Here is a 144,179-nt window from a genome sequence, read left to right as displayed (position 1 = left end):
GTTTGTAACCGACCTCTCAAACTCACTCAAATTTGTAATAAACTTATGATTTGTCTTCTTTGATATATTACAACACTCCTAGAACTATGATAATGGAACTTCAAGGTCGAATGACCTTATAGATTCTTTGATTGCTTTTCTTTAGAAATCTGCTTTTTCTACAAATTAGGGTTTACAATTTACTTTAACATTGCATTTTCCTTTCCTTGCAAGATAACATAGAGGAGTGCAAGTGTGTTTTCATTCCATTGCAGATAGTGTAGACGTGAGTCTTCCTTTATTGCAAATAATCAAGGGTTGCATGTCATTTTCCTTTTAGCAATTTATTTCGTAATCAATGGAGGAAGATCCACTTATTTAAGAGTTTAAGTCAATATTTTAGAACCACTAGTCAGGTTCATCTTCAATACTTGAAAAAATATAAAAAGATAAATCCCAATAATTAGGAATCTTGTTTATATATATATTGCATTGATTTTTATAAATATGAATAATATGAAGTCTCTTTTTTTAAAGGGTGGTTCACGGACACTGGGTGGTCGTTACATCCATGAGAAAAATCCATGGCAAATCAACCCAAAGAAATCTACCTACCGGTCAAACAAGTCAGGCCTAACCCTAAAAGTGTCGAGGAAATTTGACCCCGTAACTTCCCAACTGCCGAGATACTTAATAATAAAAACTCGATCAACTAAATTAACCCTTAAAACTTATAATATAAAATATATTATAACATAAATATTTTGATATTTATTAATATTCACTGTTCATACATGTTTATTATATTACAATGCTTAGTAATTCGTCATTGAATTCCATCCGTAGCGGGTGTTTAATTCTTTGGTAGTCATGATAGATTGGCTTTTGGAAGAGTTTTACACACAAATTTTTGGAAGAAGAAAAAAAAAGCTTTATTAGAATTAAAGTCAAGGCGGCAGAGATAGAGTTGGGAAAATTTTATTAAAAAAGGGTTTTAATTGACAAAATCCAAGAACGCCTCGAAAAATGAGGGAGCGGCCTACACGGATAAGATGCGTATTTGGGCCATATATGTGTCGTGGGACGCTGAGGTCATACACATTACGTCAGCGGTTGTGTGTCATACGAGCGGCATAATGAATCCATTTATTGAAGTTTGATTCTATTTCTCCAATAAATAGATGATGAAACTGCAACCAACGATTATGATTTTCTGACCTATAATCATTGTGATATTTGCGCAAGCCATTCCAGATGGAGATATGTTCTGTTCCTTCTCCTTTCCCAAGTATTATCCGAGTGCCTCTTTTACACATCTGTTCGATTCTCTTAACCCTTCCTCTTGGGTTTTCCACACCTCATGGGCATGCTGATCAAGAGGCTCTGCTCGGATTCTCGTCTGCAGTCACTACCTATTTTCCCTCCCAGTCACTCCACGCTTCTTGGAAACCAAATGTTTCAGTCTGCGAGTGGACAGGTGTCATATGCAATCCGCGCACACAGCGAGTGGTTTCCCTCAACGTGCGGAGCATGGGCTTACAAGGTACACTCTCTCCTCTTCTTGCCAATCTCTCCTTTCTCAGAATACTCGACCTTCGCAATAACAGTTTTTATGGCCACATTCCCTATCAATTGGGAAGTCTGTTTCGCTTAAAGATGCTTCTCCTGTCTTGGAATCACCTTGAAGGTTCTATTCCTCCCACTCTTGGTGGATGCCGAAGTTTACAAAACTTGTCGATGTCCTCTAACAATTTGAGAGGAATCATTCCGTCCCAACTGTGTGTTCTCCCCAACTTACAATACATTCACTTAGGATCTAACCATTTGATGGGTACAATTCCCGCCTGCTTGGGAAACATTTCTTCTTTGGACTACATCAATTTGAATACTAACAATCTTCAGGGTCTCGTTCCTCGCGAATTAGGTCTGCTAAGTCTAGTCGGAGTCATCAATCTGTGGAATAACCGTCTGACAGGGAAGATTCCTTCTTCCTTCTCAAACTGTACAAGCCTTCGAGAATTGACATTAGCTGATAACCAATTAACTGGGCACATTCCAGCTGATTTCTGTAGCAAGAACACCAAATTAACGGGACTGTATCTGTTTGGTAATCAGTTGAGTGGCAACATTCCCGCTTCCCTCTCCAATTGCACGAAGCTTCAAGTGATCGAACTGGGGAGAAACCAACTCAGCGGAGTAGTGCCAATGGAGTTGGGTAAGTTGACACAGCTCCAGTACCTTTACTTACACAATAATCAATTGGTTAGTGGCAGCACCACGAGCTTGCCCATTCTTACTGCTCTGACTAACTGTTCCACCCTGCAAACAATAGCTTTATCCTATAATCGTCTCATGGGACGTTTGCCCCTTTCTATCGGCCACCTCTCCACAAAAATGGATGTCATATACTTGGGTGGCAATGAATTGGCTGGAGAAATACCTCCACAGATTGGAAACCTAACTAGTTTAACATTTCTGCATTTAAGCGGGAATTCTTTTACAGGGGTAATCCCTCCTTCACTTGGTAGGCTTCAAAAGTTGGAGAGGTTATATCTTGGATCTAACCATTTACAAGGAAGCATTCCCACAGAAATTGGGGGAATTCAAAGCTTGGGCCTCCTAGATCTTCACGGAAATAATCTCTCGGGAAGAATCCCTAGTTCTCTTGGCAGCCTTCAACAGCTAAGATATTTATATCTCAATCACAACCATTTATCAGGTAATATACCTGCAAGCCTAGGTAATTGTGTGAACTTAGCACAGCTAGACCTATCGTACAACAGGCTCAGTGGGCGCATACCTTCAGAGGTTCTAGGTCTTGCAAATTTAGCTTTGTATGTCAACCTTTCAAACAATTTACTACAGGGGCCTTTGCCTTTGGAGCTAAGTAAGATGTCTATGGTTCAAGCCATAGATTTTTCTGCAAATATGTTAACTGGTGAAATTCCAAGTTCAGTTGGAAGTTGCAAAGTATTACATTACTTGAATCTCTCCTGCAACACTCTTGAAGGTCCTATTCCAGTGTCACTCGGTGAACTTCAGAATCTTGAGGATGCAGATTTCTCCTCCAACTCTTTGTCAGGTGGAATACCCACATCATTAGAAAATCTCAAAATGCTTCGCCACTTGAATTTCTCTTTCAACAGTTTGTCAGGAGAAGTCCCTAAAGGCGGAGTTTTCAAAAAGCTTGGTTCCACTGCGTTCATAGGAAATCTTGGCCTGTGTGGGATCTGGGTATGTTTGCTACCATGCTCTGCTAGCAAGCATAAAAGTCGTTCACTTCAAGAAAGAGTTATCATGCCTGTTCTTGCAGTTACAGCGATTCTTGTATTGTCTTTGTTTTTGGTTATCTTGCGGAGATCACAAAATCGCAAGAAACATATTCTTAAAGTGGGCACCCAAGTATTTCAGATGGAGAGCTCTTCACAGAAAGAGGTGTATTTAATGAGGCCAACTTGTTAGGAGTTGGGAGTCCCCTGCTGGCAGCCTGGCAGCAGCCCAGCTTATCATGGTCAGTATGCAGAACAGGGTAGTCCGTGCCTGAGGTAGTGAAGCAACAGAGAGCTTAAATTAGGGACAAACTCTACTTTATTGACCAAGAGGGCTTTTGGTGTTGAAGCAGAAAGGCTATCTGGTAGTTCTGGAAAAGGTGTACAAGAGGTTCTGAATGATGGCACAATAGATTGGTCGTCATCGAGCTTTTCATTTTGGAGAATGGGGGTTGAGGTCTGTCATGAGGTTCAGTTCATTTAAATTCCAAGGACTTAGGAAAGATGTTCTGGGAAAAAGTTCGAGGAGCAGCAAGAATCTGCCGCAAGGAGCATGGAAACCCAGATACAGCAGAAAACTGTGCTTATTCGTGGGTCTGTAGCCAGAGATTGTAGTTTAGGGGTCTTCCAGTGCCCTCTGCAACAATGAACAGAATGTGAATCAAATACTTTATCTGCTTAAAGTGGGAATGTGTTGCAATTTGTGTGTATGAATGTAATGTAATTTTTGTATGCGGTGTTCTTTCTTAGCTGTGACAAGTGAAATGAAAAACTGAAATTTTTGGTGAGGATTCAACTCTGATTCCTCACCGGTCAGGATCAATGTTAATTGAAATTTTTGGTGAGGATTCTTCTCTGATTCCTCACTGGTCAGGGTCAATGTTAGTTGAAATTTTTGGTGGGAATTCTTCTCTGATTCCTCATTGGTGGGTCAATGTTAATTGAAATTTTTGGTGAGGATTCTACTCTGATTCCTCACCGATCAGGGTCAGTGTTGGTGTTTCCACTCGAATGAATGGTTGAACCCCAAACAACCTTCCGTTCAGTTTTTGGGACTCAATCAAGTCATTCGCATGTCTAAAGGTTTCAGTCCTGAAGAGCTGGGCCATGAATGGATTTGGGTGTAATCTTGTTTGAAATGTTGAAAAAAAGGGTTAAATACTTTAATGTCTCTTTCTCAAAAATGGCATAAGCCCTCGTAACTTTTATTCCACGTTTTGGAGCTTTAAGCTCAACTTATTTGAGTCATTACTTTCATTGTAACATAAATGAATCATTGTAAATTTCAGTGTTGTTGGTTTGACTCATTATAGAATCTGTAAAATCAATTTAAATGTTGCAAAATGTAAGGAGATGGAATAACTAAATAACGCATATAAGTTCATGGTTAATAAAAATTTTAATCAATATTAAGAATCTTTTAAATTACTTTAAATATATAAAGAAATTAGTACTTAGGGAAGGTTTTGTAAATTTTATTGAGCTTTAACAATTTAATAAATTTTGGAGTTATTTTTCTAACATTTATGTGAAAGGCATAATTTTTTAATTATTATTATTGTACATAATTTAAAAGTAGATGAAATAAACAATTTTGGGTAGATCAATAGTCTTTTATGGAATGCCAAGTAAATAGTCACTTTATCTCATATATATATGTATGGGTTTATGAAAAATATCCTAATGTGGAGTTATTCCTATTCCCCTTAACGTTATCAAAGCTCTAATTGTTATAATAACTTCATGATTTGGTGTCAGTCCAATGTGTAGAAATGCCTCTCTATCTTTCTTGTGTTTATTCTCCTATATTTATTCTTCTCTAACTATAACTTTACACCATTCTCTACATTCAAGAAACCTTATGACCTTGACCTCCACAAGTTGTGTACTCGAACTCCCTAGCATCTTGATTATTATTCTCATTGGGAACCCTACATGGCTTCTCCTGCACGTCGGCCATACACTCCTTGGTGTCATTGGCTTAACACTATCTCTATCACTTCCTCCATTGTGGTTATCATGGCTAAATATTTGGACTCCAAATAAAGGAATGATAAGGTCCCGCTAGTAATGGCTCATTGGAGTTTTGTTTAGGATAACATTCAAATTTAGCTTATTTCGGGTTTTGAAACACATGTCTTGCATCTATGGTTATGAAGAAATTGAGAAGGTGATTCAAACCCATGATTGTTGATGGGATTCACATCTTGTGAATAAAGTGGAGCAAGATGCTTGATCACATTGCTACTCTCAGTGGACAACACATCTCAACAAATCAACCAACGGAGCTCTAGTGATTGATTGAAATTTCCTTGTTCACTTCATGACACTAACTGGGACTAGTAGCTACATCAACAAATTCACTATCCACTATTATAGCTTCAACATCTTAGTCCACAAGTAGATGTCATGTTTAGAAATGGCTACATGAAATTAGATAACTTGATGAGTTTCACATAGACACTTTCTTCTACAAAGTCATTTATGTCATCCTTAAGCATGCATAAGAAATCATTGTAATATTATTTGATTTCTACAACTCGAGAAGACACTTCTAGTGCCACTTCTAAGAGGAAATGCAAGATTTGACACAAATTGATTCATAGCTAAATTAAAAGCATCTTTCATTCATGTAGAGAGGCTTAACTTGTTAAACTAATTAACATGTGTGTTTTTGGTAGGGATGCACATTGAACAACTGGAAGCTCACACCCAAATCCTTGCAAACACGGGGAAACGTGAGATGATCTCTACGTGAAGTTGATAATGGCTATAAATTTATCAATCAAAATTTCTTAATATCATCTGCATTTCCATATATTTTTCTTATATGTCATTTTTTATAATATAGCACTACATCCATAGATTAACATACTGAACTTCCAAGAAATGGGTGCCTAAACCCATGAATCTAGAGCTATAAAATATCATACGTGTTTCTTATATCTACAATAATCACTAATAATATGCACATGAGAAGAATGGATTATTTCTCTTCCTCCCCAACATTATGCACCACAAAGTTTGTATCAGGCACGTAACCAGAGTTGATCTCCCCATCTAAGGTGTCTAGTTTCCCATATATTTCCTTGATTTTTGGGTGCAATTTTTCTATAACTTGGAGGCTTTTTTAATCCCAAATCTTCCATTATTTTTCTCACCTTTGAAACATCATTGCATCCTACATTCATCCTCAACTATAGCAACGGTTCCTAAAAGCTCAGTGGCAATTACGATTCTCTCGTTGTAGCAAACTTTAGTCAAGAACATATTCAAAAATCACTCCCTGTAAGTTGTTACAAATTTTTGGGTCATATACTATGAGGATTTTACAAGAGACTCATCACTAATTTTCCTGTCAATTCTTGCAATTCCTACTCCAATCTACAAAAATTTTAATATTACAATGTTTCATCTACATAAGTTATTCCTTCGATGAAAAACTACTTTATGTTCATTTCGGTTAACTCTGCTTACAATGCAACTTGAGTGAGATGAGTCATTGAAAAAAAATTGAATGATTCATTAATGGCATTTTAATGTTCACCAATCGTATAAGTCCATTGCTTATAAATTTTTTTTGTAAGAACTGCTTCTCATGTCCACATTTACAAACACATTTTAAACTTAAGTATGGGGGATTTACGTAGTGCATTATATTAGATATCATTTTTGGGATTCAACTGCGTTAAGTAAGTCATTCAAACGTATGACCATTTCCATGAGAGGTAGTCGTAACTGACTAATTTCTCATGATTTTTGAATAGTTCACTTAGCACTCATTGCATCAGGTGATGCTCACAGGGGTGAAGAAGTGGGATTGAAACTAGTGAAATGTGGAGAACGAATCACATAGAATCAATCATCACTTCCGGGGCTTGCACCCGGTAACCAGGACTTCCCAGGAGGTCACCCATCCCAGAACTCCTCTGGCTCAAGCGCGCTTAACTGTGGAGTTTTTCCACAATCAAGCCCACTTAGCTTGCTACCCCATTTGCAAAACCTTAGCAAGTATTGTGCCTCATGAACCATTCAAGTAGAGATCTCTTGACTCTTTTTGAATTTAAGTATGGGGGATTTACGCAGTGCATTATATTAGATATCATTTTTGGGATTCAACTGCGTTAAGTAAGTCATTCAAACGTATGACCATTTCCATGAGAGGTAGTCGTAACTGACTAATTTCTCATGATTTTTGAATAGTTCACTTAGCACTCATTGCATCGGGTGATGCTCACAGGGGTAAAGAACTGGGATTGAAACTAGTGAAATGTGGAGAACGAATCACATAGCATCAATCATCACTTCCGGGGCTTGCACCCGGTAACCAGGACTTCCCAGGAGGTCACCCATCCCAGAACTCCTCTGGCTCAAGTGCGCTTAACTGTGGAGTTTTTCCACAATCAAGCCCACTTAGCTTGCTACCCCATTTGCAAAACCTTAGCAAGTATTGTGCCTCATGAACCATTCAAGTAGAGATCCCTTGACTCTTTTTGAATTTAAGTATGGGGGATTTACGCAGTGCATTATATTAGATATCATTTTTGGGATTCAACTGCGTTAAGTAAGTCATTCAAACGTATGACCATTTCCATGAGAGGTAGTCGTAACTGACTAATTTCTCATGATTTTTGAATAGTTCACTTAGCACTCATTGCATCGGGTGATGCTCACAGGGGTGAAGAAGTGGGATTGAAACTAGTGAAATGTGGAGAACGAATCACATAGCATCAATCATCACTTCCGGGGCTTGCACCCAGTAACCAGGACTTCCCAGGAGGTCACCCATCCTAGAACTCCTCTGGCTCAAGTGCGCTTAACTGTGAGCATCACCCGATGCAATGAGTGCTAAGTGAACTATTCAAAAATCATGAGAAATTAGTCAGTTACGACTACCTCTCATGGAAATGGTCATACGTTTGAATGACTTACTTAACGCAGTTGAATCCCAAAAATGATATCTAATATAATGCACTGCTTAAATCCCCCATACTTAAATTCAAAAAGAGTCAAGGGATCTCTACTTGAATGGTTCATGAGGCACAATACTTGCTAAGGTTTTGCAAATGGGGTAGCAAGCTAAGTGGGCTTGATTGTGGAAAAACTCCACAGTTAAGCGCGCTTGAGCCAGAGGAGTTCTGGGATGGGTGACCTCCTGGGAAGTCCTGGTTACCGGGTGCAAGCCCCGGAAGTGATGATTGATGCTATGTGATTCGTTCTCCACATTTCACTAGTTTCAATCCCACTTCTTCACCCCTGTGAGCATCACCCGATGCAATGAGTGCTAAGTGAACTATTCAAAAATCATGAGAAATTAGTCAGTTACGACTACCTCTCATGGAAATGGTCATACGTTTGAATGACTTACTTAACGCAGTTGAATCCCAAAAATGATATCTAATATAATGCACTGCGTAAATCCCCCATACTTAAATTCAAAAAGAGTCAAGGGATCTCTACTTGAATGGTTCATGAGGCACAATACTTGCTAAGGTTTTGCAAATGGGGTAGCAAGCTAAGTGGGCTTGATTGTGGAAAAACTCCACAGTTAAGCGCGCTTGAGCCAGAGGAGTTCTGGGATGGGTGACCTCCTGGGAAGTCCTGGTTACCGGGTGCAAGCCCCGGAAGTGATGATTGATGCTATGTGATTCGTTCTCCACATTTCACTAGTTTCAATCCCACTTCTTCACCCCTGTGAGCATCACCCGATGCAATGAGTGCTAAGTGAACTATTCAAAAATCATGAGAAATTAGTCAGTTATGACTACCTCTCATGGAAATGGTCATACGTTTGAATGACTTACTTAACGCAGTTGAATCCCAAAAATGATATCTAATATAATGCACTGCGTAAATCCCCCATACTTAAATTCAAAAAGAGTCAAGGGATCTCTACTTGAATGGTTCATGAGGCACAATACTTGCTAAGGTTTTGCAAATGGGGTAGCAAGCTAAGTGGGCTTGATTGTGGAAAAACTCCACAGTTAAGCGCGCTTGAGCCAGAGGAGTTCTGGGATGGGTGACCTCCTGGGAAGTCCTGGTTACCGGGTGCAAGCCCCGGAAGTGATGATTGATGCTATGTGATTCGTTCTCCACATTTCACTAGTTTCAATCCCACTTCTTCACCCCTGTGAGCATCACCCGATGCAATGAGTGCTAAGTGAACTATTCAAAAATCATGAGAAATTAGTCAGTTACGACTACCTCTCATGGAAATGGTCATACGTTTGAATGACTTACTTAACGCAGTTGAATCCCAAAAATGATATCTAATATAATGCACTGCGTAAATCCCCCATACTTAAATTCAAAAAGAGTCAAGGGATCTCTACTTGAATGGTTCATGAGGCACAATACTTGCTAAGGTTTTGCAAATGTGGTAGCAAGCTAAGTGGGCTTGATTGTGGAAAAACTCCACAGTTAAGCGCGCTTGAGCCAGAGGAGTTCTGGGATGGGTGACCTCCTGGGAAGTCCTGGTTACCGGGTGCAAGCCCCGGAAGTGATGATTGATGCTATGTGATTCGTTCTCCACATTTCACTAGTTTCAATCCCACTTCTTCACCCCTGTGAGCATCACCCGATGCAATGAGTGCTAAGTGAACTATTCAAAAATCATGAGAAATTAGTCAGTTACGACTACCTCTCATGGAAATGGTCATACGTTTGAATGACTTACTTAACGCAGTTGAATCCCAAAAATGATATCTAACATTTTATACTTTTTTTTATGAATCCAACAACAATTATTATCTGACCAAAGTAGGGCCCTCCTAAAATATGAAGGATTAGGAGAGCACGCCACTACCTTCCTCATTGAACCATGACCTCATTATCTTTGACTAGGTATTTGTAGAAAAAAAAGGCCAACAACATTCCTTCATCATTACAACATTTCCAATTTTTTGTGCACGTCTCCTTAGTATATGTTGCAACCCCACTTCTACTATGGTTTATCTCCATTTATCTCAATAATTTATATTAACAATATTTCTTGTATCTGTTCGTAATTCATATTGACTACAAGAACCATTTTCAAATACCTAGTTTCAGTGACCATTTTTCAGGGTATGCATGTTGCTACTATCTTAAAAACAAAATAGCTCATCATTTCCTTGTAATTCTTAAAACAAAGAGATAAATGATTATATATAAATGTAGCATCATAAACCTTAGCTCTAACCTGAGAATTGTTAATCAAAATCATGGATAAGCTTTTCCATTGTATTCAAATGAAATTCTTATTATTGAGTGCGAGACAGAATAAATCCTCAAAATATATTGCAACACTCTAGGATAGAATGCCTCTAAATGAGGTTGATGCCAAATATCCTCATATTTTACTTTTCTTCATCATCGGTGCAATTGATGATAGCCATGTCAAGTTTCAAATACAAAATGTAGTTGAATTGAAATACCTAGTTTCAATGTCATAGGCTTGAGTATGAAATTTTGATGTTATAGTTTCAAGGTATAACATGTTATGACTACGTTTTGTTAGAAACATGAATAGATTATGATACACAAATTTATTTCAACTCCTTGGATTTAGTTAGTCCAATTCAATGTAACAATATACCCAAGATAGATAGTGCTCCTTTTCTTATAATGTATTTTCCAATTCTTCCTTTTCACAGGTCATGTTATATAAACCAACCTTCCCTTGATTGAGTTCTTGATGAGATTCCGTGATACATTTCAAAAATGACAAAATTAGGAGTAGGTGGAACTGACTATGAAAATGAGTTTCTATTTCTTGTGATAGAAATTTTTTGGCCAGTATTACTAATCCCAAGGCACTGAATATTAAGCAGATGCAACTGAGAATTAGAAATTTTAATTACAATGCTAGGAAACATATTCCAATTATTTACAATTCCATATTGGTGTGGTGGATATCGGATTGAAAATAAAGGAACAAACCTACCTTCTTCAAATTGAGATAGTTCCCAAGTGTATTCCTTTTCAAGTTTTTGGGACTTTGGGAAGCAGGTAGAGGAGGATTCAGGGTTTTTTTTCCATGGGAGTCAACCAAAGCTTACAAGATACATTGTGAATTATCTCAAGTTTATTTTGACTAAATATGAGAAGGTAATGGAAAAGGTCTGGGGAATGGAGAACAACACAAGTCTTGCAGAGGTTGTTAGTCATGTGATGGATTCTTTGGAACTCAGCTTGGAGACGATAGCCAAAGGATACAATGCATATGGATTGGCGCACATGCTCCTCATGAATAATTATTGGTATATATTCAAGAGAGCCAATGATAGCAAGCTAAAGCAGAGGAAAATATTGGTTAACCAACATGTTTGGGTTATGAAAAGGATGTATGGGTGCCCCTGGTGAAGCTTTTGAACAAAGATGGGTTGGTTGTGTCAAGTAGTGGATTCTCAACTCAAAATTTAAGAACAAAATCCTATGATTATGATTTCATGATGAGAATTTTCTTCTTCGAGGCCAATTTCCTAGTCACTTTGAGATCTTGTGCTCCCTTAAGGCTTGCAACATTGTGACACAGCGGATCCAAAACCAAATTATTGCCCTGTTTTTGAGGAGAATGCGGGATTGAAGCCAAGTTCTAAACTATGGGGTTTAGAGGTCTTAGGTTACTTTATAAGTCCTCAAATCTTCTAGTGTATGAATATACTATCCCCTTAGAAATTTGATTTATGAAATTATATATATTTTCAATTACTATTTTGTGTTTAGGTCAAGGTTAATCTATATGTGGGATAGAAAAATGATTTGTTTAATAGTGGAATTGTGTAACTAAGATTATTTGAGACTCAATTGAATCTTGATGTTAATTAAAATAATTTAACTTACATAACTTCCACAATAAATTCTTGCCTTCAACCCTTTTTCATGAAATGAATAATCTGAGACCTAATAGAGATTAAGCTTATCTATTAACAAATAACATCACATCCAGTAAACAGAATTTGATTTAAAAATATTTTTTAACAAATACACCAACACAAGCGAATTGAATAAATTTGACTATATAATTAATTTGAGTCAATGCATATATTTTTTTCAATGTTGTTTATGTGCATAATCTCTTTCAAAACTCATATTACAAAGGGGGATCGCCAATAGTGATCTATTCTCAACTTCACCCATATATATCCAGAGTCCATTGGTAAGGCTAGTGAAGCCCTACACTTGATTCAAAAGGAGTCATTTTTATTTTCGAATTAGATCGACCAATGTGAGAGTGAAGTTCTTTTCGTACAATTCCAAAATATTCCTAAAATTAGCAACCCAAATAAATTCAACACCTTTTGGAATTATATCAATCAGAATAAATTCAACACGTTTTGGAATTATATCAATCAGAATAAATTCAACACCTTTTGGAATTAGATTGACCACACTGAGAGTGAAGTATTGTTTCAACACCTTTTGGAATTAGATTTACCAGAGTGAGAGTGAAGTTTTGTTTTGTTTGTTTGCTTTTCAAAGTATGCATGTTGCTACTATCTTAAAAAAAAATAGCTCATCATTTCCTTGTAATTCTTAAAACAAAGAGATAAATGATTATATTTAAAATGCAACATCGTGAACCTTAGCTCTCACCTGAGAATTGATAATCAAAATCATGGATAAGCTTTGTCGTTGTATTCAAGTGAAATTCTTATTATTGAATACCAGGTAGAATAACTCCTAAAAATATATTGCAACACTCTAGGATAGAATTCCTCTAAATGGGGTTGATGCCAAATATACTCATATTTTACTTTTCTTCATCACTAGTGTAATTTATGATAGCCATGTCAAGTTTCAAATACAAAAGGGACTTGAATTCAAATACTTTATTTCAATGTCATAGGCCCAAGTATGCAATTTCGATGTTATAGTTTCAAGGTATAACATGCTATGACTACGTTTTGTTAGAAACATGAATAGATTATGATACATCAATTGATTTCAACTCCTTGGATTCAGATACTCTAACTCTATGTAACAATCTACCCCATATAAATAGTGCGCCTTTTCTTTTCAAATTTTTCCTTTTCACAGGTCATGTTATACAAATAAACCTTCCCCCGATTAAGTTCTTGATGAGATTCCGTGATACATTTCAAAATGTCAAAGTCAGGAGCCGGCGGAACTGACTGTGAAAATGAGTTTCTAGTTCTTGTGATGGAAAATTGTTGGCCAGTATTACTAATCCGAAGGCGCTGAATGTTAAGTAGATGCAAATGAGAATTAGAAGATTTAGTTACAATGCTAGGAAACATATACCAATTATTTACAATTCCATGATGGTGTGGTGGATATGGGATTGAAAATAATGGAATAAACCTACCTTCTCCAAATTGAGAGAGTTTCCAAGTGTATTCCTTGTCAAGTTCCGTGGGACTTTGGGAAGCAGGTAGAGGAGGATTCAAGGTTGTTTGTTGATGGGAGTCCACCAAAGCATACAAGGTACATTGTGAATTATCTCAAGTTTATGTTGACTGAATATGAGGAGGTAATAGAAAAGGTTTGGGGAATGGATAACAACACAAGCATTGCAGATGTTGTTAGTCATGTGATGGATTATTTGGAGATGAGCTTGGAGATGAGATCCAAAGGATACAATGCATCTGGATTGGCACACATATTCCTCATGAATAATTATTGGTATATATTCAAGAGAGCTAAAGACAACAAGCTAGGGACTCTATTGGGTGAGGCATCACTAGAGAAAAGGAAAATATTAGTTAACCAACATGTTTGGGTTATGAAAATGATGTATGGGTGCCCCTTGTGAAGTTTTTGAATAGAGATGGGCAGGTTGTGTCAAGTAGTGGATTATCAACTCAAAATTTAAGAAAAAAATCCTATGAATATGATTCCATGATGACAATCTTCCTCTTCGAGGCCAATTTCCCAGTCACTTTTGAGACCCTGTGTTGGCTAAAGGCTTGCAACATTGTGACACAGTTGATCCAAACCCAGATTTTTTCCATGTTTTTGAGGAGAATGTGGGACTAAAGCCAAGTTCTGAACTCGAGGGTTTAGAGGTCTTAGGTTAATTTAGAAGTCCTCAAATTTTCTAATATATGAAGATACTATCCTCTTAAAAATTTTATCTATGAAATTATATATATTTTTAATTACTATTTTGTGTTTAGGTTAGCGTTAATATATATGTAAGACAATTTTTTTTTTTAATGATATAATTGTGTAACTAAGATTATTTGAGACTCAATTGAATGTAACTGTTTATTAAAATAATGTAACTTACATAACTTCCACAATAAATTCCCACTTTCAACCCTTTTTCATGAAATGAATAATCTAAAACTAATAGAGATTATGTTTATCTATTAACAAATAACATCACTTCTATTATATTTATATAACATAATAACATCACATGGAGTAAACAAAAATTGATTTAAAAATAATTTTTAACAAATAAAACAACAAAAGCGAATTGAATAAATTTGAATGAATAGTTAATCCCAGTCAATGCAGATATTTTTGAAGGTCGTTTATGTGCATAATCACCTTCAAAAATCATATTACAGACATGGATCTGTTCCCAACTTCGCCCGCACATGTCCACAATCCATTGGTACTTAATTCAAAAGGAATAATTTTTAATTGGGAATTAGATCGACCAGTGTGAGAGTGAAGTTTTGTATGTACAATTCTAAAATATTCCTAAAATTAGCGTCATAAATAAATTCAAGAAATTCAACATTAGATCAATCATAATAAATTCAACACCTTTTGGAATTAGATTGACGAGGGTGAGAATGAAGTTTTGTTTTTACTCATTCCAAAATATTCCCAAATTAGCGATCCAAAAAAATTCGAACACCCAAAAAGTGGCGTTTATATTAATCTCGGTCCCATGGATCCAAAAGACTCACATATGCATTGTGTATCCTCAAAAAACATATGGAAGCCCTCGTTTTTTCTCGCAGGAGGAGTCGCCTTATCTTTTGAAATATTAATTTCCAACTACCGCATACATTCCAGAAAACTGCCAACCTTTTCATCGCACCACTTTTGTTGAGCAAGTGGTTTTCCTCCGAACAGACGCGATAAAACCCTGAGCTGACGCATTTCCTCAGTACTTTTTCCAAAACCACTTTTCATTGGAGCGTATTGTTCGTTTAGTTTGGGCAAGCGATATCCATCCGATTAAATCAACGGGCCTGCACCATTTGAACTTAACGTGAAGTTTTGGGTTTGACTGTCGGCTTGCCAGTAAAATAATTAATGCAATTTATTTCGGTTCATAGATTGTTGGTAAAGTTTTTTAATTTTAATATTTTTTATTTTTACGGAAGTATGGGCATAGGTCAACGTATTTTGTTATTTTTTTTTTGGTTTTGTGCATATGTAATGTTCGTTTTTTTTGTTGAAAAAAAAAGGAGTGAACCACACAACAGCGTGTGAGTAAAAACCATTACACAGCAGTGTAACATTTTGTATGCAGAGGCAGATTGTTTCTTAATGTAATATGCAGCAGCGTGAAGCTTGTTTGGGTGTTCGTTGAAAAACGAAGTGTAACGCACAGCAGTGCGAATGAATTGTAATTTTTTTTGTTGTTGTTGGGCATATGAAATGAAACTCGCAGCAGAGCATATGTAAGGGATTTCTTTTACAGCAGTAAATCCATGTAATTTTTTTTATTTACAACAGTAAATGTAAAAGAAATTTTTACACACAGTAGTGTAAAATTTCTAAAAGAGACAGAGTAATTTTTTTTTAAGTTCTTGGTGAATCCCTCTGTTAAGAGGATGAAGTTTGTATCAGGCAGTTTATTAATGAATATAAAGTTTTTATGTGTGTGAAAAACTATGAGCTTCTCCAGCAATCTATTTTTAAGCTTCCTTGTGTTAAAGACCCTGTGGCAAAACAGAGTATTACTCTCTATTCAGTGATTTTGTTTTGGAATTTACCAGAAAATTCCCAACAGTGGTATCAGAGCTTGTCCATGCTCTTTGAAGGTGTCAAAGAAGCTGAAGGAAGGATTTATTGTTGCAGCAGCTTCTCCAGCAGAGTGAAGACTCAGTCAAGGTATTTCTCAAGTCTTTTTTGTGTGTGTTGCTGTTGAGAACAGTCATTGATTTTTAAATACACAGTGATAGTTTAGAGTGCAAAAATGGCTGGCTCCAGCACCAGGACTAGCATGGGCATGTTTAATACTCTGCTCCCACAGTTTAATGAGAAACTCTATGACTATTGGGCAATAACCATGAGAGCCCTGTTTGCTTCTCAAGATTTATGGGAATTAGTTGAAGATGGATTTGAAGAACCAGTAGATGAAGAAGAGTTTAATAATTTGACTCAGGCAGAGAAAGATCTATTGAAGAGCAATAAGAAGAAAGATTCAAAATCCCTCGTATTTTTGTATCAAGCAGTGCATGAGAGTGTGTTTCCAAGGATAGCAGCAGCCAAGACATCCAAAGAAGCATGGAAAACTCTCAAAACAACCTATCAAGGCATGGAGAAAGTGAAGACAGCAAAGCTACAGTTGCTGAGGAGAGATTTTGAGAATCTATGCATGAAGGAGTCAGATAATATTGACTCATTCTTCACACAGGTGATTGGTCTGGTCGCACAGATAATGTCTCATAGAGAAACTCTTGAAGAAAGGAGGATTTTGGAGAAACTATTGAGGGTCCTACCCTCAAAGTTCGATGTGATTGTCGCCACCATAGAAGAGACAAAGGATCTTACAAACTTTTCAGTTGATGAACTTCATGCATCACTGATAACACATGAGCAGAGGTTGAGTAGAAATGAAAACTCATCTCTAGAGCAAGCCTTCAAGACCCAGATGTCCTTTGGAAGAGGAAGAGGTCAAGGCAGAGGAAACAAGAGAGGAAGAGGCAAAAGCCAAAACAGAGGTGGAATGAATAGTCCATTAAATGCTCAAGGAAGAGGCAGCAATCCAAATCAGAACCAAGGCCAAGGCAGCAGCCAACAAAGTGGACAACATCATGCTCAAGGACAAAGGTATGAAAAATCCAATATCCATTGTTATTATTGTAAAAAATATGGGCATTATGCCAATGCATGTAGGAAGACGCAACATGATATGAATAATAGATCTAGTGCAAATATCACTAGAGAAAATATCAGCCAAGATAATGTGCTTTTAGCTTGTAACATGGCTGAAACAAACAGTGATGATATATGGTTTCTAGACTCCGGTTGCAGCAACCATATGACAGGAAACATAGCCCTGTTTTCTTCTTTAGATCAAAATGTGAAATCACAAGTCACACTTGGGACTGATAGTAAAATTTCTGTTATGGGAAAAGGAGAAGTAAAAATATTTACAAAGAAAGGTGAAAAGAAAACCATAGCAGATGTCTATTATGTTCCTGGAATGAAATGTAACCTCTTAAGTATTGGATAGCTTGTTCAAAAGGGGTACAATGTTTTCTTTGTGAATGATGTATGCACCATCATGGATAGAGCACCCAGAAAACGATGTATTGCTGAAGTGAAGATGACGAGGAACAGGATGTTCCCTCTTAGAATAAAGGCAGATTTAAAAAATAAAGAAGTAATAGCAACAATGACACAAGAGGCTTTCCAAAGCGTATCAAAGGATGAAAATTGGTTGTGGCACTTGAGATTTGGACATCTCAACTTTGGAGGTCTTAACTTGTTCAGTAGAAAAGGAATGGTAAGAGGATTAGCATTAATAGAGAAACTGGACAGCCTTTGTGAAGGTTGTATCTTGGGGAAACAACACAAAGAAAGTTTTCCATCAAGGAAAAGCATAAGGGCAAAGGCACCCTTAGAGATTGTCCACTCAGACTTATGTGGACCGATGCAAACTCCATCACTCGCAGGCAGCCAATATTTTCTAACATTCATTGATGATTTCACCAGAAAGACTTGGGTTTATTTCCTGAAGAACAAAAGTGAAGTGTTTGAAAAATTTCGAAATTTCAAAGCACTTGTAGAAAACCAAAGCGGGATGCATATCAAAGTTTTAAGAACTGAGAGAGGAGGTAAGTATATCTCCAAAGAATTTCTACGTTTTTGTAGAGAAAATGGAATTCACAAACAGTTTACCACTAGGTACACCCTGTAGCAAAATGGTGTTGCTGAAAGAAAGAATAGGACAATCATGGATATGGCAAGGAGTATGTTAAAGGCAAAGCATTTACCAAATGATTATTGGGCTGAAGTTGTACATTGTGCAACATACATTTTGAATAGATGCCCTACAAAAGCAGTGATGAACAGAGTGCCAGAAGAAGCATGGAGTGGGAGAATGCAAGGAGTCACCCACATGAAAGTTTTTGGATGTGTGGCTTATGTACACATTCCAGATCAGCTAAGGAAAAAGTTGGATAGCAAAGGGGAGAAATGTATTTTCATTGGATACAATGAGGAATCCAAAGCTTACAGGTTGTATATCCCATCTACCAAGAAGTTTTTTGTGAGCAGAGATGTTCAATTCATTGAGGAGGAAGCTTGGGATGGAAGCATAGAGAAAACAGTGAATGTTAAAAGTTCTTTGTCACATGATGAAGATGGTGAGGAGATGGCTGAAATACATCCCCAAATAGCAACGCCAACACAAGGACAGCAAGGGACACCCTTGAGAAGAAATGAAAGTGCTTCTACAAGCACACCACAAGGAGGAAATTCAAGTGCTTCAAGCACTTGTACACCAAATGAAAGAGGTAAGAAGTTCAGGAATTTAAATGACATTTATAAACAAGAGGTAGCAAATGAAGGTATGAATTCTTTGTTTGCATTATATTGTCATGTTGATGACCCTATTCATTTCGAAGATGCAATTAAGGATAATAAATGGATAGAAGCTATGGATGAGGAGATCAATGCCATAGAAAGAAACAAGACATGGGATTTGGTTGAACTACTAAAAGGAAAAGAAGTCATTGGAGTTAAATGGGTTTACAAGACCAAGAGTAATGTTGAAGGAAAAATAGAAAGACACAAGGCAAGACTTGTTGTCAAAGGATATAAGCAGCAGTATGGGAGAGACTATGAGGAAACTTTTGCACCGGTTGCAAGAATGGAAACAGTAAGAGCAGTGCTGTCCATAGCAGCACAAAACATGTGGAAAGTTTACCAAATGGATGTGAAGTCAGCATTCCTAAATGGAGTGTTAATGGAAGATGTTTACATTGAACAAACTCTAGGCTATGAAAAGAAAGGCCAAGAGCAAAAAGTGTGTAGATTGAAGAAAGCTCTTTATGGGCTGAAGCAAGCACCAAGAGCATGGTACAGTAAGATAGATTCCTATCTACTAGAAAATGGATTTGATAAGTGTGAGGGAGAACCCACCGTCTACATCAAAGAAAAGGATGGTAAAATTCTAATTGTTGTGTTATATGTTGATGATGTTATTTTCACAGGTAATGATGAATATCTCATTGAAAATTTCAAAGCAGTCATGAAAGAGGAATTTGAAATGACTGACATGGGTTTGCTGAGATACTTCTTAGGAATAGAAGTAGATCAAAATGAAAATGGAATTTTTATTTCACAAGCAAAATATGTTAATGAAGTATTGGAGAGATTCTATATGCAGGACAACAAGGCAGCAATCACTCCCACAGTGATGGGATTAAAACTTAGCAAAGAGGACAACAACAAGGATTTTGATCCTAGTTTGTACAAGACTATAGTTGACAGCCTTATGTATTTGACTGTAACTAGGCCAGATATAATGTTTGCTATTAGTTTAATTTCCAGACTCATGGAGAGGCCAAAAGAAGCACATTGATAGGCAGCAAAAAGAATTCTGAGGTATGTTAAAGGTACTAAAAGGTTTGGCATTTTATATACTGTCTCAGATATTTAATTGGATACACTGATAGCGATTGGGCTGGAAGTGTAGATGATCGGAAAAGCACATCCGGTTATGTTTTTCACATGGGTTTAGGAGCCATTTCATGGGCTTCTAAAAAGAAGCCTATTGTAGCATTGTCTACAGCAGAGGCAGAATATGTGGCAGCAACAGTAGCAACATGTCAAGCAGTTTGGATGAGAAGGACGTTAACGAGCTTAGGCCAAGAGCAGACAAAAGGAACAATGATTTTTTGTGACAATAGCTCAGCTATTGCATTATCCAAGAATTTAGTGTTTCATAAGAGAACGAAACACATTGACACAAAGTTTCATTACAACAGGGAATTGGTAAACAATGGAGAAATTGTTTTAGAACATTGCAGGACTCAGAAGCAGGTTGCAGACATTCTGACCAAGCCAGTGGGCCAGAAGAGTTTTGAATTTTTGAGGAAGTGTTTGGGTATAACTGATAACCCAGCAGTTGAAATTAAAGGGGAGTGTTGAAATATTAATTTCCAACTGCCGCATACATTCCATAAAACCACCAACCTTTTCATCGCACCGCTTTTGCTGAGCAAGTCGTTTGTCCTCAGTATTTTTTCCAAAACCACTTTTCATCGGGGCGTATTGTTCGTTTAGTTTGGGCAAGCGATATCCGTCCGATTAAATCAACAAGCCTGCACCGTTTGAACTTAACGTGAAGTTTTGGGTTTGACCGCAGACTTGCCAGTAAAATAATTAATTCAATTTATTTCGGTTCGTAGATTGTGGTAAAGTTTTTTAATTTTAATATTTTTTATTTTATGGAAGTATGGCATAGGTCAACGTATTTTGTTTTTTTTTTTTGGTTTTGTGCATATGCAATGTTCGTTGTTTTTGTTGAAAAAAAAAGGTGTGAACCACACAGCAGTGTGTGAGTAAAAAAAAAAAACCATTACACATCAGTGTAACATTTTGTATGCACAGATTGTTTCTAATGTAATATTTGTTGTTGGACATATGAAATGAAACTCGCAGCAGAGCATATGTAAGAAATTTCTTTTACAGCAGTAAATATAAAAGAAATTTTTACACAGTAGTGTAAAATTTCTAAAAGAGACAGTGATTTTTTTTAAGTTCTTGGTGAATCCCTTTGTTAAAAGGATGAAGTTTGTATCAGGCAGTGGATTAGCACTTTGAATGATCGGATGCGAAAGCAGGATATTTGCCGAAGAGAGCTTACCGGTTACACAAGCAGCCATCCATCCATTAGTCCCCCACCTCTCCTATCAATGTGCCCTTATTCCTCCGGGTCCAGAAAGAAAGCTATCAAGAAATACAGAAAGAAAGTAAGAATGCATTGGGCTTAGAGGCATTGGCTGCACAGCACTCAATTCGTTCACTTCCACCCTTCCAACTGATCCAATTACTTCCGCACCTTGCTTGGGGATTTGTACTCTTTTGTTTGGGACTTGGCTCTATCTAATCAGTTGTTGGGTAGCTTATAAAAGCAAAGCCTCCCCTGGGATGACACAACCGGAATTGACCTTAACAGTCGAGCCATTTCATCCCTCTCCAGCGAAGCAAGCAGGAGCGAGAGCTAAGCAAGCCAGCCCTTGAAAGAAATAAAGATAGATAGCTGCGACTGAACCCTTTTGTGGAAGTATAGTTCATCAAGGCTTTAGCCTACGAGTTGAGTGATGGTTTGTTGGCCCGGCTGCCCTTTGAGACCTTATCGTTTCTCCTCGACTTACAGGATTGGCTGCCGCTCCTTCTTTCTAAACCCTAAAATTGAAGTCGATCAATAAAAACAATGTGCTGGTTCGCTTGAAGCCCCTCTCGCCTTAACCGGACGGAGAGGAGACAGAGCGAGTCGAGTCCCCGATTTCTTTCTTTGTTGAAAGGCCTGCCTTCGGAACCAACAGGGCAAACTATGGGGCATATGCATTTGCTGTTTGTTTGTTAGCTTTTGTTTGGCATTTGCCCGGTAAGGAGCTGACACCTTCATTCATTGACTTGGATTGCTTGCTCAACTAGGATAAAGTTTTTATGTGTGTGAAAAATTCTGAGCTTCTCCGAGAATCTATTTTTAAGCTTCCCTCTCTTAAAGATCTTGTGGAAAAACAGAGTATTACTCTCTGTTCAGTAATTTTGTTTTGGAATTTACCAGAAAATTCCCAACATTATCCACATTAAACTCCCGCTCATCTTTTTATAAGCCCTCTTTATATCCTTTGCCGTCACCGTAAGGCTAATCTCTAGTACTTCATACAACTCCCTTGAGTTCATGTAACTGATCTATGAAATTATATTATGATTTTGATCAGGATTTTCATAATCTTTTGTACTGACAAATCACATTATCATATAAAGAAAGGGGTTATTAAAAGAATTCATGTATTGAAAGAATGAACGTACACGGAGGAATGAATACATTTTTTTTTATAGTTCTGTACGGATTTGCCTTCAAAACTCATATTACAGGAGGATGATCACAAACATTGATATGTTTTCCAACTCCGTCCCATATGACCACGCTATGTATAAGCGGAAGCTCGTCCATTGGTCGCTTTACTCCACCTCTGCCAAGTGAACCCTCGTAGTTGAGCCGAAAGTTGGCGGTCATATTGAAAACGATCTTGTGGATCTGAGAGAGTCACATACGCATTGTGTATCTTGAAAAATATCTGGGTGGTCTCAATTTTCCCTTCAGATAGTTGTATTAAAAATGGGCAGATTTATGTACAAGAGGCTTATGGCTACATCACTTCTGTTCACCATAGGATGGAATAAGATTCTTCCGTTCACCATAGGGTGGAATAATATTATGACGTAGATGTGGTTTCTGTGGACCTAGGAGGCGTGTTATGTGCACCTCAGTGTGTGAAGATGTGGTGCATCTTTTTTTACAATGTCTACTTGTTATTTCCATATAGTTGTGTGTGCTCGATATTCTTAACTGAAAGCAACATGGAACATTGTTTCTATTGTCGCTGGTCTACATAATTGACTTGTGAAATACGAGTGGTATGCTCTTTTTCTATTCTGTTTATTTGACTGGTAAATTTTTCTTTTATTTATTTTTTGCGGCATCTGGCGCAACAAAAACGTACATATTTTTGAAGGATGAGATTTGGATATGAAGCAGAGTTGTTATTTCATTATTGCATATTTCAATGAGTACGGTCCAATGGAAAATTGGAAGCATGAGGTAGGTTTACATCTCATTAACATGTTGGATAAGTTCCTTATTGGTTTTTTTAATGGGAATTGTGCGTGCGAGATATATATCATTTTTTCAATCCAAAATTTTATTATCATTTTATATGGAATTGTCGACAAAGTGCAAACACTCGGCCGAGGTCATTACTCTATGGAGTATTGTTCTGCACAAAATGGCTCTCCATTGAAAAATTGATAATATACAAAGATTCAAAAATGGTCATAGATTTAGTTCAGGGTCAATCTATTTTTGGACCTAACAAACTCATGAATTAGATGCAGCTTATCAAAAAGTTACAGAAAGAATTCTTGAAATTGACTTTCTCCCACATATGTCGTGACCATAACATAGTGGCTGATGCGCGGAGGTCATTGCTCTATGGGGTATTGTTCTGCACAAAATGGCTCTCCATTGACAAATTGATAGTATGCAAAGATTCAAAGATGGCCATAGATTTGGGTCGATCTATTTTTGGACCTAACAAACTCATAAATTAGATGCAACTTATCAAAGAGTTTGAGGAATAATTCTTGGAGTTGACTTTCTACCACATATGTCGTGACCATAACATAGTGGCTGATGTGCGGAGGTCATTGCTCTTTAGAGTATTGGTCTGCACAAAATGGCTCTCAATGGACGAATTGATAGTATACAAAGATTCAAAGGGTCGATCTATTTTGGACCTAACAAACTCATAACTTAGATGCAGCTTATCAAAAAGTTTTCCAGAGAATTCTGGGAGTTGACTTGCTGATGAAATATCCAAGAAAGGTCTTCACCAGCTTACACTGCTTTTTTCAATGACATGATGCATGCATGATATTGGGTATATTCTAATAAATAAGCAAATGTCAAAAGTAAACTTATATTTTTTTGTCATGCTTTTTGAATTTGGCTGATACATATATTTTGGACATGGGCATATAGTGTGGTGATTTACAAATACCAATACATGCCTTGGGTAGTTTTTGATCAACAACTATTGGTATTTGCTCATTTTTTATTATGTATATAAATTGGTTATAGTATGGATATTGATGTTTATATAAAGACAATATTAGTGAAAACAAAATTAATGTGGAATATCTCAGTTGGAATTTTGGATATAGGGTAAATGGATGAAAACATTGCTTGACAATATGCTTGATTATATATATATATATATAAAATCTACTTAAATTTTTTGAAAATTCTAAAGATTTTATAGTCACCATAAAAAATTTGAAAAATTTGAAATTTGACATATAGTGATTGCACTGCAACATTAGTTTTACTGTACCATAAAATTTTGGAAATTTTTTTAATATTTTACAAGGTTTACTTTAAAATTAAGGACTTTTGTATCAAATTTTTTGGCTGACATATAACAGCCACCACCAAAGCTACAAAACTTATGAAAAAGTATGAAAAAAACTCTTACTAAGATAAAAGGAAAACTATATTTTTCTAAATATTTATGATTTTTCATCTAAATTTTTTTCTGATTGAAAATTTTTCTTTCAAACTTTTACCATATCTTATAAATTTAAATCTGAATTCAAATTCAAACCCAATAACTATGGAATGAAACAACCATCCAAAATAAGCATCACATTCAGCCTCGAGGCACTCTGGCGTGCCATCGATATCTTCGTCATAGTTGTTCTTGAATTTGCATTCATACTGGAAGATCCAGCCTCGAGGCACTCTGGCGTGCCACCGATATCTTCGTCATAGTTGTTCTTGAATTTGCATTCATCCTGGAAGATCTCATCGATTGCACGGAAGAACTCCATATTATCTGAGTCAAGGCGATGCCTATCATTGTACAGCGTCATCATTCTATCGACGGCTCTGTTTTTGTTATTGTCGATTCACAAATATTTTCTCTATTGTGATGATATGGAGCCAAAGAAATGATTTGACGGACGTTTGCTTTGATTTTCAACTTTTCCAGTAAGTGAGGAACTCTAAATATGAACACATGGGGTTGCAATCTGGGATAAACATATGGGTCCTGTGAAATACGAAAATCCAATGCTTTGTCCCTAATCCATGGTGTTATTTCTCTTTCTCTTTTCAATACTGAGGAAACGTGGGTTATGGAAACTGTACATAATTTTTTTTTTAAGGATTTTTCAATATGATCATGTTATGCTATTAGAACCGGGGTAAAAAGATTATCATTAAAACCTCTCAAACACATTTTCTATCACCTGCTAATTCTTCAAGTAGCGGCAATCAGATACAATCAGTCGCGTCTGGAGAGTTTTCTATCACCTGCTAATTCTTCAAGTAGCGGCAATCAGATACAATCAGTCCCGTCTGGAGAGGATTCTTTTAGAATCACATGGTGGTTGAATCACGATCTTGAGATTCCAAATTAGAATCACGATCCTGAGATTCCAAATCAAATCACATGCGCCATTGCAGACTTCGACTGTCGGCTGAGCAATATGCCCAATGAATAGCCAAATCAGACTCGACCTATGTAACAACGCTAAATATTTCAACTAGAGCAAAGCCACAGAGGATATGGTATGTTGTTTCACCCAACTCCCTTGTAATACAATGAACCTGTTTTCCTTTATGTGCAGCTTTTGGTTTTGGACTTAAATGTCTATACAATCTCCACCATCAATTTTTATATCATTCATTACAATCAAGATTTCTTGCTTAATAACAACCACCACTCAACAGAAACTTTCATATTACTCTCACGAAGAATGAGTAAACACAAAAAATAGATAGAACTCCATGAAAAATTGTTATATCATTAATTGAATACTTCACAAGTACTACCACTGTTATTTAGTTATTGTTGTAATGAAAATTTCATTAGTAAACGCAACAACGACATCGAATCTCCACCAAAATCTTTTATATCATTCGTTCGAATCAAAATTTAATACTTCATGATTACCACAACTCATTTTATATATGTTGGAAAACAATGGTAATTTCAACAACCTGCCATTAATGCAGTAGCTAGACACCTCTAGAAGATTTAGCAGATATCTCGAGTGCTGGATAGCTTCTTCTAGAATTCGGCGTAGGCATTGACAAATGGATAAGCTTCTTGGAGAAGCCACTGCCCCACCGAACTCCAGAACTTTCTTTGTTGTGTATAAAAACATGTTCAAGCCATCGAATGGAAAAAAGTTCCCAAGTTCTGTGTTTTGGTGTATGATCTCTGATTTGGTATTAGAGCAAGTGTGAGGTGTGAGAAGAACGAGCTCAGGTGAGCTGTGTGAGGAGACGTGAGAGACCGAAGTTGAGTCTGAGTTGGAGGAGCGTTGCAGCAGCCGTTGTGGTGGAGAGTGCGGTCTTGGAGAGTTGTGTGGTGTGTAGACTGCTGCGGAGCATAGTGTTGTATGTCCACTGTCTAGAGGTGAGGTGAGCTGTGTTGAGAGTTTGTTGCTGCAAGCGTTGCGGCTGTGAGAGTTCTTTTGCAGGTAGAGCTAGTGTGAACTTGCAGTCCGCTTGGAGAGGTTTGTTTGTGTGTAATCGCAATTGTTCAGCAGTGCAACTGATTGGAGGATTAAACACCGACTGAGTGTTGTTAACCGCAGATCGTGTGTAAGTTTTTTTTTGCTGCCATAAAGTTTTTTACTGCCGTAAAGTTGTGTGTGTTTTGTGTATTCTCTGTTTTGGATGTGGAAAGCAACGCCTGCAGGGGCATAGGCAAGTGAATTTTTTGAAGATGTGATGATTTTTCGTCAAGGCTCACACTGCGAGTGCATGAATCGAGTATGCATCATTCTATAATAGATGCAAAGAGCATACAATATTGAAGGTTTGAGACATTGTGGGACTTGAAATAGCTGGACTGTGTGAAGATATAACACCTGAAATCCAACTACAGTTCAGATATTTGATACGCATGTTAGAGAGATTGTAATAGGTGATTCATGCCATTACAAATCTTAAAGATTAGATGATAGTTAATATTAGGAATCTTTTGGGCAACTTGAAAATTGGAGTCCGCTTGTTCTATTGTAATGAAAGCTATGTTCAAAGATTTAACTTGGATGTTGGAAGGCTTTATTGTAACAGTGATTTGAATTCAGAGTTGTATCCGAGGCATTGTTTTGTCCTAGATTACTTCCTTTCAGTTGAGAAGCAGTAGAGTTCGACGCAGATGGAATTATCTGCGTTGTGGTGCCCACCGTGGGGCAAGTTCTCTTGTTGTTAGCGCTGCTCCGGTGAACCCGAGCATAGGAGCTCAGAGCTTGATGCTCCTTATGTGTGGGAGTCGAGGACTCAAAGAAAGCTGGTGTGAGTGTGTGTTGACTGTATGAAATCCAAAGTTGTCGGTTTCGAATCTGTTTGCCTCCAGTTCTGGTTTGGTTCCTATGTAAGTGGGTCTGTTCACAAGAGATCTTGGTCGGAGGAGATAGTGACCTGAGATACGAGTAATATTGTTGCTTGCCAATGTTGGTGTGACTGAGTGCTAAGTAGGCGATGTTATGCTGTTAGTTGAAAGGGCCAGCCAGGGGCATTGAATTATGAAGTGCGGTGAGCCTTGTGTTGTTTGAGGTTAATCTTGGAGATTTTGTTATTTATGTCGAGTAGTGTGAAAAGCCTTTGAAAAGTTAGTCCTCTATTTTTGAGTTTGCTATGTATTTGGAGAGCTTGCTGTGCAATAGAGTGCTGTAGGTAGGGCCGAGTTGAATGGTGCAAGTGGGTCTTGTTCAAGGTGAATCTTTGCTTGGTTCATGTCAATATTTATGTATGCATAGTTTGTGAAGTGTCACTGAGTGTGGAACCCAAATTTAATGCACTGTTCAATCCACAGAGGGCGTTGTTAGTGAGCACTATGTGTGGAGAGCCCTTTAAAAGGTCACTGGTCTGATTGGAGGGAGTACAATGAGTGGGATAATATTGGATGCTAATCTTTTTATGATGTTTTCGAGAGCCTATTTGGAAGTATTCGTGGGCCTTGTAATATATTTTATTCCGGTAGTATTTTTGAGTCACAAGAACTATTAGATCAACACAATGAGTTTATTGATGACCATAAATATTCAGAGGTGGAGTCCATTCCACAGGACAGCGAAATTTGTTTGTCTTTGAACCCAATTGCTAGTAATGTGATTGGCTCTGTTTCTAAGATTTCTGCAATAGTAGAGGATACTACCATGGATGATGTTTGGAGGCCGCTCATGTTCAAAGATGAGTGCATTTTGGTGGCTCCTCATGGAAAGTGGGGAGAACTTGAATTAGATTACCTTGTTTGAGGTCTTGCATTGCATCCCAATCCGGAAAAGGTTGCTGATGTTAAGTACATAAGCAAGGAGCAGAAGATTTTTTTTAGGAAAGCCAGAAAGGTGAAGATGAAACTGTACCAACAAATGAACAAGCATGGACCCTTTAGCAAGAAGGAAAAAATGAAATGTTTTGTTGTAAGCCTAGCTAAGACTTAGACCAGTAGGCATGTCAATTAGGAGTATGTTTACAGTGTCTTGAATATTGTGCTATAGTATATTTGTCATATGGTTGGAATTAAGGGGGAGTGTTGGAAAACAATGGTAATTCCAACCACCCGCCATTAATGCAGTAGCTAGACACCTCTAGAAGATTCAGCAGATATCTCGAGTGCTGGATAGCTTCTTCTAGAATTCAGTGGATGCATTGACAAATGGATAAGCTTCTTGGAGAAGCCACCACCCCACCGAACTCCAGAAGTTTCTTTGTTGTGTATAAAAACCTGTTCAAGCCATCGAATGGAAAAAAGTTCCAAGTTTTGTGTTTTGATGTATGATCTCTGATTATATATTGTCTAGCTAAATATTTAATTAATGAACATGAAAAAATTTGATATCTTCAATCGAGATTTAATCAATGACCACTTTCTAAACATACTCAAAATTCTTGTTTAGCTTGACTTTATAAAAATTATTTTAATAATTCGATTCTTTAATTATTACATTAAATAATATGTATTATCAATCCATCACAATTATAAATTTTAAAATGTGCAATAAATACTCATTAATAATGGGATTTTCCACACACTATTATGAAGAGAAGTCATAAAGGAAAAAATCCACATGTAGATAGAGTTGTTTTTAGTGAGATTTGACTTTTTGGAAGTTTTTTCGGTGGATTTTTCTTGTCTAATTTCTCTAAAAGCCAACCAAAATTTATTGAAATCACAAGCTTGATGGGTAACCAAGTGCCATAGGGGTTTCTTAGGGTAATGCGTCCATATATAGTGAAACAACTAGTTTAAATAACACAAATCAAGATTTCACTTCAAATTTCTCTGTTAGACTCTAACACTAAAACTCTAAAAAGTCGCACTAAAGACAACTCCCATATAGATGGTCATATTTTTTTTTCCTAATTATTTTTTTTTTTAACTTTTAAAAAATAATTAATCTAAAGACATGATGTATGCTTCCAATTCTAAAGCAAGTCAACATGATTTCCTTTAACATCATGGCCATAAGTGATGATGAGGGAAAAAAGGTTTATTATTGTGTTCTTGACTAAGAAATGTTTTGATTATCTTAATAGGTTTTCTTTAATGAAATATTTTATGTACAATGTTGCATTTTAATTTTCGTATCAAATATATTTTTAGATTTCTTTTATTATACTGAATATTGTATTAAGTGTGTTTTTCTTTCAATATAATTTAGATTTTTTTGAAATGTTAATTACTCTTGCACAATAAACAAAAGCCACATAGTGGCACCACATTGCTCTTGGTTTCAAGCTTAAAAAATTTTGTTTTTGTAAAATCAACATATTTTATTTAAGTGACAATGCGTTGATGCACATTTGAGTAAGTTAATGATAATGTGTTCTTTTAAAGTTTAATTGATTTGAAAGTACAAAAATTGTTTTAAGTAAAATATAATATATTAAAATGGTGTTTATATATATATATATATATCATAAAATTTTTAAGTAAATGTTTTTATGACCAATAGTAAAATTATTTTTTAAATATCTTGGTTTTCAAGCGTCAAAAAGTTTTCTTTTGTAAAATCAACCTGTTTTATTTAAGTGACAATGCATTGATGCACATTTGAGTAAGTTAATGATAATGTGTTCTTTTAAAGTTTAATTGAATTGAAAATACAAAAATTGTTTTAAGTAAAATATAATATATTAAAATGGTGTTTTCAAATATATAAAAAAGTTTAAGTCTAATATTTTTATGACTAGCAGTAAAATTATTTTTTAAATATTTTGTAAAATTAGATGGTTTTCCAAATAATAAATTATAACTTTGTTTTAGATTTTTTTTATATCTATTAGTTTTGATTAAATCTTGATTAAGTTTTTCAACTTGCCAAAAAATACATAAATGCAAAAAAACATTCCCTTTAAACAAAAGATAAAAGCTTATAAACAAACGTTGTATTTTTTTTTTTTCATATTCACTTTTCAAAAAACCCTTTTAGGATGCGAACTAAACTTTTAAGGATTTATTCTTTAGTTAATTTATTGTAATCTTCCAATCACTAATTAACTCATTTATACATTGAGAATAAAAAATAGTGAAAGTGTTGAAACACTATGATAGCCAAATTCTAATTCTATGAAAACCGGGATATAAGCTACTTCAAATAAGTCTTGATGGCCAAAAAAACATGCATTTACTGATTTCACTTCCATTCAAAACATGCATGTAATTACATTGATGATTTTATTCTAATCATATCACCGGTTCTCATCCATGAAAGATAAACAAAAAAATCAATGATATAAAGTGTGTAAAACCAAAAACCCAAAAAGGTAAAAACCATCCAATCAATTTTTTAAAATAAAATGAAGCAAAATCAAATACAAGGAAAGATAGTGATTTCAAAAATTTAATAGGGTACCATTTATTTTTGCTAAAAATGAAAGGGGATTCTTGAGGGATCAACAATTAGCAGTGCAAGAAAAGTGAATATCGAGAAAAGTGAGTATCTTTTTTATTAATGTAATGGGTCTAAGTTTATTAAAATTTGCATGATACATTTTATAAAAATTTTAAACATTTTATGAGATTCTATGGGTTCTATATAAAACAAATTTAACAATTTAACACTACAAATTTAAAAATTTCAAGTACTTAATATGTACTCTATTGAATGAATCTAGAATATAGAAATTTTAATTTACACTATTTTCATATTATTGAATATAAAAACTACAATTATGGAGTTTTATGATAAGAAACTATGTACTGAGTGTAGAATATACATGTTTTCCCAACATTTTTTCTTTTTTTTGTGAGTATCCATAGTCCCAATGAAAGTGTCTTAGTACCATAAAAGCAAGGACCCATTGCCAGCAGGTGTCCATACTCCTTGAGGGTTTACTTGTACTTCTCACACTTTACAATGTTTCCAACTACCTTTTAATAATTTTCACCCTTTAGATTTAATTTGTCAAATATTGTAATATGCAATTGGGTGAAAAGAGTTGGGTGGTTTACTTTTAAAAATAAATATAACACTTTAAAAATTTTACCCAAAAAGTTTCCTTTAAAGCATCAATGTAATATATTTCTTTAATGTGGTAGGATGAGGGGTGGTATTCAAAAAAAAATTGACATAGACTCTTTCCTCTACTTAAAGAAAACCACTGCAATTTGAAATATGTCATAGTGTTCGTCCATAATCCCTAATTGATGCAAAAGAAATGAAACATAATGTAGATTTGTTTAGATATATAAAACCCCACAACAAAGCATATATCTTACTTATGTAGCCTTGAAAGGTTTCCCCTTATAAAAACTTGAAAGCATCATAAACTTCAAATTTGAAATCAAATTGATCCTGGTGGATATTGGTGGGTACCCTCCTATTCCACTTGGACCCCCACATTATTTCCTTTCAATTTCCTAATTTCCCGCACAATTTCCTATTTTAGTAGATTTCTATTTTTGGTAGTTTTTTAGGTCGTGAACTTCCGGAGCCGTTTTGAGGCCGTAAATGGTGTTTTTTTGAGGAAATGAGAAAATGTGAGTTTTATGGGTTATGTTTGCAATCAAAAGTTGTCCTCAGATAGACCTTTCTAATGGGTTATTGTGTGCACCAAACAAAGAATGTATGCCAAAGTTACAACCCCGGGAAGTTGACATTCTAACTAACCCCAATGAGGCCCACAAACGTCTGACGCTTCATCTGATAGGGTTATATTTTTTAATGTTTAGGGTTTTATATTGTTTTTTAATGATAAAAAGGCTTGAGAACCTCATTGTAACTTAGTTCAGAAGGCATATATCCATCACATCTCTTCTCATAGATAAATGACCATCACCTGAGCTAGGTTGTTTCCTTTCTACATGTAAACAATTTTCAACAGTTTCTATTTATTAATTAAAATCTTATTTTGTGGTATTTCTCTATTTTTGTTTAAATATGTATTTCATTTTGTTCCTTCATAAATTTTGATAAGTGGTATCAGAGCGGTCTTCTCTTTCTCTATTTTTTTGTGCATGTCCGCAATAAGGTTGGGGTATAAGGAGTTGGGACTTGAACTAGTTGAACCCTTGCAAAACATTAGAGGAAATTTAAGCCTAAAATTGGACTCCTAAGGAAAAATAATAAAATAATAGGAATATAATAAAAAATATTTATGAATTTTGGATGGAAAAAAAGAAAACTAATTTTTTATTGTATTTTTGGCTTATCTCCATATAGATTTACTGAAATTTTAAGTGTAAACACTTATTGGAAGTGGAATTAAATTCCACATTCAACAAGTACCCTTAGCCATAGTTATGAGAATACTCACATTGATAAAAAAAAATGAAAATATACTAAAGAAAACGTGTTGAATACACTTTTAAAATATATCTTCAATTTTTATCAATGTGGGTCTTCTCAAAAGTATGCATAATGGGTACTCATTGGATGTTGAATTTAATTATGAATCCAATGAATGTCTAGACTTGATATTTGAGTAAACCTATAAGGAGATAAGGCAAGAATACAATTAAAAAAATAGTTCCTTTTTTTTCCCTCTCAAATATTTACATGTACCTCTTGTTAAATTTGAAGGATTTTGATTGGTTTACATATTATGCACATGAAATTTTCATGGGAACTGTTAGACTAAAATTTCTTCTAATGCCAGCATTGCAGACCCTAAGAGCCTCCCATGGAGGGAGAAAAGAAAGATGAGGGAGTAGGAGATCCTTTCAAATTGTTTCTTGAAGAAAACCTTGAACGATAAAGGGACAAGATGATGGAAATTTGTTCTCATATCCTTCAGTGGGTATCAATGGGTGAGTCATCCTCATCCAATAGTCATTAGTAGCCGAGCTAAAAGCTCTAGGTTAGATTTATCTAGGAGGATCCCTAAAGGCCTAAAATTCAAAGTCCTAAAACTTAGTGAAGATAGAACCAAGTTGAAGATCTTGTCGCAAGGAATCCAATGACATAAACTACACATCAATTCGAGTACGTATGCGAAAATTATGCCCAATCAAAGTTACATTCAAACTTGGCAAAAGAAAAAATTTATTTGGTGTGAGATAAATTTGGGTCTTCACCAAATTAACATTCTAGCCAAACTAGTAGCTAAAGTTGGTGGAATCCCACTAAAATTGGTGACAAGTTTAGGCATGGTTAAAATTGGAAGAACTACCAAATATGGTGGTAGTTCCACTAAAATTGTTGGCACATTTGTGGCCAATAGCATGGGGCCATGTGGCCCAATAAAATGGTGCCACATAACACCCAACAAACAACTAAATAGGCCTTAATAAACCAGTGGAGTTATCTTTTGTGGCGGATAATTTATACCATATGTTGGCTGGCCACAAAACTTGGCGGACCCGCCAAACCCCAACCAAACTTCATAGATATATATATGAAAATACAAAAAAATGTTGGGGTCGTGGGGTTTAAACCTGTGACCCAATGAACCCAAATACTCTAAGTTCAACATGTAAGCCAATCTTCCATCGAACAAGCTTTGTTATGTTTTTTGTGCTCATAATAGTTAATTTGTGCCTTCCCATATGACAAGTAGTTGAGAGTGGGCAGAGGAGGTCAATGGCTGGAGAAAAACTTAGAAAAAAGGAAGCAGGACATGCCTTGAACCTTGTATGTGAAACCCTAAGGCACACATACTAAGAAGAATATTCCTAGGAAATATTCCCTAGAATATACCCAAAAGATTCTATTGTGGAATGTTGAAGATTCTCTAGGGGTCCAGAGTTAATGGTGTTAGCATCTGGTGGAGTGTATACTCATTTTACTTAGAATTTCACTAGTACAGTTAGATTTGGGATTTGAGTGTCCCATTTTTAGGTCATTGCCAAAAGTGAGGTAGAATAATATATTTTTCCATGTAATTAACTTTCATTTTTGCTGAGATAATATAGAGGCCTCTCCACTTTGCAGTTGGGCTCAGACACATAGCTCACACATCGTGAGTCAACTCTATTATCAAATATTGGTGCATCATCTTTGTGGTATTTTCATGATCTAGGTGGATATTGGTGGCCACCTACATATTCCACCTAGACCCCAACATTATTTCTTTTCAGTTTCCTAATTTCTAGCACAATTTAGTATTTTTGGTACTTTTTCAGATCCTGAACTTTCGGAGCTGTTTTGAGACCCTAAGCGAGATATTTTTGGAAAATAGGCAAAAATGTAATGTTCAATAGGGGCCTGTAGTAAAAAAAAAAATTGTGCTCAGATATATATTTCTAATGAGGTATCACACGCATCAAATGGAGATCGTATTCAAATGTTGCGAACGTTGGAAGTTTATGTAGCAACTAACCCTAATGGGGCACAGAAACATTTGGTGATTCATCTCCTAGGGTTGGGTTTTTGGATGTTTAGGGTTTTCCCTTGTTTTTCAATAATAAAAATGTCTTCGAGCATCATTGTAACACAATTCAAAAGGCATGTATCCCCCATATCTCTTCTCATAGATAGATATGATCCCCCAAGCTAGTTTATTTCCCTTCTACCTGTAAACAATTTTCAGTATTTTTTATTAATGAATTGAATTTTAGGTTTTGTTGCATCTCTTTGTTGTTTTCTTAAATCTGTATTTCATTTGATTTCTGCATAAATCTAGATTAGTGGTATTAGAGTAGTCTACTCTTTCTCTATTTTTCTAGGCGTGTCTCTAACAAGGTCAAGTTATAAGGATTTAGGACTTGAACTGGTTGAACCCTTTCAAGACCATCCTCACTAGGCATGACAACCTTCCATTGCAGAAGAAAAGGAAGACGAGGGAGTAGGATAACCTTTCAAAATGTTGTTGGAGGAATCCCTCAAGCGACAAAGGAATGAGATGATGGATAATTTTTCCTAGATCCTCCTGCGGGTATCAATGGTCGAAGGATCTTCATCCAGAAGCCAACTCGAAGGTGCCACCACATTTAAGATACAATTTAATTTTTAAATTCTTATATTTGAACACTAGATTGACACAAATATTGTAGATAAATGGTTAAATATGCTAGAAGGATATTTTCCTGTTCATAATTTTTCAAATATGGAAAAGATTACTTTTGCACTATGTTATAGTTGCTACAACACCCTCCAAAATTTTGGCTCACATTCTATTTCAGAGCCATCCTTGGTCTTGCATGTTCTTGTAACAAACAATGAAGCTCATTTCATGTACCTTTTGATGTATTTTTCTCCCTTTTGCATTTGGGTAAGCTGTCATCTTTTCACATGATTGGCTATCACACAATGTGTAGAAGCATGTTTTGATGGTTTCAAGGGTCTATCTTTGTGTATATGAATTTTTCTAAATGTGTAACCATTTGTTGCAGTCATTCACAAAGTTTTAAGCACTATTGCAAAAGTGTCATCATGGTTGTCCCAAAGTCTATCTTAAATGTCACACTTCTCATAACTGGTCATAAAGTTATCACATGGAGGGAAATACATTGTTCATGGGTTATATTTTTTGTTGTGTCGTCAAGTATCCTAAATTTGAGATCACAGTCAAAGTCTTATCACTGTTCACATCAGTCTATTTGGTCTTACACAGACATTTTTTAGAAGGCTTCTCGACTAAGCAACTTGGCTTCACCCAACCAACCTAAACTGTGCACTTTGTAGTTTCAGTCCTCTAGATGTGACCTTGCCCCTTAGCACCATGCAATGTGTAGTTCCTACCTCCTAGGATTGTTGCACTACGTAATTTTTATGCCTAAGCTCCAGCCTTGACCTCTAGAATTGCAAAATCAATCCTCCTAGACTGGCCTTCACTACACACTGCACAATCATAATCCTCAAGATCATTCCCCAAGCCTCTGAACTATGCAGTTGCATAGTAGCCTAGCGTCCCTTATCTCCAATTACTGTGTAGTATGTCCTCTCAGTTCCCATCCCCTACGCCTATCCCACTGGCTCTCTTAACTACACAATTTTTTCACTAAGTCCTATCTGAACTGCACACTACGTAGTTTCAGAGCTCAAGCCTCACACTTGGTTACTTAAACTGTGCAAGTACGTAGTCACTAAGCGCTCTCTCCCAACCTATTACCTTGTTTTGGCTTACTGAATGGATCAGAATGCACCATCTTAAACTAGGGGGTTTTCGAACTGATGTTGTCTCATCATGAGTGAATTGAAAATACAAGTACCTTACCATGCTATGGTGAGATGATGAAGAAAAAGATGAAGGAGGGAAACATGTTGAAAGACACTCTTGTAGCTGAACATGCAAGTTGATCAATCATAAGAAGGCAAAGGGACATCAGTTTGTGATCACAACTCAAGACTTAAGATCATTTAATATTCCTTATCACCATCTCATACGAAGGTGAAAAGAAGAGCATTCCTGAGCAGACACTCAACACATAGAAACAACAATGGCTTGACACTTCCACATCATCATGCATTCCATGCTAGCAGTGTCATGTCATGAGTGGTCACATGGCACACCTTGTGGCCAATGATGTAACATGGCACACCTTATGGCCAATGATGTAACATATGTTTCACAAATGTATTGTAAAGTGAAATTCCAAAGGACATGAGTGGAATACGAAGAGTCATGTAAAGTTGAAAAGTCATAGGAAGTCAAACAGTCATGAGATTAGTCAAAGAGTCACAAGGAATGGGAAGCATCACCCCTTGGTTATATATACTCCCTCAATGTATGAGTAAAGGAATTTTCACCGTAGCTCCTCCCGCAAATCATTAGAGAGATCAACTATATCTTTTGGGGAGCAAGTAGTTGCTCCAACACTCCACTACTAGAGTTAGTGATGTTCATTGTAAACATGTGTCTTGGAACTTTTACTTAATTATAGAAGCCTTCAAGGCTAGCATGTTCTTCATGCATGGATTATGAATGTTTGTGAGACTATTATACAGATGCTTGTACTTCATGTTTGCATTCACATGTGCTAAGATATTCAAACTATTTTGGTTGTTTTAGTAGTTATCTTATTGAGAATGTGATGTAATGGTTGTTATTGTTGTCCCATCCTTTTGGACTATTCCATAATATATTAGAAAAACCTTTTCATTTGTTTTTTGTAACAACCATTGCATCCTATGTGGACTATTCTGCTGGATGTTAGACATAATCTTCTTATGGTTCATGTGTGTCTCTTCTTGGGTGGTACTACTACCTCTCTCTTAGAGGCTCACTTTCCTCCCCTCTCCGTAGTAGAAGAACTTTGACACATTTACAACTAAACACTCACCAGGCACACCTCATTTCTTTTCGAAGGCACAATTGCATCCCTCTCTCTTGCTAACAATTAGAGCCAAGGAAAATATTTAAGAATGTAGCAACCGAGCCTTTATACCAAATGGGAATCCTACACCAAACAATGTGAGGTCTAATTTGGAATTCATATCAGGGAGATCCCCTGAATGTTGGTGGATCTAGCATCATCAATATTTCTAGTGCTAGAAGGAGGGAAGCTAAAATTTTATGGCTGATAACCCCACCAACCCCAATCTTACTTCCTTTGATCAAGGCAGTAATATTCCCAGCAACTCCCCTGCACACATTCTTGAAGTTGGTAATTCTAGTCAGCGAGACTACACAACCTTACGAACTCACATACGAACAACTTTGGGCCATCTACCCTATCCCCAAATGTTTGCGAGAGTTATTGGATTGATACCCAGAATAGAAACTCTTCTAATTTTTTTGAAGAAGAACCAAACCACCCCCACTGAGATAGTGGTCTCAATAGTTGAAGAGTTGGTTCTTTCCACCCTTGAAGATTTAGTAGATTCTGAAGAAAATGCAGAAATGCTAGAACAACCTCCAACCTTCAATAGTGTTGACGGTGATAATGTAGTTATCTCGGGCGATATTTTCTGTGGGTTGGGTGGAGAAGAAGAAGAGGAAGAATACCAATCAGATTCTGAAGAAGAAGGGGAAGACAACAAATAAGACATGGTAGACTAAGATCTACATTGGATGTCTCAGGGCCCACTTGCACTATCAGGTGTGTTACACAAGATGCCAAGCTATCCAGAAAATCTCCTAATGAAGTATGACCCTGACAAAACTCTAAAGGAGGAGGATCATTTAGACAACTTATACCTACATATGCAAACACTTGAGGTACGCTATGATGATGTTGCTTGTAGATTGTTTTCATGTACCTTAGATGGCAGAGCTACTATGTGGTATCATAGTCTTCCTCTGAATTCCATCTAGAAGTAGAGGGGGTTTAAGAAAATTTTCCTTCAGAAATTTGTTGACAACAAGAACCCCGCCATGTTGTTGAAAGAGCTAGGTAGTCTCAAGATGGAGAAAAGGGAAAAAGTGAAATACTTTAATCAAAGGCTTAACCAGATTCTGAATAAGTTCCTAGCAAACAAACATCATGACTCTATCACCATCCATTATTACACTTATGGCTTGCCAAACAACCTTGCGCAATTTGTAAATAGAACTGCGAAACAAACTGTAACGTAAAATTATGAAGAGGCAATCGTGGTTGAAAAGTACTTGTGTGTGATTGGATTAATTGTAGATGATGGACTATCCAAATACTCCAAATACACAGGTAAAAGGTCTTAGGCCTCCATAAGCAAGGCCAAAGAGAAAGAAATTGTTGATCTTGAGAGTTTGACCCGCACTATCAAGGATTTGCAAAATGAGCTAGAAGAGCTGAAACAAAGGTCGAGTGACACCACCATGAGAAGAAATCCCCCCAAGTTCAACCTATTCTGAAGGACTATGAATTTCAGCAGTAGCAACAACCAACTAGCTAAGTCTTCATATAGCTCGAACATTGTATTGAATATTGAAAGCATGGGCATAGACCAATACTATCTGTATCATCAAGAATATCATTATGAGAAAAAATGCCTGCAATGGAATCACGCCATGAGTGTTCCTTTTACGCATCTTTTTGATGCAATAATTGATGATGAGAAGATCGAGCCCGTAGAAGAAAAGAAAGAAAATACTAGAACTGAAGATACTCCAAGTGTGGGGCACATAGTCAACATGTTCAATTTCATACTCACAACCCAAAATAACATGGCTGAAAAACAACCTCCCGATGATGGTCTGACCCAGAAGCAGACTAACCAATACAATATGACAAGCCAAAGACCAGCCACTGGACTAGAGTTGATGAAGTAGAAACTCAAAGAAAATTTGTTAAGAAATATCAATCCACCTGTAAGCTCAATACAGAAAACTCAGAGAAAGTCTAGGAATGCAGCTACAATGAAAAGTGCTTATGTAAGAAACAATAGTAATACCATCATTCCGGAAGTCACAAACCAGGCCACGCCCCCACACACTTTGGAAAATTGTCCCACTTTGGATTACAACATAATTGAAGATAGGAAGACGGCTCATGTGAATATCTCAATGTTCGAACTAACAAAGATCATGAGCCAATGGGACATTCTCTTACACAGACTTGGGTAGTCCACTGTAGGTAATGATACTTCTTCAGACAAGGGATATGGTATATCCTATGTTTCCCTCTAATCCAAACTTAATTCTTTGAAAATGGATGCTAATACACTTTTCCCTCCATTTCTGTTAACTTTTGAAATCTTCAATTTCAATGTACACAGTTGCTTGGCTGATTCCATTACATCAGTAAACGTAATTTCATTATCTATTGCCAAGAAAATCAATACAAAATGGGACAAAAAAGATGCACAAATCACTCAGTTGGACAGGACTCTTGTTCATGCAATTGGTGAACTCAGAGATGTGATTATCCATTTATCATCCGATGAGCAAGTCCACCAATGTATCAACATAGTGATTGTGGACATTCTAGAATCATATGGAGTATTGTTGAGTAGAGATTGGTCTAGCAAGTTGTAGGGGTGCTTTTCTATGGAATGGTCACGTTTATGGCTTCTGCAAAAGGGAAAAAACAATCAAATCCAAGTGAAATAGGAGAGATACATGAAACATATTCTTACTCCCTTGAATGGACATAATGAACCAGTGGTTTTCACATAACATATATTTGGCAATTGCTTCCTGGAAAATTAGCTGGGGTGTTATCTTGCACAGCCATCCCTAGTCCCATCAGATACATAGTTGGAGCTCCTTCCTAGTCCAACTGGTGAAAATGACACTTTTACAATTAGTAGTAATAGTAATAACAATACTAGTGTAGTTCCCAGTCCTTGTACATATGATATTTGGGCATTGAATTTTGATGGTTCCAAACTACAGGAGGACTCTGGAGATGGTCGTGTTTTAATAGACCCACTACATATAGGACATTTTATCTCTAGCCACTTGGAATTTCAGTGCATGAACAACACTGTAGAATATAAGGCACTCTTCTTGGGCTTGAAAAAAGCCATTGAACTCAATCTTGTGATCCTAAAAGCAGTAGGTGACTCAGAAATTGTTGTGCGACAGGTACATGTTAACATAAACTGTGTCACCTCATCTTAAAAGTTATCAGCAAGAGGTATGGTGTTTGATTTCACAATTCCAAAATTTTAATATTATTGTTGTTCATAGAATGCGTAATGCAGCTGCGGATGCGTTGGCAAAAGCTGCTGCTAGGTTTTCACCGTTAAGGGACTGTTTTTCTATAGAAATTCTTTATAAGCCATCCATCCCTAATAATATCACTAATTTATGTGTTTCCAATGATGACCAACAAATACTTCACCTCATGGAAAACATTGATGTTTTTAAGGCCGCAATGATTGATGAAGACGAGCACAAAAGAACATTGTAGGATGAAACTAGCTAAAGCAAAGGAAATATCATGCCAAAAGGAGTGGTATCATTGGAAAAGCTATATGACCTGTAGAAATGCTTCCGGGGACATGTTAATGTTAAAACCCTTAAAACCCATAGTTCCACAATGTTGAACAAGCAGATCCATTTGGGAATAGAAAAGGATATGAAATTTGGAAAAATATGACCCAGATTATCCACAGTACTTTGTTCATCAAATCAACGTTTTGAATCCCAAAGGGGATCCATCATCAGGATAGAAAATGAGTGATAGATTGAGAGAAGAATTTACTGACCAAAATAAATAAATAAATACCTAATGGATGATAAATTAAAGTAGAAGTTGACTAATTCATAAGACTAAAATATATAAACTATTCAATTTTATTTTATTTATTTTAACTTAATTCTTATTTTAATCTAATATGAATTACTAAATAGTAAACTAATTAATTCTAAATAAATCAAATAAATATCATAAGTTTATTTATTCCTTGTTTTTATTTTAACCTAATATGAATTGCCAAATATAATTAGTTTATTATGTTTTAATTTTATTTTAATTTCAATTCTCATTATGTTTTGTAACCTAATTAGCTATAATTAGTTTATTTTAATTTTAATTCATATTTATATTTGGATTACTAAATTTTATAAATAATAAATCTAATTAATTTTTTTTACTTTTTTACTGAAATAAATAAATAAATTAAATATAATTAATTAATCCATTAAATACCCAACTAATAAAGTAGTAATAAATACTTTGATTTAGATTTTAATTTATTTTATTTTCAATTAATTTATAGATATGAAATTTTAATCTTGGTACTTGTTGTACACCACAGGAACGAAAATCCTTTATCCGCTTATTCAAGTTATACCGAGATGTATTCACATGGACATATGACAAACTTAAAACTTATGACACACAAATTATTTGGCATGTGATCCCGATAAAAGAAGGGGCCAAGCCATTTCAACAAAAGATATGGAAGGTACATCCAACGCTTGAGCCCCTCATTAAAAAAGAGGTACGTAAATTTCTAGATGCTCGGATCATATACAAAGCACAACACGACACCTCGGTATCAAACTTGGTCCCGGTAAGAAATAAGTCCAGGGAAATCCGCTTTTGTGTTGATTTCCAAATTCTAAAACATGCCTCGGACAAAGATAACTACCCCGTTCCGTCTATAGGATAGATACTGCAAACAGTATTGGGGTCAGAAATGTTTTCTCTCTTGGATAGATATTCAATATACAACCAGGTTCTAGTCTCAGAGCCTAACAGACTTAAAACAACTTTCCTCACAAAGTGGGGCACGTTTGCATTTAAGCGAATGCCATTTGGGTTGATTAATATTGGTGCTACATTCCAACTTTCCATGGAAATTGCATTTGGGGGATTGATTGAATAGAGCGTAGTGGTCTATCTTGATGATGTTACAGTGTTTTCCCAACAAATATCTGATCACATAGGCCACTTGAAGAAAATTTTCGAGTGATGTTGTAAGTACAGGATATCTCTTAATCCCAAGAAGAGTATATTTTCAATGTTTGAGGGTAACCTCTTGGGCCACATCATCACTAATAGTGGGATTAAGTTAGACCTGGAGAGGGTCAAAGCAATTACACATATTCCCTTCCAAGTGAAGAAAAACATTATGCAATCCTTTCCCGGGAAAATCAATTTCCTCTACAATTTCATTTCCAATTACGCTCAGATTATTAAACCAATACAGGAGATGATAAATAAGGATGCAGTATATAGATGGGATAAAAGGGAAAAGGATGCATTTTTCTATATCAAGAAATCTATCACATAAGCACCTCCATTATATAGCTTAGATTTCAACAAGGATTTTTTTCTCTACACCTTTTCTTCTAACACTTCTCTTGTCGTTGTGCTCACGCAAAAGGATGATCAGGACAATGAGTGTCCTATATATTTTGTGAGTGCTAGTCTTCAAGGACCTGAATTTAATTATCCCTACACTAACAAGAAATATTATGTAGTCTATAAGGTGATGTAGAAATTTCTGTCCCATCTCTTGAAAAATCACTGTATTATCTTTGTTCCCCACCTAGTAGTCAGATCACTCTTTGTTCAAAAAGAGTTGGGTGAGAGAAGAGTGAACTGGATGTCTGGTCTACAGGAATATGACTTAGAGTTCAAACTAGTTCACACAATCAAGGGCCACAGTCTATTTCGAATAGCAACAAATTTAGTGGATGCAAAGGAAGAAGAAGATCTCTCAGGATGGGAGAAAGAAATCGAAATGTACAATATTGAGTGAGCTTCCCCCACTACTGTCATGGCACCGTTCTCACCCATCTATCTACACAACAAAAGAGGGCACTGAGACTCAAAGCATTATCTTACCAGCTGGTGCATGGGGTGCTTTTTAGGAAGCACAATAATGGAGTACTTCTAAGGTGTTTGGAAGCACATGATTCAAAGAAAGTATTGCGTGATCTTCATGATAGACTAGCTAGGGAACATTTTGCAGGTAACACAAAATCACATAAAGTCATGCAGTCTGACTTTTACTGGCCTACATTATTCAAGGATGCTCATGCTTACACTCGCAAGTATCTGGTCTATCAGAGGTGTGCTGAGAGAAACAAGAAGTCATCCACCCCATTGCAACCTATTATAGTGGAAGAACCTTTTCAACAGTGGGGATTGGATATTATTGGAGAAATATTTCTGCATTCACAGAAGAAACACATTATATTTTCACTTCCATGGATTATTCACACAGTGGATAGAAGAATTTCCTCTCAAACAAGTGAATGATCAGGAAGTCATAAATTTCCTTCAACAGAACATCATTTCCAGGTTCGACATTCCTACTTCACTTGTTTTCGATAATGCAACATACTTTTCATTGCTAAGACTTTACAATTTTGCATTGAAAAATGGTATTGTATTGGAACATTCAACTAACTATTATCCACAGGGGAATGGCCTTGCTAAATCCACAAATAATAACCTCATTTGTATCATCAAAAATACCATATTCTCTATGAAGCGAAACTGGCACTTTGCTTTGGTAAATTCTTTATGGCATGACTGAGTCATGCCAAATACCTCTCTGAACACCTCCCCTTAATTACTTCTATACAGAAAAGAAGCCATCCTCCCTCCCAACATATACTTTCCTGCTCTACAGCTTTCAAAAGAATCCCAAGGAAAACCATTTTTATTAGTGCAACATAGGATGGACACCCTTCACAAATTACGGGAAGAAACGTTTAAAGCAAAAGAAATATTTTCACTTTGCCATAACTATATCAAGAGGTGGTTTGGAAAGAAGTCTACAGGAAAGAACAACTTTAGTGTGTGTGACTTGGTCTTGATGTGGGATAAAGCCCATAAGGACAAAGGAAAACACACTAAGTTTCAATCCTTGTGGATTGAGCCATTCACTATCCACGAAAAGCTTAGCCAACACACTTATAATATTCAATCGCTTGACAGGAAGATTGAATCTCTCCCTGTCAATGTCCAATACTTAAAACATTACTTTCAATTATGATCTAGGGTTGTTCCCTACACTATGTACATATAATTTTCTTTCTTGTTTGTTTGAAGTTTTCTTTTTTTTCATCATGTGAATAAGTTTTGTGCATGAACATATTGTAGCTTCTTAGTATGTGTGTGTCCAAACTCTAAAGAGTCTTGTGACACTTCAACATTAGTCCAACCTCTTATCCATATTATTTGTATTGGTTATATCTTTTGGTCGATGAAGTTCTGATGGAAAATATGATCCATCCGTAAGGAGAGTTTTTGTCCAACAATGAACCCATGTCTATTCAGGAAACCTTATGCCTACAATCAGTTTTGTGTTTCAGTGTTTTCATGCTTATCCAATCAGTAGAAGAGGAGAAGGGGAAAAATCTAAATGAGAAAACCTAAATCAGAGGTATCTATATGCTTCTCTAAAGGAACAACCTCTCCTTCTCTCAATAAGTTGGGATCCCTCTTCCGCAAAAAATGAATAAGTGTCAAGACACCATCCTCTCTAAAATAAATAAATAAATATGAAAGAACAAAAAGGATTCTTGGGTAGAGAGATGAAGAAAGAAACTCCATCGAGGTACTATCTAGGCTCGCTAGTAGCGGAGCAATGCTTTTGTTCCTGCGTGACTCCGTTGGGGTATTTTCCAGGTGCCCGCAATAGAGCAACACCAGAGATGAAAAATTATACTTTGAAAATCTTAAGCTTGTGAGCTACACTACCCTTCCCAAGTCGAAACATTGTGATATTGTTGAATATTATGTTACGTTCAACCAAGAAGGCATAAAGGGGACCATGTCTAGTCAAGGGGTAAGTGGGGAGACCAAAGTAATCTACATGATGAATCAATACTCCCTGAAGAACCAAGGCCTTGAATAGAAGAAGTTAACCAAGGCAGAGAAGATGGAATTTTACTAGTGTGTCACCAAGTGTTGTAGCTGCTACAACACCCTCAAAATTTTTGGCTTACACTCAATTTTGGAGCCTTCCTTGGTCTTGCATATTGTCATCGCAAACACAAAAACTCATTTTATGTACTTTTTGAAGTATTTTTCTCCCCTTTGTAAGTTGGGTAAACTATTGTCTTTTCACATGATTGGTTGTCACACAATGTGTAGAAGCCTCTTCTAATGGTTTCAAGGGTATATCTTTGTGTATATGAGTTTTTATAACTATGTAACCATCTGTCACACTCATTCACAAAGTTTTAAACATTATTGCACAAGTGTCGTCGCAGTCTTCCCAAAGTCTAGCTTAAGTGTCACACTTGTCGTAACTTATCGTAAAGTTATCACACAGAGGGAAATGCATTGTTCATGGGTCATGGGTGATCTTTGTTGTTTTGTCATCAAGTATTATAAATGTGATATCATAGTCAAAGTCTTATCACTTTTCACATAAGTCTAACAGGTCTTACACTTAGCCATTTTTGAGAAGGCTTCTCAACTAAGAAACTTGGCTTCACCCAGCCTCCCTGAACTACACACTGCATAGTTTCAATCCTCTAGTTGTGACCTTACCCCTTGGGACTACACATTGCATAGTTCCTACCTTGCAGGACTGCTACAATGTGTAGTTTATGTGTCCAAGCTCTAGCATTTACCTCCCGAATTACACAATCATTCCTCCTAGCCTAGCCTTCACTACACACTGCACAATCACAACCCTCAAGCTTATTCCCTCAGCCTTTGAAATGCATAGTTTTGTAGCATTCCAACCTCCCTTATCTCCTAGGCCTTTGCAGTATGTCCTCTTAGTGCTCGTCCCCTCAACCTGTCCCACTAGCTCTCTAAAATACGATTTTTTTCCCTCAGTATTGCATGAACTGCGCACTGAATAGTTTGAGAGCTCAATCCTCACCCCTGGCTTCTTGAACTGCGCAACTATGCAGACACTGAGCCCTCTCTCCTAACTTGTCATCTGGTTCTGACTCAGTCAATGGATCCGAATGCACCATCTTAGACTAGGGGGTTTTCATGTTGATGTTGTCTCATCATGAGTGAATTGCATATACAGGTACCTTACTATGCTATAGCGAGATGATGAAGAAAAAGATGGAGGGAAACATGCTAAAATACACTCTTGTAGTTGAACATGCAACTTAATTAATCAAAATAAGGTAAAGGGAAATTAGTTTACGATCACAACTCAAGGCTTAATATCATTGAAGATTCCTTATCATCAAGTCATACAGAGGTGAAAAGAAGAGAATTCTCAAGCATTCATTCAACACACAGCAACAAAAGTGGCTCAACACTGCCACATCATCATGTATTCCATGTTAGCAGTGTCATGTCATGTCATATCATGAGTGATCACATGCCACACATTGTAGCCATTGATGTAACATATGTTTCACAAATGTATTGTAAAGTGAAATTCCAAAGGACATGTGTGGAATATGACGAGTCATCTAAAGTTGAAAAATCATAGGAAGTAAAAAAGTCACGAGGGTAGTCAAAGAGTCACAAGGAATGGGAAGAATCACCCCTTGATTATATATAATCCCTCATTGTATGAGTAAAGGACTTTTCACCTTGGTTCCTTACAAAAAGCATTAGAGAGATAAGTTAGTTCTTTTGGGGAGGAAGGAGTGCCTCCAGTGCTCCACTACTGGAGCTAGTGATGTTCATTATAAACATGTGTCTTGGAAATTTTACTTAATAACAGAAGCCTTCAAGGCCATCACGTTCTTCAGGCATGGATTATGAATGTTTGTAATACTATTCTACGGATGTTTGTACTTCATGTTTTTTTTCACATGTGCTAAGATAGTTGAACTATTTCAGTTGTTTTAGTACTTATCTTATTGAGAATGTGTTGTAATTGTTTTTATCGTCGTCCCATCCTTGTGGGATATTCCATAGGATATTAGATAGACCTTTTCATTTGTCGGTTGTAACGACCATTACATCCTCTGTGAACTATTTCGTTGGATGTTAGACAGATCTTTCTGGTTCATGTGTGTCTCTTCTTGGGTGGTACTACTACCTCTCTCTTACATGCCCACTTTCCTCCCCTATCTGTAGTATAATAACTTTGAAGCATTTACAACTGAACACTTACTAGGAACACCTTCTTGCTTTACGAAGGTACCATTGCTTCCCTCTCTCTTGCTGAATGTTAAAGCCAAGAAAAAATATTAAGGATTAGGAAATCGAGCCTTTATACTGGATGGGACTCCTACACCAAACAATGTGAGGTCTAATTAGGACTTCATATCGAGGAGATCCCCTTAATCTTCGAAGTTCTAGCACCATCAACACACTCCTCAAAGTTGCCCCCCATGTCAAGCACTAGTGGGAAACCTATTATGAGCAGAGGGACGAGAAGGAACACTCGCTATTTTTTGTTGCACCCAATTGGAATTATTTTTGAGACACTTTCAAGGAACAATATTACCCTATCGGAAGCTATGAAGATAAGTACTTAAAATAGACCACACCGTGGCAGGAAAGGGACTAGGATGTGCCAGAGTTCACAAATATTTTTCATACCCTTCACAGGAAAATTGGTATCAACGATTCTGAGTGGTATCTGGCACTCAAGTACCACGACTATCTACACAAGTACATATATACAGAGATGGATTTCATGGACATATACTAATTTAGCTAAACATACCAATATGTTGTCAAGATTGAGTATAAATTTAAACATAATAAGCGAGACTTTAGATCTCCAAATCCAAATCATGGAAAAGGAACCTCCAAACTGTATAACTAATGATAGAGCCAAGGTGGAGTGACTCAGGACAACCCATTGAAGCCATAAGAAAAGTATAAAAACACAAAGGAAAAGAAGGACACAGGAAAATGGTGTGAGTTCCACAAGATCCCCACTCACAACAAAAAATAGTGTCTCGACAAGCAATCACTAGTGGTCGAGCTGAAGGCTTCAAAGTCTGATGCATGTTCCGACTGAGAGTTGGAACCCAACGAGGGGACCGAAAAGGGGAAGAAACTTATTAACACAGAGCCCAATGCCATCATTTCGAACACCAAGGTCTAGAATATTGATCCCAACATCCAGAGGAGGGGGAGCGTCTCTCCTACTCACAAATGTGGGTGAAGGGTTCTCTGCTAATGTTCATTGTTGAAAACAAGAGCCAAAAAAATATCAACTTATTGAGTTCATGAAGTGGTTAGTCCTAACGAAGGCACCACACCCATAGTCATACACCATCATATGGCTCCACTAAGGGCGATACCTTCACGTCAGCTAGTAATGCCACCTACCCTCCAACATCAAGCCCTTCACAAATGAGGTATTATGTGATGTTTCTCCCCTTGAAGTTTGTGATGTATTATTAGGCCAATCATATATTTGGAAGCATCATGATATGTATGAGTCAAGGCCTCACATTGTTATTAATACCATGGGCAGTAAGCTATACATGATATTGACAGTCCATTTCTTTGATATCAGCTAAGAAATCTAGTAAGATCATCTCCCGGACTGGAAAATTTGTTTTCGTTGAAGGTTTCCAGAAGAGAATTGTGTAATGGATTTTGATCCATCCAAAATTTTAGATGGTTAATCCAACCATCTTCAGGGACATATTATCTCTTTAGCCCCCGATGATGGATGGAGTAACCATCAGAAACATTAGAAGGATTAAAAACCATCACACAATTATATTCCTAAAATATACAACAATATCAATAATTGTGGAAGCCTCTAATTGCTTAAATTTATTTTCTTTTTTATTCGTTCACAAAGTAAGGGGAAGATCATGGCCACATCCATGGACCCTAGGAATGGTACCTACATGTAGCAAAAGTAGGTGGATAAGGTTGTGTAATAATATAGTTACATCTTCTCCTCACCCATAGGGGTACCTTTCCACTGTCGGGTCAAGCATTCGATTGACTTGACTCCTGGAGCACCTCTACCCAATGGGATGATATACTATTACTCTCTTCTAGAAAATGAAGAAATCAAGTGGTAGATCTAGGAGATTCTACAAAAAGGGCACATCCAACCAAGTTACTCACCTAGTGGGATCCCTATTGTATTCATACAAAAGAAGGAAGTGACCTGGAGACTATGCATTGATTATTGAGCACTAAATAAAATCACTTCAGGAACAACTATCCAACCCCATGGATTGATGCCATTCTTGGATATCTAAAGGGAGCCAAGTACCTCAACAAGATTTATTTGATGTATGGCTATCACTAGGTTCCAATAGAACCCGTAGATGTATGGAACACCACCTTCAAATTTATGGAGGGCCTTTTTGAGTGATTGGTCATTCATTTTAGGTTGACAAATGCCACTGCAAATTTTATGACGTTGATGGATGACATCTTGTGACCCTTAACCAAATCATTCATGGTTGTATATATGGATGACATATTCGTCTTCATGGAGAGTTGGGAAGAGCACTTGCAAAACATTTGGTAGGTCCTTCAAACCCTATGATAACACAAACTATGTGCCAACCTGGAGAAATGCACCTTTGGCATGAACCAGGTCAAATATATCAGTTACATCATTGATGAGCAAGGAATTGATGTGGATCCAACTAAGATCCAAGTCATTTGGGATTGGTCAGCCCCAACCACGCTTCGCATGTTTCTATTCCTTACCAATTTATATCAAAGGTTCATATTGGGATTTTCTCATATCACTTGGCCTTTGAGTCAATTTACCACGGGCAGAGCAAAAGAAAAAAAAAACCTGATTTGATTCCTGACAAAAGGTGTTCTTTGAGCAGAAGCATTGTCTTTTCTCTACACCAATACTCACATTGCCAGATCCGCAACAACCATTTGAAATTGAGACATATGTCTCTGAATTTTCTATTCATTCTTGTTCTCACCTAATGAGAGAATGTCGTGACCTAGACACTTTCTGATACAATTATGAAATACCCCACCTAGGATGAACAGATGTGTTCCATTATGTAGGATTGTTGATAGTGGAAACATTACATTATGGGGAAGGAGATGATCATCCACACAAATCACTAATCTCTTTAATTTATACAGACATAATGGAAGCTACAGAATGACCACCATCATAAATGGTCCAAATATCTATAACAAAATTCATATGAACATTAAGTAGAAGAAAGAAAGCAACAATAATGTTGCAGATTGCCTCAGTTAGCCACATTTTGTGGCACTAACAAATGTTCTCGACACTTATGGGAAAGATACTTCAGGATGGTTGTATCTTTACAAATCTGATCCAAAGTTCGTGACCATTTACCAGATGCTGACAGATGGCAAGCCAATTCCAGACTTCCGCCTTCAGGATGCACTATTGTGCCACCTGGGACACCTTTGTGTTACTTCAAGTGAGCATTCCAAGATGATTTGGGTGGCACAATACAGTTGGGTCTCTGGACATTTTGGTATAAATAAGACAGTGGTAGTAATATATAAGTATTTTTATTGGCCAAATCTCGGACAAGATGTTGGAGAATATATCAGATCTTGCACTGACTTTACCATCGGCAAGAAAACCATCAAGAAGCAAGGCCTGTATACTCATTTTCCTACTCCTGGTCGGCCCTGGTAATCCATCACCATGGACTATATGTCTGGACTTCCTTCTACCAAGCATGACAACGACTATGTATATGTGGTCATCAACATATTTTCTAACATGGCTATATTGGTTGCCTGCAAAAAGAATATCACGACAAAATAAACTATCAAAATCTTCTTTGAACGAGTGTGGGTGCATTTTGGGATCTCGTATACCATTATATAAAGTTAAGATAGAAAGGTCCTAAGCAAATTTTGGTTGAGTCTCTGGTCATTGTTGGACACCAAATTCACCAAGTCAACTGCATTCCACCCCTAGACAAAGGTCCTGAACAGGATGATTGTGCACATTCTCCACATGTAAAAATCTAAGCACCTCAAAACATTGGATGAGAGTCTTCCCTATGTGAAAAATAGCTATAACATACCTCTCCATAGCTCGAATGGACACAACACCTTTCAAGTGGGCCTGGGGTTTCAACCATTATGTCTCATTGATGTTTCACTACCTTTTTCAACTATATAGGAGGAATCTATCCATTATTAGTCTATAGTTGATAAAGCCACCAGGTTTATTGAATGCATTGAGCACATTCATCAGTAGTTTCATGACATCTTGGATGAATCCAATGCCAAGTATAAACAACGATAAGATCAACATCGGGTTCCATATAAGTTTTAGGTGGGCGACAAAGTGTAGTTTCATTTATAGAAGGAAAACCTTTTCGAAGCCCATCAAAATATTTGACCACTTTGATATAGGCCTTACACTATCACTAAGGTTGTGGGAGACAATTATTTCGAGCTCAATATCCCCCTATTCCTTAGCTTGCACCCCGTATTCTATGTGGACCACTTTCAGCCATGCTTTCCATCATTGTTAAACACATCAGACATTGCTGAGCAGTTGAAACCAACAAAACTCAACTAGACAACATTGAACTAACCACAACTGATCATATCATGGACACAAAAATTAAGAACACTCACCAATAGAATATCCCACTGTATGAGGTTGTTAAAGTTGGCCAACTCCTGCACCAAGGCTAGTGGTTCACCAAAGACCAAGTTCAGTAGAAGTTTCCCCATTTCATGGAGGCTCTTAATGCAAATGGGGATCATTGCCTCCTAATGGGGGGAGGAGCGATCCAAGTGGATATTGGTGGCCACCCGCCTATTCCACTTAGACCCCCAAATATGTTTCATTTTAGTTTCCTAATTTATAGCACAATTTACTATTTTTTGCAGTTTTTTGGGTCTTAAACTTCTGGAGCCTTTTTGAGGCCCTAAACGATGTTTTCTTGGAAATTTTGTATGCAAAAGGACACCTTATGGTGTGGTCCATAGTCAAAATTTATTGTCCTCAGATAAATATTTCCAACGATGTCTCATACACATCAAACAAAGATTGTACACCAAAGCTATGACCTGAAGAAGGTTATGTACCAACTAACCCCAACGAGTCCCACAAAATTTTGGTGCTTCATCTCTGAAGGGTTAGGATTTTGGATGTTTAGGGTTTTCCCTTGTTTCTAAATAATAAAAAGGCCTTTGAGCCTCATTGTAACACAATTCAGAAGGCATGTAGCCATATCATCTATTCTCGGAGATAACTACCATCATCCAAGCTAGTTTATTTCCCTTCTGCATATAAACAATTTCTAGTATTAGTTATTAATGAATTGAAGTTCATTTTTCACTGTAGATTTGTGTTCCTATTTAAATTTTTATTTCATTTTTTCCTTGCATAAATTTGGATCAATGGTATCAGAGTGGTATGTTCTTTCTATGTTTTTCTATGCTTGTCCCCAATGAGGTCGGCATATAAAGAATTAGGACTTGAAATGATTGAATCTTTGCAAGGTTGGCCTCACTGAACCTAACCACCTCCCATGGTGGAAGAAAATAAAGATGATGGAGTAGGATATCATTTCAAAATGTTTCTTAAAGAATCCCTCAAGAGATAAAGGTACGAGATGATGGATAAATTTTCCCAGCTCCTTCGGCGAGTATCACTGGGTGAAGCATCTTCATCTAGAAGCCACCTCAGAGCCACCACTCCTTTAAGGTACAAGTTAAATTTGAAATTCTTATATATGAATTCCAGATAGAAACATATGTTTTAGATTACTTTTTCACTCCTCAAAGTCGCCTCCCACGTCAAGGACTAGTGGGAAACCTATTGTGAGTAGAGCGATGAAAAGGAAGCCTTACTATTTTGAGTCGCACCCACTTGGAATTATATCTTAGACATCATCAAGGAACAATAGTACCCAATTAGGAGATATGAAGATAAGTAAATAAATTGGACCAAAGTGTGGCAAGAAAGATACTAGGGCATGCCATAATTCACAAATATTTTTCATACCCTTTGCACGAATATGAGTATCTGGTATTTTGAGTGACATCATGTACTCTAGTACTGTAACTTTCTGCACAAGTACATCTAGGCAGAGATGGAGTTCCTTGACATTTCCTTGTTTGGTGTTGTATATTCATATTCTATCAAGATCAAGAAAAAAATTAAACAGAAGAAGTAAGACTTTGGATTTGCAAATTTGAAGTAGGGAAAAGGCACCTCCGAATCGCAAAACAAAGGACAGAGCTAAGGTAGGGTCACCCAAGACAATGCATCGAATAAATAAGAAAATAACAGCACCAATAATACAAATTAGGACATGGGAAAATGGTTTGAGTTCCATAAGAGCCCCACTCACAACAAAAATGAGTGTTGTGCCAAGCAATCACTTGTGGGCGAGCTGAAAGGTTCAGTGTGAGATGCTTTTTCCAGCTTTAAGTCTAAACGCAACAACCGGAAAAACAAGGGGAAGTAGATAATTGATGCAGAGCCTAGTTCCACCATTGAGATAACCAAGGTCTAAAATATTAAGCCCGAAGATCCAGAGTAGGGGGGAGTGTCTCTTCCACTCACATATGTGCGTGAGGGGTTATCCAATGTAGTTCATTGTCGATAGAAGGAGTGAAAATAGTTTCATCTCAATTGAGTTCATGAAGTGGTTGGGCCAACCAACAACACCACAACTGCAGCCACACACCATGACAGCTAGCAGTGTCACCTACCCTACAATGTCATTCCCTTCACAAATGAGGTATCGTGTGATGTTTCTCCCCTTGAAGTTTTTGATGCATTATTATGCCAACCATATATGTGAAAGCGACATACTGTGTATGCGTATAGCCCTCACACTATTATTATTTCTTTGGGTAGTAAGCTAGAAAGGATACCATAGGTATCCTCGCCTACCACCATTTCTTTGATCTCTGCTAACAAAATGCAATAAGATCATCTCCCAGAATGGAATTTTTTTTTCTTTTTGATTCGTTCTCAAAGTAAGGGAAGGGACACATCCATGGCCCCTAGGAAGGGTACTTCCATGCAACATAAGTAGGCGGATAAGTTCGTAGAAGAATACAAGGACATATTCTCCTCACCCACAAGGGTACCTTTGTATTGTTAGGACAAGCATTTGATTGACCTCACTCCCGGAGCACCTCTACCCAATAGGCCAATATACCATTTCTCTCTTATGGAAAATGAATAAATCAAGTGGTACACCTAGGAGTTTCTATAAAAATGGCACATTTGACTAAGTTCTTCACCTTGTGGAATCTCAATTTTACTTGCATTGAAGAAGAATGAGACCTGGAGACTCCACATTGATTATCGGGCACTAAATAAAATAATTGTTAGGAATCGGTATTTAATCCCAAGGATTTATGACCTTCTTGACTAGTTCAAGGGGGCTAAGTAATTTAGTAAGATTGATTTGAAGTTTGGATATCATTAGGTTCCAATAGAACACACATATGTATGGAAGTGTTGTTGCTATCATAAATACCCTCCAAAATGTTTCCTACACTTGAATTTTGGAGCCTTATGTGGATCTTGCGATCGGTTGTTCTGGAGTCACTTATTCGTTGATTGATGCTTGGTTAAGTGTTTGGCCTACGTTCTTGAATTTTAAGTGTCGAATTCACCTTCTCACACATGCTCAGTCTACAACAAGTTCATGAGCACATTATTTTACATAATATTGAATAGGCCCAACATAATCCATCAAGACAGTGCTTGTGCAATGTTCAACCTATATCGATAATTAGTGCCCACTTTCAATTGACAATCTCTCACTTTTGTTTGTGATCGTATTTCTATTTCGAGGAGTTTCTCCAACTGTTGATTTTTACACACTTATACTGTCAAAAGTGTTGTTTTAACATTTACGACTGTTTCTTTCTCTTGATTTCACTTTAACAAGTGTTGTTTCCATGTTATCCTTGCTCTGGCATGCGTCGCTTTCACCGTCATTCATATATTTCAAGTGTCATTCACACATTTCTTTTCGTATTGAAAGTGTCATCATTTGGCATGGGAAGTGTCACTTATCATGTAAATTCAAGTTCTGGATTGTTTCAAATGGTAAATTTGGTGTTGATGAGTCCTTCTAGTCATGTAGACATGTTTTGAAATCATTCCCAAATATTTATGCATTGTAGTGTCATCACTTTCGTTGAAAATTCTATCCTTTGTGTCGCACTTGGAGAGGTATTTTGTATCACCACTGCAGTGATGGCATAATGTTATTCTTATCTTTTCAGTAATCAATGTTGTGTAATCAATTGTTTTGAGTGTGCTATTATGATCTAGTTTTGTCTCTATCCAGTGAGCTTCATTGATGCCACACTTAGCCTTATCCAGAAAATTTCACTTCTGGGCAACTTGACCTCACTCAGCCTTCCTGAACTATGCATTACGTAGTCTCAACCCTAAAGAACTAACATTTCATCTTGGAATTATGCACTGTGAAGTCTCAGTGCCCAGTCCCAGTGCCAATCCTTGAGCTCTAGAACTACGTAATTCTCGCCTCAAGCCAGCCTTCTTTGTGCACTGTGCAGTCTCAAGCATCAAGCCTGAGCCTTGAGCTCTTGAACTGCACAACTACCTAATCACTTGACCCCCTCCCTCTAGAACTCCACATTGGGAAACTTCAAATCTTAATCCTCAAGATTGAGGCCTTGAACCCATCAATTGCGCAATCTCCCAGCTTATTCTCTTTTTTAAACTGCGCAAGCCTCAAGCTTGACCTCTTGGGTTCCTCAGCTATGCAATCACTCAACCCATGCCTTCATAACTGTGCATTTCCGAGTCTCAAGCCTCAAGCATCTAGCTTGAGCCCTTGAGTCCCTCAACTATGCAGTCCCTCTTCCTAAGCCTCCATAATTGCACATTGCGCTATCTCAAGGCTCAAGCCTCCAACCTGAGCTCTTGAGTCCCTCAACTGTGCAATCCTTTGACCTTGTCCATATTGAACTACACATTGTGTAGTCTCAAGCCTCAGTCCCATACCTTGGCATATGGAACTATGAATCCCTGAGTCATTCACTCATCCAGTCACATATTCCAACCCTAACAAGTGATTTCATGAAACATGATAGATTAGGGGTTTTAAGACTAATGTCATCTTGTCATGGATCGTTTCAATTGCAGTTACTTTATATTATCATGACAAGATGATGATGGAGGGAAAGGAGAAGGAGGGCATGCTAGAGGACACCTATGGAGTTGAAGAGATAAGATGATCATCAACCGAGAAGATGAAGGAACAACAGATTACAGCTGAAGACCAAATATCATGACCACATGAAGGCTCCATCTGATTCACAACCCTTTGGGTGGTGGATATGAAGAACAAATAATATCTCTCATAAAGATGAAGTATTTGACACTGTTGGCTTGAGGGGGCCTGACCCAGGTTCAGCATTAGTTAGCCAAACAAATCCCTATGCTATTAGCCCTTTTGATTTTAGCCCGTGGAGCGTGGACTGAAGTCCCACCCAAAGCAGTATGGGAGGATGCCGAAACCGAGTTTCCACACCCTTGAGATGGTTGTGATGTCGGTTTATTCCAGATAGACCTACCTTTGCACAGGTTGCTTAACCCTCTATTCCACCCTTCAGTACCTTCACAAAAGGGTACAATCGGCTTTCACGCAGCCCTAAGCTGGGGCTGATATACTTTCGCGCTACTAGGGTAGCAAACTGTGATATTTCCTAAACCATGCTAAGTGTCTTACTTATCTTATTAATAGATCTTAGTTAGCTTCACATAAATAGATGTTCTTACTTGCGTTCACTTAACCAACACAATTACATATATTCACACATCATATAAGCATTATAAGTGAAATTCATACCCAACATAACCAGATGCATAAATAGGAAATAAAGATGCGGAAATTGTAGAATATTTCTCTTTATTGATAATTTCTAACAATTACAGACTCTACCCGCCCTGTGCACTCAGTTGTAGGGGTCCGCGCACTCAACTGCAGACTTCTAGGCCTCTACGCACATAGCTATAGAGCCTCTATCTACGCTACGACCAAAGACTTAGACTTCTACTTCAGAGTTATCTCTCATACATCATATCTTCATTGCTTCATTGATTGATTCTTTTTTTCTACTTAGAGCTTAGCTCTATTTGTACAATCCCATGGTCTGCGGACCATGGGTAGATCTTCTATAGCCGACATTACATTTTCAAAATAAGGGCAGACAACCCTATGACTCTTTAACACTTACGTGCTCCGCGACCACAAAATATGGAGTCTTTACACTTGGATTACAAAGTTTGACCAAAATATGGGGTTTTAGCCCCAAAACTACCCTTGGGGGATCCCGCGCCCAATAGACCCCCAACACAAACATTGTGACTCGCCCTTGAGTCACTCTGCAGATGCGGATATCTTAGCACGAAGACCTCCCAGGTCTATTTGGATAATTGCAACCTCAGTAGCGCACTGAGCAGCCGCCTGCTGGACTTCTTCCACTTGTTGTTCGATGACTGTTGCTCAACTGCTACCCTGAATCTTCTGTTGAACTGCCTGGAGTTGCATGACCTTTCCTTCAATGGAGGTATTGATCGTATAAGCCTCATCTATCCATGGTTGTAGGCGCACTTTTAAGATGGCTTCTTTGTGCTGAGCATCATCCACCTGTTCCTTGAGCGCCTTTGCCTCCTGCATCCGTGCGATCCTCTGTGTAAGGGTGACTATCTGCGCAGTCCCTTTGCCCTCGTCATATTTTTGCTGTGGCTCATGCACCTCTATCTCTAGGCACTCTACTTTCGGGTTCTCCTGCAGGGTGGTTAGGACCTCGAATGACTATTAAAAAAGCTGGATGCAATCTGCCACTGCAGTGTCAATCACTGCTATTGCTGTTGTAACAGTGGTGGTACATTGTTCCCTGACTTCCGGTGGAGTTGAAGGCTGAGCCCGCAATTGCAATTTTGTGATCTATAGGTTCAGCTCCAACTGAACCCGAGCCATCTCTGCACGAGTGTCACGCACCCCTGTGGCCAACTTGTAAAGGCGCGCCTCTATCGGTTCTTCTGCCTGAATGTCTAACTCCGGGACCATTCGGAAGGCTTCCTCCACTACCTTCATTATTTCCTTATTCTACTCCACAACCTCGTTGAGCTACAGGCCCAAATGCTCAATGTCGATGTGTTTCTTGCTCATCACCTGCAGAGCATGACTCTCTTGGGCTCTGAGTTTCATAGTGACTCCATCCTCCAAGAGGTAGAGCGTCTCTCGAGGGAGCGTAACCATATTCAATCCTACCCCTTTCAAACTGCTAACCATGGGCCTGTCGGTCTCATTCTCTATAGTGAGTACCCCATCTGGTAGCACTATCATGTTGGTCATCCTTGTGTGCAACATCTCCTCGACAGCTGAAGTGCCAATCGCAATGTTGGTGGACATTGTGCCAGCCTGTGGAGTGAAAACCTGCAATTCCTACAGCTCTGTCTGGAGAGCCCCCGATAGCAACTGTTGCTTCTCTTCAAACTATTGGAGCACCTCCGTGGTGACATCCCTCATTGTTTCTCTGATATCATGCAAATCGCCCTCAGTGAGGGTGATTGGATCTAAGGATGTCTTTGAAGCCTTGGTTTTCTTCCGCGAGGTTTCCTTCTCTTGTGGGCGCTGACACTTGAGTTGGGTGGACCTTATTTGTGGGTCTGTGCCACCCTTTTCTGTCTCTGTTTCTGCCTCAACCCCAGGTGAAAGTGACTTATGTCCTTCGTGCTCCTCTCCTCCTGCTTTCTACTGTTCTGCCAATTTCGTAGTGTCGCGCGTTGCCTGGGCCTTAGCCTCTGCTTCCTGCTTTCTACACTTCTCAACTGGCTGCACCATTCAGAGCTTTGTTTCTTCCTTCTTACACTTCGCAATAGACTTGTTTTTTTCTACCATAGAGCCTGCTGGAGTGCACCACTTCGGCGGCCAAGACTCAAGGACTGCAAAAATAACATCATTAGTCACCAGATATGGTAGGTTATGCCATGTCTTTGTAGGGTCCTTCCACGCCTTGATAAAGACATGGTGGAAATCTACTTTGAACTCTACAAAGCTTTGCAAACTGGCATATATTGTGGGCGACAACAGCGGCTTGCGATTGATCCCCATATGGATACTCATATCCATCAAGATCCATAAGATCTTGCCTTTTTTTTATACACAACATGTCCTTGGTTGCCCACAGTGAAGTGTACTTCGCTGCCTCTAGAAGGTCCGGCGCGATCAAAGCGAATTGGCTATCTTCGGGCATCTCCCATGCCACCAGTACGACCAACAACAAGATCCACGCATATTGAAATGTCTTGCCCTACTCCTGTGCCTTGTGATAGTTCGCAAGGAACATGCTGCATAGATAATTCTCCGAGTTGAACTGGACTACTTCAGCGCATTGGGCTGCTAGTGCAATCACAAGTGCGGGCACCTCATCCGCATGACACTTCTGCATCACCTTCCCTGCTAAAGTTTGTGTTGCGACCTTAACTGCAGGGTTTTTAATACTGGAGATGGCATATCCCCGCTTCTTCTTCTCCAACTTGAAATTATTCTTCATCGCTTCCATGAGGGCCAACTCACCACCTTTTTTTCTCTGATATATTGGCCGGATCCTCCCCTGAGTCAGGTGGCCGTGTGATCCGATGAATCAAGTGATCTGTGATGGGAATGGGCTCCTCCAGCCACAGAAATCCATCATGCACCAAGCAGAGCAACTACCTGATGATGAAGATGGTCACTAGGGCACGGTGGTAATGCAATACCCAGAGCAGGTTAAGCAACCCAACTTTCTCTACACCCTTGAGCCATGTGCCCGCCTCCAATTCAATCATTCCAACCGTCATGTCGATCTGTCGGCACATTAGCTGCTCAATTGCTAAATGCGGGAATTTCTCATGATCCATGAGGTCCCAATCTTCAAACTTCAGTACAGGAACTCACCCTAAGTGCGACCCCTCAAAAGCAATGTCATCTAGGAGTAATGTAGTGTGCAAGGAGCTCTTGCTCCTGTCTATGTCCTTCGGCACCTTGGCTTTGCCCTTGTGTGGAGGAACATATTCGGGTAACCTGGTAATAGGGTCCGCACCCTGGGTTTCAATTTCCATTTCCACATCCTCCTCATCAACCAGAATTTCTTCATATTCTTCCTCGTCGACCTCTAGATTAATGGCCTTCCACTTTTCCTGCAAGGTGAGCTTGGTCCTCTGCGGGTTTCTTGGTGAGACGTGCACCAAGATCATAGTCTGCTTATCCTTCTTTGGTCTCAGTGTTCTGGGTGATTTAGGGACTTCAACTATCGCTCTGACGCTCGTTGGGGCTTCTACTACCGCAATTTCCTGCATGGCTTCCTCGGGTGTCGACATCATTCTAGTCAGGAGGTCCTGCGTTTCCTTCGACAATGTATCAAACATTGAACTTACTCTCAAAGCCTCAAAATTCATAAGGTCCATACACACTTGATAGCGCAACAACTCAATTTTCAAAATGCCAATTGTTTTTCACTGGACAGCCATCTGTGATTTATAGGGCTTTTTGAATTCAAATTCGACTGTTCCCCTCACATTTGGCCCATTAATGCTAGATTGGCGGAAAATTTTCAAGAATCTAAGCCATAAAGTTCACCTTAAATTCCTGTCGCCCGTCGCATTTGGCATCAAACTGACCATCAAATCGTGAATAGTGACTTTAACGATCACTTTCTAGCAGACCTGCGCACTAGCGCAGCTGTCTTAATGTTGTCGCGGACCCTGTGACACTTCGCTGCTTTGCGCAGTCCTGAAATCATGCATCTCTCCAACCCAGGCTGTGTAGTTTATAGTCTCGTGCCTCCTTTCAGCTGCCTGGAGTGCTAAGATTGTGCTTCTGTCACCTTGTCATATGGTCGAGCCACTTATTTATGGCTTCAATCGACTGGCATTCACCTTTCCTTCGAAAGGATCTCCATTCAACTTAACCAACTGAACATGCCACCGTCGGTAATCTCCTTAATAACATAGGGCCCCAGCCAATGCATTCTGAATTTCCCTGAAAATTTATCAAGCTTACTATCATACAACAACACTAAGTCATTCACCTTAAATGTGCGCAACTTAATATGTCGATCATGCCACACTTTTTCGCGCTGCTTTTGGACCTGCTGGTGAAAGCCAGCCAAAAATATCTCTTCTTCAAGCTCATCCACCTGCGTGAGCCTCTCTTGCAGGGCTTCGCAATCCATCATACCTATGAGTGTTGTTATGCATATACTAGGCACGATGTATTCCATAGGCATCACCGCTTCAACACCATAGACAAGCCTAAAAAGGGTTTGTCTCATCAGCTTTTTGCATGTTGTCCGATAATCCCACAATACTGCAGGTATACGTAGGTCCCAATCACTTCACTGAGCATTGCAAAGCTTGGTCAGTGCATTTTCAAGCACTTTGTTTAACGCCTCCGCTGCCCCGTTAGCCTGTGGGTGATAAGGTGTTCTTTTTTGATGATCCACGTGAAATTCTTCCGTCAGCACGGTAATCGTTTCGTTCAAAAAGTGTGTATCCCAATCACTCATCAAAATATTTGGGCATCCAAATCATGCTAGTACATGTTCAAATAGGAAATTCATGGCTGTCACACCCATGCAATCCTTCACCGATTGCGCTTTTTCCCAACAAGTCAAGTACTCCATCACAGTGATAATGTACCTCGCACCACTCTTTCCTTGGGGCTGAATAGGTCCTACAAAATCGATTGCCCACTTTTTGAAGGGTTGCAACATCATTTGTAGATCCAAAGGAATTGCATCCCTCTGTAATGGCCTACCTGTTCGATGACATACATCACACGCCTTACAATATGCTTTTGAATCCTGATGAAGGGCTGGCCACCACAACCCTGTGCATAGAATCTTTTGCGCCATTGCTCTCCTTGCGTAATGTCCTCCCACGGCACCCCCATGCGCGTTCGCGAGGATGTTGCTTCGTTCAAACTTAGGTACATATCTTCGCAATATCTCATCAGTCCCCATCTTGTATAGATGCCCAACAATGATAGAGAAATTTGCCACATGCACCACTAATTCATTCTTTTGTTGGATGGAGTATCCTTCTGGGGCAGTTCCTGTTGTTAGGAAGTGTATTATATCCGCAAAATGTCCATTCGATACACGCATAGAAAAGAGTTGTGTGTCAGGTAATCCTTCCTCCAAATTAGTGGGTTCCTCCCCTGTCTCAATGCACGACAAGTGATTTGGTCCTGGGTTGAATCGTCTAGGCTTCACAACAACTTCAAAATCGTACTCTTGGAACAATAAGAGCCATATGCAAATTCACCCCCCCGCACAGGCTTATTGACTAGGTACTTTGGCGCAGAGTAATCCCTTATACATATTAAAGTGACCTCCTAGCAACTAGTGTCGATACTTCTGGAGCAAATACACCATAGCTAGCCCCTCACGCCCAGTGGTGGAATAGTTCTTCTCTGCTTTGGATAATTTGTGGCTTACGAATGTGATGGGGTGGTTCGAGCCTTCTCTGCCATCCTGTGTTAATACTTCCTCCAACTCTGTACATGAAACTCTTTCTTCTAGTTCGAAAAGACTAGAATCAACGTGGTAACCATATTTTCTTTCAATATATCCAAGCTTTGCTTACAGTCATCGTTCCAGCAGAACGACACATCCTTCTTCAACAATTTTTCCATTGGCGCCGTGATCTGGGCATAGCCTTTGATAAACTTTCTGTAATATCCCATATTTCCCAAGGTAGTGCGCAACTGTTTCACACTCCTCGACACTTCCAAGTTCAGAATCACCACGATCTTCACAGGGTCTACCATCAACCCTTGTCTGCAAACTACATGCCCCACTAGGTTCCCAAAAGGAACACAGAACAAACACTTCTTGAGATTGAGTGTGATCTGGTATCTTCGACAAGTATCGAGCATCAAGCGCAAGCTTGCTACATGGCGCTTGACCAGCCCAAATACAGTCCACTCATCAAAATATACCTCCAGGAACTTATGAATAAATTCCTTGAATGTCGCAACAACCACGTGCGAAAAGATAGTAGGCACATTCTTTAACCCAAACGACATTACAGTGTATTGAAAACAACCCCACTTAGTCGAGAAGGTTGTCTTTCTCCTATCCTTCAGCACGATTTTGATTTGGTGGTACCTAGGGAACCCACCAGTGAAGGATTATGCTTCCTAGCCACCTAAATTGTCCAACACTTCATCTGTGAACGGAGTTGGGAAAGGATCATGCACACAAGCGTCATTCAGTTTTCTGAGATACACACATATCCTTATCTCATCCTTCAACTTCTTCTCTTGCACCACCATTAGGCTTACCAAATCGGATTCCTCCACAGGCTCAATGATGTCTGCTACTAACATTTTGTCTAGCTCTAAGCAGACATTTTCCTTGTATTTCAGATTTAGTCAGTAAGGCCTCTGCTTAACTGGCTCCACGTCGGGTTTTAACGTGATCTTTATCACTCCTAGATCTCTGATTATTCCTTTCAAATCCGTAAACTTGGTAGGGAATAAGTCCTGATATTCTTGGAGTAATTTAGTGACCTTATCCACCATCACGTCGTCCAAATAGTCTCCAATCTTCACGAATTTTGGTTCTACCTCCGTACCAATGTTCACTTGTCTAGTTTTCACTGACATAGTTATATTGGGGTTCTGAATCTACAGTTCCTGAACCTCGCGGTGGCCTTCTGTCTTTGGAATTTTAGTGATCTGATAATCACCCTATGAGTGACCTCAGTTAAAGATTTATTAAACAAAAGGTATTACAGACCCATGTGCTGGTGTGTGTGTTCTGTGTTATTGAAACAATGGATCGATCAGATTGCCAATACACAGAAAATAAATAGAAAGACAACAGAGAAATACAGTAAGCAACACAAAGACACAAACAGTTTTTAATAAGGAGTTCACTCTATTCTCCAGGGCTACATCTTCGGTCCAGCTTCAGTGGTGGCCATGTTTTATTGTGTCCTTCAGCAGAAAAATTACAATATAGGGACTCAATGTGAGTTCTCCTGAAGCAGATTTTGCTTGGTAGGGTGGTTCTTGGATTCCCCAAGCCACTCAGAGTACACAGACTCTTATTCTTCCTACCAGCTCTATGACCCTTGGTCTACAGTGGAAAGAGCCAACTGTGATGCTCAATCCAGATAGATTCCTCTATAGGAAGGCTTGATTCTTCAAGCTCTCTAGTGCTCGATGCTGCCTGTGGTCAGCTCAGCCCTCTGTCTCCTCTGCTTGGCTTTACTGCTCTCTGTGCTCAGTCCTCCTCTCAGGGTTCACTGTTCACTGTCTCTCTTCATTGCTTGGACTCTTCATTCTCTCTCTCTCTCTCTCTCTTATTTGGCTGTCTCTGTTCATGGCTTTAGCCATTCGACCTCTATGCCTATTCGGTTCCTCTCCTACCTGCGTCGATTTTCCTACCTCCTGTGGGATTGGAGTTCCCTGTTCGGCATCAACATGAACACTTGGGAAGTAGCCACGCATCCCCATCGGAATAGCGCCAGCCTATTCGTCGATTCATTTCTTCCTCCACTATGGCGGTCAATGGATTCCAAATCCCCTTAAATTGCGGCTTAATCCCCTGTCGATTCCGCTTTTGTCTATCGGGCGCAATCTTAGCCATCCGATCTGGGCTCCTCCAGATCCAACGTCATACGCACGTCGAGCGCGGTTGACTTGCTCAACCAATAACGGGCGATCACGGCGATTTTTCTCTCACCTCCACTGCCACGTGTTGATCCCTGAGTGTGATCGCCAAAACCTCTTATCATTCAAGGGTGCCCTGATCAAACCGCTGGTTTCCAAGTTGTGGGTCCCACCTTCGTACGATGGCGCTTTACGTTTCTCCGCCCACGGTTATTTGGCTCCCAACATGACTGAGTGCTCAAGGCTCTACCATTTCAGCCTTGTTTGCCCAGCGCCTAGTGCTAATCGCGCATCGAAAATCAGCTCCTTTTCCCATTCCGGGGCTCCCAGGGGATACATCGACCTCCTACGCAGTCTCCATGGGTCTCGGTCAGCGCGCTTTGACCGAGGTCCTCGTCGTTCTGCACCGGCTGCCATGGCCACTAGTTCAGGGTGTTTTTGATTACTGTTTTGGATTCTTCAAGGATTTGTTTCGTCCCAATACAGTCAGGATTCTTTGGTAGTCATATATGGATCCGATTTGGATTACGACCTCCCTACTGAAAAGCTTTTGGACCACCAAAAGTTGGTTTTCTTTAAGCAGTGACTAAGTGAGGAAACTGCTGTCTCACTCGTCCAGTCTCAATCCACTTCGCACTGCTCGGCTTCGAACCTTTAAGCCCAATCCTGAGGTATTCCACCTGTCCACTGTGCATTGTCCTTACCTTCCTGTCCAGCACTGTATCTTCCTGCAACTCATTAAGATATTTAGGTAGCAGGTCATCAACAGAAGGTAATTGACTCTGCTCTTCAGGGTCCTCAATCATTGAAGGTTCAAACAACCTCAAGCAATCTGCGTTCACGACTAAGTAGATGTGCATGTAAGATGGCAGATCAAGGCGAAAAGAATTTTCACCAATCTTCTCAAGTATCCTGAAGGGTCCATACCTGATAGGTTTTAGCTTCTTACCTTCACCTTGCATCCTGTCCTTGCTGATATACAGCTAGACTTGGTCTCCAACTTGAAAACTATGCTCCATCTGATGCTTATCATGCCTAGCCTTGTACTTGGCCTGGATCTTTTCTAGTTGTTTCTGTACTTCCTGGTGGATCTCCTCGATCTGTTCAATGAACCTAGTTGCCCTGTCCACATCACTATGTCCATCAACCATGGTATCTTTACCAAAGACAAAATCCAAGGGAGACCTTGGTATGAAACCAAAGCAGGTCTCAAAAGGAGATCTTTGGGTAGAAGAGTGTTTGGCTCTATTGTAAGCATGCTGCACATAACACAAGTGCTCATCCCAAAGCTTAGGGTGTTTGCTGCAATATCCTCTCAGTAACTGGATCACTGTCCTGTTATCTACTTCTGTTTGGCCATCTGTTTGTGGATGAAAAGCTGTGCTTTTCTTTAACTTGGTGTCCATTAGTTCCCACAGACTTGACCAAAACTTCCCCACAAATCGGGTGTCTCGATCTGATACAATAGAAGTGGGTAATCCAAAATGAACCCATACATGTTCAAAGAATAACTTTGCAATTTGTTCAACTGTAATTTGTTTACTACGGGGTATCAAAATACACATTTTGCTGAACCTATCCACAAAAACATATAGATAATCATGACCTTTCCTAGATTTAGGCAGTCCTCCAACAAAATCCATGGAAATGCTTTCCCAAGGGTGAGAAGGAACTGGCAAGGGAGTGTATAAGCCTAGTTTTCTGTTGCTGGGCTTGCTTTTAGTACACATAGCACACCCCTTTACATATCTAGAAACTGTCTCACTCATTCTTGGCCAATAGCAGAACCTTTGCAGCTGTGCAACTATTTTACTTAGCCCAAAGTGACCTCATATCAGAGAAGTGTGTGCTTCCATAATTATCTTTGCCCTCTCAGTTTGTGGAATGCAAAGTTTCCCACAATGATATAAGAGTCGGTCCTTCACATGATAGTCCAATTCTTCTACTCTTTTTCCTTGACTCAAAGTTGCATATACATCTTTAAAGTCCATGTCCTGAGCATACTGTTCTATGTAGCCTTCATGCAACATAGAATTATGCTTAAGTATGGTAGATGCATTTATAATGGGTCTAGATAACATGTCTGCAACCTTGTTATGTATACCCTTTTTATATCTGATGACTAAATGAAACTGTTGTAGAAAACCCATCCATCTGTAATGTCTTGATTGTTGCAACTTATTTTGGGAATGTAGGTATTGAAGTGGCTGATGATCAATATGTATTACTGTTTCTTTGCCCATTAAGTAATGCTTCCACTTTTACACACTCTGAACTAATGAATACAATTCTTTATCATAGGTAGGATAGCTGACTACTGCAGGATTAAAAGTCTCTGAATGATAACATATGGGTTTACCGTGCTGTGTCAACACTGCTCCCATGGCATAGTCACTGGCATCAGTTTGGATCTCAAATGGTCTTTGTAGATCTGGTAGTGTTAGTATAGGTGATGTAATAATTTTTTCTTTCAAGGTGTCGAAGGCTTTCTGCTGTTTGCCTCCCCACTAAAACACCTTGTTCAATCCTGTCAAAGCATGTAAGGGAGCTGCAATTGAGGAAAAATTTGAAATGAACTTCCTCCAATATTGTGCTGCTCCTAAGAAGCTTCTCACTTATGTAGCAGACTTGGGTTTAGGCCAGTTTACAATGACTGCCACTTTAGAGGGATCTATTTTCAATTCACCTCCCCCTACTATATGACCCAAATAATTTAGAGTGGCTTTGCCGAATTCACATTTGGAGAGTTTAACATAAAGTTTTCCTATTCTCAAAACATCTAATGTCTGCTTAACATGCTTTAAATGTTCTTCCCACATTTTACTAAAAATCAGAATGTCATCCAGATACACAATAACAAAATCATCAAGAAAAGGTCTGAGTACATCATTCATTAATCTCATGAAAGTAGCAGGGGCATTGGTCAAGCCAAAAGGCATAACCAGCCATTCATACAATCCCTGTTTTGTTTTGAAAGCAGTCTTCCATGCATCTTGCTCTGCAACTCTGACTTGATGGTATCCACTGTGCAAATCCAGCTTTAAACAAATTCCTTCAATTGATCTAAAAGATCATCTATGCAAGGAAGGGGATAACGATTTTTGATTGTTATCTTATTCAGTGCTCGGTAATCAATGCACATTCTCCACAAGCCATCTTTCTTTCTCACCAAAACGATTGGTGACCCACATGGTGATGTGCTAGGCCTGATGAACCCTTTCTCGAGCAACTCTTACACCTGCTTCTTGATTTCAGCATTCTCTAAAGCAGATAACCTGTACATCCCAAGGTTAGGCAAAGGAACATCTTGCTGCAAAATAATATCATGTACTATTCCCTTTTTGGGTGGCAGACCTTGAGGTTCTTGAAACAAGACATCATACTCTGAAACAATCTTTTCTATATCAGCTTGCTAATTAGAATTATAGCCCTCAAATACATTGGTTTTATCAGTTTTCTTTTCCTTTACAACCATCACTAAGAACTGTTTGCATGAATTTATCATTCCTTTCATCTGTCCTGAGTTTATGAATACTATATAAATAATTTAAAATAAATAAATAAATAAATAAATAAATAAATAATTAAAAGTTATTAAAATAAAAATAATTAAATTATAACAATTAAAACTAATTATAACAATTAAAATCAATATTTAGGTAAAACTAATAGAATAATTATAACAATTAATATTTATGACGATTAAAATTAATAATTATAATACTTAAAATTAATAATTAATTAATTAAAATAAATACAATAGAAATAATTAATAAATAAGTAAATAATTAAAGAGTAATTAAAATAAAAATAATTAAATAATAACAATTTAAACTAATATGACAGCTATAACAATTTAAAAGAAATACAACAATTTAAACTCAAATAAATAAAATAAATTAATAAAAATAACCCTAAAAGAAAATTTATATAACCATAATAGTGAGATTAAAAATAATAATAATAATAATAATAATAATAATAATAATAATAATAATAAATAAATAAATAAATTCTAATATCTGTCGGCCAAGCATCTCATATATATATAAAGAAAAATTGAGAACAGTCTTTCAAATAATATCTATCTCAGATCCTGAAGATGAACCATCGTTGTTGGTTCGAAACGTCGATCAGAAGAAAATCTAATGCGATGTATCCGGAAGACAATACAGACAATGTTGCAACTCGCAGAAAACTCGAAGACAAGATAATCACCCAATACGGAAGGGAGACAATGAAAGAAGTTCGCAAATTTGAACGACAAAGATTGATCTTAACAAAAAGGAAGACTGATCTTACATTCTTGAAGAGATGCAGAGATTCATCCATTATTCCTACCTTTGCCGAAATCAATCATTCTCTGAAAAACCAACACAATAATCAATTATTCATCAAAGCCAGCATTGCTCTTATTCGAAGTGAAATCCGAAAAACCAGGTATGAACTCAGTACTTTATCCCAAATAACTTATAAGCTACATACAAATCTAGCTAATACAATCAAACCAGAATTATGGACATTAATTGACTCAGCGTCAGCATTAAAAGCTGTTAGAATGGAAAAACTTGCAATCGCTAAGCAAACTCATAAATTTTTCAAACTCTTGAACAAAAAAAGAATCCACAATACATCTGATTTCAGATCTCATTCGACAATCAGTGTTTCACAAATCTCCTCATTAAAATCCCTTATCAGTCACAATCTTTCTGTCAACAACAATTATCAATTTTTAAATATCTCTGAATACCCTCCTGCATCAGATGTAACATCATACCCAGCTTATTACAGTACACCCTCCGCCTCCATTCAAAACACAACCGCCAGCAAAATTAACCTGCCCCCCTCAAAATCTACGCATCACCCAACCCAGTTCATCAAAGAAAACCAATGCACGCTGTCCAAAGGTCCCATACAGTCCAATCAAACTACACAGCAGGCCGTCTACCATGCAGCCTCCTCTCCCACGCGATCAGATCTCTTACGCAATTTTAAAGACTCCTCTCCCTCGCAATCTGATCCTAGAATCGTACCCGGCCCCCTCTCAACCTGCGCTGTCACAAACAATAACCATTTGAAAGCCATCTCCCACACAGCCGTAAGAAAACCACCTGCTAAGTTTACACGCTGTCCAGCAACGAGAAACAGGTTGCGTGGTCCAGAAAAACCAAACCTGCGCTCCCAATCTCCCGGCATCACGGAACATGTCAAGGTAACGCAGTCCGCAATCAATGAAACCTCCAGTAAACCGATATCTCAGTTGCAACAGCACATTGTTCACATATCCCCCCAGCCAGCGCAGACGATGTCAACTTCTCTCCTTCCTTCGCCTCCTTTTCAACCTACTCTATCCATACCGGGTCAGATAAATGACAACTATTGTAATACTACACAACATACCAATACTAATAAAGAACCTTATAATAACAAAGACAATTTAGTCATAAATCTATCCAACATTAATCTAGATGAACACACCCTAAACCTATTGAGAAAAGGATTAAATTTCTCCATCACACCTCGAAAGATCCCTGTGGAAGACATCTTATGCAACATTGAATATGGTATCAAAAACCTCCCAGAGAACATAAAAGAACAAATCAGACAAGATTGTTCCATCACCCTTAGAAAGGCAAAACCTCCCAAAAGCAATGTCAGCAAACAAGAATATCTAGCTCTAAAAACCTTGAACTCCAACCCTGATATAGTGGTGTTGAAAGCAGACAAGGGAGGAGCTACCGTTATCATGAACAAAAGTGACTACAATGAAAAAATGCTAGATCACTTAAATAACAGTGGCTGCTACAAAAAACTTAACAAAAACCCATTAAACAAGATCTCCAAAAAAGTATGTGAGCTAATCAAAACCAGTAAGATTCAAGACAACAAAAATCTCATAGTTAACAATCCTTACACACCAAGAATTTATGGAGCCCCAAAAATTCACAAGGAAAACGTTCCTCTTAGACCTATAGTAAATACGATTAATGGACCTACATACCATTTAGCAAAACACCTAGCAAAGAAACTTAAACCTCTAGTGGGAAACACAAACTCTTTTGTCAAAGACTCATCCCAGTTCATTGAAGAAATCAAGAACATCAAACTTGATCAAAATGACATTTTGGTTAGTTTTGATGTCACCTCACTATATACCAATATCCCCATTAATGATGCCATGGAGGTCATCTGCAAACTGACAGATCCAGACACATCGAAGCTCATAGAGATTTGCCTAAGATCAACTTTCTTCAGCTTCAGAGAAGAGATCTATGAACAGACATGTGGAGTCGCTATGGGATCACCTTTGTCCCCTATCATTGCCAACTTATTTATGGAAGACTTTGAAAACAAAGCCCTCAGTACCGCCCCCTTAAAACCTAAATTATGGAAAAGATATGTGGATGACACATTCATCATATGGCCACATGGAAGAGAAACCCTAGAAACCTTCAAACAACACCTAAATAGCTTATCCCCTTCCATAAAATTCACTATGGAAGTTGAGGTCAACAAAAGCCTCCCCTTCCTTGACATCCTCATCACTAGGAATGACGATGGCTCTATATCCCACCAGGTCTATAGGAAAAAGACTCACACAGAACAATATTTACATGCCTCCTCACACCATCACCCTACCCAAAAATTAGGAGTCCTAAACACATTAACAACTCGAGCCCTCAGAATCTCTGATAAGGAACACTTAGAAAAAGAAATAGAACACCTTATTAAAGTTTTCCTAAAAAATGGTTATAGCAAACATCAAGCCATCAGAGCTATAACTAAGGCAAACACTCAACCAAACAAAATTAAAAACTTTGACAACATATTAGGTAAAGTCAACCTCCCTTACATACTAGGGACTACAGACAAGATCTCCCGCATCCTGAAAAATAATGGAATTCTAACTACTTTCAAACCCCTAAACACTATCCGTAACTGCCTTAATCCAGTAAAAGACAAAATTGATCCAAAATGCCATAAAGGGGTCTACTTAATTCCCTGCTCATGCGGAAAATCCTATGTAGGTGAGACGGGGAGATCCTTTAACACGAGAATCCAGGAACACTCGGCTGACATTAAACATAATCGATCCAAATCCTCAGCCCTAGCTGAACATTCTGAGAAGACTAAACATCAAATTTGTATTGAAGATACCCGTATCTTAGCCAAAAGCGATCACTACTTCATAAGGAAATTTAGGGAAGCCATAGAAATTAACAAACACCCTAATAACCTCAATAGAGACGACGGATGGACCATAAGCGAAAATTGGATTCCAGTCCTATCTTCTAAACCTAACTACAATCCTCCAATTAACCTAGAACATACATGAAAGTTCTAATCCATTATAATTAAATAATACATTTCTTTAATAAAATAGAAACTAACATAAATCATAAGAAATAATCATAAATTATTATCTTAACTTTAAAAACTCCTCAACCTAGGAAAGTAGGCGATAAACCCTAAACTAACAAACTTAACTCATAATTAAAAATTAATGTGATTAAAATTAATACAAATTCAAAATAAAATATAAATAACCCCAATAAAATATCAATAACTATACATTAAAACAAAAATTATAAATTGAAAATAAATAAACAATAAATAAATTGTAATAATTATAATTATTACAATTAATTAAAATGAACATAATATTTAACAATTAAGAGTAATAACCATTAAAAATTTATAATTTAAGTAAAAAAAAAAAAAAAAAAAAAAAAAAAAAAAAAAAACCTTCCATTAAAAATCAATGATAATTTAAAATTAATAAATATGACAATTGAAATTAATTATAAAACAAATGAACATAATCATAAATAAATATGGATTTAATATAATTATAACAATTAAAATCAATAATTAGGTAAAACTAATATAACAATTATGACAATTAATATCAATGACAATTAAAATTAATAAATATAACACTTAACATTAATAATTAGATAATTAAAATAAATACTATATAAATAATTAAAAAAATAATTAAATAATTAAAAGTAATTAAAATAAAAATAATTAAATTATAACAATTAAAACTAATTATAACAATTAAAATCAATATTTAGGTAAAACTAATAGAATAATTATAACAATTAATATTTAAGACAATTAAAATTAATAATTATAACACTTAAAATTAATAATTAATTAATGGAAATAAATACAATAAAAATAATTAAAAAAATAATTAAATAATTAAAAAGTAATTAAAATAAAAATAGTTAAATAATAACAATTTAAAACTAATATGACAACTATAACATTTTAAATTAGTAAACATAACACTTAACATGAATAATTAAATAATTAAAATAAATACTATATAAATAATTTAAAATAAATAAATAAATAAATAATTAAAAGTTATTAAAATAAAAATAATTAAATTATAACAATTAAAACTAATTATAACAATTAAAATCAATATTTAGGTAAAACTAATAGAATAATTATAACAATTAACATTTATGACGATTAAAATTAATAATTAATTAATTAAAATAAATACAATAAAAATAATTAATAAATAAGTAAATAATTAAAGAGTAATTAAAATAAAAATAATTAAATAATAACAATTTAAACTAATATGACAGCTATAACAATTTAAAAGAAATACAACAATTTAAACTCAAATAAATAAAATAAATTAATAAAAATAACCCTAAAAGAAAATTTATATAACCATAATAGTGAGATTAAAATAATAATAATAATAATAATAATAATAATAATAATAATAATAATAATAATAATAAATAAATAAATAAATAAATTCTAATATCTATCGGCCAAGCATCTCATATATATATAAAGAAAAATTGAGAACAGTCTTTCAAATAATATCTATCTTAGATCCTGAAGATGAACCATCATTGTTGGTTCGAAACGTCGATCAGAAGAAAATCTAATGCGATGTATCCGGAAGACAATACAGACAATGTTGCAACTCGCAGAAAACTCAAAGACAAGAAAACCACCAGTTTCCAGGTTGTGGGTCCCACCTTCGTACGATGGCGCTTTACGTTTCTCCGCCCACGGTCCTCTGGCTCCCAACATGACCGAGTGCTCAAGGCTCTACCATTTTAGCCCTGTTTGCCTAGTGCCTAGCGCTAATCGTGCATCGAAAATTAGCTCCTTTTCCCATTCCGGGGCTCCTAGGGGCTACATCGACCTCCTGTGCAATCTCCATGGGTCTCGGTTAGCGTGCTTTGACCGAGGTCCTCATCGTTCCGCAGTGGCTGCCGTGGCCACTAGTTCAGGGTGTTTCTAATTGCTGTTTTGGATTCTTCAAGGATTTGTTTCGTCCCGATACAGTCAGGATTCTTTGGCAGTCGTATATGGATTTGATTCGGATCAGTTAGTCTTCCATAGATCCTCGTCCTCCTCTTCAGCAGTTACATTATAACATTCCAGTGTGCGACTCAGCTGAGTACCCCATTAAGGCTACGTTAAGTCTAAAGGATCCTTTGGTATCCTAAAGATGGCTACTTTCACCTCTTGTAGCGCTTCATCAATACCTTCAAACCTATCCTCAAAACTGAATGTCATCATGAATACTTCACGTAGGATATCCCTTTCACCTGTCTCATGGTGGAGCTCTATTTCTATATACCAATTCATTGGGATAACATCCAGGGTATGACAAAATAGGTGAACCCACTCAGGTTGTGGCTTTTCTCCATAGGCCTACGTCCATTTGGCTAGATGCATGCGCGGATCATTTTGCCTATTGTACTTGTTTGTCATTCACATCTTAGGCTTCCCGAGTCGTGCTCGCATCATCCTTCTACATTCGTTCCAATCATCGAAACTCCCCTTTTGCGTACCCCACCATCTTGCAGGTGTAGCGCGCAGTGCCCAGTCCAAGGCCTGGAAGCGTTTCTTTTCTGGCACCTCCCTTTCAAATGCATCCAAAAAGGTATCTACCTCATTTAGACCATCATAAATAGGTAGATTTCTTTCCTCTGACGACACACAATGCAGCGACCGGGTCATCATGTTGCAAATCAGTGTAGTTACTTCAAGTAACTGATTCTGCGAGCATTCTATTTCTTCATCGGAATCTGAAGTGTAGGAACTCTCGCGCTTCCATGTAATCTACCCATCCACGATGGGATTCACCTAGTCTTGGTCTCACACCATTAGCTTGTAGATGTAGTCTAGATCATCATCACTCTCATAATCGTGACTGGTTCCGTATAGCACGATCCTTCAGCAGGATCCAGGGGTATTATTACACGTAGTGATTTCTTCTCAAAGATCATCTTTCGCTTCTTCAGATTCATTACCTCATTCATATCAGTAACTTAGTCGATTCCCAAGAGTGCAGGGTAGGGATTGATGTCATCTACTATCTCTATTACTTCAAAATTTGCTAGCGCGCTCGCTCCCTCAATATCCACGGTCACTCCCTGCAGCCACCCCATGGGTATGATTTTCTGTTGATTCACCATCCTCAGCTGAATTGGGGACCATTGCAGTGCAGGTCTCCCCATTCGCTCCCATGTTTGTTTCGATAGAAAATTCGCATCTGATCCTAAATCTAGAATGACTTGATCCATTTCTTATTCTCTGATATGTGCAGTGAGTCTCATTTCACGCCCCATCCTTGTCTTATGCTTGCCAATCTTTCAGACTACATGCGGTTCACCTGGCACGGTCCCAACACATCTATTGATGAGTTCCTGTAACCCTTTCACAGCCTTACTGTCGTGCAGTAACTTCATACAGGTTTCCAAGAATGTTGTGAGCATAGAGGGGTCCATCTATGACTCTAGTTTATCCTTGCTTCCTGAAGTGGAGGCCTCAGTGAAGCTCTTCGTAGCTTCCATGAATGCTTCATGAGTGTGCTCCAGGTCAAACTCAACCTCTTTTGTCAAGGTTTTGCGAACCCATGTATTGTCTTCTGGCTATTTCCCATTGTCATTGCTTGTCGTGATTCCACTTTGGAGCACTATATTTACATTGAGATCTTCCTCGCATGGCTTAGATGTCATCATTTGTAGGTTCTAAGTCGGGGGAGGCGGTAGCACCCCTTTGTCATGTATCCTAGCTATCAGCGTAGGAAAATATTTCGTTTCATGATCAAACCGTGTGCAATACTTCCACGATGGGTGCATTGGATTAGTGCAATCACGAGCATAGTATCCTAGCCCTTTGTAATTGTAGCAAATCAACTGTCCTCAACCTCTACCAAGTCCTCCTTTGGCTCGACCTCATCTGCACCCCTAAAATCTTGTCCGCCCCATCCCTGCATTCTGGTCAAGGGGTTGCATTTTTGCCTGAACCATATAGGTGGGAGTTCTATCCATCATCAATTCATAGCTCTTGCAAGTACACTCATCATGTCCTATTGATCTACAAAAGTTGTAGAACAACTGTTGAGGTGCTTGCACATACTTCTGCAGTAAGTGACCGTTATACATGGCATGTTTTCCAACTACCTGACAGATAGCACACCATAGCAGGTGCTACGCTAGGTCATGCTTGAGCTTCCGGCCTTAAAGGAATCAATCATCCTCCTGCAAGGTAATTTGCAAAGACCAGGCAATGGTCTTTGTCATGACCCTGATTCTTGCATTTCAAGTACCATACCTCCTCGTGTACCTCTGGTTGAACCATCCTGTCCTGCTTCAAACTTTGCATCTCAAGGCATAGATTCTGTAGCTGCACATGGATCTGCTGAACTCCTAGATTAGGATCTTGGATCGGAGTCTCGTGTAGCCTCATGGCAACATCCAAGGCCTCTGCTTGAGTTGTTATATTCTGCTACAACAATGCACTCCTTAAGTGGGGTAGTAGTGAAGCCACAAACCACTCGCGATGTTGTCCATCTGTCAAATTCATATTGGCTTCACGGATTTGACACTTCAATGTTTGATCCAATTCCCATGGTGTCTCGCCTGGTCGCATCATGATCTCTTCGAAGCGCACAATTGAATGCACCTCAGATTTAGGCTTGCTAAATTCCCTGTTTAGTGCTGCCTAAATGTCCGCTACTCTAGCATTTGGGTTACCGTTGGAGTAGTTAATATACCAAGTTAGCATGCAATCTTGCAAAGCATTAACCAGTGTCACCTTCTTTATGTGATCATCTCTAAAACCTTCAGCTTCCCATACAGCCCTTACAATGAACTAAAATTGGTCTGAGTGCTCATTTCCCAAGCCTTTGAACAAAGGCAACTTCACTATATTCACCATACTGAATCACGGTGGAGGTGGAGGTGGTACGAGCGAGGTTGGAGGCGGTGGCAGTGAAGTTGGAGGTGGTGTGGTCTTCGGTGGTATTGGTGGGAATTCTTATCTTATCAACTGAATAACACTTCATGAAGAGACCTTCGCTATCCCTTCTTCATCCCTTCGTGGAGGTGAAATCAAGGGGCTATACTCTGGACCTTTATTCCCTTCGTTTATGTAACTTTTTCCGCTTCGTGTAGTCCCAAACATCAAGCTAGCTACATAAGCTGTTTTTCGCACAACAACATTTTAATCCAAGTATTCAAAGATTTTACGTACTTACCTCACGGTCCTTTGAAAAAGTGTCGCTCTGCCTCGCTATAGCTGACTAAGGTGTCGACCGCGAATTCAGTAACAAATCCTCCTATGATGCGATCGAGCCAATGATCGACAGCGCACATGATCTTATCCTCTAATGCTTCCAACCTTCGTACTAGCTCTGGGGTCCACACAATAGGACCGTCAAGTTTCCACCTTCCTTGGCTATTTTCTAGCTTCGCGATCCACTTGTATAGCTTAGTAGGAAAGGAGGTGAAAAATATTTTGTGGATCTCCGTATACAGGTATCGGTCCAACCACTGTTCTTTTGACAGTGGCGAGTTTCTATTTTTTTGCACCGCAAACTCATGAATCTTTCTGTCCAACCAGCCTTCAATTTCTTTCTTAGTTGGATTCCAGTGATACGACATCACACATCCCTTATGCAGATTCCAGTCCTGTCAATGGAACCATTTGTTGGCTTGAGGGGGCCTGACCCAGGTTCAACATTAGTTAGCCAAACAAATCCCTACACTACTAGCCCTTTTGGTATCTTCCCGTCGAGCATGGACTAAAGTCTCACTTGAAGCAGTATGGGGGGATGTTGGAACCAAGTTTCCACACCCTTCAGATGGTTGTGATGTTGGTTTATTCCAGCTAGACCCGCCATCGTGCAGGTTGCTTAACCCTCTGTTCCACCCTTCAGTACCTTCGCGAAAGGGTACAATCAGCTTTCGCACTGCTAGGGCAATGAACTATGATATTTCCTAAACCAAGCTAAGTGTCTTACTTATCTTATTAACAGATCTTCGTTAGCTTCACGTAAATAGATGTTCTTACTTACATTCACTTAACCAACACAATTACATAGATTCGCGCATCATATAAGCATTATAAGTGAAATTCATACCCAACATAAACAAATGCATAAACAGGAAATAAAGACGCAGAATTTGTAGAATACTTCTCTTTATTGATAATTCCGAACAATTACAAACTCGACCCGCCCTACGCACTCAGCTGCAGGGGTCCGCGCACTCAGTTGCAAACTTCTAGGCCTCTGCGCACTTAGCTGCAGAGCCTCTACCTATGCTATGACCCAAGACTTAGATTTCTACTTCATAGCTATCTCTCATACATCATATCTTCATTGCTACATTGATTAATTCTTTTTTCTACTTAGAACTTAGCTCTATTTATACAATCCCATGGTCCACGGACCATGGGTAGATCTTCTACAGATGACATTACATTTTCAAAATAAGGGCAAACAACCCTATAACTCTTTAACACCTACGTGCTCTGTGACCACAAAATGTGGAGTCTTTACAATTGGATTACAAAGTTTGACCAAAATATGGGTTTTTAGCCCCAAAACTACCCTTATGGGATCCCACGCCCAACAGACACAGCTCTTATTGAAGATAGAAAGAAAGAAATAACAAAGAGTGGCTTGACATGGGCATGTCATCTTGAAGTCCATGCCATCAGTGTCATTTCATGGCATATCATGAGTCATCATGTGCCACATAATCTTGTGGATTATGTAAATTTAATATTAGAGACATGTAATGTAAAGTGGAATTCCAAGGGTCATCCATAGAATGTGAAAATACATGAAGGAATCAAAGATTCATGGAGAAGTCAAATAGTCATGAGGGTAGTCCAAGAGTCACAAGGGAGGTGAATGGCACCCAATTTGTTATATATACACCCTCATAGCCCAAGCAATGGAATTTTCACCTTGGCTCCTCCTATTAGGAATTAGAGAGGAAGATAGTTGTTTTAGAGGAGTGAGTGACTTCTCTAATGCTCCACTATTGGGGCTAGTGGTGTTCATTGCCTTGATGTATCTTGGAACTTTTACTTAATTCAAAAGCTCGTTGAGCTAGCATGATTTCATGTATATGTCATGAATATTGTAATACTATTCTTTGAATGTTTCTTATCTATGTTGTTTTCATCTGTATTAAGGAAATTGAACTATTTCAGTGACTTTGGTACTTATCTTATTGAAGATGTGTTGTATTTCCTTTAAAAGTCGTTTCTTCCTTGTGAACTATTTCGTTGGTTGATCAAAGATTCATTTATATGTATATGTTCACATGCCTTTTCTAGATTAGTATTATTACTTGTTTCTAAAGGACCCACTTTTCTTTCCCCTTTCAGTAGAATGACCTTTGATACTTTCCACAGCCAAACATTACACAAGGCATACTCACTGAGTGGAAAATACCTGTGTTTGACTCTTTTGTGCTAAAATTTGTAGCGAAGTAAAATCTACAAGGATGCATGGCATCTAGGTCGATACTCTCGATAGGGCTCCTATTCCATGTAGTGTGAGGTCTAATTGGGAGTTCATGTCGAGGAGACCCCTTGGTTGACGAATTTCTAGCACCCGTCAACAAAATGGCATTAGAAGGAGGGCCAGATGACAAGTTCTGCATGTTGAGTCTGTTTTGAACCTCTTATTTGAAATGGATCATTCTCAAATCATAATCCTGAGGTGTTATTCTAACCTATCCCCTAGTGAACTTTCAATCCCTGATGAGTCTCTGCATGACTTGTCTCAATTAAAGTTTGATGGTGAGGGTGATACATCCATTACCGAGCATGCATCTCTTTTTTTTTAAGTTCTCTAAATACTATGAAATTTATTGTGATGACGTGGCTTGTATTATTTTCTACATCACCCTTGAAGGTTATGTTAGCCAATGTTGCAACACTTTCCCCCTACTTCCATTCATTCTCTTGAGCACCTCATCAAGGAGTTTGATTTAGCATTTGATAGGTATGATTACCAAGATGTTTATAAAAGGATCAATCAACTAATAATGAATCCTAATGAATCAATTACGTATTTCACTAATTGATTCCTTCGCATCTGTTATGAATTTCTTGAAAAAGTCCTATATTGGGATTTGTTTTAAAAAACATTTGAGCATTTGGTTCATATCTCTTTTCATAATGAACCCAAACCAACTAATGTTTCTTCTTACCCAACTCTTGTAACTCATGATGCACCCCTAATTTCAGAGGAGGAACTTACTATTCCTTTTCTTCCTTGTCCTCCTCCTTTTTCAGTTCTAATACGGTGCCTCCTTGCGATTACAGTAAAGTTGGGATATCTGCAAATAAAATTCCTAATCCATCTTCTCATCCTCCTTCCGCTTTTGATAATTTAGATCCGATGGAGGAAATCATAGAATGGTTCATGAAGCCTATGGTGAAGACTAATTTATCCATTCCTCAAGATGATATTTTTAGTCATAATTTAAACCTTGAATCTGATTTGGATACTTGTCATCCTCTAACATCTCTTTCTCATGACCCCTTGTCCATCAATCTGACTAATTAATATCTTCAAAATCGAGCATTAAACAAGTGCAAAGTAATCACATTTTGTAGGTAGAGGGGTAGGAAGGTGAATATTCTTTCGATGTTTCTTTTCTTTTTTAGAGCCCTCCGTGTGAAGATGGTATTGCCTCACTCTTGGTTGATAATGAGTCTAGTAATCTTGGTCGTAAATAAAATGTAATCAATTCTCCTAATCAATTTGAAGTTTGGGAAACAATAATTCTAATGAGGATGAATCTCTTGATATATTTCATGATGAATTCCCAAGTGTGCCATCTAATCTTTCAATTTTATTGAGAAGATTATGTTTTGAAATATTTAGATCTCAAATCTGTTTCGGTCAAAGAAGATTTTCTTATGAATATTTTTTCCTTTCCACCTCCCTATCCTTTGTGCTCTATTGTTTGTAATGCTTCAACTTGTGATGGAAATTATTCATGTTCTTCAAGTTTGTTATCTGATGAGATGAACATTGAAATCACATAGGATAGTGATATTATCCATGATGAGGAAGAAAACAATGAAATTATAGAGCATCCATTTCATTCTTTATCATCTCTTTCTTTGTGTGGGGGGAACTTTTTGAATCAGTGTGATCATGAGATTTTTTTGATGCATACATTCTTGGACTTGCGACCAAAATAATATTACGACTTGAGTAATATGTTTGTTGAAGTTGAAGAATCTAATTAAACCAATGATGTAGATAGTTTCCATCTAGATAGTGATCATCTTGTTGACTTAACTGATAACAGTTGTCCACTTGTAGTTCGCAATCTGACTCAATTTACAAAAAAATGTTATCTATATTTTCAAAGTCATGGAACTTGTTAGGAAGTCGAGGCACTTAAAATCTCATTGATGGTTATGTCAGGTTCTCGTAATCATAGTGAAATTCCTAAACTATGTCAGATCTGGATTTTCTTTTAGAATGCTTTCATTCATATGGGTTTCGCTAGGTGCAAACTCATTCTTGATGGATATCAGGATTTCTCATTACTATTTTCCTATTTCTTGAGACCAGGTTTCTGATTATATTTTTGTAGTGAATTCATCCTCATACAAATATCTTCTGTTGAATTTAGGTTTGGAGTGTAGAACTTTCTTGAATGCAAGAAATCATGAAACTGATCAATTTGAACATTACCTTTGGCCGAAGAGTTCATATTTGTTGAATTCTATCATGGATAATCAACTCCTAGTCTCTCTTGTGGATGTCTTGATGACACTAGAAATCCTCTTGAGTGTTAGCAAGTGCTTGAGTTATTTGTTGAATCAAGTTCCTATTTTTCATACATTACACCCTGACTGGTTTCATATATTTTCTATACTAGCATTCCTCTTCAATTATTTTGATGATTATGATGCTTGTACAATTTGTCACCAATTATGGGAAGATGATTTTTCACATTCGGCATGTGAGGAAGTTGGTTCTATTGTTCATAGCATTCACAAAACTATTAAAATTGATTTATCCTTGTTAATTACAAACTAGGAATTTGATGCTTTAATCAGCCCATCTGATCATGATTTTGTCTCTGATGACTGTCATTTAACTTACCATTTTCCCATCAGAACATCTGATTATAGTTTTTTTCCATCCTTTGATATTTATGTTTTATCATATCAATATCTATATACTAGCCAAGCAGTTGAGGCATTTCAACATTCACTAATGGTTATGTCAGATACTCACTGTCTTGACATGTTGGCTAAATATGATCAAATCCATTTTCCCTCACAAGATTCTCATCCTGGCCCTATGCTTCTAATTGAAAAAACATCTTTTCAAGGATTTTGGGGTTTTCAAGAGGATTGTTTTGAATTTCACAATCCAATTTATGATTTCGTTCAAGCATCTCACTTAGCAAGACCCTTTTTTAATAATAAGTTTTGTTATTTTCTCATGCCTGCCAAGCAAGACAATGCAGATGAAAATACATCAAAATATGTCTTTGAGGTTTGTTTGATTTTGGATTTCTTTAAAAAGGTAAGACTCTAAAATGGCTAGAGTTGGTTTTTCTGAAACATCTTTCTGATGATAGGAAAGACCTTTGATTTGTTGTGCAAGTTATTCAAGCTCTTCTCTTTTGCATTGCACACTATTTTATATCTTCTTTAATTGCTCATATCTCTATGTATGTAGATCGGGAGTAGCTACAATGGCTACATTGGAAATTTCATTATACATGATCCTGACCTTTTAGTTGGTTAGCTTAGGAGTAGGCCTAGCTGCATATTAGTATTCCCTTGCACACTCATCTTGTACCCTCTTTCTATACTCTTTCTTGCGTTTTCTTATTTTGTCTTGCATCTTGTTTTCATTTTAGCCTCCATTATTTTATCCTTTCTAGTTTTGTTTCCATTTTATGTCTTGTATCTCCTTTTGTGTTTTGTTTAATAAGACTTTGCATGAAGGATGTCCCTTTAGCTAGAAAGATAATGTAGAAAAGTAGAAAATGGATTTGTGACACTACAACATTTCACTAATTTTCAGTCCTTCTTATACATCTTGGTTATCCCTCTGGTAAATTATGTTCTAACACAAAATATGATCCTTGTGTGAGGAAATATCTGCGTTGAACCATGATATCTGTGTCTATTTTGGAAACCTCATACCTATACTCAGTTCTTTATGTTTCAATGTTATCCATGCTGATCTAATTGAGTAGAGAAGGACAAGGGGAAAATCTAAATGAGTAAATCAATATCAGAGGTCTTACACTTACTTCTCTAAAGGGACAACCTCTTCTCCTATCAATAAGTCTAGATTCCTCTTCTGCCCATGAAATAAATAAGTTCCAATGCATAGTTCTATATAAAATAACTAAATAAATGGTGAAAGAAGAGAAATGCTTCCTACGCAAGGAGGTGGAGAAAGAAAATCCATCGGGGTACTTACGAGGCTCACTAACATCAGAGAAATGCTTGTGCTCCTAAAGTGACTATATCGAGGTACTCTCCAAGCCTGCTAGCAGCAAAGAAACACTAGATATGAAGACTATACTATGAATATCTAAAAATAGCATGCTACATTACCCTTTCCTTATCTTGAAATATTGTGATATTGTTCGTTTTATGTTTTTGCTTAATCGAGGAAGAATGAAGGGGACTATCTTTGTGCATAAGTGGTAAAGTTGTGGTAAACTGAACAATGAATCAATACTTCCTTAAGAACTAGAACCTACACAAAGACTTTACCAAGGCAAATAAGTTGGATTTCTACCTTTGTGTCGCTAAGTGTTTTCGTTTTGACAAACACCCTAAAAAATAATTCCTACACTTGAATTTTTGAACTTACTGTGGATCTTGTGATCGGTTGTTTCATAGTCACTTCTTGGCCAATTGATGCCTGGTTAAGTCTTCCGGCTCCCTTATTGAATTCTAAGTGTCAAAGTCACCTACTCACACATGCTCAATCCGCAACAAGTTCATGAATGCATTTTTTACGCAAGCTTGAACAGGTTCAACACAGTCCATCAAGATAGTGCATATGGAATGTTCAACATATGTCAACAGTCAATTCCGACTTTCAGTTGACAATCTCTCACCTTTTTTGCAATCGTATTTCTATTTCGAGGAGTTTCTCCAATTGTCGCTTTTTATGCACTTTTACTATCGCACGTGTCTTTTTAACATTTATGACAGTCACTTTCTCTTGATTTCACTTTAACGAGTGTTGTTTCCATGTTATCCTTGCTCTAGCATGTGTCTCTTTCACTGTTGTTCATATATTGCAAGTGTCGTTCACACTTTTATTTTTGTATCACAAGTGTCGTTGTTTGGCATGGGAAGTGTCGCTTATCATGTAAATTTGATTTATGGCTTATTTCAAAGGGTAACTTTGGTATTGATGAGTCCTTTTAGTCATGTAGACATGTTTTACACTCATTTGCAAAGATTTATGTACTACTGCACAAGTGTCATCACTCTCGTTGCAAAGTGTATCTTTTGTGTCACACTTAGAGAGGTATGTTGTATCACCATTGCATTGAGGGAATCATGTTATATTTTCTTCTAAGTGATCAATTTTGTATTTTCAACTGTTTTGAGTGTGTGATCATGATCTACATTTTTCTATGTTCACCTTAGCTGCACTAATCCCACACTTAGCCTTATTTGTAAATTCTACTTCCAGGCAACTTGACCTCACTTAGCCTTCCTGAACTATGCATTTCATAGTCTCAACCCTCAATCCCTAACCTTACCTCTTGGAACTGCGCACTATGTAGGCTCAGTGCCCAATCCCAGTCCTTGAGCTCTATATCTACGCAATTCTTTCCTCCAACCAGCCTTCACTGCGCGATGTGTAGTCTCAAGCATTAAGCCTTACCCTTGAGCTCTTGAACTACGAAATTGCACAATCACTTTGTCCGTCTCCCTCTCGAACTACACATTGGGAAACTTCAAGCCTCAAGCCTTAAGCTTGAGGTGTTTAACCCCTCAACTGCATAATCTCCCAGCCTCTTCTCCTATCTAAACTATGCATTGAGGAACTTAAAGCCTTAATCCTGACCTCTTAGGTTCCTCAACTATGTAGTCACTTAGCCCAAACCTTTAGAACTTCAAATCACATAGTCTCAAGCCTCAAGCCTCTAACTTGAGCCCTTAAGTCCCTCAACTGAGAAGTCCCTCTTCCTAGGCCTCCAAATCTGCACATTGTGCAGTCTCAAGACTCAAGCCTCCAACCTGAGCTCTTGAGTCCCTCAACTATGAAACCCTTTGACCTTGGACATCCTGAACTATGCATTTTGCAATCTCAAGCCTGAATCCTAGACCTTGGCCTTTGGAACAACACAATCCCTGAGTCAGTAACTCAACTAGTCACCAATTCTAACCCTAACAAGTGACTTCATGAAACATGCTAGATTAGGTGTTTTCATAATTATGTCATCTTGTCATGAATGGTTTTTAGTTGCAAGTAATTTATCTTATCATGATAGGATTATAATGGAAGGAAAGGAGAATGATAACATGCTAGAGGACACTGATGAAGTTGTTATCACCCTAAAATTTTTGTTTCTAAACTTTGGAAAGTTTGCCTTGTTTCTGGTCATAGTCTTATAATAGGTTTTGAGTCATCTCATCTCAATAGTGTCATTCTCTTTTCCAAATAAAGTTTGACAGCCTCATTTCATGTCCTAGAAGACTCACCATGTGTTTAGAAGTCATATCTCACATCATTTTGAAGAAATTTTGAAATTAGCTACGAATCCACATTTTCATAGCACAGATAGTATAGAAAGCATATTTTGTGCTACAAAATCACTTAACTATGAGTTTTCGTAGCACGCTACGAAACCACTGAAAAAGCATGTTTCAACATAAAAGACTCTGTTTTCTGCTTTTGCTAGTCAACATCCAGAAGGGTTCCTGAGCAGCTGAGAACTCAATTTTGAAAACTAAAAGAGGCTTTTCTTCCTAACATATTGAACTACAAAAAAATATTTCAGTTTCTTCAAATTCGTTATGAGGTGGGATAAATTTATGGTTAAACTTGTGCTACGAAACTACTGAAAATCAAGCTTTGTCTTCTGGTTTTAGCAGTCTTTTTCAAGATTCATTTCTGGTCACAGGAAAAGGTATTTTGGAATTATAAAGGAGGTTTCTCTTCCTCAACTCTCCAGATACAATAAACCATCTCACTTTCTTCATAAGTCTTATCAGTTGGGAGATACTAAGCTTTCTTTAAAACCCTAATTTCAGAGAACAAATTTTTCCTATTTTACACGTGCTTTTCAAGGACAGATTTTGGACTGCTGGAGAAGTGTTTTTAAAAACCAAGAGAGGGTTTTGTTCTAGACAGCATGGAATACAAAAACTCCTTCATTTTTGTAAAATATTTCATGGATGAGAAAATAAAGGCTCTGTCCCACGTGATAATTTTCAAGGATCCTAAACCTAAAAACAGAGAAACATGTTCCCTAATTTCTAGGGTTTATCATCAGCAGTAAGGTGAAAACGTGGGAGGCTTCATCAAATTCGACCTCATGAGGTTGCAGCTGTCAAAGAATGCATTCAATGTTTAGCTAAGGTGGTTTAGTCATAACAAGGAGTTGTACTCCTAATTGTATTAAGACTCTAGGACTGTTAGTTAGCTGACAAATGCATTTAAAGGTTTGTTTTATGGTTAGAATAGGTGTCACTCATGGAAAATTCGAATTCTCCTGATGAGGGATGAGGGAATATATGTTGTAAATGCTATATATGAAGCAAGAGGTTGAATTAGCAAGGGGTTGATGACTTTTTGGCCTAGCTACTGCTTTATGTTATGAACTACAATCAGTAATGCAAAGAGGTTTTCTTGAACAGATCTGAGTTCTCATGGGGTTAATGTTGTCTTGATTTATATGTTACTTTGAATCATTTGTAGTAGAGCTCATTTATATTACTTAGAATTAACAACCATGTGCTCTGACTTCTTTTAGAAATGAGATGATTGTGTCTTTCTGCAGTTTGTGAGAAAACAATCTTTGAACTACTAGTAGTAAGTTTCATTACCATTACTCAGAATTCATAACCCTATGCTCTGACTTCCTTTAGTAATGGAACTGTTGTGTTTAGCAGTAGATCTCGTTGCTATTACTCAGAATTCACAACCATGTGCTCTAACTTCCTTTAGAAATGAGATGACTGTGTCTTCTACATTTTGTTAGTAAACTATCTTTGAACTACTAGCAGTAAGTTTCATTACTATTACTCAGAATTCATAACCCTATGCTCTAACTTCCTTTACTATTGGAATTAATGTGTTGACCTATTTTCTTGTGTGAATTATCTTTGTTTGAAAATCCCATTTTCCTTGGCTTTCATGTCAAGAAACCTTGCCACTGTATTTATTGACTTGTTGACTCCATAGCCCAATGGTAGCAAGCCTTCATCTTTTCAACCTACAAACACACAAAACCAAGATAGAGTTAGCCATCTATATCTATCTATAACTTATATCATTAACCCTTGAGAGAGCCCTCTCAGGCTGAGGAGGCTAAGCCTCAGCTAAAGGATTGGTTTGAAATAGTTACACTAAGGTAGTCTTATCAGCAGCCTATCAGGGTCTTATTTTGGTGCTAACGTTTTGGTGCATCTGCCACGAGTCTGAAGATTAATCATTCCCAAAATCAAGAAGCTGAACTTCTGAAGGTAGCGGTAACTCAGAAATCTTTCGAGGCTACAAAACTACCTTGGCAACTCCATTGTTGAAGAATTCGAAATTCATAGATTCATGGTGATTCCACTGGAGTTATGAAGAACTCAGATGCTACCATTCTTATTTCAAGATATGCATGCATAAATTTTTTAGGAATTCATGGTTTCCCAAATCATTTTCCCAAGGATAAATATTTTCTAAGGAATGGTCCAAAATTCAATGGAGAAGATTTGAGTTTAACTTTGAAGCATATATCAGATTTCTGTGATTTTACCGAGCTTCTTAGAGTCAAGCATGAGGATGTTTGCATTATGTTGTTCTATGATTCATTTCAAGGAAAATGTAAACAGTGGATTGAAAGCTTTCCTGCCAAATCTATTAAGTCATTTGCAGACTTTTGGCTTATGTTTTTGGAGGAATGGATAGACAGAACAGATTTGGTGGCAAACTCTCCTTCAATTCAAGGTTTCAAACAATGGAATGATGATCATATTAATGAAGAAATAGATAACAAAATTTCTTTTTCCTCGTCTTCTTATCTAAAATCATTTGAGTGTAAGGCAGAAGATAAGATGAAATTTTTGGATGAAGTTGCTAAGAACATTGAGAAAGGCATTGAAGGTTTACAAGGTCAAATTCAATCATATAGTCTTCATGATCATGATCATACTTTTCAAAAGCTTTCTATGGCAGAATACAAAGAGAGGGTGTTTCTTCCTTTCTCTTTTGAGATTGAGGAAGAACACATTATTTTTGAAAATCAATTTGAGGAGCACTTTGAGAGCACACAGCTAAAGCCTTATGAAGATGATCAAAGTGTTGGTGAGTTGTCCAAAGCTGCAGAATATCACAAGAAACATCAAACTCACCATGTGTTTTTTGACCCTATAGCTGACTACATGGAAAAGATTTTACTGTTTAGGCTTCCAGTTATATTTTCATCTTGAAGAATAGTTACACCTCATGCTGCCTTGGTTATTTCAGTATCTGGTTTATTTTTGCTTCAAGTGCAGTAAAGAGATTCAAGTGTCAGATCAGATCGATGACTGGCTTCATTGGAAGTTTCATGTTCCTTGAGCTACAAGTTGAGATTGCGATTGATAGGGTAGGTAGGAATGTGCAAATAAGCTCAGGGTAGGTTGATTGAGCATCTATTTTAGTAGGTGCAATTTGAATTCTTCTTACAGAAATCATTAAAGGCTTGAGGAGCAGATTGGGTAGAAGTTCAGAGTTTTATTCTAGAGGATGGATAACAGCATTGGAGCTACAGGTTCTTAGTGTACCACAAGGGCACACTATCCCTAGTGGAGCCACTGTTATCACCCTAAAATTTTTGTTTCTAAACTTTGGAAAGTTTGCCTTGTTTCTAGTCATAGTCTTATAATAGGTTTTGAGTCATCTCATCTCAATAGTGTCATTCTCTTTGCCAAATAAAGTTTGACAGCCTCATTTCATGTCCTAGAAGCCTCACCATGTGTTTAGAAGTCATATCTCACATCATTTTGAAGAAATTTTGAAATTAGCTACGAATCCATGTTTTTGTAGTGCAAACAGTGTAAAAATCCTATTTTGCACTATGAAATCACTGAACTAGGAGTTTTCGTAGCGCACTACAAAACCACTAAAAAAGCCTATTTCAACATAAAAGACTCTATTTTCTGCTTTTACTAGTCAACTTCCAAAAGGGTTCCTGAGCAGCTGAGAACTCAATTTTGAAAACTGAAAGAGACTTTTCTTCCTAACATACTAAAATACAAAAACCTATTTCAGTTTCTTAAAATTCGTTATGAGGAGGGAGAAATTTATGGTTAAACTTGTGCTACGAAACTGCTGAAAGCCAAGCTTTGTCTTCTGGTTTTAGCAGTCTTTTTCAAGATCCATTTCTAGTCACAGGAAAAGGTATTTTGGAATTCTGAAGGAGGTTTCTCTTCACCAACTATTTTGGATAGCTGGAGAAGTGTTTTTAAAAACCAAGAGAGGTTTTTGTTCTATACAGCATGGAATACAAAAACCTCTTTCAGTTTCATAAAATATGTCATGGATGAGAAAATAAAGGCTCTGTCCCACGTGCTAATTTTCAAGGATCCTAAACCTAAAAACAGAGAAACATGTTCCCTAATTTCTAGGGTTTATCATCAGCAGTAAGGTGACAACGTGGGAGGCTTCATCAAATTCGACCTCATGAGGTTGCAGCTGTCAAAGAATGCATTCAATGTTTAGTTAAGGTGGTTTAGTCATAACAAGGAGTTGTACTCCTAATTGTATTAGGACTCTAGCACTGTTAGTTAGCTGTCAAATGCATTTAAATGTTTGTTTTATGGTTAGAATAGGTGTCACTCATGGAAAATTCGAATTCTCTTGATGAGGGATGAGGGAATATATGTTGTAAATGCTATATATGAAGCAAGAGGTTGAATTAGCAAGGGGTTGAAGACTTTTTGGCCTAGCTGCTGCTTTATGTTATGAACTATAATCAGTAATGCAGAGAGGTTTTCCTGAATAGATCTGAGTTCTGATGGGGTTAATGTTGTCTTGATTTATATGTTACTTTGAATCATTTGTAGTAGATCTCATTGTTATTACTTAGAATTAACAACCATGTGCTCTGACTTCTTTTAGTAATGAGATGACTGTGTCTTTCTGTAGTTTGTGAGTAAACAATATTTGAACTATTAGCAGTAAGTTTCATTACCATTACTCAGAATTCATAACCCTATGCTTTGACTTCCTTTAGTAATGGAATTGTTGTGTTTAGCAATAGATCTCATTGATATTACTCAGAATTCACAACCATGTGCTCTGACTTCCTTTAGAAATGAGATGATTGTGTCCTCTACATTTTGTTAGTAAACTATCTTTGAACTACTAGTAGTAAGTTTCATTACTATTACTCAGAATTCATAACCCTATGCTATGACTTCCTTTAGTAATGGAATTACTGTGTTGACCTATTTTCTTGTGTGAATTATCTTTGTTTGAAAATCTCATTTGCCTCAGCTTTCATGTCAAGAAACCTTGCCAATGAATTTATTGACTTGTTGACTCCATAGCCCAATGGTAGCAAGCCTTCATCTTTTCAACCTACAAACACACAAAACCAAGATAGAGTTAGCCATCTATATCTATCTATAACTTATATCATTAACCCTTGAGAGAGCCCTCTTAGGCTGAGGAGGCTAAGCCTCAGCTTAAAGATTGGTTTGAAATATTTACAGTAAGGTAGTCTGATTAGCAGCCTATCAGGGTCCTATTTTGGTGCTAACAAAAGCTAAAGAGATAATATGATAATCAAGTGAGAAGAAGAAGGAACACTAGATTACAACTGAAGAAAAAATATCAAGACTGCATGAATACTCCATCTCATTCACAACCCTTTGGAGGGTGGATATGAAGAACAAATGATATCTCTCATAAATATGAAGTATTGTATACATCACTTATTGAAGACAAAAAGAAAGAAACAACAAAGAGGGGCTTGACATGTCCATGTCATCTTGAAGTCCATGTCATTAGTTCCATGTCATGTAATGTCATGATCATGTGCCACATCATCTTGTGGATTATGTAAATTCAATATTATAGAAATGTAATGTAAAGTGGAAATCCAAGAGTCATCAATAGAATGTGAAACGTCATGAAGCAGTCAAAGAGTCATGGAGAACTCAAACAGTCATGAGGGTAGTCTAAGAGTCACAAGGGAGGTGAATGGTCACATAATTTGTTATATATGCACCCTCATCACTCATGCAGTGGAATTTTCACCTTGGATCCTCCTACCAAGCATTGGAGAGGAAGATAGATATTTTGGAGGAGTGGGTGACTACTCTAATGCCCCATAATTGGGGTTAGTCATGTTCACTATCTTGATGTATCTTGGAACTTTTACTTAATTCAAAAGCTCATTGAGCTAGCATGCTTTCATGCATATGTCATGAATATTGTAATACTATTCTTTGAATGTTTGTGAAGTATGTTATTTTCATATGTACTAAGGAAATTGAACTATTTTGGTAGCTTTGGTACTTATCATGTTGAAGTTGTGTTGTATTTACTTTAACAATCGTTGCTTCCTTATGAACTATTTCGTTGGTTGATCAATGATTCATTCATATGTATATGCTCATTTGATTTTTCTAGATTAGTATTATTACTAGTCTTTAAAGGGCCCACTTTTCTCTCCCTTTTCAATAGAAGGGCCTTGATACTTTCCACGGCCGAACATTTCACAAGGCATACTCACTTCCTTATCTAAAAATACCTGTGTATTACTCTCTTGTGCTGACCTTTGTAGCAAAGGAAAATCTACAAGGATACATTGTAGCTAGGACAATACTCCAAATGGGTTTCCTATTCCAAATTGTGTGAGGTCTAATTGGGAATTCAAATTAGGAAGATCCCCTTGATTGAGATATTTCTAGTACCCATCAACATGAATATTTCCTTGAAATCTAAGGAGGGTATTTTTGAGTGGTTGGTCATGCCTTCTGGGTTGATAAATTTCCTTACAACTTTTATGAGGTTGATGGATGACATATTGCGGTCCCATCACAAATTCGTTCATGGCTTTATATTTGGACAACATACTCATCTTCAGTAAGAATTGGGAAGAGAACTTGCACCATATTCGACACATCCTTCAAACTCTGCGAGAACACAAACTATATGCCAACTTGGAGAAATGCACCTTTGGCATGAATGAAGTACAATATTTAGGTTACATCATTGATGAGAATGCCATGTATGTGGCTTCGGGTAAGATCTAAGTCATTCAGGATTGCCCAGCCTCGACCACTCTAATATTGCTTCGTAGCTTTTTGGGCCTTGCCAATTTTTATCAAGGGTTCATATTGAGATTTTTTCATATCACTTGTCCTTTGAGTCAAGTTACTAAGGGTGGAGAAAAAGAAAAAAAAAATTGAGAGGCATGCTAGAAACCTTAATAGGGATGATGGCTGGAAATTAAGTAAAAGCTGGATTCCAACTCTCTCCTCATGACTCTTCCTCCCTTCCCTCTCATTTCTCCTTTTCGTTTTTCTAATTCTCCATTTTCGTCTTCAGGCTTTATCCCCCTTTTATCTGTATTAATTTTCTTCAACTTCTTTTGTTTAACATGAGAAATAAATTTCTGAACAAAATGGTTGACCTAACTAATCCTAACTTTTTAATATTTATCTTATAAACCTTTAAAATTATCTCGGCGATCCTCCTATTTAAAGGAGATAAGTTTTCCTCTAACAAATTATGGTCATATTAATAATATTCTTGTTAATAGAAATTAATAACATTAAACTATAATGAAATCTAAATGCTTTAATCTGAATTATTCCTAAGAGTAAGTCTCTAACCTAATTTATCTTGAATAAGTTAAACCCTAACAAATTAAATTATATAAATTAATTATTTTTAGATAACATGATTATAAAGATTAATATTATTAAATAATCAATTTATAATATCCAAATAAAATATTTAATTATTACATAACAGTTAGTTTCAAACTAAATATTAAAAAATTTAACAAATAATATTCTCACTATAGAAATTAATAACATTGAACTGTAATGAAATCTAAATGCTTTAATCTGAATTATTCCTAACAGTAAGTCTCTAACCTAATTTATCTTGAATAAGTCAAACCCTAACAAATTATATTATAAAAATTAATTATTTTTAGATAATATTATTATAAAATTTGATATTATTAAATAATCTATTTATAATATCGAAATAAAATATTTAATTATTACATAACAGCTAGTTTTCAACTAGATATTAAACAATTTTTCCTCAATAACAAATTAACCAATGGCTAATTTTCAATGGCTTACTCTGGGAAATGATGCATCCATGCTATTTATTCCTTCAAATCAATTGATTTCTCACCTTGTCCTGAGGATGAACCACATTAGTTGGTTTGAAACGTCGACCAAATCCTAACAATGTGATTAATCTGAAATATTGATATCTACATTATGGATCACAAAAGTCTTAGGTCTAACAAAAAAAAATTGGTCTGAGTCCCAAAAAAGGCATCTGATGAGTTCAAGAACCACATTTTCTTTACACCAGTACTCACATTTCTAGATCTACAACAACCATTTGAAATTGAGATAGATGGCGCCAACTATGCTATTGGTGCAGTTCTCACCCAACAAGGGCATCCAGTGGCCTATCACAATGAGACGCTCTCTAATACTATTCATAAATACTCTACTTATGATAACAAGATGTATTCCATCATGCAAGCTTATCAGTAGTGGAAACATTACATTCTGGGGAATGAGACAATCATCCACACAGATCAGTAGCCTCTTTAGTTTATACAGACACAAGGGAAGTTGAAAAATCATCGCCATCATAAATAGTCCACATATCCACAAAAATTTCATCTAAACATTACATACAAGAAGGGAAACACCAATAATGTTTTAAATTTCCTACGTTGCCACCTGTAGCACTGACCACTATTATCGATTCTTGTGGGCACGAGACTTCTGGATAGCTCCAACTTTACAAAAATGATCAAGAATTCACCATCACATACAAGAAGGGAAACACCAATAATGTTGTAAATTTCCTATGTCACTACCGGTTGTGGCACTTACCACTATTCTCAATTCTTGTGGGCACAAGACTTCTAGATAGCTCCAACTTTAAAAAAATGATCAAGAATTGATCATCACATACTAGATGTTGATGGATGGCAAGCTAGTTCTGCACTTCCACCCCCAGGATGCACTGTTGTGAAACCCGGGACACCTTTGTGTTCCTTTAAGCAAACATTCCAATATGATTTTGGAGGCACACTGTAGTCAGTTCGCATGACATTTTTGTGTAGAGAAGACAATTGCAATATCGTAGAAGTATTTCTATTAGAAAAATATTCAATAGGATGTTGGAAAATATATCGGATCCCACACTTCCTATGACCACCAAACTAACCACTAAGAAGCAAGGCCTATATACACTTCCTAGTCCTGGTTGGCCTTGGGAATCTATCTCCATGGACTATATATTTGGAATTCCTTCTACCAAGCATGAAAATGGCTATGTATTTGTGGGCATTGATAGATTTTCTAAGATGGCTATATTGGCTGCATGCAAGAATAATATCACAACAGAAGCCACTGCCAAATTTTTCTTTGAGTGAAGGTGGGTGAATTTTTGGATCCCATAGAACATTATATTATATTGGGATAGAAATTTTCTAAGCACATTCTCATTGATCCTCTGGACATTGTTGGACACCAATGTCACCAAGTCAATTGCATTTCACCCCTAGACTGATGGCCAAAGAGAGGTTGTCAATAGGATTATTGTGCACATACTTCCATATACAACTCTAAGCATCTATGAACATGGGATGAGATTCTTCCCTATGTGAAACACAGTTATAACAGAGCTCTCCATTTCTGGACTTGCCACAATCCCTTTCAATTGTGCCTGGGGTTTCAACCATTATGTCACATTGATGTTGCATTGCCTTTTGCAACTACACAGGAGAAATTTGCCCGTGTTTAGTCCAAAGCTGATAAGCCACTAAGTTTATTGAATGCATTCAACACATCGACCATCAAGTTCACAACATCTTGGATAAATCATGTATTAACAATGACATGATCAACATCAGGTGCTACATAAGTTTCATGTGGGCGATAAAGTGTGGTTGCATTTCTAGAAAGAACACCTTACTAGAGCACATCAGAAGCTTTGACCACTCTGATATGAGCCTTACATAATCATCAAGGTTGTGGGAGACAAAACTTTTAATCTCAGTATCAAACCATCCTTGCCTTGCACCCCTTATTCAATGTGGCCTGCCTTCTGCCATACTTTCCACCATTGTTGGACACATCAAACATTGTAGAGTAGTTGACACCAACATAAATCAACCAAGACTGCATTGAACATGCCATAATTGATTGAATCATGGATACATAGATCAAGAAAAAATTACAATAGAGGATACCACTATATCGGGTTGTTAAAGTTGGCCAGCTCCTTCACCAAAGTGAGTGGATCACTAGGGACCAAGTTTAGCAGAAGTTTCCCCATCTCATGGAGGCTCTCAACGCAATGCAAATCATTGCTTCCTTGGGGGGGGGGGGGGGGTGGGGGTGTTGATTCAAGTGGATATTGATGGCCACCTTACTATTTCACTTGGACCCCCAAAACTATTTCCTTTTAGTTTCCTAATTTCTAGCACAATTTACTATTTTTGAAAGTTTCTAGAGTCCTAAAATTCTAGAGTCATTTTGAGGCCCTAAACAATGTTTTTTTGAAAAAGGGGCATACTTATATTCTATAATATGGTCTATAGTCGAATTTTTTTATCCTCGGATATATATTTCTAATGAGGTATTGTACATGTCAAATGAAGATCGTATGCCAAACTTATGGCCCTGGGAAGTTGATGTACAAACTAACCCCAACGGGGCCCACAAACTTTTGGCGCTTCATCTCCTAAGGTTAGGTTTTTGGATATTTTTAGTATTTGTTATTAATTATTGATGTTTATTTTTCGTTATAGCTCTGTGTTTCTGTTTAAATTTTTATTTCATTTTCTTTCCTACATAAATATGGATTAGTGGTATTAGAGTGGTCTTCTCTTTCTCTATTTTTCTGTGCATGTCCCCAATGAGGTTGAGGTATAAGGAGTTAGGACTTCAACTGGTTGAACCCTTGCAAGGCTAGCCTCACCGACCCCGGTGGCCTCCCATGGAGAAAGAAAATAAAGGTGAGGGAGTAGGAGATCCTTTCAAAATTTTGATCGAAGAAGCCCTCAAGAAACAAAGGAACAATATGATTGATAAGTTTTCCTAGATCCTTTGGAGAGTATCATCGGGAAAAGCATATTCATCTAGAAACCATCTCGGAGGCACCACCCCCTTAAGTAATAAGCTAAATTTGACATTACTATATTTGAAGGCTAGATAGATGTAATGTCGTAGATAAATTGTCAAATCTGCTGGAAGGATATTTTTGATTCATAATTTTTCCAACAGAGAAAATATTAGTTTTGAACTTCTCAAAGTGCCCCCGCCCCCATGTCAAGGATTAGTGGGAAACCTACTGTGAGCACTGGGACAAGAAGGAACCCCCACTATTTTTAGCCACACACTTCTGGAATTCTTTTTGAGACATCATTAAGGAACAATATTACCCTGTCAGGAGCTATGAAGATAAGTAGATAAAATGGACCACACTCTAGTAGGAAATGGATTATGACATGCAAGATTTCACAAATATTTTTCATACCCTTTGCATAAAGTTGGGTATAAGGGATTTTGACCAGCATCTGGTACTCAAGTACCACGCCTGTCTGCTCAAGTATATCTTGGAAAAGAAGGAGTTATTTGACATCTACTTTCTTGGTGTTTCATATTGATGTGTTCTTAAGATTGAGTAGAAATTTAAATAGAAGAAGCAAGACATTGGATTTGAAAATATGAACCATGGAAAAAACACTTCCAAATCGAAAAACAAAGGAAAAATCCATGGTGTGCTGACCCAAGACAACCCATCGAAGCCATAAGCAAATAATAGCACCACAAAGATGAAGAAGGACATGAGAAATGGTGTAATTTCCACAAGAGTCCCACTCACAACACAAATGAGTGTCGCACCAACCTGTCATCCGTGGATGAGCTGAAAGATTCAGAGTCAGATGTATGTTCTGACTTTGAGTTGGAACCTGATAAGGGGACAAAAAAGGGGAAGCATATTATCGATGTTGATCCTCGCGTCATAGTTTCCACCACTAGGGTCAAGAATATTGAGCCCGAAGATCTAGAATAGGGGGGCGTCTCTTCCACTCACAAATATGGGTAAAGGTTTCTCTGCGGTTGTTCATTGTCGACAACGGGATCCAAAATAATCACATCTCACTTGAGTTCATGAAGTGGTTAGGCATACCGATGATAACATACCCACAACAATACACCATTGGATGGATCCACCAAGGGCGATATATCCTCGATAGCTAGCAGTGTTTCCTACCCTACAACATTAAGCCCTTCACGGATGAGGTATTGTGTGATGTTGCTCCCCTTGAATTTTGTGATGTGTTATTAAGAGAACCATATCTATGGAAGTTTCGTGTTGTGTATGAGTCTAGGCCTTTCACTATTATTATTACTTTGGGAAGTAAGTTATACATGATACCAGAGGTAACCCCACCTAATGCCATTTCTTTGATAGTTTTTAAGCAATGCAGTAAGATAATCTCTAAGACAGAGAAATTTGTTTTTTTTGTTTTTGTTTTTTATTTATTTATTATTTTTTTTTTTTTTTTTTTTTTCATGCTCAAGGTAAGGGAAAGATCATGGCCACATCCATAGCCCCTGAGAAGGGAACCTTCACGTATTAGAAGCAGGTGGATAAGGTTGTGGAAGAATACATGGACATATTCTCCTCACCCATATGGGTACCTTTGCACCATCAGGTAAGAATTTGATCAACCTAACTCCTGGAGCACCTCTACCCAATTGCCTAATATACTATCGCTCTCTTCTAGAAAATAAGGAAATCAAGTGGCAGATCCAAGAGTTGCAACAAAAAGCACACATCTTACCAAGTTCATAACCTTTTGGGAGCTCAATTGTACTTGTACAAAAGAAGGATGGGACCTGTTAACACTGCCTTGATTATCAGACACTAAATAAAATCACTTTCATGAACATGTATCCAATCCCATAAATTGATGACCTTCTTAACTAGTTCAAAGGTGAAAAGTACATCATCATGATTGATTTGAAGTTTGGCTATCATCATATTCCAATAGAACCCATAGATGTATGGAAGACCATGTTGAAATCTAAGGAGGGTCTTTCTGAGTGGTTGGTCATGCCTTCTGGGTTAACAAATGGCCCTGCAAAATTTATCCCTAGATTGACATCATCATCGTTAGCAAGAGTTTGGAAGAGCACTTGCAACACATTCAGTAAGTCTTACAAACCCTAGGGAAACAAAAACTATGTGTTAACTTGGATAAATTCATCTTTGGCATGAACCAGGTCTAATATTTGGTTTACATCATTAATGACCAACATGTGCATGTGGATTCGGTTAATATCTAAGTCATTCGATATTGGTCAGCGCCGACCACTCTTAACATAACTTTGGAGCTTACTAGGTCTTACCAATTTCTATTGAAATTTTTTGTTGGGATTCTCTGATATCACTTAGCCTTTGAGTCAAATTACCAAGGGTAGAGCAGAAACAATGTTTTTCTAGTTCAAGTCCTAACATAAGTACTCACATTGCCAAATCAGCAAGAGCCATTTGAAATTGAGACAAATGCCTCCAACTATGCTATTGGTGCACTTCTCACCCAACAAGGGCATGTAATGGCCTACCACAGAGAGGAACTTTATGATATAATTATGAAATACCCCACATAGGATAAAGAGATGTATTCCATCCCGCAAGCTTTCCGGCAGTGGAAACATTACATTTTGGTGTAGGAGACTATCATCCACACAGATCACCAATCTCTTCAGTTTATAAAGACACAAGTGAAGTTGTGGAATAAATACCATCACAAATGGTCCACATATTTGTAAAAGGGAAGAACCAATAATGTTGTAGATTACCTCAGTCAGCCACTAGTTATGGCACTGATCACTGTTCTTCACTCTTTTGGGCATGAGACTTCTTGATATCCACAACTTTACAAAAATGATAAAAAAGTTTCCACAACATACTAGATGTTGATGGATAGAAAGACACTTCCAAACATCCACCTCTAAGATGCACTATTGTGCCACCTGGGGTAAGTTGTGTTCCTTCAAGTGAGCGTGCCAAGATTATTTGGGAGATGTATTAAAGTTGGGTTACAGGACATTTCAGTGTAGAAAAAACAATGGAAGTACTACAAAATTATATTTATTGGCCAAATATCTGACAATACGTTGGAAAATATATCAGATCCTGCACTGTATGTGCCATCGCCAAAAAAACCATTAAGAAGAAAGGTCTGTATACTCCCCTGCCTACTTGTGGCTGACCCTGGGAATCCATCTCCATGGAATATATGTCTAGAATTCCTTATACAAAGTATGGAAGCTACTGTGTATCTGTGGTCATCAACATATTTTCTAAGATGGCTCTATTGGCTACCTACAAGAAGTATATCACAATAGAAGCCACTGCCAATCTCATCTTTGAATAAGTGTTTGTGCATTTTAGGATCCTGTAGACCATTATATCATATCATGATAAAAATTTATTATGTGCATTTTGGTTGAGTCTATGGTCATTGTTAGGTACCAAGCTCACTAAGTCGACTGCATTCCACCCCTAGACTAATCTCTAGATAGAGGATGTCAACACGATGATTGTGCACATACTCTGCATGTACAACTCTAAGCATCAGTGAAAATGGGATGAGAGTATTTCTTATGTGAAACATAGTTATGACAAATCTCTTCATAGCTCAATTGGCCACAACCCTTTCAATGGGCCTGGGGTTTCAATAGTTATGGCCCATTGATGTCATATTTCCTTTTGCAACTACACATGAAGAATCTACCCATGTTCAATCTGAAGCTAATAAAGGCACAAAATTTATTGAATGGATTCATCACATCTGCCAGCAAGTTAAAAACAAATTGGATAAATTCAATGCCTAGTACAAAAATGACATGGTCATCATCAAGTGCCACATAAGTTTCAGGTGTGCAATATAGTGTGGTTGCATTTGTAGAAGGAATGCCTTACCAGAGCCCATCAGAAGCCTTGATCACTCTGATATAGACCTTACACCATCATCAAGGTTATGTGAGATAACACTTTCAAGCTTAATATCCCCCCATTCCTTGGCTTGCACCCCGTATTCAATGTGGACCATCTTCGTTCATACTTTCCACTAGTTTTGGACACATCAAACATTGTTAAGGAGATGACATCCACAGAGCTCAACCCATACTACATTGAAAAAGCCCCAAATTATCCGATCATGAACACACAGATCAAGAACATTTTCCAACAGAGGATCCCACTATATTGGGTCGTTAAAGTTGGCCAAATCATTCACCATGTTACGTAGCTCACTAGGGATCAAGTTCAATAGAAATTTCCCCATCTCATGGAGGCTCTTAATGCAATGGGGACCATTGCTTCCTAAGGGGGGAGGACTAATTTAGGTCGATATTAGTGGTGAATATCCTATCCCACTTGGAACCCATCACTATTTCCTTTCCATTTCCCAATTTCTAGCACAATTTACTATTTATGGTAGTTTTTCAGGTTCCATATTTTGAGAGTCGTTTTGAGGCCCTAAACCACACTTTTTTGTAAAATAAGTAAACTAATAGCCTCAAACAGGGTTTGTAGTTGAAAATTGTTAAGATTAGATATATATTTCTAATGAGGTATCATACGCCTTAAACAGATATTGTATGCCAAACCTACAACCCTTGGAAGTTGATGTACCAACTAACCCCAATGGGGCCCTCAAACGTTTGGCTCTTCATCTCCTAGTGTTAGGTTTTTGAATATTTATGGTTTTCCCTTATTTCTCAATAAGGAAAAGGTTGTCAAGCCTCATTGTAACATATTTTAGAAGGCATGTATTTGTCACATGTCTTCTCAAAGATATCTACCATTGTGTGAGCTAGTTTATTTCCCATCTGCATGTAAACAATTTGCAATATTTGTTATTAATGAATTGAAGTTCAACTTTCATTGTAGCTATGTGTTTATTTTTAAATATTTATTTTGTTTTTTTTCGTGCTTAAATATGGATTAGTGTTATTAGAGTGGTCTTCTCTTTCCCTAAGTTTCTATTAATATCCCCAATGAGGTCAGGATATGAGTTAGGACTTGAACTGTTTGAACCCTTGCAAGACAGGCCTCACTGAACCCAATGGCCTCCCATGGTAGAGGAAAATAAAGATGAGGGAGTAGGAGATCATTTCAAAATGTTGCTCGAAGAAGCCCTCAAGAAACAAAGGAATGATATGATAGATATATTTTCCAAGGTCCTTCAACGAGTTTCAGAGGGAAAAGCATCTTCATTCGACAATCACCTTGGAGGCACCACCCACCTTAAGGTACAAGTTAACTTTGACATTTCTATATTTGAAGGTTAGATAGATGAAAATTTCGTAGATAAATTATTAAATTTTCTGCAAGGAAATATTTTTGTTCATAAATTTTCCAATACGATAAATATTACTTTTTCACTCCTCAAAGTTGCCCCCCACGTCAAGGACTAATGAAAAACCTACTATGTGTAGAGGGACGAGAAGAAACCCTTAGTATTTTCAGCCACACCCACATGGAATTATTTCCAAGATGTTGTTAAGGAACAATATTACCTTGTCAAGGGCTATGAAGATATATACATAAAATGGACCACAATGCGGTTGGAAAGGGAGAAGGACATTCGAGACTTCACAAATATTTTTCATACTCCTCGCACGAAGTTGGGTATCAAGGATTCTTAGTGGCATCTAGTAATCAAGTACCATAGTTTTATTCACAAGAATATCTAGGAGGAGATGGAGTTCCTGTATATATCCTAGATTGGCACCCCACACGGATATGCTATCAAGTTCAAGTATAAATTTAAACAAAATAAGAGAAACATTGGATCTACAAATCCAAAGAAGAGAAATGGAACCTCCAAACTGTATAACAAAGGATAGAGCGAAGGTGGGCTGACCCAGGACAACCCATCAAAGCCACAAGAAAATAATAATACCATGAAGATGAAGAAGGACATGGGAAAACGGTGTGATTTCGACAGGAGCCCCACTCACAACACAAAAGAGTGTCACGCCAAGCAGTCATTGGTGGCCAAGTTGAAACCTTTAGAGTAAAATGCATGTTTTGACTCTTAGTTTGATCCTAACAAGGGGATTGACAAGGGGAAGCATATTATCAATGCAGAGCCTAGCGCCATCATTGCCACCAACAATGTCCGAAACATTGAGCCTGAAGATATAAAGGAGGGGGAGCATTTCATCCCCTCATAGATGTGGGTGAAGAGTTCTCTACTACAATTCATTATCGAAAATGGAAGACGAAATAAACTCATCTTAGTTAAGGTCATGAAGGGGTTGGCCTTACGATCAACACCACACCCACAACCGTAGACCACCGTATGGATCCAAAAAGAGTGAGATATTCGCATCAGCCAGTAGTGCCAGCTACCCTATAACATCAGGCCCTTCACAGATGAAATATTATGTGATGTTTCTCCCCTTGAAGTTTGTGATGTATTTTAGACCACTATATATGTGGAAGTGGCATGATGTGTATTATTCCAGGCCTCTCACTATTATTATTACTTTAGGTAGTAAGATATACAAGGTACCATAGGTCGCCCTACCTTTCACCATTTCTTTGATCTCTACTAAGAAATACAGTAAGATCATCTCCCAGAACAAGATTTTCTTTTTCTTTCTGTTTCACTCCCAAAAATAAGGGGAAGATTGTGGCCACATCTATTTCCCCCAATAATGCTACCTCCATGCACCAGAAGTAGGTGGATAAGGTTGTGGAAGAATACAGGGACATCATCTCCTCACCCGCAAGGGTATCGTTTAACTGTTAAGTCAAGAATTCGATCAACCTTACTCCCAAATAACTTATATCCAATGGGATGATATACTACTGATCTCTTCTAGAAAATGAAGAAATCGGTTTGCCAATCTAGGAGTTTCTACAAAAATGGAACATACAACCAAGTTCCTCACCTTGTGGGAGCCCAATCTTACTCCTACAGAAGAAGGATGCAACCTGGAGACTCTGCATTGATTATTGAGAACTAAAAGAAATCAATGTTAGAAGCAGGTATCCAATCCCATGGATTGATGACCTTCTTGACCAGCTCCAGGGGCCCAAGTAATTCAAAAATATTGATTTTACGTCTTCCTATCAAAAATTTCCAATAAAACCCACATATGTCTGAAGGAAAACCTTCAATTCTAAGGATGACTTTTCTGAGTAGTTGGTCATGCTTTTTGGGTTGACAAATGCCCTTTCAACTTTTATGAGGTTGATGGATGAAATATTGCAACCCTCACCAACTTGTTCATGGTTGCATATCTGGAAAGATTCCTCATCTTTATCAAGGTTTGGGAAGGGCACTTGCAACACATTTGAAAACTCCTTCAAAACCTATGGCAACAAAAACTATATGCCAACTTGGTGAAATGCACCTTTAGCATGAACTAGGTCCAATATCTAGGTTACACCATTGATAAGAAATGTGTTCATTTGGATCTATCTATGATCCAAGTAATTCAGGAATGGCCAGCCCCAACCAATCTAATAGAGCTTCGCAAATTTCTATGCCTTGACAATTTCTATTGAAGGTTTGTGTTGGGATTCTCATATATTGCTTGGAATTTGAGTCAAGTTACCATGGGCAGAGAAAAAACAAATTTTTTCTGGTCTGAGTCCCAACAAAAGGAATTTGTTGAGGTGAAGTGCCACCTTTGCTCTACACTAGTACATGCATTGCTAGTTCTGCAACATCCATTTGAAATTGAGACAAATTCCCTTGACTATGTTGTTGGTGCAGTCCTCACCCAACAAGGGAATTTGGTGGCCTATCATAGTGAGAAACTCTCTAATACAATTCATAAATACCCCACCTATGATTAAATATATGTATTCCATCATGTAGGATTGCTAGCAGTGGAAACATTACATTATGTTGAAAGAGATGATCATTCACATAGATTAGTGACCTCTTTAGGTTATATAGACACAAGGGAAGTGAGCGACCACCATAAAAAATGGTCAACATATATGCAACAATTTCATCTGAACATTATGTACAAGAAGGGCATCACCAATAATGTTGCATATTTCCTCAGTCGTCCACTAGTTTTGGCATTGAACACTGTTCTTGACTCTTGTAGGAATGAGACTTGTGGATGGTCATGACTTTACAAAAATTATCTATAATTCACCACCACATACTAGGTGTTGATGGATGGAAATCTAGTTCCATACTTCCAACACTAGGACACACTTTTGTGCCACTTGGGACACTTTTTTGTTCCTTCAAGCGAGTATGCCAAGATGATTTGGGAGGCATACTACAGTCAGGTCATAGGACACTTCAGTGTAGAGAAGACAGTGGTAGTATTGCAAAATTATTTTTATTAGAAAAATCTCTGACAAAATGTCAAAAAATATATAAGATCCTACATTGTCTGTGTTATCTCCAAGCCAACCATTAATAAGCAAGGTCTATATACTCATATTCCTACCCTTGGTTGGCCCTAGGAATCCATCTACATGGACTATATGTCTTTCCTCCCTTTTAACAAGCATGGAAATTTTTGTGTATTTGTGGTCATCGACAAATTTTCTAAAATGTCTATATTGGCTTCCTACAAGAAGAATATCACAACATAAGCCAATACTAAACTCTTCTTTGAATGAGTATGGTTGTATTTTAAGATCTTGTAGACCATTATATCATATTGAGATAATACGTTCCTAAGAGTATTATTGCCAATCCCCTGGTCATTGTTGGACACCAGGATCACCAAGTCGACTGCATTACACCCCAAACTGATGGCCAGAAAGAGGTCATAAATAGGATGATTGTGCACATACCCCACATGTAGAAGTCTAAGCATTCACGAAAATCGGATGAGAATATTCCCTATGAGCAACACAATTATAATAGATCTCTCCATAGATTGAATGGACACAACCCCTTTACAGTGGGCCTAGGGTTTCAACTATTATGTCCCATTGATGATGCACTTCCTTTTGCAACTACACAGGAGGATTCTACCTATGTTTAGTTCAAAGCTGATAAAGCCAATAGGTTTATTGGATGTATTCAACATATCCACCAATAGGTTCACAACACCTTGGATAAATCTAATGCCAAGTACAAACAACCACATGATCATCATTAGGTACTACATAAGTGTTCGGTGGGTGACAAAGTGTGGTTGCATTTGTAGAAGGAATGCCTTTCTAGAGCCCATCTATAGCTTTGACCATTTCAATATGGTCCTTACACCATCACCAAGGTTGTGGGAGACAACATTTTCAAGCTCACTATCCCACCATTTCTTGGCTTGCACCCCACATTCAATGTGGACCACCTTCGACCATACTTTCCACCATTATTGGACACATCAGATATGGCTAGGAAATTGACACCAAAAAAGTTGAATCTAAACTGCATTCAAAAGGCCACAACTGATCATATCATGGACACACATATAAAGAATACTTTCCAACAGAGGACCCCACTGTATCAGGTTGTTAAAGTTGGCCAACTCCTACACCAAGGCAAGTGGCTCACCAGGGACCAAGTTGAGCAGAAGTTTCCCCATCTCATGGAGCCTCTCAATGCAATGGATACCATTGCATCCTAAGGGGGGGGGGGGCATGATCTAGGTGGGTATTGGTGGCCACCCGCCTATTCCACCTGGAACCCCAACACTATTTCCTTTCAATTTGATAATTTCTAATATATGTTATATCTAAGACTTTTGTGATCCATAATGTATATATCAGTCTTTCAGGTTAATCACGTTGTTGGGATTGGGTCAACGTTTCGAACCAACTAATGTGGTTCATCCTTAGGACAAGGTGAGAAATCACTAGATCTGAAGGAATAAATAGCAAGGATGCATCATTGCCTAGAGTTAGCCATTAGAAAAAGTAATCATTGGTTAATTTTTTAAAAACTAGTCGTTATGTGATAATTAAATATTTTATTTTGATAGTAGAAACAGATTATTTAATAATAAAATTATTAATTATTATAAGGTAATTTGTTAGTGTTTGACCTATTTAAGATAAATTAGCTAGTATTACAAATTAAAATATCATTAATTTCTATAATAAGATTATTATTTGTTAAAATGTTTTAATATTTAGTTAGGAACTAGCTATTATGAAATAAAGAATTATTATCTTATTTCAGTATTATAAATTAATTAATTTAATAGTATTAATGTGTTATCTAAATAATTAATTTATATAATGAGATCTATTAGGGTTTGACTTATCCAAGATAAATTAGGATTAGACATAATTCATATTCAGATATTTAGATTCATTCGATTAGCATATCATAAATTGTTAGAGGAGAACTAGTCAAGATTAAACAGGAGGAAGGCAGAAATTTTAGGATAAGTTAAGCCAACCAATTAGAGAACAATTTCTCCAGATAAGTAAAGGACAAGAAAGGGAGAAACAGAAGAACAAACAGGAAAAAGGGGGGAGGGAGGGAAGAGTCAAGAGGAGAGAGCTGGAATCCAACTTTTACTTAATTTCCAACCATCATCCCTATTACAGTTTCTGGTGTGCCTCTCAATTTCAATCGCTTCCCTAAGTTTCCTGTGGTGGAAATGATCAACCCGAGCAATGACTTTGGATTCTTCAATGCATACATGATGTTTCGATTTCTCTACATGTTCGGCAAGGGCTGATGTGCGGGATCAATTGTGTCTAATGTCAGCAACATGTTCGATAATTCTTTACTTGATGGACCTTCCCGTTTCCCCAATGTATGGGATACCACAGGAGCAGGTGTTATAGCTCCAAATCTCACTCTTATGGTTTGTGATGCTGCACTTATGGCCTAGGGCAACCCCTCCTTCCAGACCTGGTCCAAAAATTTAAAAAACAGTGTTTTATTCCCTATACGCGACATTGCCCTGAGTTAAACGCGTGTACACGCGGGTCTGTCATACCCAACCCGCGTGTATCTATTAAAACACTTAAAAAAATATTAAATTCCTCTTTTTCGAGCGGAGATCGCAGGTTTTACCTGCTGGATCACCTGTTAGTGCCCGTGGCCCAACTGTTCCCAACCAACTCCTAACTAAAAAACTACTTTGGAGAGGGTATAAAAAGACATCAAAGGGAAGGCCAAGGGGAGAGAGAGAGGAGAGCAAGATTATTATGCTGAGATTTTCCCCTTAGACCAGGTCTAAAGTCCTTGGTGCTTTCTGCACTTCCCCCATTTTGCATAGGAAACCCTTGTTTCCATGTGTATTGGTGATCATTCATCCTTGATATCATCATTGAGTAAGACTTGGAAGGGGCTCTTGTTGGAGGCTTGAGGCTGGAACGAATCCGGGAGGAAGCTTTGCTTGGAGCCTGCTGAAGGTGTTCAGGTGATATCTTTCCGTTATATGTACTTTATTTGCCTTTATATATAAAGAAACACGTCTTTGTTCCCGAAACAATCTTTCTTTATGCTTATGAGATTCTTGTTTTGAATTCTTATGCAAGTGGTTACTTAAAGATTTTTATAACTAACTTTATAGCATAAAGATGGTTTATACATAAGTATCTGTACATGTACTGTTGTGTTCTTTGATTTGTTTGTCTTGCAGGTCAAAGGAAGAAGAAGGGAACTCCAAGAAGGGTTTGGACCCTAAAGGCCTTCTCGAACGTAGGACCTTAGGTACGTACCCTTAACGTTAGAATTTGCTTAAAAGTAAAAATGATGGCTGTGTGTGTGTTTCTTTAAATAAGCAATTTTCAGTCTGGTAGAGTCTTAGCCCAAAGGACCCTAGGGGTACTTTCCCTTCAACCAGAATTGGCGACTCCACTGGGGACAACACTCTTGTTGTTCCTAGTTTGGGTAGTCTTCAAGCCAATCAAGGCTCAGCCCCTCTGTTTGTTGGCTCTGACTGCCTGATCTTTTCTTGAACTCCAAGATTTTCCAGTTTTTCAGTCTGTGTTTTTTTTATTTTTCTTGAAAGACTTCAGATACGCTCTTTTCCTGGATTACAGAAGCATATATACACAAGTTTCACTAAGTGAACCCGCGTATACGCAGGTTTCCTTAGTTACAGATGCGTGTACACGCATTCTGCATTTATTTGCAGGCGCGTATATTACATAAATTTCAAGATTTATAAATTTTCTTCTTGCTGAATGATTGTCTGGTGGTTTGGGTCAGTGTCAAGCAGTCACTTTTCCAGTAACAGTTCTCTGTTGACAGAGGGCATCTTGTTCTGAACTCTCTCTAGTCATAAGGAGTATTAGTCTTGTTTTCGTTGATTGCAAGCGTCATTGATTTTTGACACACAAGATTTCTGTTTAAGAATCTTGATTGCTCTGTTTCGACAGAGTAGGAAGATTGGGTTCAATCTTTGTGTCCATTTTTGCTTTGATGACACTTTTGTTTGCTTAACGAAATCATTTTTGTGACCATTTGCTCCTTCGTTTCGGGAAAGTTGTTTGTTACCATTTTCTTGAAACTTGTCTTTTGATCTTTTGGGACTTTCATTGCTGCTTTTGATTGTCAAAAGCGATTTCAAACACATTTATTTTTGTTGAGTTTTCATCATTTGAAAGGTGTCGATTCACAAAAGTGTTTGGTTGCCCATTTATCAATCATTGGTGTCAGTATTTTTGAGAGCTTTCCTTTGAAAAAGACTTTTTGGTTTGATTGAAAGAAAATCTTTTGAAAGTTGTTGAGTTTCGCTTTCTTAAACTTGCTTCTCATTTGATTTCCTTTTTTGCGAAGTGAAAGTGCTTTGTTTTTATCTTAGAACTTGTTTTTATTGTTTGGACGAAATGATTGGTAACACATCATCTTCTATCTAAGCATTTTAGTGGCAAGACAAAATTTGGTAAAGCAGCAACTTTCCTTCTTTGTTTTTAGAGTAGTCTTTGAATCTTGCATCCACATATAGTTCTTTCATTAAGGTAGGATTTGCATCTCTTTTTAGGCATATTTAGTTTTGTTAGTTTTTGTGAGTGTGGAGTCTGAAAAGAAAAAGAAAATTTGTTTATATTACAAGTACCTCTGAACCTCATAGAAATTTCTCTTCATCGAAAACAAAAGTGCATGTGCATGTAGCTAAGTTTTATTAATTTCTTTTGCGTCCATAAAAACACCACAAGTTTCATCTCCATTACCTTGTGACTTAAAGAACAGCCTAATAAAATCAAGCGCTTAATTAAAATCCACTAGAACTTTTTGTTTTAGTTATTACACCAACAAGTCTAGGATTTTAGGGCCTTGGATTAGGCGAGTGGAGAGTTAACTCTCCAAGGCCACATAAAACGTCAAACATAAGAGTCTGATTAACGAGAGTAAATCCAATAGCGTTAGGAAGACCAGGAAAGCTCCGGATCTGGGAGTTAAGCACGAGGGTCTGTGAAGACAGGGAAGAGAGATACCCCCTCTCCTACTTGTCCGAACTTACCTCACGACTGTTCCGCCTGGCTTCTGCGACGAGTTGGTACCCATAGTTGCCTCTCCTAGGGATCTGCATAGGTGGCTGCAGAGGGGAATCCCGTGGCACCTGAGGTCGACGTTGTATCACTCTCGACAGTACTACTGGAGGGCACCCTTGTGAAGCTTGGGGGCTTGCACCGGCGCAGGCTGTTGTTAGGAGGTCAGCGTAACTTCCTCTGATACCTTCGCTGATAGGACTGGGCCCTCATCATCCCAGACTATCTTCGGAAGGCCCTTTGATTCACTTTCTCGTATTTTGGTGTCCGGTCCTAATCACCCGGAGCGGAAATACTTGGAAGTTGTTTGACTGGCTGTATCTTTAGGAACTTTATAGTGTGTGCTCTGTGCTCCTAGTCGGCTTAGCTTTTAATTTTTTGAGTCTTTAGTTAGATCATAACAAAAAATTCAAAGTGGCTGACCGGTCTCCAAGACGGTCTCGAAGACTTCGTGGTCTCTCGCCACCTAGTTTAGAGCCTTCTCCTAGAAGGCGCAGAGGGGATACTACCAGTGGGGCCCGTCCCACGCCGGTTGACGCATCGGGGATTGATCCTCCTCTCGGGGATATTAGCGGCCAAGCAAGGCCTGGCACTTCTGAGTAAGAGAGGGACACTCCAGTCCTTTCTCGAGTTCGCTTTCAAGCGGAGAATAACGTAGAGGTAGAAGAACTTTCAGAATCTCTAGTGATTCCAAATTCTCCACTACCATCTAGTTATCCAGACGTATTGCAATACGTTGGGACTCCGTCACATAGACCAGCAAGTCCAAATTACGCTACGCGCTTACCATTTATGATCACTACTGGAAGCATGGCTTCTACGAGTGCTGCGACTATGCAAACACCAACATCGGTGCAAGGGGGAGGAACCATTTCCATCCCCTCCGCTTCCTTGTTCAGATCTTTTGCTAGCACGTATTTAATTGGGTCTACCTCCATTCCGTCCATGAGTGGAAATGCCCAAACCAATGCTTTTAGTACTGGTTCCTTCCTTTTTGGCACCCAATCACAGGGTATTCCATCGGTTCCGTTCAGTGCCGCTACGTCCATGATGGGCGGATCGGCTTCATTCCAGGGTTTTCCTTTCGGAAGTGGTCATATACCACATTCCAACCCGACGGTAGGATCCATGCCTTTTTCTTCAATAGGACAAAGCAGCAATCCTTTCCAAGGTTGGAATAACCCTGGGGTTAGTACTGCAGGAACTGCGAATCCATTTATCGGCCAACAAGGAAGTAGGAAGTATTCCACGGTTAGCATGTTTCAAAGCATTCCTCCCCTTGCTTCGGCTTGGAACCCATATCAGGGGTTATCAACTCCTTACCATTCTTTAGGAGGAAACTTTGCGGGCTATGGAGGTTATACGGCAAGAGTTGGTCAAACTCCAAATTTTGCTGGACCACAAGGCTTGCCTTTTGGTTCAGCCGGTTCTAATGGTCACTTCGGGCAGCCTGGTGCCTCCCAAATCCCAGGACAATCTTTTCAGAACTTTGGGAGTTCTGCCCAGTCTGGGTGGAATCCCCTAGGTCCTCCTAGGCTTCCGTTTCTGGCAACGTTAAACTTGCCAGATCTCACTAAGCTAACGAACGACCCTATCAGATACAATCCGGCCTGGCCTCCGGTCCCAACCAAACTCCCTTCGGATATACCAAAATTCGAAGGGAAGAGTGGTGAAGATCCGGGCGATCATGTAACCACATTCCATTTGTGGTGCTCATCCAACTCCCTCATCGAGGATTCGATTAGGTTGAGACTCTTTCAGCGCACCTTGACTGGTAATGCAGCTAAATGGTATATAGAGTTGCCAGGGGGCAGCTTTACATCGTTCGCAGACTTAGCCAATATCTTCTTGAATCACTTCCAGTTGCCTGTCCGCTATGATGCCGGAACTGAACTTCTGGCTACCTTTCGTCAGGATAAGGCAACCCACATTTCTCATCACATTCAGGAATGGAGACGGAGAAAAAGGCTCATTAAAGCCGAAATCCCTCCGGAGTACCGTCTAGAGTGGTTTTTGAAGTCTTTGCAACCCGATATCTCCAAGGATGTCTCCATGTCTGGGGTCTATTATGAGGAGCAAGCCATTTTCAGGGCCCAGCAGTTAGAACTGATTTACTCTCAGTCTGGGATCCTCCAAAAGTACTTGCCAGATGCTCCTGGATCTAAGGTTGATTTAGCTAAGCCAAAGCCAGGTCCGCACGTGGATGGTATCGTAGGGTCAGTAGACTCGACTACAGTGAACTTGTTGAATCAATTGCAGCAGTTGTCATTACAAACTGCTCCTAACAACCAAGTCACAATGTCTAATCCTCAAGCCTCCCAAAATTCTTCCATTAACGCCGTCCAATCCGATAACCCCAAAGGAAATCAAAATTCCAATGGGAAAAAGAAAGGACGTGGTAAGAAGAAGAACTCGGATGGGAAGCTTGATGCAAATAAATCCGGCAACAACGCTGGTGGTGGCAAAAGTGAGTCGAGAAAGAAAGTTAAGTTCCCTTGCAAGTTATGCAGTGGGGACCATCTAACTCATCTTTGCCCTAGAATTGAAGACGCTCAGCGCTTGTTAGGACAGCAAGGGACTTCTAGTTCACAAGCTGTGTTAACTAACCCGTTTCCCCAAGGGCAGCAACTTCTTGCTGGCGCGAATTCGAATCCTGGGACCTCCTCAGGGGGCAACCAGGAAGGGGAAAAAGCATCAAATGTTTTTATGATGGGTTCAAATGTTAACGTGACTACTCGGTCACGTGATTATGGTGAAGCCGAAACATCTAAGGATAAAATGGTTCCCGGAAGTAATGACCTTCATATTGAGCGACCTCTTGTTGAGACTACACCTAGGATACCGAAAGGTTCCGCCAAACGCGCGACGATTAACCCTAATGCTAGGGCCGCCCAAAATTACTCCATTGTGGAGGATTTGGCTCAAAGCCCGTGTGCTATGTCCGCTTTGGAAGTTCTCCAATCGTGTCCGTCTCAGAGAAGTGCTTTACTCTCCGCCATTGGAGCAGTCGATCCAGCTAACTCTTTAGTGCTCTCTTTTGACATGTCAAATGTCAAAAAGAGACTCCCTCATCATATGGCTTTTCAGGTAAAGTCAACATACCGGAAAATCAATATTTTTCGCACCGTTATAGATGAAGGAGCTTCCACATGCGTCATGTCCGTGTCATGTTGGAAGGCTATTGGTTCACCTTCGGCCGTTCCTTCACCAACCGTCTTAACTGCATTTGATGGCCATTCTCACAAGCCGCATGGGATTATCCCGACCTTTCCTATATGTGTTGGAGGGAAGGTCGTTAATATCGAAGTTGAAGTCGTAGATGCTAACCTAGACTATAATCTCCTATTAGGAAGGAACTGGGTGTACGAGATGGACGCCGTCGTATCGACTCTGTTTCGTGTCATTTGCTTTCCTCATGAGGGGAAAATCGTTAAGGTTGATCAATTGGACTATGCTCCAATCGATCCTCAAGCAACCTCCGACTCTACTGTTCCTTTGGTGGATAACCCTCGCCCGCCGACTGAGAATTTAGGAGTAGGGATGTATTCCTCATTGATGGGTACGTTTGATCTTCCCTCTCCTTTTGCAAGAATCAATGCGATTTCATCATCCAAGGAGTCTTCTCGAGAAGAGTTCTTTCGTACTCATTATTTTTCTGACCCTTGGACCTTGCCTTCACCTACGACCACATTAGTTGAAGGACAAGTGAATGGAATGGCATTTCCTATATCTGCAGCTGAGCTTAGATATCAGTCTATCGTAGACTCTGCAGATAACCATTCTACTCCTTTTTCCGAAGAGGAGTTAGATGGTCATGTGGCCCCAGCTTGGAGCTTTGATTCTACCTCTGCCTTGGACTGCTTAGATTCGGTTCTACCTTCTGAAGAAGCAATCCTCGAAGTAATGATGGGTATAGATCGACCTTGGGAAGACTTACACCATCGCTCATATTTTCTTCCTCCATTGCAGGAAGTAGAATCTAGATTCTCCGAGCTCATTGGTAGTGATGTTTGTACGGTGTCGAACCCTTTGGCTCCAACACACACACGTGCCGAAGGTAATATGTCGGTAATTTCAAAGATGATACCTATAAACATCTCTAAGGATCCTAACATCATTGAGAATATCTTCATCGGAATTGAGTGTTCCCCTGAAGAAATTCAAATTTACACCGACCTATTCAAGGAATATCGTGATGTATTTGCTTGGTCTTATGAGGAAATGCCCGGCATTGATCCTTCTATAGTCCAACATGAGATCAAGACGTACGAAAACGCAAAACCGATTCGTCAAAGGCTTCGGCCGGTTAACCCTAGGAAAGCAGCGGCTATCAAAGCTGAGGTTGAGAAGCTGCTAAGGGCAGGTTTTATATACCCTGTTCCTCTTACGGATTGGGTTTCGAATCCAGTCCCTGTGGACAAAAAGCAAGGAACAATCCGCGTATGCATCGATTTTAGGGACTTAAACAAGGCTTGTCCAAAAGACAATTACCCCACGCCATTCATTGATCAGATTATCGACGAGTGTGCGGGTAATGAGATTTTCTCCTTTATGGATGGTTTCTCAGGTTATAATCAAATCTCTATTCGTCCTGAGGATCAGCATAAGACTGCCTTCATATGTCCCTGGGGTACCTTTGCATATCGAAAGATGCCCTTTGGTCTTAAAAACGCTGGAGCCACGTTTCAGTGGGCCATGTCCTACGCTTTCCACGACATCAAACATGTCATCGAAGCATACTTAGATGATCTCGCTGCTCGTTCTCGAAAGAGAACAGATCACCCTAGTCATCTTTGATTAGTCTTTGAGCGATGTCGTTTCTATAAAATCCGGTTGAATCCCAATAAGTGTGTTTTCGCGGTTACATCAGGTCGGTTGTTAGGGTTTATAGTGTCCAATGAAGGGATTCGGGTTGATCCCTTCAAGGTTGAGGCAATAGTTCAGTTGCCTCCCCCGTCCTCAATCCGTCAACTTCAAAGTCTTTAAGGGAAGGCCAATTTCTTGAGACGGTTTATAGCAAACTACGCCGAGATCACTAAAGGGTTCATGCGTTTGCTACAAAAAGGAGTTCCATTTGTGTGGGACGACTTTGCACAGCGGTCGTTTGATGCTTTGAAAAAGGCATTAGTCTCTGCCCCGCTTTTGAGTCCACCGGATTATGGTAGAGACTTCCTTTTATATCTCGCTGCAGCAGAATCTACCATTGGTATGGTTCTAGTTCAGGAAGACGATGCTCTTGTCGAGCACGTGATTTATTATTTGAGCTGAGGCTTAATAGGCCCTGAACTCCGCCATTCTCCGGTTGAGAAGTTGGCCTTGGCAGCTGTCCATGCTGTCCAGAGGCTCCGTCATTATATTTTGCTACGCAAAACTTTTGTCCTAGCGGCGGTCAATCCATTCCAATTTGTCCTCAGTAGGCGAGTGATTGGGGGCAAATATAATAGATGGATAGTCATTTTACAAGAATTCGACCTCGAGTTCTTGTCCGCCAAGTCTAAGAAATCTATGGTCTTCGCGGAGCTAATTTCTGAGCTTCCTTATGGAGAGGATATTGTTTATGAGGAAAGTTTACCCGACGAACATATATTCCTCATCTCTTCACAAGACCCTTGGTATGGAGATATCATTGTTTATCTCCAGACTTCGAAGTTTCCCTCTACTTTCTCCAAGGATGAACGTCGCAAGTTACGTCACCTGGCTAAAAACTATGTTATCATTGGTGACACATTATACTGTCGAGGGGTTGATTCAATTCTTCGACGTTGTTTAACCTTAGAGGAAGCGGAGTCTGTTCTTAATGATTGCCACAGTGGAGCTTGTGGTGGTCATCTATCCGGGCTTGCTACAGCCCAGCGCATATTACGTGCCGGCTACTTTTGGCCTTCACTCTTTAAGGACTGTGTGGAAGCGGTCAAACGCTGTCACCCGTGTCAAATTTTTACTCGCAAGATGCGCGCGCATCCAGCTCCCCTTTTTCCCGTTGTCACCGTTGGTCCCTTCACTAAGTGGGGTATTGATTTTACGACTTGTAATCCGCCTTCAGCGGCGAATCACAAGTACATTATCGTGGCTGTAGACTACTTCACGAAGTGGGCTGAGGCCATGCCTACTTATAAGAACGACAGTGACACGGCAGCTTTGTTTCTTTTCAATCAGGTTATCTCAAGATTCGGTATCCCAAGAGAGATTGTCACTGACCATGGCAGTCATTTCCAAAATCAGCTAATGTCCGAATTGGCTCTTAAATTAGGTTTCCGTCAGGAGCATTCGTCTCCTTACTATCCTCAGGCCAATGGACAGGTCGAGGCGGTCAATAAAACTCTTAAGACGATACTCCAACGGACAATCGATAAAAATCGGTCCAATTGGCACATTATGTTGTATCCGGCTCTTTGGGCATACCGAACCTCCGTCAAAACGGCTACTGGTTTTACTCCTTTTCAGTTGGTTTACGGGATGGAATCTATCTTTTCGGTCGAATGTGAAATTCCATCTCTGAAATTGGCTGTTGAGCTTCTTCCTGAGACTTCGAGTCTCGAGGAGCGCCTAGTTCACCTAGAACATCTCGATGAGCAGCGTCGAGATGCCGCCACGATGAATGAGGCCCATAAGAAAAGGGTCAAAACTCAGTATGATAAGTCTGTCCGTCCTCGTGTCTTTTCTGAAGGTGACCTTGTCTTGGTCTATGACCAAGATAAGGACACCTTGGGGACAGGCAAATTCAAGCCTATGTGGTACGGTCCTTTCATTATCAAACGAGTCTTAGAAAAAGGATCGTATGAGTTAATTGATTTCGAAGGAAACAAGCTGGCGGAGCCCCGAAATGGGCTCTATTTAAAGAAGTATTTTGCTTAGTTTTACCAGGCAATGACTTCTTTGTATTTTATGTATATTTGTACATATATTATCGAGCGTTTTCTGATATCAGCACTTTTTGGTCTGCTTTGGCAGGTGTTGATGGATGATTTGGTTTATTTTGGGTTCGCCGATGGTGCTAGTCGGCACACTCGGAATCTTGCTTCCGCAGCTTGGGTACTTTATTACCCAACTGGTCAGTTGATGATATCGAGAGGCGTGTGTATCGGTCCTGCTCTGAACAATATGGCCGAGTATACAGCTGTTATCAATTTATTATCCGAGGCAATCTCTTATGGGATCGACTCGTTGGTAGTATATCTTGATTCTCAATTGATAGTGTCTCAGTTAAATAACATTTATCGGGTTAGAGATCCATTATTATATCGCCAATATTTAAGGGTGAGGTTGTTGCAAAGATCATTTATTTACATTAATTATTTGCACATTCCAAGATCTCAAAATTGGTTAGCTGATTCTATCGCTAATCAAGCATTAGACTGGCATATCAATCATTCATCATCATAAAATCATGCATCAAAAAGTCAATATATATATATATATATATATATATATCGCAAAGCGTCTCGAGTGTACATATGTGTGTCCAAAAATATACAAAATTGGGACTCAAATGCCCATAATCATGTCAGGCATATCTAATGCCTCGGCTCTGGATGAGCAGCTAAATAAGTAACTATAGCATTGGCCACGCGCCGAAAGACGCAAACCCAGTCACGTGGCATCCCAACCACATGACGCTGCATATCTGGAGGAAGGTCCTCTATCTCGGCCATCGGTACTTGGCAGCTCAGTCTCGCCAAGTGTCGCTGGACGTTGTTGAGGGTCCTTTCCGCATCCGCAGCCGCCTCTTCGGCTCCTCGGCCACGCCGTCCATGCCGCGGGAATCCATCTGGTCGCACGGGCCCAATGTCTGGAACATGATCATCATATTAGTCATTTGAATCTCATCAAAAAATTTTTTTTCAAAATTTATCATTATATTTGAAAAATCCAAAAAATCATATAATCATAAAAATAAAAAATCTTACCAATCTCGCCCCATGCTGCATCCGGTGGTAACACTAGATCAGGATCTCCTCGGAAATCCAGCCCAGCATAGGGGTAGTCATCTATGGCGATGATCTGTTGCTCCCACCAAGCAAAAAAGTCATCGTCGAATGCATTCCTAGGTACTTCCCCACCCCCCAGACGTTTCATCAAGTCAGCCCACCGGCCCATGCGTGGATCACGTGGACTACTGATGGGAACTGCTACCCTGGGGCGGAGTGCGGGAACCTTCTCGAAGAAGAAAGTGCATAGAATGGTTCCGTACCCAAAGTTCTTGGTCTGTCCCCTCCTGATAGAAGCAAGTTGTTCCTTCATGTTGGCAAGTAGAGGAGTACACCAGTCAAACACCGTGGTGAGACAGTCCACTGCTACGCTCATGTTTACCCGTGATGCCTGATGTAGTGAGGATGATCCGTTCACTCGAGCTATGGTGAACAAGATTATCCGCAGTGACAAACTCGCCACGTGTGGGATAGAGATCTGGCTCCCGACCTTCCGATGACCTGGGCAGTAAATTTGAACATAGTCGTCTACAATGAGACTATTCCGGGTCCTGCCCCGGGAGTGTACTACCTCTCCCCTTCAGGAAAGGCTCGTGATAAAATATATATCTTCCACTTCTACCCTGAGTGGCATCTGATCAATCACAAAAGCTTCCTCCTCGACATCCCAATAATCAATGAGTCTCTCGAGCAGATGCACATTTGCTTTCATATTTGGCAACTTGAAGAATTTTAACAATCCGCATCCCCGTAGGGCATCTAATGCCTCATCATTGTTCATAACTTCATTATCTACAGCTGAGTGCTCTCTTTCACGCCATGTGAGAGTCATCCTGAAAGAAAAAATCACTTCCATCCGTTAGTTTTGTATATAAAATTAGTTTGCTGCGCACACGCGGGTTCCCTTGTATACAGTCGCGTGTAGGGCCATCGTATACGCAAGTTCTATACAGCCAACCCGCGTGTACGCCGCAGAGAAATTTTTTGCAAAAGTCTAACGGTGAAACATTAATTAAACTTCCTAAAAACTATCACAATTAATTGCAAGACAAGTTTAGTGCTTACTTGGAAGTTTTCGGCAAGTTTGAACGGTTGAATAAGTCACGGGGAAGTTTGCTCCTTTTGCTCCACAATTTTTGCTCTCCAAGTCAAACGGTGAAAATGGTTAAGTCCAAAATTTCTTTTTATAAGTTTTGAAAATGCAATTTTTTTCAAAATTTTATTTTGTTTTGGTTTTATGTCACTTTTAACTTGGGAGCTTGGAATGTCGAGATTGGGTTGTTTTTCAGGACATTTTGGACATTTTTCGACGGTTCGAGACGGTTCCATGACTGCTGACCCGTCATGGCAGGTATCGTGTTCTCACTGGCATATAGGTTAGGGACACCATTTTTCCATTGCATTATGCATACTAGCCTCCATTTGACCGATACATCTGCCGTAGGGTCGACCCCATCATGTTATGGTTCGTAAGCCATTTTCACTCGCCGATTCTTTAAATCATGACATGATGGTAGAGCCATCCTTTTACATGGGCATCCTAGTTAGCACCTCACTGACATTTGTTGCCCATGCTGCTTCGTTTTGAGTAGGCTCGGGAGTCCTCTGTAGTCCCGCCATGACTTATGCGTTGAAGACTCATTCCTCTTTGCTTCTTCGCTTCGTTCTGGCCTTATACCCTAGAGGCTCCTATGTGTGTTGAGTTGTACTTCTGCATTGCATGTTGACCATTTGCACCTTTTGGCCTATAGCCGGCTTCACTTGGACTCGTGTTTAAGCCAACTTTTGACCATGACGTCTGCAAAATCAACCTTGCATACCCTTGACTTCTGCAGCTTGACATACCCAGATCCGTGGAAGGAACTTACCTCTGAGTGTCACTGACCAGTTTTTCACCTCCCTGCATTGAGCATAGGAACGTTCCTTTCCCAGGAACTAGATCATCTGTTTCACCGACACTCGTTCTTTCCACTGTACCATAGCATTCTTTTATTCTTTTTCTGGCTTATTAGAAAAAGACAAAAAAATTAAATATTCCAAAAAGAGCGGGAACAGGGACATTATTTCCATTTATTGTTGGCAGCTAGAGTCAGTCGTGTCGCCCTTGAACAAAGCACTCAAAACAAAGTCTCCTCCGCATGGGTGGGATTTAGTTTGACTTAGGTACGCCATAACCTTGTTATCGAGTCAGTTCTCCCCCGATTGGTTATCTCTTCCAATCATATGGAGGGTTCGTTCGTGCCTCCTGCATGACGAACTTATACAGATTCATCATATGCTGCCACATAGTCACATTGAGTCGTGCTTTTGTTCAAGGGAAGTTAGCCTGAGTCGGCCTTTCTGCAGTGTCTCTTGACTCATTTTTCAGTCGGCCATCCCTGGTTGTCAGTGTCATGTCTATCATCACATCAGTTATATTGGTCCTTTACTCGTGCCGGTTTGAGAAGGTCCCCATTGACTTCTTGCTGGCGGGTCTTGTCCTTATCGACGACGACACCTTGCTCTGAGGACAGGCCTAGAGCCGCACCCTGGCCCTATTTTCATTATTGATAGGTCACCTTGTGCTCAGCATCGATCAGTAGCATGGGTCTTTGACTGAGTGGTTTCCCTTGTGTTCGACATCAGCATACATTATCACACATTGGGATTCGTGCAGTACCTTGGTTTCCATTTGACCCTATTGGTGGATACCTCGCCTCTGTGTCAGCTTTCATTATTGGTTGGTTCAGAGGGTTTCTGCCGTGCGCTAGCTACATCTTGTGTACGCCGGAAACGTACTTCGGTTGGGTTACTACATCTTTTTTTCGTCCGATTCCTTCCACATTATTGGCCTACGGGTTACACTTGCGCTAGATTGATGGAGGATGCCTTAATGCCTTCCTTCTAGCGGATCTTTCCCTATCGACTCCGACTCATTGCTCTGGGGCAAAGATCTAGAGTCCATTTGGCAGTACCTTGGGGTTTGCAGTCATTAGTGGCAAATTCCTCGCTATCGACAGTGGGAAACCATCATTGTCTCCTGATTGATAGATTCTTACAGGTGTTCGACTTCAGCTCATCTCTTCACACTTGTTAGATTGTACTGGGTACCTTGATGCTCATTATCATTATCGGTGAGTAGTCTCGTGTTTGTTAACGGTATACATCAATGACCGGTAATCAAACGATTTCTCACATGGTCGACTTCAGATCATTCATTCCCATGATGTAGAAATGTACCACGGCGGTCGGTGAAGACCTCAGGTTGTATCAGCATTCATTGGTTCACTTGACAGTTGCTCCTATTATTGCTAGTTGATACCACTCCACCTTATATGTTGCAGTCAGTCATGGCGACATTCTATATGCTGGCACCTGAGTTTGCAGTGTAGTACCATCCTATTCCATCATGTTCAGTTGGTACCTTATGGGATCAGTCTTTGATTTCAGTGATCCGTTGCATCTTTCAGCATCATTGACAGTCTTATATGTGATATTCAGACATGTACTTACTCATTATGATCAGATGATCCATTATGTATTTTCCAGTCATTTATACTTGTATACTTAGTGGATCCGCTTGTACTTGATATGCGGACATGCTTTACTTTTCCTGAGCATGGGTATGCCCGCCTCAGACAGTGTTTCTTTCTGATCTCCTTTCGGTGGCTTGGCAGGCTGAATTCTGGTGAAGTCCTCCTCGGTTTTTCGGCAGAGTTCCTTTCCTTGTACTTACTTAATATATTTCGGCCATCATGTTCCCCTTCTAACCTCATACATTAGGGGGCATCTGTTATAGCTCCAAATCTCACTCTTATGGTTTGTGATGCTGCGCTTATGGCCTAGGGCAACCCCTCCTTCCAGACCTGGTCCAAAAATTTATAAAACAGTGTTTTATTCCCTATACGTGACATTGCCCTGAGTTAAACGCGTGTGCACGCGGGTCTGTCATACCCAACCCGCGTGTATCTATTAAAACACTTAAAAAAATAATAAATTCCTCTTTTTCGGGCGGAGATCGCGGGTTTTACCTGCTGGATCACCTGTTAGTGCCCGTGGCCCAACTGTTCCCAACCAACTCCTAACTAAAAAACTACTTTGGAGAGGGTATAAAAGGACATCAAAGGGAAGGCCAAGGGGAGAGAGAGAGGAGAGCAAGATTATTATGCTGAGATTTTCCCCTTAGACCAGGTCTGAAGTCCTTGGTGCTTTCTGCACTTCCCCCATTTTGCATAGGAAACCCTTGTTTCCATGTGTATTGGTGATCATTCATCCTTGATATCATCATTGAGTAAGACTTGGAAGGGGCTCTTGTTGGAGGCTTGAGGCTGGAACGAATCCGGGAGGAAGCTTTGCTTGGAGCCTGCTGAAGGTGTTCAGGTGATATCTTTCCGTTATATGTACTTTATTTGCCTTTATATATAAAGAAACACGTCTTTGTTCCCGAAACAATCTTTCTTTATGCTTATGAGATTCTTGTTTTGAATTCTTATGCAAGTGGTTACTTAAAGATTTTTGTAACTAACTTTATAGCATAAAGATGGTTTATACATAAGTATCTGTACATGTACTATTGTGTTCTTTGATTTGTTTGTCTTGCAGGTCGAAGGAAGATGAAGGGAACTCCAAGAAGGGTTTGGACCCTAAAGGCCTTCTCGAACGTAGGACCTTAGGTACGTACCCTTAACGTTAGAATTTGCTTAAAAGTAAAAATGATGGCTGTGTGTGTGTTTCTTTGAATAAGCAATTTTCAGTCTGGTAGAGTCTTAGCCCAAAGGACCCTAGGGGTACTTTCCCTTCAACCAGCAGGGAACAAGGTAGAACCCTTTTGTGTCCTTAGGGTCAATAAGGCCCTTTACGGATCTAAGGGAACTTTTAATGGTCTTGAGAGGTCTGAAAGAGGAAGAGACATTCATCTTCTTAAGAATATGGGCAATCCTATCTGTGGTTCCTTGGATATACGAGAGATGAACCTTAGAGATAGGATCAGTGCGAGCAGGTTTAACTCTAGGCGGTTTTTTGGCTTTGTGAAAGCCCTTGAGGCTTTGGGGTCTACTATACCCATTATTTTTAAAAACTTCAAGAAGATGAGATTTTTCTTGATCAAGGTGGCTATCATCAGAGATTCTTAGAGCACGAGTAGCCAGAGTGTTGAGAACCCTAAATTTCTGAGCAGGGAAGTGATGAGAACTGGCAGGGAGGTTTGGTTCGAGACGTCGACCCAATCCCAATGATGTGATTAATCCTAAATACTCATATATAATTTCTAATATATTTTACTATTTTTGGCAATTTTTTGCTTCCTGAACTTCCAAAACTGTTTTGAGGCCCTAAACAATGTTTTTTTGTAAAACATGCATATTTGTACAATAAGTTAGGGTTTGTAGTTGAAATTTGTTATCCTCAAATAGATCTTTCTAATGAGGTATCGTATACGTCAAATAGATATCGTCTACCAAATTTAGGACGCCCGAAAGTTGATGTAATAGCTAATCCCAAAGGGGCCCACAAACTTTTGGTGATTCATCTCCTAGGATTAGTTTTTGGATGTTTAGGGTTTTCCCTTGTTTTTCAAAAATAAAAATGCCATCAGGCCTCATTGTAGCATAGTTCAAAAGCTAGATCTATTGCTGATCATTTAAATGAATTTAACACGGTGACCAGTCAGTTAAGTTTTGTAGGAGTAAATTTTGATGATGAAGTTAGGTCTCTATTATTTCTATGCTCATTTCCAAAAAGTTGGAATGGCTTAGTTATGTCTATTAGTAAATCTGTCTCTAGGTCTAGTACTTTGAAGTTTGATGATGTTGTTGGTGCCATCCTTAGCGAGAAAATGTGACGAAAAAGCTTTGGTGAGACATCAAGTAATGCTTTGGCTACAGAGACTAGGGGAAGAAAAATGGAAAGAGGGAGGAGCCCAAGAAATCATATTAAGTCAAGAAAAGGAAGATCCAAATCTAGATTATGGATAGTGTTCTAGAAATGTGGGAAGAAAGGACACATAAAGAAAGACTACAAATCTTAGAAAGGAAAAGAATGAGATGGACAACAAGAAAACAATCATGAAGCGAATGTGACAGGTGATGTGTTGCAAGATGCTTTGAGTCTTTCATTAGAAAATATTATTAATGCTTGGGTGGTTGATTTAGGTGCTTCATTCCATGCTACACCTAATAGGAAACGTTTCCGTGACTATTTTCAAGGAGATTTTAGACATGTTCGTTTGGGTGATGATAAACCCCGTAAAATCATTGGAATGGGTAAGGTTTTTATAAATAAACAAAATGGAAACAAATTACTGTTGAAGGACGTAAGGCATGTTCCAAATTTCAGGAAAAATATAATTTTAACAGGGTAGTTAGGTGGTCAAGGCTATGTAACTACATTCACAGACACAACCTAGAAGGTCACTAAAGGAGCCTTGGTAATAGAAAAGGGAGAAAAGGTTTGTATGTTGTATTTATGCAATGGTATTTATTATTATATTAATTATTTGAACTCCATAGGAGAAGATACAACATTGTGGCATCATTGGATCGGGAACATGACTGAGAAAAGGATGCAGATTATTCACTCAAGAAATTTGTTGCCAAGTTTGAAGCATGTGATTTAGATTTCTATGAAAATTGTGTTTACGGAAAATAGAAGAGGGTGAGATTTATCAGAGTTGGGAAGGAAAAGAAGAGAAAAAAATTAGAGCTTGTGAGTACAGATGTATGGGGAACTTCTTAGGTATCATCTCTTGGCGGCTCTCACTATTATGTTACTTTGATTGATGATGCAACTAGAAAAACCTAGATTGATTGTACTCAAAATAAATCTAATGTATTTACTACTTTCAAGAAATGGAAATATTTGGTTGAGAATGAGACAGGGAAGAATTTGAAGTGTCATATCAAACAATGGAGGTGAATAATACAACAAAGAGTTTGATAACTACTATTCAGAGCATGGGATTTGTAGAGAGAAGACAGTTCCTAGAACACAATAGGAAAATGGTGTGTTAGAAAGGATGAACAGGGAAATCATGGAGCGTGCAAGGTACATGATATCTCATACAATATTACCTTTAATATTTTGGGCAAATGTTTTAGATACTATTGTTTATCTAATAAAGAGAAGGCCTTCAAGTTCCTTGGATGGTGGTATTTCAAAGGAGGCTTGGACAGGTAAAAAGGTAAACCACTCATTTTTAAACACTTTTAGTTGTGAAGCCTTTGTTAATATTAATAAAGAAAATAGAACAAATATTGAGGAAAAATATAATAAATGTACCATTTTTGGATATGGTGGTAATGATTTTGGTTATTGCTTATATGAGTATGAAAATCATAAAATAATTAAGAGCATGGATGTCATATTCAATGAAAAGGTCTTCTATAGGGATCACATGAAAGGAAAGAAATAGGAAAAAGAAAACAAAGAATACACAGTGATTGATGAGATCACAGAAAAAGTAAAGGTGCGTGAAAATCATAATGATCAGTAGCCACAACAACAACAAAACCTCAATAGCAAAAGACACCTCAAACACCTGAAAGTAGTGTTAGAATATCTAGTAGGATAAGTAGACCCCCCAAACAATGTTATCCTTCATTATATAATGTATTGTTGATTGGTTTTGGTGAACTAGAAAGTTATGAAGAAGTAATGCAAGTAGAAACCAAGAAGAAGTGGTAGCAAGCCACTTCTTCTAAGAAGGCAACCCTTCGTTTATATGAGGGAATTGTATTGTAGTTATGTATGATTATTCTAATTGAGCGAGAGAGAGGAGGTTGTCTGAGAGTGAAGAGGAAATTACAACAAATTTGTTGTAGGTTGTATCTCTTCATTTTGATGTGTAATATAAAAGGAAGGACTAGCAGTTTCTCTATGGACATAGCCCAAATTGAGTGAACCACTTATATATGTGTCTCTTGTTTTATGTGTTTCTGTATTTCTGTGTATGTAATATTTTGTGTATTTCATTGCTCCATTAATTAATTTCTAACAATTGGTATTAGAGACAAAGGTCTAGGTGGTTGATAAACTCGCAGAAGAGAAGGGTTCATGGTTTGAGTGGGAGAAATGGTGGAAGATGGTAAGTTTAGGGTCGAGAAATTTAACGACCAAAAATACTAGCTGTGGAAAATGCAGATGGAAGATTATATGTATCATAAATATCTATGCCTACCATTAAGCAGAAAATCAAAGAAGTCGACGAGTATGATAAACGCGGAATGGGGGATTCTCTATAGAAAGGCATTAGGAACAATGTGGTTGTGTCAGGAAGCATCAGTGGTATTTAATAGTTCAAAGAAAATGACAACAAAAGGTTTAATGACCTTATTTGCCAAACTATATGAAAAACCCTCAGCCTCAAATAAGGTATTTATTATGAAGCATATATTTAATATGAAGATGTCAGAAGGCAGATCTATTGTTAATCATTTAAATGAATTTAACATGGCTACCAGTCAATTAAGTTTTGTAGGGGTAAATTTTGATGATGAAGTTAGGGCTGTGTTATTTCTGTGCTCATTCCCAAAAAGTTGGAATGGCTTAGTTATGGCTATTAGTACCTTTGTCTCTAGATCTAGTACTTTAAGGTTTGATGATGTTTTTGATGCCATTCTTAGCGAGTGAATGTGACGAAAAAGCTCTAGTAAGACATCAGGTAATTCTTTGGCTGCAGAGACTAGGGGAAGAAAAATGGAAAGAGGGAGGATCCCAAGAAATCGCAGTAAGTAAAGAAAATGAAGATCCAATCTAGATCAGGGATAGTGTGTTGGAAATGTGGGAAGAAAGGACACCTAAAGAAAGACTACAAATATCAAAAAGGAAAAGAAGGAGATGGACAACAAGAGAACAATCATGAAGTGAATGTGACAAGTGATGTGTTGCAATATGCTTTGATTCTTTCATTAGAAAATATTATTGATGCCTGGGTGGTTGATTCAAGGGCTTCATTCCATGCTACACCTAATAGGAAACATTTTTGTGACTATGTTGAAGGAGATTTTAGACATGTTTGTTTGGGTGATGATAAACCCTGTAAAATCATTAGAATGGGTAAAGTTTTTATAAATAAACAAAATGGAAACCAATTACTATTGAAGGAGGTAAGGCATGTTCCATATTTCAAGAAAAATATAATTTCAATAGGGAAGTTAGGTGGTGAAGGTTGTGTAACTACATTCACAGACAAAACCTGGAAGGTCACTAAAGGAGACTTGGTAATAGCAAAAGGAGAAAAGGTTGATACATTGTATTTATGCAATGGTATTTATTATTATGTTAATTATTTGACCTCCATAGGAGAAGATATGACATTTTGGCATCATTGGATCAAGAACTTTGTTTCTAGGTTTGAATTTATCAGAGTTGGGAAGGAAAATAAGAGAAAAAAATTAGAGCTTGTGCATACAGATGTATGGGGACCTGCTTAGGTATCATATCTTGGTGGCTCTCACTATTATGTTGCTTTTATTGATGATGAAACTAGAAAAACCTAGATTTATTGTATTTGGAATAAATCTAATGTATTTAGAACTTTCAAGAAATGGAAAGATTTGGTTGAGAATGATACAGGAAAGAAGTTGAAGTGTATCAAATCAGACAATGGAGGTGAATACTGCAGCAAAGAGTTTGATAACTACTATTCAGAGCATGAGATTCATAGAGAGAAGATAGTTCCTGGAACACCATAGGAAAATGGTGTTTCAGAAATGATGAATAGGGAAATCATGGAGCATGAAAAGTACGCGACATTGCATACAGGATTACCCTTAATATTTTGGGCAAATGTTTTAGATATTGTTGCTTATCCAATAAACAGAGGGCCTTCAAGTTCCTTGGATCGTGGTATTTCAGAGGAGGCATGGATAGGTAAAAAGGTAAAATGCCCATTTTCGAAGACTTTCGGTTTTGAAGCATATGTTCACATTAATAAAGAAAATAGAACAAGCATTGAGGAAAAATCAAAGAAATGTACCATTATTGTATATGGTGGTAATGATTTTTGTTATTTCTTATATGATTATGAAAATCTTAAAATCATTAAGAGCAAAGATGTCATATTCAATTAAAATGCCTTCTATAGGGATCACATGCAAGGAAAGAAACAGGAAAAATAAAACAACGAATACACAGTGGTTGATGAGATCGCAGAAAATGTAAAGGGGCCTGAAAATCATAATGATCAGAAATCACAACAACAACAAAACCACAATAGCAAAAGACACCTCAAACACCTAAAAGTGGTGTTAGAATATCTAGTAGGATAAGTAGACCCCCTGAACGATACTATCCTTAACTATATTATGTATTTTTGACTGATTCTAGTGAACTAGAAAGTTATGAAGAAGCAATGAAAATAGAAACCAGGAACAATTGGCAACAATCCATGGAAGAAGAGATGGACTCCATGATGCATAACCAGACTTGGGACTTGGTAAGTTTCCTTAAGGTAAAAAAACATTACGGAATAAATGGGTTTATAGGTTGAAGGAAGCAGATGGAGGAAAACAAAGGTATAAGGCTAGACTTGTGGTGAAGGGGTTTTCACAAAAGAAAGGTATAGACTTTGATGAAATTTTTTCTCCTGTTGTTAAGATGACTTCAATCGAAATTATTTTAAGTCTAGTGGCAGCAGAATATTTGCATCTTTAGTAGTTAGATGTAAAGATAACCTTTCTCCATGGGGATTTAGAGGAAGAAATATATATGTAGCTGCCACAAGGGTATGAGGTCAAAGGGAAGGAGAAATTAGTGTGAAGGTTGAGGAAGAGCTTGTATGGCCTAAAATAGGTTTCAAGTTGAGGAAGAGCTTGAATGGCCTAAAATAGGCTCCAAGGAAATGGTATCTAAAATTTGATAGGTTAATATCTGGAAAAGGTTATACTAGATGTCATTTTGATCACTGTGTTTATCTAAACAAACAAAATGATGGAAACTATATTATATTACTATTGTATGTAGATGACATGCTTATTATGGGGTCTAACATGCAAGCAATAAATGTGATCAAAGGGAAATTGGAAAATTCATTAGCAATGAAGGATTTAGGTGCTGCAAATCAAATCCTTGGTATGAGAATAATCTAGAGACAAGAAAAATCACAAATGAACATTGTATCAAAATAAGTACATAGAAAAGGTCTTGGAAAGATTTAATATGTAGAATGAAAAACAAGTTACTACAGCTTTGGCTAGCCATTTAAAACTAAGTAAGGATATGTGTTCCAAGACTCAAGAAGAGATGGATTATATGTGTAAAGTTCCATATCCATTAGCAGTTCAAAGTTTAGTGTATGAAATGGTTTGCACAAGGTATGATATTACACATGCAGTGGGAGTTGTAAGTAGGTATATGAATGATCCAGGAAAAGAGAATCGGATGGAAGTGAAGTGGATTCTTAGGTATTTGATAGGTACCACAAATAAACAATTATGCTTTGGTGATTAAAATATTTCTTTACCGGGTGCAAGCCTCGGAAGTGATGATTGACGATATGTGATTCATTTCACTAGTTTCAATCCCACTTCTTCACCCCTGTGAGCATCACTCGATGTAATGAGTGCTAAGTGGACTATTCAAAAATCATGATAAATTAGTTAGTTATGACTACCACTCATGGAAAGGTCATAGACGAATGACTTTCTTAACCCAGTTGAATCCAAAAAAATGATATTTAATAAAATATTTCTCTACAGGGATATGTTGATGCAAATATGGAAAGTAATAAAGATAATAGGAGGAGCACCATAGGTTATGTGTTTATTTTAGGTGGAACAATTGTCAGTTGGATTTCAAAATTGCAAACCATTGTTTCACTTTCAACAATGGAAGTAGAGTATGTTGTTGCTACAAAAGATAGTAAAGAAATGATTTGGTTACAAAGGTCTATGGATGAGTTGGGAAAGAAGAAGGAGATGGGTAGGTTATACAGTGATATCTAGAGTGTCGTTCATCTTGCAAAAAACTCAACATTTCATTCCAATACTAAACATATATAGCTCAAGTACCATTCCATACGATCAGTGTTGGAAGATGGAAAATTGAAGCTGGAAAAGATACACACTAGAAAGAATCATGCATATATGTTAACAAAAGTTGTAACTAGGGAGAAAATGAGGTTCTACTCAGTTTTAATTGGTCTTCAAGTATCATGATGAACATGAGAAATGGCCAGGTCCAAAGTGGAAACATTTTCTAGCAAGTGAAGCAGTGGTGCGGTTACTGTAATCGGTCTCCAAGTGGGAGATTGTTGGGTGTGGACCCTGATTATCTTCCTAATTGTCCAAAGGTTTTTTATTTCAGTCGCACTAGATCTGTATTCCTAATAGGGAGGTAACACCACCCATTTAATTTTTGTAAGGGGGGATGACGAAGACTTTTATGATCCTCCCCCCCGACGAGGGTTCGGGGGGCAGTGCCCCTAAAGCTAAAAATAGATGAAAATTGTCCTTGTAAAATATTGTAATTTCATAGTCAATCGGGGTTGTTCATTAAGCGCATGATATGATGATAGAAGTTATGTTAATTTAGGGATTTTTGACCTAGAAGGAAACCCTCAGTTTATATGAGGAAATTATATTGCAGTTGTGTATCATTATTCTTAGCGAGAGAGAGAGGAGGTTGTGTGAGAGAGGAGAGGAAATTACAACAGATATGTCATAGGTTGTATCTCTTCATTTTGTTGGATAATGTAAAAGGAATGATTGTTTATTTATCCATGTACGTAGCCAAAATTGGCTGAACCATGTATATCTGTGTCTGTCTTGTTTTATGCATTTTTTTTATTTTTATTTCCACAATATTTTGTGTATTTCATTGCTCTGTTAATTAATTTCTAACAAAACACAAATGAGTGTTGCACCAAACAATCACTAGTGGCCAAAATGAAAGCTTCAAAGTTAGGCACATGTTCTGACTCTGAGTTGGAACTTGACAAGGGGACGTAGATTATCGATGTAGAGTCTAGTGTAACCGTCGCCACCACCAAGATTTAGAAAATTGAGCCTGGAGGTCTAGAGGAGGGGTAGCGTCTCTTCCACTCAAAGATGTGGGTAAAGGGTTATCCATTAAAGTTCATTGTCAACAACGAGAGCCAAAAGAATCTCATCTCAGTTGAGGTCATGAAGTGGTTGGGCCTACCGCTGACACCACACTCATAGTTATACACCATCAGGTGACTCCACCAAGGGAAAGATCTTTGTGTCAACCAGTAGTGTCGCCTACCTTACAACATCAATCCCTTCATGAATGAGGTAGTTTGTGATGTTTGTAACACCCGCCTCCCACATATACCCAAGTAATCAATAAACTAGGTCAAACATGTGACAAGAAGTTACTGTGATATGATTAGACTCCCTATGTGTCAGTTAAGGAGGTGGAACTGGAAGAACACATCACACAAACCTTCCCAACCACTCTGGTAACCATCCCCTAAGACCAACTAAACTTTTAGTGCATCAAACCCCTAGATGCTCCCTTGATATGGACAAGGGTGCGTCTCAACAGCTCTAGATGCTGTTGGAAATAATACTGAGAGGGGGGGGGGTGAATCAGTATTATCAAATTCTTATCAATCTATCTTCCTTATTTATACTTTGAATAATTCTTCAAATGTTGATCATTACTTTGTATGTCAGTATCATAAAATAATGAGCAGGAACAAGAAAAGCAAATAGTCACACAAAAGAACACCAGATATAAGGTGGAAACCCAATGTGGGTGAAAACCACCTGCTGCAATATGTCTCTATCTTCTTTCAATTAGAAACTCCTTTTACAATGATTTTGTACTCGTGTAGTCCTTTACCAGTACGCAGGCTACAACATGTCTCGTTCTCCAGCTTCTCCTGGAAGGGAGCTACAACCCCCTTAGCTCTTGTACTAGCCAAGATACTAGTACGTAGGTGTTGGCCTACTGAAGGCTACAACCTTCTCTTTCTTCCAGGGACCACGTTTCATAAATTTTCAGACTGGATCCATGAACATCAATCAATCATCAAGTATATCTGCATCAAACAATCTCCTTTTCCCAATTAGCACTGAATCAAGTAAACACTTCTCTGACAGTTGTACCCAGAACACAGTAGCAGTAACCACACACCAAATTCTGAACCCAGAATACTGCAGCAATAGACAGAGGCAGCGAGATCATAATTTAAAGATATACGCTACTTCAACAACCTGAAACCTGCGTGCAGATCTATAAAGGATAATTCCTTCTTTCAAATATTCAGACATTAATTAACCCAGATTGTCAGATTTATAGATCAAGCATGCGCCTCATATAACATATCAAAATCATGCAAAGATACTATTATTCAAGCATAAAGATTATGACCCATCAAAAGAACTTATCCTTCTTTATGCGCTAAGGTTCCTCCTTCATTCAGATCCAGATCTGCACCATAACCCAATCACAAATATTTCAGATCTAGCACTTATTAGATATTCAATTCATTCGATGATGCTTTGCCAAATGATCTCCTTCCTCTTTTATAGTCTTAGGCCTTCCACAATACCACGGTCCAAAACCATAGGATCAAAAAATTGTTGGACTAATACCATGAACCAACCCTGAAAGTGCGTGAGATCAATACTTTTGGATGCAATACCACGAGCCAAAACCATAGGATCAAAAACTATAGGACTAATACCATGAACCAACCATGAAAGTACGTGAGATCAACACTTTTGGATGCAATACCACGGACCAAAACCATAGGATCAAAAACTGTCGGACTAATACCATGAGCCAACCATGAAAGTGCGTGAAATTTTCTCTTCATGAAAGGAACTTTTCTCTGCATGAAAGTGCGTGAACTTTTTCTCTACATGAAATAAACTTTTCTCTGCATAAAAGTGCATGAAATTTTCTCTCCATGAAATAAACTTTTCTCTGCATAAAAGTGCGTGAACTTTTCTCTACATGAAATAAACTTTTCTCTGCATAAAAGTGCGTGAACTTTTCTCTACATGAAATAAACTTTTCTCTGCATAAAAGTGCGTGAACTTTTCTCTACATGAAATAAACTTTTCTCTACATAAAAGTGCGTGAACTTTTCTCTACATGAAAGAAACTTTTATCTTCATGAAAGTGCGTGAACTTTGCTGCACTATAATTTATCATCTGAGATGAGTGGGTTGCCATCAAGTACAACATATGTATCATAATGCCAACAATCTCCCCCTTTGGACTTGATGGCAACAACAACCAATCACTCTCCCCCTTTGACATCAAGGGCAAAGGGTTATGCTCCCCCTAAGAACATGCTCCCCCTGACTATAAACCAGATCTGCAAAGAAGAACCATATTCCATCAAACACCATAAATGACCATGAAAGAGATAGAGACGTATTGCAGCAATATTCAGACCAGCATCCATGATCTCCTTCTGTACTTCCTCCATAATGCCAACAATGCATGATATGCTCCCCCTGAACTTGTGCCATTCGATCTTTGACCAATCCGCAACCCAGCACATGTACGCATATACTTCAGATGTGCCTTGCGTACAACTAACAATCAGAAGAGATTCAACAACAAGATGATGCATCAACAACCCCCAGCTTTTGCCTGAGGTATTCAAAGGTCTCCCTAGGCAATGGTTTGGTGAGTATATCAGCAACCTGTTCCTTAGAAGGAACATACTCCAACTTGACCTTTTGTTCAAGCACTTGTTCCTGGAGAAAGTGATACTTGATTGGTATGTGCTTGGTTTTTGAATGCATGACTGGGTTCTTTGAAATGCTGATTGCACTTGTATTATCACATAAGATGGAGATGGGTGGTCTACAAGTGATTTGAAAATCCTACAAGGTCTGCATCATCCAAAGGAGTTGAGTGCAGCAAGATGCAGCAGCAACATATTCTGCTTCAGCTGTAGACAAGGCAATCGAACTCTGTTTCTTGCTGAACCAAGATACTAATCTGGAACCCATAAAGAATGCACCACCACTTGTGCTCTTCCTGTCATCCATGCTTCCGGCCCAATCTGCATCAATATAAGCATGAAGTGTGAGATCTGTATCTCTAGGATACCATAAGCCATAATTTTGAGTCCCTTGAAGATATTTGAAGATTCTCTTTACTGTCTAAAGATGAGTTTCCTTTGGATTTGCCTGAAATCTTCCAACTATTCCCACTGCATGCATGATGTCTGGTCGGGTACCTGTCAAATAAAGTAGACTTCCAATCATAGATCTGTAGGTTGGTTGATGTACTGCTGCTGATTCATCATTTGCATTGAGGCTACATCCTGTGACCATGGGTGTACATACTGGTTTTGCATCTTCCATGCCATATTTCTTCAAAATCTGCTTGAGATACTTGGTTTGAGACAAGAAGATCCCTCCTTCCTTTTGTTGGATTTGCAGGCCAAGAAAATATGTCAATTCTCCAAGCAAGGAAATTTCGAATTCTTTCTGCATCACCAAGGCAAAGCTTTGACTCATAGATTCTTCATTGTTGCCAAAGATAATGTCATCTACATACACAACAAGTATCAGCAATTTGTCATTTTCAATTTTTATATAAAGATTGCTATCTGCTGATCCTTTTGAAAAACCTTGTTGATGAAGATATTTGTCCAAACGATAGTATCAAGCCCTTGGAGCTTGTTTAAGACCATAGAGAGCCTTTTTCAATCTGTATACAAGATTTGGATCATTTCCAAGAATGAAACCATCTGGCTGCTCAATGTATACTTCTTCTTCTAAGTCTCCATTCAGAAAGGCCGATTTCACGTCCATTTGAAATACTTTGAACTTTTGAAAGCTTGAGAGAGCAAGGAACATTCGGATGGCCTCAAGTCTTGCAACAAGAGCAAAAGTTTCTTCAAAAGCTATTCCTTCTTGCTGCGCATACCCTTTACAAACAAGTCTGACCTTGTTTCTAATTACTTCCCCATTTCCATTCAACTTATTTTTGAAGACCCATTTTGTCCCTATAACATTCTTATCCTTTGGTCTAGGAACCAACTCCCAAGTGTTGTTCTTTTCGATCTGCTCAAGTTCTTCATCGATTGCTTTGACCCAACATTCATCTTTGCATGCCTCTTTTACATTTTGTGGTTCAGTGGATGAGAGTAATGCCAAATAGCTTGAAGCTTCTGCAATTGTTCTTCTTGTTTGTACACCTGCTTCTTTTTGCCCCAAAATCTGAGATTCTGGATGATTCTTCTGAACGTACCTGGATGGAGTCTTCTCTTCTACCCTTATCTGTTCCTCTGGTGCTTCTTGAGGTTCTTCTTCTTCATCATTCTGTCTTTGAGGGTAGTCTTCATCTTCTTCGATATTTTCATGATTTACTTGCCTAGGAATGTATCCTTTTTCATCAACCACTACATCGATGCTGTCAACAATTCTTCCAAGTCTTTTATTGTAGCACTTATATGCTTTTCTGTGTGGAGAAAAACCAAGAAGAATGCCTTCATCTGCTCTAGGTTCAAGTTTGCCAAGTTTCTCATCAGTATTCTTAATATAGCATTTGCTCCCAAAGATTTTGAAGTGTTTTACCGAAGGAGTCTCACCATACCAGAGTTCATGAGGAGTTTGAGTGTTGTTCACTCGAACATTTGTTTTATTGAGAATAACAACCGCAGCATATGCAGCTTCACCCCAGAAAGTTGCGGGAGTTCCGGACTCATCAAGCATAGCACGGGCCATTTGTTGGACTGTTCTGTTCATCCTTTCCACCACTCCATTTTGCTGAGGAGTTCTAGCTGTAGAGAATTCCCTTCTTATCCCATGTTCTTCACAGAAATCGAAAAATTCATTTGAGGTAAACTCTCCACCTCTGTCAGACCTGAGGCACTTAATTTTGTAACCTGATTCATTTTCAACCAAGGCTTTGAAGGATTTGAATTTTTCGAATGCTTCGTCTTTGTGCTTCAAAAGTCCTAACCAAACAAACCTGGAGAAATCGTCAATGAATAATATCAAGTATTCTTCTCCTCGAGGTGACCTCGTCCTGAAAGGACCACATACATCTATATGGACTAGTTCAAGAGGCCTGCTGGCTGATCCTTCCTTCTCCGGGAAGTTGGTTCTGGTTTTCTTACCAAACTGACATGATTTGCATATAGTGTTGTCTGGAATTTTGATATCTGGAAGACCACGAACTACCTGATATTTGCATGCCTTCCTTATTTGTGAAAAGCTTAGATGCCCCAACCTCCGGTGCCATAACCAATGCTCATCATCCTTGCTCAAATAGCATTGTTGTTGTCCTTATTCAAATATGTATAGATTATTTGGAGTTCTTCTACCTTTGATCACTATTTTCCCTGTATCAAGATCACGAACGCTACATCCATTTGATCCAAATATTACCTTGGTTCCTTGATCGCACATCTAACTGACACTCAGAAGGTTATGCTTCAAGCCATCAACATACAAAACATTTCCAGCTTTGACCTTTTCTTTTAACTGAGCTGTGCCTTTTCCTTTTATAGCTGCTGGAGTATCATTTCCAAAAGAAACTTTCTTTCCCTTTTCTAAAGCAGAATATGATTCAAGTTTTTCTTTATCACCTGTCATATGCTTCGAACACCCACTGTCGATGTACCATAGATTTTCTTGTCCCTCTACATAAAAGGCTATCCCACATCTTTCTGTTTGTGGTTCCTTTATTCTCCATGTTCTGGTGCTTGAGGCTTGTTCCTTTGTCTGCTGAAACCTGCTCCTGCATTCAGAATCTTCATGACCAAAGTTATTGCAAATAGAACATTCAACTTCATTTTCAAGAGCCGAAAAGTATTTATAAGTCCTTTTTGTAATCTCGATCATACTTCTTTGTTTTTGAGCTTCTCTAGTCATGATTGTTTTATATGCAACACATTGAGCTGCTTTGTGACCAAAGTTATGGCAAAAGAAACATTGCCCATTGAAGAAACTTCTGCAATTATCAAATCTACCGGCCAAATGATTGTAATTTCTATTGTCATCCATTCTTGAAGCAAATTGAGAAGATTTTACCTGTGGCTGGTTGTAGCTTTTGTTCATCCTTAAGACAGATTGCCCCTGGTTTACCTGATAATCTTTGTTCTTTCTTGATGTAATTCGTCCCTGCTTTACCTGGTGATCTCCATTGTGCTTTTGCTTATTCCTTCTTGTTGTATGAAGATAACTCTTTGAGGTGGATGCTTGAGATGTTTCTCCATTATACCCCAGACCTGTCTTGTTTAGCGGAGAACGTTGTACATTGATGATCTCATCCAGAGTTTCAGATCCTTTGACAAACTTAAGATTAATAGCCTTTGTTTTCTCAATTTCTTTTCTAAGGCCAACAATTTCACCTTCTAACTTTTCAAGATATTTTTCTTTTTCATCAATTTGAAATTGTAGAGTATCAATGATCATATTCTTTTCTTCTATACATGTCTTAAGTCTAGAAATATCTTCATAAAAACTATCCACATCTATAGCATCCATGTAATCATCATCTTCAAATGCCATTAAAAGTTTATAGTCATTACCTCGTTCATCTTCATCACTATTTGATAGACCATCACTGTCTTCATAAGTGTAGTAGCTTTTCTTATTTGCATTATGTTTCTTGTTCCATCTGGCAGGTTCCTTTCCTTTGTCAATCTTATCCTTATGAGGAAATTTGGCAGCATAATGACCTACTCTTCCACAAGAAAAACATTTAAAAGGTAGCTTACCTCTGAACCTTCCAGTACCCCGTTGAAGATTTCTGACAAAATTTGATTCTTCTTCTTCTTCTGGCACGTGACTTGATTCATAGTAGTCTCCTTTGCCTGAAGCCTTAAAAGCAGCTTCTCTCATGTCTGATGGACCTCCTTTTCTCATTTCATAAGCAGTTAGAATTCCGTGTAGCTGAGACATAGTAAGAGTTCGTAGATTTTCCTTTTCTTCTATTGCAGACACTTTACATTCAAACTTGGGGGACAATGATCTTAGGATTTTTTCAACCACAACAACCTCTTTTATTTCTTCACCCAAGTTTTTCATACAATTAACAATCTCATCTACCCGAAGGAAATAGTTAGCCACACTTTCATCATTATACATTCTGAGATTCTCATACTGAATCCTGAGGGTTTGAATTTTTGCACGTTTTACCCGTTCATCTCCTTCGTAGCTCAAGACAATCTTGTCCCATGTTTCTTTTGTGGATTTATATTGCATAACCTTCACAAATTCAGATTGAGATAGACATCCTAGAAGAGTATTAACCGCCTTTGCATTTGTTTCATATTTCTTCTTCTCAGCTGAATCTGTAGGAGTAGCTGATGGAAAAGTATACCCTGTTTCTATAATGTCCCATACTTCTGTACCCAAAGATTGAAGATAGGCAGTAACTCTCACCTTCCAATATACGAAGTTTGTTCCATCAAAAATCGGTGGCCTGATTGATGCTTCCCTCTCGTAGTTGCTCATGATGTTAGATCTTCCTTCAAGCGATCAAGCTTCTTCAGAAGGACCTGCTCTGATACCAATTGTTGGAAATAATACTGAGAGGGGGGGGTGAATCAATATTATCAAATTCTTATCAATCTATCTTCCTTATTTATACTTTGAATAATTCTTCAAATATTGATCATTACTTTGTATGTCAGTATCATAAAATAATGAACAGGAACAAGAATAGCAAATAGTCACACAAAAGAACACCAGATATAAGGTGGAAACCCAATGTGTGTGAAAACCACCTGCTGCAATATGTCTCTATCTTCTTTCAATTAGAAACTCCTTTTACAATGATTTTGTACTGGTGCAGTCCTTTACCAGTACGCAGGCTACAACCTGCAGAGAGCTACAACCCTCTCTCGTTCTCCAACTTCTCCTGGAAGGGAGCTACAACCCCCTTAGCTCTTGTACTAGCCAAGATACTAGTACGTAGGTGCTGGCCTATTGAAGGCTACAACCTTCTCTTTCTTCCAGGGACCATGTTTCATAAATTTTCAGACTGGATCCATGAACATCAATCAATCATCAAGTATATCTGCATCAAACAATCTCCTTTTCCCAATTAGCACTGAATCAAGTAAACACTTCTCTGACAGCTGTACCCAGAACACAGTAGCAGTAACCACACACCAAATTCTGAACCCAGAATACTGCAGCAATAGACAGAGGCAGCTAGATCATAATTTAAAGATATACGCTACTTCAACAACCTGAAACCTGCGTGCAGATCTATAAAGGATAATTCCTTCTTTCAAATATTCAGACACTAATTAACCCAGATTGTCAAATTTATAGATCAAGCATGCGCCTCATATAACAAATCAAAATCATGCAAAGATACTATTATTCAAGCATAAATATTATGACCCATCAAAAGAACTTATCCTTCTTTATGCGCTAAGGTTCCTCCTTCATTCAGATCCAGATCTGCACCATAACCCAATCACAAATATTTCAGATCTAGCACTTATTAGATATTCAATTCATTCGATGATGCTTTGCCAAATGATCTCCTTCCTCTTTTATAGTCTTAGGCCTTCCACAATACCACGGTCCAAAACCATAGGATCAAAAAACTGTTGGACTAATACCATGAACCAACCCTGAAAGTGCGTGAGATCAATACTTTTGGATGCAATACCACGAGCCAAAACCATAGGATCAAAAACTATAGGACTAATACCATGAACCAACCATGAAAGTGCGTGAGATCAACACTTTTGGATGCAATACCACGGACCAAAACCATAGGATCAAAAACTGTCGGACTAATACCATGAGCCAACCATGAAAGTGCGTGAAATTTTCTCTTCATGAAAGGAACTTTTCTCTGCATGAAAGTGCGTGAACTTTTTCTCTACATGAAATAAACTTTTCTCTGCATAAAAGTGCGTGAACATTTCTCTCCATGAAATAAACTTTTCTCTGCATAAAAGTGCGTGAACTTTTCTCTACATGAAATAAACTTTTCTCTGCATAAAAGTGCGTGAACTTTTCTCTACATGAAATAAACTTTTCTCTGCATAAAAGTGCATGAACTTTTCTCTACATGAAATCAACTTTTCTCTGCATAAAAGTGCGTGAACATTTCTCTACATGAAAGAAACTTTTATCTTCATGAAAGTGCGTGAACTTTGCTGCACTATAATTTATCATCTGAGATGAGTGGGTTGCCATCAAGTACAACATATGTATCATAATGCCAACAGATGCTCCCATAGTAAGGGAAGGGGAGATTCTAGGGAATGTTTCCCCAATGTTGTGCCCGCGTCTCAGATATTTGTGCCACTATTTTAGGCACGGAGCCTAGGTCATTACCCAGAACTCAATGACACCTTCAAGAACGAAATTTCACAACAGAGCAAATATACATTTGCATTTCATCAAACATATCACAAATATGAAATCTATAGGTCTTAACAACATAACTGAGCATAGGGGTCTCATACTTATCTGATAATCACTAAGAAGCATTGGTTACTCAACACATTAGCTGCAATTTCATTTGTTACACCATAGATACATTGTTCATTCATTTACAAATCAAAGCATGATGAGATCCATACATTATCGCTATCATAAAACATGCTCATAAAGAGGATATAACCAACAACATAGCAATGATAAAAAAACCATCAAGATCTCATAATAACAAGTACACTTACCCATCTATTAGAGGAAAATATCTCTTATTAACATATGCAAAATGCAACTAGGTCTTGGACTTTAGGCAGACACCCCCATGCCATATTCCAAGCATGAATGTGGGATCTCATAAAACAAATAAATCAAAACCATCTAGGGCTTCCAGAGGCCAAACCACCTCAATCGTTAACCGGTGATTCCACCTCATGGTTGGACATCACTAACCATCACCCGATTGGTCTCTACCCAAGTTTTTCAAGGATCCAAAGTGTTTGTTCCAACCAAGGCTTTAGGACTATTAACTTGACCCACGAGTGTTGCTGAGCTCTAGAGAATATTTCCATCCAAGGCTCAAGGACTAGTAACTCAACCCACAAATGTTACAAGGCTCCAGAGCATTTGTCCAACCAATGCTCCAGGACTAGTAACTCAATCCACCAAGGGCTCCAGAGAGTTCTCCGAACTAAGGCTCTGGGGCTAACAACTCAACCCAAGCTATTATAGGGCTCCAGAGTGTTTCTGAGACCAAGGCTCTAGGACTAGTAACTCAACCCAAGCCATTATAGGGCTTCCAGAGCATTTGTCCAACCAAGGCTCTAGGAACTAATATCTCAACCCACAACCAAAGGAATATGGGAAAACCAAAAAACAAAATAAAAACCCACAATGACATGGCTATCTAGGAAATTGAAAGGCTAGGAAAAACCACTATCAATCCATGCAATCCTCCATGCCAATGACAAATCATAACCAAGAAACCACATGCATGTGACATGCATACCAAAACTAACAAGGAAATCATACATGCAACTTGGTACCTGCAAGAAAAACCCATTATAGTTGTTGATCCTAATGTCCTCTTGTGCTTTCCTATTTTTCCTTTGCCTTCTTGCTCCAAATTCCAAGTATGCCACACTCCTCCAAGAGTGCTCCAAGAAAACTCTAAGTGTCCAAGAGTATGAGAGAGAGAGAGAGAATAGAAGAGAGCTCCACCAAAACATGTCAAGAAAATCTTTCTAACTGATCCTCGGAAGCCTTCTTTTCAATGAGGCCTCTATTTTCTTCAATTTCCATTATTTTCCTTCAATTTGCTCCTCACATGCAGTCTGTGACCTTTTACCTTCCTTTTATCCTAATTTCCTTTATTTTCATAAATAAAATACCAATAAATTCCTCATGCCTTTCCAAATCCTTTTCCATTGCCTTTTCCAATTTCCTTAGCCATAATAAACCGAAGTGACACCCCACTAGGATGTTTTTGCCTACCATTCATCTTGGAATATGTGTCTCGTGAGCATGGTCTTATATTCTTATACTTACATGTATTTTTTAACCAGGGATGTTACAGAATCCTATTCCTTGGGGGAACATCGTCCTCAGTATTTAATGACACCTATAACCAGCAAGATCACTGAAAAACAAAACATACTGCCCATGGAACTTTATAATATAGCTCATTCCAGTATTTATAATGAACATGAGCTAAAATATTTAAAAAATACCATTTACTGGAGATTTATAACATAGCTTATTATGGTATTGACAATAATACCCACATATACACACATACACATTTTCTTCACCCAGGAAATTGTCATATTGTTTATGAACCTTTATAAATCCAGGTCGATACTATATTTACAATAATAGACACATATACACATATGCACATTTTCTCAACCAACAAATATAAGGATATGATGTCTGCATCTGCAACAAGGGAATCTAGATGCTCACACCTCCACCCTCAAAGTAATACCAGGATTCACCTCCTTCCTAGGATGTCCAAAATCCATTGCAAGGTCAAATTTGCATCCAATTTTGAGCGCTATAATTTTGCACCACTTGTCCTCTCAGTGAACAGTTAATGGCTTATTGTTTGAGGGCACACTCCCAATCTGCATTTGATTCCCTCTGGAAATGATAATGAGCAAAACGAATATATTCTCGGCCTTCCCTTCTCTGCTACATAGTCCCATGGAAAATCTGATCACCCCCTTTTCGTGCAGTCACACACCTTCCAAGTTCTATTGGCACCCCCATCCTGGGCAGTCCATCCCTCGGCAAGGTTTCCTCACATCGGAAGGTTCAAAAACCAAGGCATATCCCTACCTTAAAACCATCATACTATTCATAGCATGCTCATGGCAATCAATGGACATTTTTGGGTACCAGTGTCCCACAATGGACCTACTCCTGAATGTTTTACCAGCATACTTTTGCATGTTCCAATTCCTTTTGTTGTTGTTACTAATTCTTATCATCAATTTCAACAACCCAACCAAGAATTTCATGCTTTCATTTACCAAGAACATAATTTCCATTAGATTCAAAATAAATTGAAATAACTTCAAATCATACCTCATTGGTGGCTCGTCAACAAGGTAAACTTGCAATTTTGTTTGCTTGTTGTCACAACAAGTCAAACTAACATCTTTTACCAAATCAACATGTATAAACACATCACATCAGGTTATCTCAAATCACAACCATCATAGATCAAAATCATAAATCACATGTAATCATCATAAACTAGAATCATAGATCACATGTTATCATCATAGACCAAAATCATAAATCACATGCATAATAAAACTAAAATAAAATAATGATACTTATCCTTTAATCAATCCTTATATTCTACCTTTGTCCTTATTCCGTACACACATCGGATTAGTTTCCACACTTGACAAACACCCAGTGCATTCTCCTCAACCATGTGCACATACACATAGTGTGCATCACACACATACAACCACACATGGCATATAATGCTATGAAATACATGCACCTACACTTGAAATACCACACATATATCTACACCCTGTGTACAACACAACACAATACATAATCCTACATCTGGTGTACACCACAACACAATACATACACCTACACTCGATGTACAACACAATACATATACGTACACATAGTACAACACAACGAATACACATGTCATGATACCACAACTACATAATGCACATACATAGTACCTCATGTCCGCAACACAATATGTACGACATGCACACAATACCACATGTACACCAGTACCATATGTACAAC

The sequence above is a fragment of the Pinus tabuliformis genome, chromosome 4_1 (genome assembly GCF_031772625.1).
Source record: "Pinus tabuliformis cultivar Carrire ecotype Pingquan chromosome 4_1, CPIR1, whole genome shotgun sequence".
NCBI classification, from domain to species: domain Eukaryota; kingdom Viridiplantae; phylum Streptophyta; class Pinopsida; order Pinales; family Pinaceae; genus Pinus; species Pinus tabuliformis.
This window is presented reverse-complemented; position numbering follows the sequence as displayed.